Source organism: Prionailurus viverrinus, chromosome C2 (assembly GCF_022837055.1).
Source record: "Prionailurus viverrinus isolate Anna chromosome C2, UM_Priviv_1.0, whole genome shotgun sequence".
Lineage (NCBI taxonomy): Eukaryota > Metazoa > Chordata > Mammalia > Carnivora > Felidae > Prionailurus > Prionailurus viverrinus.
In genome coordinates, this window is record NC_062569.1 from 135,839,703 (window position 1) to 135,983,881 (window position 144,179).

Below are 144,179 nucleotides of genomic sequence, written 5' to 3' on the forward strand. Positions count from 1 at the left end.
AGTCTTGAGAATGCAATTTTAAATCTTCCCAATCTGTGAGCGGAGGGTGAGAGATGATATATGTCTTTGAGAAAGAGAGGGTTCCATTAATATCTGCAGTTTTTCAGCTACCGCTATAAAAAACAAAATCAAGAGTACAAATTTGGAGTGAACTGTTAAGGCCTCGACACCAGAAAGTATTAAAATGTATATAAAGAAAGGTTTTGGGTTTTTTACCCTCAGATGGTATATAAAACTAGTTTATCTTGAAGAGGGAAAAATCTAGAATAGCAACTATATGTTCAAATGGAAAGGAAACTTTCTCAATTTAGCAAGCAGAAAGTAGAAACAAGCATAGAAGAATCAAATAGAGCTTTATGTGTGCCCCTGAAGGAGAGAGTCATATCAAGAAATTTAGCCCCTTAGGCTCTTATTTTTCAGAAACAGGACATTTTATGTGTCTGATATTTATAAACATACTCATTATTCTTCTTTGAGTTTGTAGAAGAAAGAATCTCATTTTGACACGGTTAACAGGAAAAGTGAATCCAGGCAGTGTACTAGATGTGTTATATGTCCTAACTCTCTTTAAGAAAGCCCTGGGTTGATCTGATTAATATCTGTATTTTAAGTAAGCTGAGGCACATGAAGGTAAATTGTCTGTCTAAAGGAATATAATTACTAAGTGACAAGGATGAGATTCTAATCCATGTGTCAAAAACCAAGAGCCCGAGTACCCCTCTACACAATGTCTGTTGGTTTTCTCCATCTTCATCATCTTCATCATCTTCATCATCACGATTTGCATTTCTTGTTTTTACTCCTTTTCCTTTGCAATTCTTTTTCATCTTTATGTCCATGAACAGGAAAGGAGGTATGAAAGGCATTGCATGGAAACAGCGTGTTTGCTCTTCCTCTGCTGATGGTGTGCCTTCAATACTCCTTAGGCCTGAATGTTTGCCACAGACAATTAAGCAGGTGATAGATGAACTCTTGGTTTTCCTGGGATGTAAAATAAACTACACTGAGTCTGAAAATATCAACATGCAATATGAATGATGCGTCCTTGCAGACTAGTTTGCATTTCTATCAGCCTCAAATTGATTCTCATTGTTGAGCCATAAACATGTCACAATATTGTTTAACTGTCAACAAAGTGTATTTTTTTTGCCAGCTGAGCTAAATATAAAAATTCAGTATTACTGCCTAATCCTATTTTGTTCATGAGATTGTAAACTGTAGCAATTAATATATTTCAGTGATAAAAATTATATTTACAAAAGTATGGTGAAAAGTACATACATACACTCACATTTCAATATATGCCAATGGACTCCAAATCATATCCTAGCACTATTTGGTGTTTAATCAATATTTGTTGACTACATTCATGCATATTCAGCACATGCTTTTATTTTAAAGTCCAAACGTTCTTTTCAATACTGACCTTTTTACCTAATGGAAAAAGAATTTTCAAAACAAATTGCATGCAAAGAATGAAAATGTACACATTTACCTTGGGAAATGAAATACAAAGCAAAGAGAGGTCAGATAAAAGATAAAATATTATTATTTTTTTAATTTCAAATTTTAATTTAAATTCTAGTTAACATATAGGCAAAATTGGTTTGAGGTGTATTATAATTTTCTTCACTTTTTTCCATTTTGAATAGAAAAAAAAGGAAAACTAAAAAATATGAGTGTACAAAAATTTTATTAATATATGCATATTTGACGAAAATATAAAATGTTCATGGAAGGGAAACACAGATTTGCAAATTACTCCTATAGAATGTGGGACTTAGAAGAAATGATAGTTGGAGCTTTAGTTGTAAAACGTGTTTTATTTCAAAAAACATAAAAAAACCAAAACAAAAGGCCAAAACAACTGACCAAATGAATAAATGACAAAACATGAAATAGTGACTACACAGGTATCTCATATTTTTGTCACTTTTCTATAATATTTTATTATCTTATCCTTTAGAAATCAAATTAGATAAAGGTAGCAAAACCTCAAGATATGTGAGAAATGCTAGTGTATTTGTAAAATATATTCAAATCTAGAAACAGATAAATTTATTATATAGGCAATTTTCAGATGGGCAGTGAAGAAACCTCTCAAAAAATTACTTTTTGGAAATCTGTTGCTAAAAATTACGTAGAGCTTTTGAAATCCTGATATGGTCATTGTGAGCATCTTTATAGAATCATTTCAAAGTATTTGAAAAAATGTCATCCGGATATGAATATTTATACTTAGAAAATTAAAAAGCTCAAGTTAGACATGATTTTTGAATGAAAAAGTCATAAATTATTTAATCAACATACCTGGGATAACAGAACTAGAATTGAATAAATTATTTTTTAGTAGACCGTAATTATGAGGGGAGAAGAGAAGGAGAATGGGGTTCTTGAAATTATTAGGAGGCCTAACCATGTTACATTTCTGTTACTCATTTAAATATTGCCATGCATCTACCCCATGCATAAAGGATCTATGTGCTAAGCCAGATTATTGGCTGAGATACTGGATCAGTGCTGCCAAGTTTACCAGAGATGAAGCCTATAGTATAAATGGAGAAATTAAAAATGTAAAGGCATTCAAGGGGAAAACTTGGGAGAGAGGACTACATACAGCAAGAACAGAAAGTACAGTGGGCTTAAGAGAGAAGAATGTTTGGTGCCCGGTGGCTCAGTCTGTTAAGCATACAACTTCAGCTCAGGTCATGATCTCGCGGTCCGTGAGTTCGAGCCCCGTGTCGGGCTCTGTGCTGACAGCTCAGAGCCTGGAGCCTGATTCAGATTCTGTGTCTCCTTCTCTCTCTGCCCCTCCCCCAGCCACGCTCTGTCTCTCAAAAATAAATGTAAAAAAATTTTTTAAAAAAAAGAGAGAGAAGAATGTCTGGTGTGTAAACCCCAAGGATGCTGATGCACTTGAATCATAATGAAAAGTGGAATGGGAAGGAGTGTTATTGACAGGAGATGGATTAAATAGGAAGGGGCCAAATTATGTTGGCCATTATATTTAGGAACTTGAATATTTTTCAATTTGGAACGGAGATGTTATTAAAAGACTTTAAGCCAAAGAAGTGCCATAATTTGAAGTATGTTTATTTTAGCTGCAGAACTGAAAGAATGGGGACCATTAGAACTACTGCAAGTAGTCCAGATGAAAAATGATGGTGCCTTGGACAAAGATTAAATTAACAGAGATGAAAAAAGTAGACAGATTGAAGATAAATTTAGGATCTCCAATATGTGAAAGGCAGTGCACCCCTGATGTTGTGCTAAGAAATCACTTTATTCATCAGTCATGCCATTTTTTAATAAAACGCTTATCTATTTGTTCATTCATTCTACAAATGTGTATTGATCATCCACCAAATATTGGGCAATTTTCTACATCAGTAATAAAACATACGAGAATCTCTTTTATTCTAGTAAGAAGAGAGAGAGAATAAGCAAGCACAGAAGCAAAGTAACATGTTTACTAAGAAAATTTCACAATAAGTGAGAAAGTGAAAAATGCCTGAGGGTAGGTGTAAAGGTAAAATCTAGTAAGGGAATAGAAATATCTGGTGAAGAAGGGAAATGACAGAATAAAGAGGATTGTCAGGATGAGACTTCTTATGTAGATGACATTTGAGAATAGGATTATATGAAGTCAAGAAATTAACCATGTAGCCATCAGGGGGAAGCTTAAATTAGGCAGAGATATTAAGCAGGAAAAAGGGCAATGGACTAAAATCCTAGAATTTTAACCAAGTCAAAGGAAGGTGCCTGAAGCATAAGAAAATGGGGAGAATAATAGGAGGTGAGGTCAGAGTGCACACAGGGAGGTCATTAACACTACATGTCCCTTGAGGCTATTGTAGGGGCTCTGGAAAAGTGGGTAGTCATCATATAACATTTTGAGGAGACAGTGAAATTACTAAACATGTTAAAGAATGTCTCTGGCTGCTGTATCAAGATAACATTTTTAGCAGAATGAGAAATTAGACAACTAGACAAATACCTTCTGAGATACAGATGGTATTTAAATAATCAAGGAGAGGTGAGTTGTTGGTTACCTCCAAGGTAGTGGCTGTGGATGTGATAATAACTGGTCAGACTAAGAATATATCTTGAAGATACAGACAGTAGTGTTTCCTGATGTGTTGAATGTAGGGGCAGGAAAGAAAGATATTAATATTGTGCTATGTATTATTTGTATTTATTATTATACTCTGACTGCCATTAATTTAGATTAGGGAATTCTGGAGGGATTGGTTTTTCTTTCAAGGGCGAAATAAAGACAATTCCACTTTAAAGTTGGGAAATCAGATATATCTAAGTGGAGAGACCCAGTAATCGCTTAGATATAGAAGTTTGACGTTTAGAAAGGTTTGGGAGGAAGATGTAATTTACAGAGTTATTGTATGTGGCTAAAAGTTAGAGCTACGGGACTTGATGAGAAAATTAAGAAAGTGTGTGGATCAAGTGCCTATATGAATTATTTGATCATGGCTTTAAGGTGAAACTACATTACCTAAGTAATAGAAAGTTGGGCTTGTACAGGGCTGTGGTATTGGTGAGAAAATACGAATAAATGATAGTGTGGAAAGGCATATGCAGAAGACACTTGTTTCCAGCTGTGTTCCATATACTCTTTGCATGCTCTTATTTCATCATTTTGCTCAGCAGTGCCACCACCACTATCCAAATGCAACTTTCTCCTTCTCATTCAAATTAATGCTGAAATTGCTTCTCAGGTCTGGATTGTCTGATTTTCTTTTTCAAGGGAATATTTTTTCATCTCATTTTATTTCTGATATGGTGTACCCTAATATAAAGATAAATAAATAAAGTTTATCCTTTTTTTAAGGTTACCATGTCCCCAGCCAAGGCTAAGAACAAAACAAAACAAGACATATATGAATAAATAACTGCTTAGCTCTTACTAACAAAAAAACTGCATCATTTTCTTAAATACTTGAGCAAAAGATTTTTGCAAACACTTCATAACTTATATTAAATAGGGAGGGAAGAAAGACTTAATTTTGTTTTCTTATGCTTTGTTTTTAGTACTAAAACAAAATGCTCTGCTTAAGTATTTATTGTAAAAGTTTTTTTTTTTTAATAAGAGTAATGCCAGTAAAGTTTACCTGTTTCCTTTCATATATAAAGCCTGTATTTTTTTTTCTTACTCACTTTTTTCTACTATTTTTAAATTTAATTTCAGTATATTTGATATACAATGTTATATTAGTTTCAAATATACGATACAGTGATTCAACAATTCTGTATGTTACTCAGTGCTCATCAATATAAGTGTACTCTTAATCACAATCACCTCTCACCCATCCTCCCACCTAATTCCATCTAGTAACCATCAGTTTGTTCTCTATAGATAAGAATCCATTTTTGGTTTTGTTTTTGTTTTTAGGTGTGTCTCTTTTTCTTTCTGTGTTTATTTGTTTTCCTTAAATTCCACATATGAGTGAAATCATATGGGATTAGTCTTCACTGACTAGCTTACTTCACATAGTATTATACTGTGGTCCATCCATGTTGTTGCAATTGGCAAAATTTCATTTTTTATGGTTGAGTAATAATTCATTGTGTGTGTGTGTGTGTGTGTGTGTGTGTGTGTGTATGTAAACCATATCTTCTTTATCCATTCACCCATGTCATCTATTATGGACACTTGGACTGCTTCCATGCCGTGGCTATTGTAACTAATGTTGCAGTAAACATAGGGGTGCACATATCCTTTCAAATTAGTGTTCTTGTATTCTTTGGGTAAATACCCAGTAGTGCAATTACTGGGTCATATGGTAATTCTATTTTTAATTTTTTGAGAAACCTCCAGAGTGGCTCCACCAGTTTTCATTCCCACCAACAGTTCATGAGGATTTCTTTTTCTCCTCATCCTCACCAACCCCTGTTACTTCTTGTGTTTTTTATTTTAGCCATTCTGGCAGGTGCGAGGTGATATCATATTGTGGTTTTGATTTGCATTTCCCTGATGATGTTGAACATCTTTTCATATCTCTGTTGGAAGCCTGTCTTTTTTAAGCTCACTGTATGGTATTTTCTGGATAGCATTTTACCTAAATATTGTTATTGGAAATATTTTTTAATAAATGTCTATTAAAATTTTGTACTTTTTCTATAAAATTATAATTTCATGGCTCATTTGACATATAAATCATAAAAGATACTTTAAAAATTTATATAACAGGGACATTAGGATAGAATTTAAAATCTCTAGGACACCTGAGTGGCTCAGCCGGTTAAACGTCTGACTCTTGATTTTTGGCTCAGGTCATGACATCATATTTCTTGGGTTCGAGCCCTGTATTGGGCTCCATGCTGACAGCAAAAAGCCTGCTTGGGATTCTCTCTCTCTGCTCCTTCCCTGCTCATACTCTTTCTCTCTAAAAATAAATATTTAAAAAAAACTCTAAATATTTCTGTTCATCACACACATACACACACACTTCATTTCTTCTCTGAATTCGCAATAGCATTAGTTCTGCCACCTGATTCAAAGGACATTTGTATTAAAAGTTGTGCATCCATTGAACTTGCCTCATTTATTAAACAGTAAGTCCGTAAGTACCAGAGACTATGCATTTCATACTTGAACCACATCTTTTAAACATCATTACTTGTGTTGGGTCTTACCCAATAAATCATTTCAAATGAATTAAGAAACAAATTCAGATATTAATATGACCCCAGAATTTCCTGATCATGTTCTGGAAATGGAATTTCTTCCCCTTATGTTAATGTTCTAATATTTTTCTGGTGGTCATTGATGTGGTTGAAGTGTTAGAGTTGGGAGCTAATGGCCAAGAAAGAATTCTTGTGACGTTTTAGCACAAAAAGGTGGTTTTATTAAAGCATGGGGACAGGACCTGTGGACAGAGAGAGCTGAACTGGGGTTGTGATGGGTGACTGATTATATACCTTCAAGTTTGGAGGGGGTTAGGGATAGCTAAGTCTCTAAGCATTTTGGAAACAAGGTGTCCAGGATCTTGAGGATGCTAGCTGTTATTAGGAAAAGGTCATTTGTTACTGTCTAGTAAAACCTCAGTAATGAGACACTCCAGATGTATATCAGTGGGCCATAAGCTTGGAGTATAATTGCCAACATATATCTTGGAGGGGGGATAGAGATAAAGGAAGTTTCCAAAGGAATTTTTGTATGTTGAAGTAGACTTATAGGATCCTGGGGGATTGGGCTAAGATTGTCTTTTGCCCTTAGCAAAGTGTCAACATCGAGGCAAGTGAACTTCCACAGGAAGGTCACTCTGCCTGTTTTAAGGACTTGTCAATGGGCTATAGGCAGTTAGGAAGTTTAATTTTTCATTTGCCTTTGTTTTCCCCATCAGTCATCATAGTAAACTACTCCTTCTCATATAACCCAAGCTACAAATTTTTCTATTTATTGTTGGTATGGGCAATACTTCTTTGAATATGTTGATCTAATAGCTTGTAAATTGGTGTCTTGTAGAAAATAAACTATTTTGAGGTTGATATGTGTGACATGCGAAAACAAGTCAAAACATGATATTGATTGGCAATTGACATGATATACCTTATTGAATCATGGCAGTATTCTAGATCTTCATCTGGATGGTAGTTACAGTAATATAAGTGAATATATTTGTAAAATTTATCAAGCTAAAGACTAGTTTGTGAACTGTATTGATTTTTATACCTCATTAATAATAAAATAATATGTAAGTATAAACTAAATAACAACTACAACAGAAACTGTGATCGAGTTACTTTTGCAAAATGTACTCATCAGTGAACTGGGAGATAGCATAAACATAACTTTCAGTGGCACAAGTGTTTTGTTTTGTTTTGTTTTGTTTTGTTCAGATCTGTTTGAGACCTAGTTCTGCCACATGCTTCTGGTGTGGTTTTGAGAAAGATCATTAATCTACCTGAGCTATTTTTTACTACCTATAAGATAAGAATAATGAAATATCCCACCTCATAGGGTTGTCGTGATATTTGAATAGATGACGTAGATGAAGTCTAGTTGCTATCTTTGCCTTCAGATTTAAGATAAGAAAATAAGACATGGCTGAAAACTGTATTCCCTTAAACATCTAATAATTATTATTTAAAATTATTTGAGATATTCTGACTAGTGGAGTAAATTCTCCTAAAAAAAGAGATAAGATTAGCATAGAATCATAATCACAAATATAATTGACACAACTTAAAATAATACCTGAAAACATTAATCTTCTTGAAGTCAATTTTAGAATAATGAAAAGCTGCCAAGACCCATATTTTATTTCACCCTCATCAAATTTCCAATCCTTCAGTATTTTTCATGTCACTCAAAATGACGGAGTTTGAGTTCTACTTTGTCAAGATGGAGCATACGGTATGTAGTCTCTATCAACTAAGGGAATCTAAAAGTAAAAAGAATCAATACACCCCTAACATTTCATTATTTTCCATGGAAAATTACATTCCTCGGGGAGTTTTGGCTATCCAATATATAAACAGATACTCTGTAATAAAATTTAAAGAATAATTAAAAAAAATGTATTAAGTCCTTTCCCATTTAAGATGCAAAATGAGAAAAATAAGCACAGTTTTTCAGGTTAGAAACTATCTCCATATTTGTTTAATGTTAATCTCCAGGCAAAGGAAGTGAGATAATGCAAATTGAAATAATTCGAAAAAGTCCTTAGGTAATTGTTAAAAAAAATGAAAGTTTACTGTTTCAGTTATGTTGAAAAAATTATGTGGGATCCATAACATCTTCCTTTAGATAGCTTGAAAAACAAACTCAAAATATTTTTGTTATTCTTGTAAGTTGCAAATATTACATGAATAAGGACCTTTAACAATACAGAAGTGATTACCTGGCTTCCTTTTATAAAAGCTCTTAAAGTTTAATGTGTATGTGAGTTAAACAATATTCAAAATGCTTCTCTCCTTATAACAAGAATAGTCTTATCTTTATTTTTTATATTCAGAAGCAAAAATGTGTATTATTCAGGAGAATCAAGGCAAAAGTATGCAGTAGAAAAATAATATTCCAAAAAGGATGTGATAAATTCACAAATATCAATCTATGTATTATTTAAAATGAAACACCTTCCCCCTTCCCATCCCCTTAAGGTGACTTGATAAATAAATGGAGAATAAAAGAGACTTGGTAATTTCCAAGAATCTAAAAGTGTCTGAAGGGTCATCTTACTTTATTATTTGTTTATTTTAATCGATGGCCTTCCCAGACTCATAATAATCAGGTAAAACTACTTATTATTATGACTATACTTAAGACTATACTATGGCTTATACTTATGTATCAATATATAAAACATCATTGGCATATTTACAGGTAAAGATGTAAATTTGAATAGGAGGCATCATTACACATTTATTAACTAATTGTAGCTGTATCAGTTGAGATGGAAGTTTTGTTGCAATTAAAAAATGTTCTTAAAATCTTTGGTCACCACAATGAAGTTTTATTTCTTGCTCATGATCCTGTCAGCTGAAAATTGGCCGTAGATCTGCTTCATATGATCTACATTCCAGGATGCAGATGATAAGGTAGTCTCTCTCTGGACATCTTTAAATGGGAAAAGAGAAGGGCACCTGAGTGGCTCAGTTGGTTAAGCCTCTGACTCTTGCTTTCTGCTCAGGTCATGATCTCAGAGTTCATGAGATTGAGCCGTGCATTGGGCTCTGTGCTGATAGCACGGAGCTTGCTCGGGATTCCCCCTACCCCCCCCCCCCCCCCCGGTGCCCTTCTCTCCCCTCTCAAAATAAATAAATAAACTTTTTTTTAAAAAAAGGGAAAAGAAGGATGGAGAGTCACACACTGGTATTAAAGCTAATGCAAGCCATATGGGTCTTTAAGTTCAACATGATGGACATAAGCAATCCTCCCACCGAGTGGACCAGGAAAGGAAGGAATCAGAATATTTGGAGACAATATCATATCTAACTCAGTACTTTAGCAGTTATTTTACTTTATACTACTTAGTGTACAAATAAGGAAATAAGCCAGGAACACAAGAAACATGTCCAATAATGTAACTATTTAATGATAGTGTCTGTCCTAACATGCACAGGCAGTCATGCTCTTCTTTCTCTTAAGATCAGAAAAATAAACCTAAATGTTATTAGAAATTGTCCATCATCTTTTTGTGCAGAGGGTAGAAGGGAAAGCTGGAATAAAGAAAATGGCACAAAATATGTCTTATGATACCATTATTAAATAAATTATTGATAGCAATATATTCACCTTGAGTTTTTTTATTCATTGAGTGAATTGCCTTTACTTGTTTTCATGTATAAACAATGATTCCTGGGTGCCTGGGTGGCTCAGCTGGTTAAGCATCTGACTTTGGCTCAGGTCATGATCTCAGGGTTCATGAGCTTGAACCCTGCTTCTGGTGAGCACAAGCCCTGCTTGTGTTCTCTTCCTCTTTCTCTCTTTCTCTGTGCCCTGTGGGATTCTCTCTCTCTTGCTGTTTCTCTCTGCCCGTTGCTCACTTGTGCCCTCACTCTCTCTCTCTCAAAAAATTTTTTTTTCTCGGGAAGAATAAATTCTGATGAGAAATAAATGATATTCTATGGGAAACTATATGTTCATACGCAAAATTGTTCTATAACTCTAGAACTCTTTCACCCTTTAGTCTATCTAAACTTCGTACTTTCTCTAAGAGCAGGTATGTCTTTTGAGCTTCTCTGTTTTCCACACTATACTGAATTGCCATAATTACTCATATTGTTATGTAACTCGTGTGTGTGTGTGTATGTGTGTGTGTGTGTGTGTGTGTGTGTGCGCGCATGTGTGGTGTATGTGTGTGTGTGTTCCATGTGTTCACAGCAAGTAGATATCATATACATTGAAGGAAAGATCATGGTTCCATTCAGCTGTGAACATAAAATAGGTAATAGATATTCTATAAATATCTATCCAGTTGTTAATATTGTATACCTTGCATTAACACAAAAATAATTTAATACTTTGGTTAACTGAAAACACTGATAAGTCATAATGAAGGGAAAATAAATACTATTCTCAAAACTGCTCAATTTTTATAACAACTTTTGATATAAATTGTTTTAATTTTTTAGAAAAATTAAAAGATTAAAATTATTTTTCATAGATGTATAATGGATTGATGAAGGTTTATTAAAATAGGCTCAGAGGGGCCCCTGGGTGGCTCAGTCAGTTAAGTTTCTGACTTTGTCTCAGGTCATGATCTCATGGCTTGTGAGTTCAAGCCCCACATTGGGCTTTGTGCTGACAGCTCAGAGCCTGAACCGTACTTCCAATTCTGTGTCTCCCTCTATCTGTCTCTCCCCTGCTTGCTCTCTCTCTCTCTCTCTCTCTCTCTCTCTCTCAAAAATAAACATTAAAAAAAATAAAATAGGCTCAGAAATATGTATTTGACTCAGTTCTGCCTAATTTAACTATATGAACAGGTGAGGTCTTTAATGTTCTTATTTTAGTTTCTTCATTGATATAATGATAATGAAGAAACTAAATTATACTACAATTACTTTTGTCTCACGTATATATATATATATATATATATATATATATAATCTATAACTAAAGAGCTAGTAGAATCTTATCTTTTTGGAAAAAAAAGGATGCACTTTGCTTAAGGCATAAAGCCACACATTTATTGTTCTCCTAAACAATATAACAAGAGACTTTATTTGTATTTCAGAAGTGAAAAATAAAAATTCCAAGACAAATTTTACTCTTGCTATGCAATCAGCACCACTGTAATCGTGTTTTGCAATGAAAACTGAATGCAAAATAAGAAATAATATATTATAATCTAATATGTTGATGAGCAGTGTTTTTATGAGCGCTTATCTTAATTTTATTCAATTTTATAGTAAAACATTATTAACTACCCATTATAATAAACACATAGTGAAATAGCCAGTGATAATGAATAGTCTCTATATATTTGACAAATATATATTTTAATCAGAAAATAGTTATAGGCTATAATTGTTGGAGAGTGAAATCAATTAAATTCTCTTTGATAGGTATTTTACTATGCACACCATACAACAAGCACTTTTACACATATTCCCTGATTTAACTCAACCTGTTGTTCATCATACTGCACCACAATAAACAACTCTATTATTCTCTCTCCGTCTTCCAAGAAAAATGCTTTCCGTAAGCTCAACTATTTCTGCCAATATCAGTTCAATAACAACTTTGTGAGCAAGGTAATTCCTAGTCTATAATGAACAACTCAAGTTGTATATTCACTTGATAACCAATAATCTGATTTTCATTTTCTTCCAGATCCCAGTATCATCCTAGGTGCTGTTTCTTAAAAGAATAATGGTTATCTATAGAAGAGTTTGAGTTTACTCCTAAGCTCTAGGGTTTCTGTTCAGATTTACTGATGATTCTCTAGACCTCATTAAAGCACTCCCTTTTGCCACAGATCTTTTTAGTTCATTGTTGTTTTATAAGTTACAGGTTCAGAGTAGTGTCTATAATTTCTGGATCTGCTACAGAGCTTCCCTTGTTCTAGGCCCTAGACCAAGATGGCAGTCTTCATGGTTACCCAGTAAATAGCTCACTTAAACATAGTATGTTGCCTCCCAAACCCAAGCAGGCCCACTGAGCTCTCTGCATCTGTATTAATGATAGGCATTGCAAAGTGCAACATTTTTTTCTTCGCTTTAGAAGGGATATCCTGACATACTCTTGACCACAAGACCCAAACTACTAAGAGTGTGGGTCCCTGAATTCCTTTTGTGTTTCTCTCTCAGTCTGTAACGTAACTTATGCTACCAAAGCATCTGTGTTATTTTTCCTTTTGTCATGTCTATTGTCAACAAAATAGTGAAACAGTGTGCTACCCTGCGGGACATCAAGAAGATAAAAATTTTAGCAGCTTAGGTCTATGGCAGATTGCAGAGTTGACATAAAGCTGAGGTGTGAAACTGAACGAATACTGTTGTCTGCTAGGTAAAAGTGAACTGCTTCTGGTCTTTTTTCCAAATCACTGTGGAGTTAAATGCATTTGCTACATCAGCAGTCACATATCTGACCACAGGGTTTTGTTGATTTGCTTCAGTATTTATACCGTATTTGGAACAACAGCTTAAAATATGATCATTCTTCAAGGTTTATCTGCTTTCTTTACAGGTAGTTGGAGTTGGGGTAGATATCATGAAACTTTGAAAATGGCTTAAAATTTCTGGGACATATTTAGTGACAATAAATATCATCTTCTCTTTTGTTCATTTAATATCTAGTGGCCATTGCTTATTTAATAGAGAAGTGATGGTAAGCTCAATAAGACTCTAATGAGAATTTAGCAATGAGATGTGTTACCATTATCCAGAGGTAATTTCAGTATTTTCTTCAAGAGTAAATTCCTACACAACGGAATCATGCAAAAATAACTGGCATTATTATGCCAAAGTTAATAAATATATTTTAATTCCTAACCTAATCCTAACTATATTAGGATTTCATGTATTGCATAGTTCCTTCTATAAATAAAAATCAATTACCCCCAACTCCATCTGAATCCTTCCTTTCATTTCTTTTATAGTACCTTGTTTATCACCCACTTAATGAAAGCATGCATTTTACAATATCTCTGAAATATATTCAACCAATATTCACTGAAAACACACATGAGTTTGTGACACAAATATCAATCTGTATCATTGATTATATTAATCACAGTTTGCACAGTATAATCTTTCTAGAACCAAGTTCAATATGCTTGGATAACTATACTCATTTAGCAATAACTATACATATTTAGCAAACTGAACAGAAACCTTATTCAGCTTGAATAACTATACATTTCTTGGTTTAGTTATAAAAAGAGTAGGTCAAAGAGTCAAATCCTCATATATTCTTGAAGCTAGGGAATGATAACTGTCCAGTTATTCACCCATTTCATCAAACACATGTCCAACCATTGACAATATTTTTTGGCATTCATTTCTTGGATGTTTCTTTTTTTAAAACCATGTCTGTCCTATTATTTGATGTACAAAAATGTAGATGTATTAAAAAAAAGTATCAGATTATTTCTGCAACTTTCCCAACAAAAATATTATTTCCTTACATACATACATTTTCAATTGCCGAGTAGGAGACTATAGCCCAATGCACACATGCACAAACACACACACACACCCCACTGAATCCCATAGGCCTAACTATACCCAGCGACTAAAGAACGAACAAGATTTCACCAATGTAGACTTTCTAGTGTCATGTTGGATCACAGCTTATTTCTCTCCCATGAGCACACTGATTGATGATCCCTAATTTCTCTCATCCTAATATAACTGTATGGTATACATGTTAATTTTAACTTGTGGCACTTTGTGAGTCAGTTGCTATAAGATCACACCTATCATAGTTTAGACTGGCCATAATGTTCCCATAGTTATATATCTCCAACACATGTAGTCACTGACCATTGAAATATATCAATTTCTGTTGCAAGCAGTGTACCAATGAATTCCTCCTGAGTTCTCCTTCATCTCCTGCAGTTACTGGAAGCAGGATGTTCTATCAGTTTAGTAATATACTCCATTTACACATTGTTTCATCATCTTCTGTGCCAGTTTCTCATGCGGTCGGTGCTCTGAAAGAACAAATACTCCCTCTAGTGTCCCACACTAGGTTAAAACGTTTTCTCATGCAGGGTGAGGCTTCAGGGAAACCAACAGTTCCATAGGCCCAAAGTGCCTTTTTTTCATTGTGAGGCCATCAAATTGGGACCTGTTCAGTTTTTATCCCCACAAAAGCTATTGTCACTGGGTACCTGTGATATGGGTGCAATTCAAGAAAGTTGTAGGTGCATCCAAAATTAATCTGGATACTTAAGGTTCAACATATTCAACTGCTAAGTGCTGTTCTTTATGAGTGTGACACAAGCCCTCTTATATTCATCTTTGTATGTATGAATCATTAGTGATTTGAGATCATGTTGGTATCCTCCCTCTGATTATAAAAACTTCTCTCTACATAATGTTCTATCCACACTCAGGTTTGGTGTAGTCACAACAGAAAAGTAGACATACTGTTGTGTTTACTTTTATCCCAGGAGCTCATTGTAGTACACATCATTAGGATGATGCAGTTGTTCATTGCTAACTGCCTGTCACATACATACAAATTGCAGAATTTCTTTCAAGATTAAGAAATTCATTACAAATATTACAAAACTTTTGTAAAAATTTTAGAAAATAATGCAGAATATTTGTAACATAAATGTTATAAATGTGATAGAAAAATATGACCCAAAATATAATGCCAGTCTGCTGTTATCCAGGTAGACTCCAAATGACCAAAGTAGAGTACTTATGTAAATCTTAAGGTTTGGTTCTTTCAGTATAAGCCATGATTCAGAATCAAAATAATGAGAAATAGATAAAAGTTTTATTCTCTTTCTGTCAGATACTTTTTTTTTGAAGTGGATGATTGTATTCTTTCTGGCATCTTCACTCACTTGCTTTAATCATCTTTTTATCCTGGACATTGACAAAGAAACACTTGGGCACCTTGATAAGTGTTTGTTGCATTGATGACTTGAATATTGAATGATGTAGAGAATTTTATTTCCCAATTTCATGGTAAATCTAGAATGTTTTTACTGTAAATTTTATAAATTTATAAAGTTCTGAGATGTGTGTGTATATATAGAAATATAATGTGTGTGTAGATCAATTATGTTTCATGGAAATGTTATAGATACTTTTTGTTTTATAAACTTTACCAGATCTTAATTATTATCCCAGAGATCCATAGAAATATTTTTGATTGAATGTTATTCAATGTGTGTGTGTGTGCGTGTGTGTGTGTGTGTGTGTGTGTGTGTGTGTGTGTGTGTGTAGTGTCTCAATAAAAGTGAATACAGGAAGTCTTTTTAACTCTGTAAAAGGCAGGTACATCTCATAGCTAGTAATGACAGACACAAAACTGATATTAATAATTCTGTTACTGTTTCAAAGCGTAACTTTGATGAAAATTTTTAAATTTGATTATCATCACCCCTTTGGGAAAAGCTTATAATGTTTTTTCTAACTTTAGATAAATAATACTGAAAACAGTTGATACAAATGTGATGTTTTAGCTATTCCTCCTTAATTGAACAACAGTTTTTGAATTTTAATTATTTAGGTCTGTCTTTTGTTTAACTATAATCATATGATCAAACAAATCTATGTATCAGTCTTTTAAATATTAAAAACTAGGTTGTTTGTATACCTTAGGAGGAATTAATATAGAATTTCACTTTGTTGTAACTAGAAACTTTATTAATATATTAATATCATAAAATTTTTTCAAAATTAATTTAGCAACTGAATACTTAAATGATATATTGCAAAGCAGTGTATGCATTTTAAATGTTCAACAGAACACTAATCTAACCTTTAGAAGTAGAGGAACACAGAACAGTGTTAATTATTCTAGTTTGGTACATCTGTAAATATTCAGTTTCTTTTTATTTAGCTAATAAGTATAGCCTCAACTTGACATATTCATGATACAGAAATAAAATCAAGGTAGAACATTATTCTGATTTTTTTCCATCAATGAGTGGAAATGTTAGTATTTATCTTACAGGGGCACCTAGGTGGCTCAGTCAGTTAAGCATCTCACTCTTGGTTTTTGCTCAGTTCATGATTTCACGGTTTCATGAGTTTGGGCCCCAGGTCTGCTCTGGCAGCACAGAGCCTACTTGGGATTATCTCTCTCTCCCTCTCTCTGCCCCTCCCCAGCTAATGTTGTCTCTGTCTCACTCAAAATAAATAAATAAACTTTAAAAAATATTTTTCTTATAATAATTTATAAATAACCCATGTTAATATTTATTATAATATACCTGCATTTTCTCACATATTTTCCAGATCTTTTCTTTTAATCATGTTGGAAATTAACTGCAGTAATAAAGAGAATGCATTTAAATATTATTGGAGCAATGGACTAATAGAAAAAAAATTGTGTGACATTAAGACCATTTTATAGTTAATGCCACATAACATTAGGGCAAAATGTTCAAACTATATTAGAATAAAGTAAATTTTACAAATAAGTCACCTACAAGAGAAATAGGTCTTAATACATCCAAGTTGATTAAAATAATATCAGTAACAACTAAAGTTAATGTAAATTTACAGAATATTATACCCTGGCTTTTCCATCACTTAGAATATACTTTAAATTGATATATACTTTAGTTAATACAAAATGCAAAGTTGAAGTGGAAAACAAGGTACCCAGCACATACACAGAATAAAAGATCAACAATTCTTAGGCTGTAGAAATTAAAATTGATTCTGATGTCCAATTAACCCACAACTTGATGATTCACAACTTGAGGAAATATTCAGCATATTAATTTGTTCTCATTTCCTTGTGTTAACGAAACAGTTTCCAGCTACAAAATGAATCTCTGAAACTGATTAGAGTACTGATTAAAAAAGGACATGGTACAGTTTTGTTTTGTTGTAGGTTTGAAATGGAGAGCAATGAGCAAAACTGTGAGTTCAAATAATCTCCTAATTTATCTTAGTATTCAACTGGAACAAAATAAAATATTGTCTACTTTCAGTCATTATACTGATTTGACCAAGTTTAATTTTACATAAGAGGACAGTAGTTGAATACATTTGTAGAAAATTACTTAAATTAGAATAGAACTTAAATATCAGGGAATATAAATGAGAATAAACTGCTTTTTAAAAGATGTCAGTAACTTAGGGGTACCTGGTGGCTCACTCAGTTGAGCATCTGACTTCGGCTCAGGTCATGCCCCACATTGGGCTCTGTGCTGACAGCTCAGAGCCTGGAGCCTGCTTACAGTTCTGTGTCTCCTTCTCTCTCAGCCCCTCCCCTGCTCACACTTTGTTTCTGTCTCTCAAAAATAAATAAATGTTAAAAAAAATAAATAAATAAAAGATGTCAGTAACTAAATCAAATAAATTTCATGGTGTATTTTCAATATACTAATTTCGACATCCATAATTCAAAGAGGAAAAGCACCTTGTAGTTGTGAACCTATGAATTACATACATAGCACATGAAAATATGTTGTCATATATACAACATATGACAATTGCTTTGAGAAAAAAAAATTCCCACTCAAAACATTTTCGATTCCTTATTTTAATGTAAATTTCTCTAATCAGAGTGGAATTTTTAAGAAAGGAACATTAAAAAAATAAAAACCAACCAATTAATATTTATGTCTTATAGTCCAAAGACAGATTTAGGAGAATAATTAATATATTAAATATGGGTACTTAAAACTTGGTTATGACTTCTTATAAAATATCTCTCTGTGATTTTTCTAAATCAAATTTATTTCTAAATATTACTTAATTTCTATACTCAGAGTACATTAGTAGAAGCCCTACTCCTTTTAACTCCATAAAAATTTCTAAATAATTATGAATATATAATTTATTAAAATACCCATTAGTATTAATGAGATTTCATAAAGTTACTGAAAAACACCCCCTATTTTAGTGTTTTGGAGTAGATTCATAATAGAGAATAGACCTCTTTGCAGTGATCATAACAGTTTAAGTAATATAATTTTTTACTAGATCATTTGTTTAAAATTTTTTCCAAATTTCTCTTTTTCGTAGCCAGTTTTTCTTCTTATTAGCTTCCTATGTTATCTTTCAAATCATGTTACAGAGTTGTGGTTTTCTTGTATTTTGGAGTCTGTAGAGCCATTGTTTTCCTAAAGGATCCTGCAAACTCTGTAATAAATAAATCATATTCAGAAGTATTCCTCCAGTGATTCAAGTTCTTGCTGATACTGCTGTATTTTGCATATTTTTGATAGGTACTCTGCTGTTTTTTTGTTCTCTTTCCTAGTTATTCTTTTTCTGAATGAGTAACAATCTGGCCAGGCCAGGTATTTACCCAAAGAGTTAGTGGCCCCAGGACCATCACAAAACAGTTGAAAGTTGGCCGAGGTTTGAATCCTATTTCCTAAAACATTAACTTGGAGTAACTCCAAAAAAAAAAATGAGTTTCTTCTGGTTTCACTGACTGTGCCTCTGATAATTTTTCAGGAATCAGATTTGTTAGGTGACTTTTCTTTGCCAAAATTTTATCTAATTTACGTCAGGGCTTGCTTTAACATTATGTATGGAATCCAAAGATTTGGCATCGGTCATTACACATTACACTAGAATCTACTCACTTTATTTATTTTTTTTTATTTTATTTTTTTATTTATTTTTTTAATTTTTTTTTTCAATTTTTATTTATTTTTGGGACAGAGAGAGACAGAGCATGAACGGGGGAGGGGCAGAGAGAGAGGGAGACAACAGAATCAGAAACAGGCTCCAGGCTCTGAGCCATCAGCCCAGAGCCCGATGCGGGGCTCGAACTCACGGACCGCAAGATCGTGACCTGGCTGAAGTCGGACGCTTAACCGACTGCGCCACCCAGGCGCCCCTAGAATCTACTCACTTTAAAGTGATTCTTGAGACTATTCACAATGCATTTTGTCTCAAAGTTTAGCCAGTGTTCTTTGGTGTCTCAAGCCCAAAGTTTCTGTATAATTTCTTTGTTTTCCTTAGTATTTTTTACTGTCTCTACATTCTAAACTATTTTACTGTGACTTTTGAAATTACCTCCTTATATCCAATAAAATTCCCCATCCTCAATCTCTCTGAATTTTCTTTTCCTGTTACATATCATAACTAACATGGTTTTACCCCAAGGGCACCAGTTACTATGAACCTCTTTAAGTAGTGATTATTTGCTTTATCACAGTCCCTGTGAATTTAAAAGAAAAAGATTTATACCTATATAGGGACTGACACAGATAGGGATGTACAGATTGTATAGATGAAGATATGTATTTATTCTAGTATCTCATACCAATTTATCACTGAAAAAATATAGAAAAATATTTCTTGATCATCGTTCTTCTTTAAACATAAAATCTCTCTTTCTTGCTAGCCAATGTATATCTCTGTACCCTATTTCCATACATCTCAAGGACATCAAATATCTCTCTTGCAAATGTATTTTCTCACTTGTTTTTAAAGATAAAAAAAATCTCAAAAGTTATGTCTACCTCTCCAAATACAATATATTTCTTTCTTCTTAATATTCACATTTATCAAAATATTTTATTTAACTACCATCTTCTTTCCTCACTCTCTACCAACTTCTGTATCAGTTCTCTGGAACTCCTGTAATTTTATAAAGATTTTTCACTTCCATGTTACTTCCCAGCAGATTTTGTACTTACTAGTTAAATACTCTATCCTTTTGGTAATACTCTATTCCTTAGTAGCTGAGCCCGGTTTTCTCTTGGTTTTCCTTTTCTGACTCTCTTGCTGGCTAATGCTATGCTATCTAGATATAAAATGTGGAAATCCTCAAGGTTTATTACAGACTCTGCTCTCCTGAATTTGTAACCTTTGCCTAGGGAATTTATACACACTCAGACACACAGAGATCCATACCTACCCCTATATTTTCCAATTCTGCAAATGAATCACAAATGTATACCTTAATCAACTGTCTGTTCACCAAACCTTCATATCCCAACTACCTGTTTGGCATATATTTTTTTAATGTCTTCGAGTTAACTTAAGCAAGCTCGACATACTCAGCTGGGAATTAATGATCTTCACATAAACCAGTCTGCTCTCTGTTCCATTGGATAGCATGCCTTTACAAACAGTTTCACATGCCAGAAGTGAAACATCACCCTTGCCATCGTGCCTTTGTCTGTCTCCTCCATTCTGATCACTGAGTCATGTCAGTTTTACCTGCTAAATATCTCTGACCTTTGGACTCTCCACCTGCCCACTTTAGTCTTAGTTCTTTTTATGTCTCTTGCCTGAATACTGCCATAGGATCTAATTAGCCAACTGTGTTTTCATATTGTGGCCAGGGTTCTCTTCCCAAAGTATGAAACTATTCAAGGTGATCCTCTGCATAAATCCCTCTAATGTATTCCTATTGTGTTTTGGATAAATATGGAACTTCTAATTTGGCCAGAAAAGCTCTATATTGCCTGGTGTCATTCTTGCTTCTCTCACACTCCTGCCATGAAGTTGTTCTTAATTTCTCACTCACATGATATCTCCATCCATCCAGGGCCTTTGACAGTCCCATCCAGGGCCTTTGACAGTTTCTTCTCTCCACTGCCTAATTAATGTCTTATTGTTCACATCTCAAATCAAATTTTACTTTTGTCAAAGAACCATTTCTGACTTTCCTGACTGCATTAAATATCGCTATTATGGGGTCATTATTTGGAACACTTGTTGCTATTTAAATGCTAATTTCCTTCAATTGATTTTAAGATTTGTAGCTATCTTTTGCAACTGTACCAGTAATAAAATAAAGGCAATGGATCCTGTCTGCTGTTGCTTTACCATAATTTCCCCATGCCAGGATCAGTGCCTCACATATCACTGGTACTTTGATAAACACTTTTTCAGTTAATGAATACCTGATGAATGAATGAATCATTGAACACACATTACTTTTTAAGATTATCACTGTTTTACATAACATACCCACAAGTTTTCCCGACAGCCCTTCATATTCTTGAAAATAGTACACCTCAACCAGTCTCTCACTTTCTCTGGCCATGTGACACACTGGGAGGTGGATTTCCCCAATGTACATAAATAGAAGTTGCTGAAGGAGTGTATAATTTGCTGTTGGACATACAAATACCAGAATGCCCTGACGTTTTAGTCTATTCCTTTGTGCCTGGTGTTAGATGCAGTCAGTCTTAGAAGCTTTTCTGAACTTGTTATAGTTATCTTTATGTTCTGATTTAAATTCCTTTTAAATAGCTGTTGAAATGAACTTAATCCTTATTTATTCAGCATATAGTGAGTCCAGGGGTATTGTGTTTTTGTTACTCTTCTAGGCTCTGGACAAAGATTGAGTTAAAATTAAAAAAAAGAAAAAGAATGCCACTGATTTCATGGAGGTACATTATTATGGAAGAAGAAGAAATTGACATGTAAATGAAATGATGCAAAGGGCTATTAAAATAATAAAGAACTAATCAGCATAAGAATAAAGAGTCATTGAAAAGGATGTTGTTTAAAAGATTAGCCAGAGTGTCTTTTCTAATAAGACACTGGAGTAGAGTCCTCAATGAAGGGATGTAATAAACCATAAGGACTCCTATGGAAAACTGGTTATATAAATATGGTAGGTGTGGGGTTAAAGTGAATGATAGAGTGAGTGGTAACAGTTAAGGTCAGAGCAGTAGCCAAAACAAGATTATTTAGAAATGTGTAAGCCATGAGAGTAACTTTCCATTTTCTTCTCAGTACAATGGAAAGACATTGGAGAATTTTGGAAAATTAAGTGTATAGAACTTGTATTTTAAAAGAATATTTTGACTCTTGCATGGAATGAACATTAGAGGTTAAGTGGGGAGTAGGGAAAATCACTTTGGGAACTGTTATAAGAGGTAAAGAGGGAGCTGTTGCTTAAAGTAGGATGGTAGTTTGGGGTCAATGAGAAGGAGTTGAATACAGAGTATATACACTCTGAGGATAGAGCCAACAGGATTTGTTGATGCATTGCATTATGGGTGTGAAAAGAGTATAAAAACAACTTCACAAATAAAAAAAATGCTTTTGTGCTTTCATTTTGTTTTTCCTCTATAATATTTTTTCTTATTTCATACTATTTGGATTTTTTCTTTTTTACAAATGATCAAATCTTATGTCTATCAATTTAATCAAATTCCGTTTTCTAATTTTTGTTTTTATGTCATTATTTTTGTCTCTTTTCCAATATATTATTTTGATTCTGATATTACTGTTATTCTTTTCCAAATTTCCGGTTATTTTAAATAAAATGTTTTTATCTGTCTTGATTAACCATATGCTACATCATTAATAACAAGAAGAATAGCTTAGCTTAAATACAGCATCATTAAGCATAGTCTGCAATCAAAAATATTTATTGACTAGTTTACCATTTCAAATAGAAGGCAATTCTCAGTGTTACCTACTTGCCCTTATAGCTGCCTATAAATTAATGAGTTTTCCAAAGTAGAAGCCAGGCTTCTGGAAATGATTGCGAAGTTATAAATGAACTAACATTTGATTCCTTGATTTACCATATTTGAAGCTAATTAAATCCCTATTTTGAGCCAGACTTTCCAGGATGATACTGCCTGCATTTCTGCACATGCATTTCTGCTGTTGCCTCAGTGGGAAAATTGTCCTTGTTTTTTTTTTTCTTTTTCCCTAATGTACTCCGACAATGTTGAAGGGCTGGGTTGTGATAGCATGTGCTGAAACTTAAGTATAATTCTAGTTCTGACACAGAATATATCACGTAGGAAAGTCATGAAAAATATGTTATTGAAAACCTGAACCAAAACACATTAAATATGGTCATAAAAAAAGATAGTCAATTACGGCTTTGCAAAAGCCATTGTAAAGCTGAAAAGACTGTTGTTATAAAGAGCTAATCTGTGTCTATTACTGACTAAGGTGTATGATAATTATATTTATGTTATCAAGGGTGAGCAGGCTATGGATGTAAAAGAGATAAGAACAGATGAACCAATCTCAGTGTTATCTAATATATATCTGCCTTCCACAGAAAGGCATTAAGAGAAAGAGCAATGTTGTTATTCTACTGTGAAAAGGAAATTATGAAATTTTAAAGTTGTGCCAATAGAAGCAAAGAGGAGTGGAGAGATGGGTGAAATTGATCACTCTAAGCAGCTGGTTTCAGTAATTCAGTCTGCTCAAAATAAATGTTTATGATAGGAAATCAGTAGCACATCCAAGGTGCTAATTTATGAATGTGGGAACAAACTCCCTTCCAAAATTCTTCATCAGAATATGTTTTTCTGAGCTGGTAGATTATGGAAAATACGCCTTCATTTTCTAGATGAATGATTACTAACACCAGGGTGGATGTAGTTAATTCTGCTTTTCTAACATTGATATTCTCATTAGGCTTGTATAAGCATAACATATAGAGAGAATAAAATAGTTAATATAAAGCCATGCAGTATGAGGAAACACAATTTAAGAATAATAAATAATTATATTTAGAGGTTAGAAATGCAAAAAACTAATTTGTTACATTTTACATTTACATTTATAAAAGGTTGAAGACTTAAAGGTATGTGTTTTTGATAACTACTGGTTTATTTTTGAAATGGTCACATAAAAGCATATTTGAATTCCCAAGTGTTTTCACTACTGGACATAAAGCATCATAACTGACTATAACCATAAGAATGATGGAGAAATCAATACCTCTTCCTACAAATGCAATAGAATGGAGTTTTATAGTTTAAAAATACGTATTTAGTATTTCAAAAACATTTTAAATGGTAACAGCATGATGTGTTGTAAAAATATAATATCACAGTATCAAATATGTTAAAATCTTGGACATCAGCACCTTCTAAAACATTTTTTTTTTAATTTAACTAACATGGTGTGCTATTGAAATTCAGTTCTAGAACTGTCTGACATGGTAGCTAGGAGTAGTAGTCTGAGCTAGTGTTGGCTATCATATCAGACAGCAGAGGACCATTTCGTTGTCTCAAAAGTTCTGTAGGACAGTGCTATTTTTAAAAAATTTAAATATACAAAAACAACTTTATAACTTACCCATATTATTTTATTCTGTGTGTTTTTTATTAAACATGTGAGATGCTGTGGAAATTTAAAATTAGATCATAATTTGCTTAAAACAAAATCCATAGCTACTTTGAATGCACAGTCCCATACCAATGACATTTCTTTCCTTTAGCTGTTTTTCTAAGTCAATTGAGAAAGAAGGTAAAATTAAATCACTATTGATTAAACATCTCCTAGCAATGAGTCTGTCATTCTGCCTTGTCTCTCAACTACATGAAAACTCAGACCAACTAAATCTTTGTTCAGTGACAGAATATAATATAAAGACAATAGAGTGAAGGACTTGAACATTTCAGGATGTTATTTTTATTCATTGATGTAGGAAAGTATATCCCTGTACAAGTTTTGTAGAACTCTGAATAATTGTACAAGGCACTGTCTTCTGAAACGAAGAACCTCCAGAGCTCTATGAATATGTGCACATACTTCATTTTCTAGCTAGTACTTCTAAAGTCAAGATGATTTCAATTATATAATATCGAAAATTGTTATAAGATCTAATTATTTAATAATTATATACCATTTCTTAGGTTGTGAAATGTCAATACCTGCATTCATCCACATTTCTTTGACCCTTCATGGCAACCACTGTTTCAAAATAATGGCAAAATATCTGGTCAGTTGATCCAGAGTCTAATATTGTATTAATGCCATTTTTTAAATGTAACCTATATATCAGTTTCTCAGTACTATGAAAAGATTATCAGTAGCTTCATAGTCATTTATTTACTAATTTTTTAGATCACTAAAGATTTTTTTGAGGTAAAATTGATATGTAACATTATTTTATTTTGTACATTATGTGTACCACATAACGATTTGATGTATATGTGTACTGCAAAATGATCACCACAATAAGTCTAGTAAATATCCATCACCTTAAATAGTTACAAATTTTTTTTTCTTGTGATGAGAGCTTTTAAGGTCTACTTTCTTAGCAACTTTCAAATGTACAATGCGGTATTACTAACAATAGTCACCAGTATGTGCATTATATCCCATGACTTACTTATTTTATAATTGGAAATTTGTACATTTTGACCTTTTTAACCCATTTTACCCACCTTCACTCCTCACCTGTAGCAACCACCAATCTGTTCTCTGTATCTATGATCTTCTTTCATCTTATTTTAAATTTTTTAGATTGCACATAGGAGTGAAATCATACAGTGTTTGTCTTCCTCTGACTTATTTCACTCAGCATAATGCCCTCAAGGTCCAAAGATCCATTCGTGTTGTTACAAGTGGCAAGATGTCATTACGTTTTATGGCTGAATAATATTTAATATTCTTGCGCGCGTGTGTGTGTTTGTGTGTGTGTGTACACCACATTTTCCTTACTCATTCATCTGTGTGTGGACATTTCGGTTGTTTCCATGTTGGCTATTGTCTGTAATGCTGCAGTGAACGTAGGGGTGTAGATACCTCTTTGAGACCGTGATTTCATTTCCTTCAGATATATACCCAGAAGTGGAATTGCTGGATCTTATGGTAGTTCTATTTATAATTTTTTGAGAATCCCCCAGTACTGTTTTCCAAAGTAGTTGCACCAATTTACATTCCTGCCAATAGTGCACAAACATTCCTTTCTCCACATCCTTGCCAATACCTGTTATTTCTTGTCTTTTTTGATAATACACAGGACTTTATTGACTTATTGAATGAGGTATTCATCCATAAATATAGGAAACTGGAAAACTTGACTCTAAAATAATGAGTATGTCAGCTTACATCTAAGGCACATATTTTTCTAGTGATAATGATTTTTGAATTAAAACAGAAGTTCAAAAAACATTACGGTCTTTTCAAGTACTACCATCAGTCTTTGGTAGTCTCAGTAAACTGAATAATTCAGCAAAAACTTCCAAACAGTTGCTATTGATCTGAGATAGTTTGTGCAACTTAAGCTTTGACTAAGAATCAGGCCTATCATTTTCATTGTAATATGGATAACACAGAGGTTGCAATTTATGTTATATTTGTAAGTGCTGAATTTATAAGAAGTTTAATTACTTTCCCTGAATTTGATCTTATAGGCAAGGGCCACATTTTGAAATCCATTGCTCTAGTTATAGTCAGTCACTAAAGTAGTTTTTTGTCAGTTTCCTCCGGGACACAAATTGATGCTTTTATCCTCTGTGAAAGTCAGCATGATCACTCAGCAAGGATTATACCTTATTTTGTATAAATAGACTATGATATTAATATTGGATCTCTTGGAAATTATTTAAAACTTGTCATGTTTTCTGTCCTCATTGAGTGATGATGGATGAGGCAATATTTGCAATGTGTAATAAGTTTTATGAGTGAAAGCTGCTGAATAAATAATAGAGTACAAGCTATTCTTATTAAATAATAATTAATTTTGAGATTTCCCCAATTTTCTCTCCTTCCTAAGAAACTTGGAAAGTCAAGTAATAAAATGTTTGTGACATATAAGAAGCCAAATTTAAACATTTTTCTTTGTTTCATGAGAGCACATTTGAGAGCTCTTAGTTTCTGGGTTGGGATATTTCTCCCCAGGTACAACAGTAAAGGCAGGAACAGTAGTAACAAAACGATAAAAGCCAAATTGTTTTAAATGGTGAATATAGTTTTAATTTCTTTTTACTGCCACTTCCTTAAAAATAGTAATTATTACATTATTTTTTTATATACCCTTACCATGTAGGTCCCATTTTCTATTGTTCTGTGAAATATCTTTTGTAGTGGAATGTACAAAATGAAAAGATGATTTCTATTTAATATTAACTATACTTTAATTGCATTAAGTACTCTAATTAAATAAGCATGGGTTATTATAATAAGCAACCCAGATTGCATGGGTTCAGCAAAACAATTTTTGTACAAAGAAAATTAAAGATAAATGTTAGAGTTTAAAGATGAAAGCTAAAATTTTTGACCAAGATCATCAAACTGTATTAACTCATTCACAAAGAAGATTTTAAAGCTGGATTTCTCAAGATGTATTCTAAAAAATAATTAAACTGAAATATCAGGCCAAGATTAATTAAAACAAGTACTATATAGTAGCATAAAATATACTTTTATTTATTTTCATAACTATCAGATTATATTCAGTGTTCTTGTAATTACCATATTTACTATAGAGTAGAACTGTCTCTTCAAAGTAGAATTATTAGAAATTTTGGCCATACTTTAAAAAATTAATTGTCATGATACAAGGTTATCTAATTTCTATTAAATGCATTTCATTCAATGCATGTGGTTGTCATTTTGAAATCAAACAGCTCTCCAATTAATTTTTGAATATATGTTGAATACTAAAGATCACTGCAATTTTGATAATAGTTTGAAGATATTTAGTAATTCAAAATAATTTCAAAATAATTCAAGTAACCCTGATGCACATATTTTACATTTAGTCAGATTAAAAAATTGATCAATGTCAATGTCTGCTTGTCTAATGATTTTTAACTTTGAAAACTACTTGCTTACCTAATAATTGTTAATAAGATGGGGAAGTATTTCTATATTAAAACAAATTTTAAATGTCTCTTTTAGATTAAAATCTACACATAGGTATGTGTTTTCTCTATGAGAGAATTTTTTGTACTCTAAAGATAGATAAACTGGAAGAACTGCTAATGATTCTAAACCTACAAGTACAGTGAACTTTTTAGAAGCTTAGAAATGGTGCCAGCCAATGTAGCAAAACTGTTCATTTAAAAATTATTATATAAACTCTATCGAGCTAAGCCTACATCACAGTAATTTTCTATACTAAGCCTTTTTCATAGAATGTGTATACCCCCTGGCAGAATTGGAATACAGTGATGCTCTCTGATACTTAGTATTGGTGGTGGTGGAATTCTTAAAAGTAACCAATTTTAAAATCCCTTCTGAAGTAAATCCTGGTTTTCTCTCTGAAGTCTGTATTTGGGAGCTATTTTCTTCCTATTTTTTTCTCATGTAAGAACATCAAATTAAAACTAACTTATAAAAAGAAGGTATATTGTTTCTCCAAACCCTAATCAAATGTGGATGTTTAATCTATTGAAAAACTGAGAAGTATTATGGTTTGTAGGAACACCGGCCCCCTGAGGATCAGCTTCCTCATAAAAAGGAGTGGACTAAGCAAAATTCTAGTCTCTTCTACCATGCTGAATCTGGGAATCATGCTATCGCTACCCAGACTACATCATGAGGCAAAGCTTTGGAAGAGTCTATCCTGGAAAAAATGACTTGCTAGAGAAAAGGCACTAAAAAATACAAATGGCTGTGGCCTATTGTGCACACTTTTTTTATAAGTAAACACTTAGCATTTTTTCTCAGCCTTGGCTCCTTCTATGTATTTGAGCAGGATGCTACTTAACTATAGTTCCAAGCCTCCCTTGTCTTTGGGATTCTAAATCAGATTTATATAGTCAGCATGCATTCACTCAAAATTTAGAATGTGGAGAGTGAACAGAAGTAATTTTGTTCTTCCTCCAGCAATGTTCTGTATGTTTACTGTTATTTGGTGAAATTTTTAGGTATTTGTATCAAAGCAATATTAGCTAAAGTTTCCATCTTTACTATGCTCTTTACTAGCTTAAATAAAACATTGTTCAGTATGGTAGTCTGGAGACTTTCAGGAGTGCAGCTTGCTCACAATTTTCTATTCTTTCAGTGGTAATTAATTTTGTTGGGTAATTTCTTTTCGACATAGTATCTATAATATGATTATGATGGTGATAATACTAATAATGTCTCAAAATTTTTCATTTACTTGATAATTAGGTTTTTTTAAACAGGTTTTTAAAAGGTATCACTCTTTGGATTGTATAAAAATATACTGAATAAAATTAATAAATATTTTAGTGAATTCTTTTTTTTTCTGTATAATGTTCTTAATTTCAAATGCCCTCCATTTGAAGCCATTTTATGGTTTCATTGTTTTATTTTTTCTCTTTGTTTTGCTTTGTATTTTTTCCCTCTTATTCTGATGTGTGAAAATCAGCCTGCATAGATTTCAGTTTCTTTGAATGATTTTAGTTGTAGAGATTTAATTTACAATGATGCTTGCAAAAAAATGTCTAGAACATAATTTTGGCTTATGAGCATTTGGAAGCAATATTGAAATGATTATTTTCAGCAGTTAAGGAAGAGAGAGTTATATGGCCTTAACACGTCAATGGCCACAGAAATAACATTTAAATGACGGAAAGAAAGAGAGAAGGACTATTCTGATGTAGCAAAATCTTGATATGACTAGAACTTTTCTCTTCAAAGCCATAACTATTTTTTTGTCTTTCAGGAATATAAAAACTATGTCACCCAACTTATGATTTCCACAAAGCTTTTAAAACATTTAAGTTACTAGAAATTTTATAATTTTCTTGGCCACATAACTTTTTTTTTAATTCGAGTGTAGTTGACATGTAGTGTCATATTCTCTTCAGGTGTACAATATAGTGATTTAACAATTCCGTGTATTGGGGCGCCTGGGTGGCGCAGTCGGTTAAGCGTCCGACTTCAGCCAGGTCATGATCTCGTGGTCCGTGAGTTCGAGCCCCGCGTCGGGCTCTGGGCTGATGGCTCAGAGCCTGGAGCCAGTTTCCGATTCTGTGTCTCCCTCTCTCTCTGCCCCTCCCCCCTTCATGCTCTGCCTCTCTCTGTCCCAAAAATAAATAAACGTTGAAAAAAAAAACACAATTCCGTGTATTAGTGCTCATCATGATAAGTGTACTCCTAAGCCGCTTCACCTGTTTATCCATCCCCCACCTCTCCTCTTAGTAACCATCAGTTTGTTCTCTGCATCTAAGAGTCTGTTTTTGGTTTGTCTCTTTTTTTCCTTTGTTCGTTTGTTTTGTTTCTTAAATTCCACTTACGAGTAAAATTGTATGGTATTTGTCTTTCTGTGACTAGCTTATTTCACTAGGCATTAAACTCTGTAGATCCATCCAGGTCATTGCAAATGGCAAGAATTCATTCTTTTTTATGGTTAAATAATATTCTATTCCATATATATACCATCTCTTTATTCATTCATCTATGTACGGACACTTAGGTCACTTCCATAATTTGGTTATTATAAATAATGCTGCAATAAACATAGGGTGCATATATCCCATCAAATGAGTGTGTGTGTATTCTTTAGGTAAATACCCAGGGATGCGATTCTTGATAGGGTAGTTCTATCTTTAATTTTTTGAGGAACCTTCATACTGTCTTCCACAGTGGCTGCACCAGTTTGCATTCCCACCAACAGTGCATGAGGGTTCCTTTTTCTCCATGCTATTCTTTGTGTTTTTGATTTTAGCCATTTTGACAGATGTGAAGTGATAGCTCCTTGTGGTTTTGATTTGCATTTTTCTGATGATGAGTGACATTGAGCATCCTTTCACGTTTCTTTTGGCTTTGGAGTTCAAGTCTTTCACCTCTTTGGTTAAATTTATTCCTAGGTATTTTATTATTTTGGGTACAACTGTAAATGGGATTTTCTTAATTTCTTTTTCTATTGCCTTATTATTAGTGTATATAAATGGGACATATTTCTGTGCATTGATTTTGTATCCTGCAATGTTGCTGAATCCATTGATCACTTCTTGTAATTTTTTGGTGGAGTCTGTATATAATATCATTTCATCTGCAAACAGTTAAAGTTTGATTTTTTTTTCTTACCAATTTGGATTCCTTTTATTCCTTTCTCTTTTCTGATTGTGGTGGCTAAGACTTCCAGTAATATGTTGAATAAAAATGGTGAGAGTGGACATCCTTGTCTTTTAATTTATCTTAGAGGTAAAGCTCTCAGTTTTTCCCCATTGAGTGTGATATTAGGTGTGGGTGTTTTTCTATATAAGGCCTTTATTACATTGAGGTATATTCCCTCTAAACCTGTTTTATTGAGGGTTTTTATCATGAATGGATGTTGTACTTAGTCAAAAGCTTTTTCTGCATCTATTGAAATGATGATTTTGTTTTTATCCTTTTTCCTATTGATGTGATGTATTGCATTGATTGATTGATTTGCACATATTGAACCATGCTTACATCTGAGGAATAAATCCCACTTGATCATGGTGAATGATTTTTTTAATGTGTTGTTAGATTCAGTTTGTGAATATTTTGTTGAGGATTTTTGCATCTGTGTTCATCAGATATATTGGCCTGTAGTTCTCCTTTTTTGTTGTGTCTTTACCTGGTTTTGGAGTCAGGTTAATACTGGCCTTGTAGAATGAATTTGGAAATTTTCCTTCTATTTTTGTGGACATGTTTGAGAAGAACAGGTATTAATTCCTCTTGAGGTATTTTCTAGAATTCACCTGTGAAGCCATCTGGTCCTGGACTTTTGTTCATTGGGAATTTTTGATTATTGATTCAATTTCATTGCCAATAATCAGTCAGTTCAGATTTTCCATTTCTTAATGCTGCAGTTTTGGTAGTTTATATGTTTCTGAGAATGTATCCATTTCTTTTAGAATGTTAAATTTGTTGGCTTATTTTTCATAATATTCTCTTATAATCCTTTATCTCTCTGTAGTGTTTGTTAGTTGTTATTTCTCCTCTTTCGTTTATGATTTTATTTGAGTCCTCTCTGTGTTTTTTGTTCTGTTTTATTTTGTTTTGATTTTAGATGAATCTGGCTAGAGGTGTATCAATTTTGTTGATCTTTTCAAAGAACCAGCTCTTGATTTCATTGATCTATTTTATTTTTTTTTTAAGTTTCTGTATCATTTGTTTCTGCTCTAATCTTTATTATTTTTTTCCTTCTGCTGGTTTTGGGTTGTGTTGTTCTTCTTTTTCTAACTCCTTTAGGTATAAGCTTATGTTATTTATTTGATATTTTTCTTGCTTCTTGAAGTAAGCCTGTGTTGCTATAAACTTCCCTCTTAGAATAGCTTTGCTGCATGCCAATATTTTAGACTATGTTTTTTCCTTTTTATTTGTATCCATGTATTTTTTTAATTTCCTGTTGGATTTCTTTCACCTATTCATTGTTTAGTAGCACGTTATTTAACCTGCACGTATATGTGTTGTTTCCAGATGTTTTCTTGTGATTAATTTCTAGTTTCATAGCATTGTGGTCAGAAAAGATGCATGATATGACTTTGATCTTTTGAAATTGTTGAGACTTGTTTTGTGACCTAATCTGTGATCTATTTTGGAAAATGTTCAATGTGCACTTGAAAAGAATGTGTATTCTGTTGTAGGATGCAGTGTTCTGAATATATCTATTGAATCCCTCTTGCATATAAAGGTACTGTTTCCTTGTTGATTTTATGTTTAGATGATCTGTCCATTGATGTAAGCAGAGTGTTAAATTCCCCTGTTGTTACTGTAGTAATATTAATTAGTTTCTTTAGATTTGTTATTAACTGTTTTATGTATTTGGGTGGTTTCATGTTGGGTACACAAATATTTACAATTGTTATATCTTTTTGTTGGATTGTCTTCTTAATGATTATATAGTGCCCTTCTTTGTCTCTTGTTACAGTCTTTGTTTTAAAGTCTATTTTCTGATGTAAGTATTGCAACTCTGGCTTTCTTTTGACATCTATTTGTCATCTTGATAAATGTTCTCCATCCCCTCACTTTCAATCTGTATCTTTAGGTCTAAGGTAGTTTCTTGGAGACAGCATACAAGTGAGTTTGGGTTATTATTTAATACATTCTGTCACCCTATGTCTTTTGATTGGAGCATTTACTCCATTTAAATTCAAAGTAATTATTCATCGGTATGTATTTATTGCCATTTTGTTACTTGTTTTGTGTTTGATTTTATGGATATTCTCTGTTACTTTATCTCTTACTCTCTTCTCTCACATAAATTAGCTTTATTTAATGATATGCTTGAATTGTTTTCTCTTTATTCTTTGCATATCACTGCTTCTTGATTTGTGGTTACCATTAGGTTTATATAAATCATCTTCTACATATAGCGCTCTATATTAAGTTGATGGTCGCTTAAGTTTGAACTCATTATTTATTCCTCTCCTCTGCATGTTTTAGGTGTATGATGTCATACTTTCCATCTTTATTTCGTGAGTCTCATGGTTGATTTCTATCAATACATTATTTTTACTGATTTCATGCTGCCTACTCTTCTTACTCTTACTTATGGTCTTTCGTTTCCACTCAAAGAATCCTCTTTAACATTTCTTATAGGTCTGACTTAGTCTCATGAACTCCTTTAACTTTTGTTTGTCTGGGAAAGTCTTTATCTCTCCTTCTATTCTGAATGATGGCCTTGGCTGCAGATTTTTTTTTTTCTGTCAGCACTTTGAATACATCATACCACTCCCTTCTGGCCTGTAAAGTTTATTCTGAAAACTCAGCTGATACCATATGGGGTTTCCCTTGTACATAACTGCTTTGTTTTCTCTTGCCACTTTAAAAATTCTCCTTTCATCGCTACTTTTCCCATCTGAATTACTTTTTGTCTTGGTGTGGACTGCCTTGGTTTGATTTTGTAGGGGAATCTCTCTTTCTTCCTGGATCTGGATTTTTGTTTCTTTCCCCCTATTTGGGACATTTTTAGCTATCATTTATTCAAATAAATTTTGCATTTATTTCATTCATTCTGAATGAATACAATATCACTGCCTCTGCCTTTCTACCCTCTTTGGTGTGATGTCTTATTTACACTTAGTTGTGGAGTTCTGAAAGTCTTGGGCATTTTTGGCTTTATTTATATACTGATGTGAGTGTAATCTAGTTGTATCCAAGGGATGAGGTGATCTTAGGATCCTTCTACTGGGCCATCTTTCCCAGATTCTTGGTCCAATAACATTTTCTATAGGAAATCAAAACTTATCACTTAGCTTTAAAAGAATTCATACAAATTATATTAATTAATCCAGCTCTCTGTATCATATAATATGTGATTTTTCTTGATGCTCAGGATTTTATTTTGGCAGTTTATTTTCATAAATGATGATGATGATAATCTTGATTAATAATCACTGTATTTGAAAATACCAAATATAAGATAAGTTTTATTTCCTCCAAAATTCAGTTCATACTGTGAGAGAGAAGAAAACTAGAAGTAAGTACTTACGTACTTGATATTGATATTGTTATTTCAATAGAGAAATATTTCTATGAAATATTTCTATTTCATAGAGGTCAATATATGCATTTAGCTTTGAATATCAAGCTAAAGTACTTACGTACTTTAGTACGTACTTGATATTGATATTGTTATTTCATAGAGAAATATTTCTATGAAATATTTCTATTTCATAGAGGTCAATATATGCATTTAGCTTTGAATAAATTTAAAATTATCTAAGAATACCAGCAGTGTGTGTGTGTGTGTGTGTGTGTGTGTGTGTGTGTATGTCCTGATACACAACAGAGAAATAACTGGCAGGCTTTGTACCCAGGCATTTGGTGTGAGCTAACTAGATAAGAATATTGTAAATATAAGTGAACAAACATAAAAGGAAAAGCAATGAAAGGGGAGGGATATGTTCAACTTAATTGAAAAGAATGAAAGTAATCAATGTTATTCAAATTCAGAAGAAAGTTGGTGGTAAAGAAGAAGGTTCTTATTACAGACATCAAAGATGACAGTATAAACTAAAATAATTAACAATGAAAATGTAAGTTATCGAGAGCTTGTCATTGTTCCTCACATATACACCCAACTAATAATTTTAGATCAGTGAGGAATTCCCTGGATGTATTTTAATTTAATTTTCTTCACACATTTCAGACAAATTACAAATTCAAAATGAGTATAAAAGTTTAAAACCTCCTGAGTAGTCATAAACAATTGAATATAATGTTTTTAATGTTTATTTATTTTTGAGCCAGAGAGAGACAGAGCATGAGTGGGAGAGGGACAGAGAGAGGAGACACAGAATCTGAAGCACACTCCTGGCTCTGAGCTGTCAGCACAGAACCTGATGCGGGGCTCGAACCCCATGAACCACAAGATCATGACCTGAGCTGGAATCGGACACTAAACTGACTGAGCCACCCGGGATTCCCAGCCATTGAATATAATTTTTAAAATAGTATGAAGTGCCAAGTGAGTGCTAAATAAATGAATATCCTACATCAAAATACCATCAGAATAATGGACCAAAAATAATCAAATTGTGTATAAGCACTTAAAATAATGCACATATCAAATATCTTTAAATATGAATCAGATACTATTACAATGATTTCAAAACTATAAATTCAACAGTTAAATAACTTTTTTTGAGTATAGTTTAAAGCTCATACATCAAATTGAATTATGGTACAGTGATCCCACTATGACACACAAAACTTGTAATAGATAACTTGGAAACTCTTTCTGGTAGTTTATAATCTCACTTTTCAGAAACTTCATGAATAATAGTAAAAGTGATGTCTTGAGTTTGGCACTGGCAAAGAATTAGATTTATGGATTTCAAATACAAATAATAAACTGAATCACTTGGAGCATGGGAAGATTAATAACATAAGAACCCACAGGTTTACATAGAAATCTTTAAATACTGTGGGTTATTACTTGTGCTTATGTTAGAAAAAAATAAAAATGCTTTTAGAGTATTGGAGAATACTCAGAGCTATTATAATAAACTACTCATTTGCTAATTATGCAATATTTTTAAAGCAATAGAACATATTTTAATTGGATAGCTACTCAAAATATTTAATTCTGTTTTCTGTGGGTCAACCATAGACTTTTAGGGCAAAGGATACAAAAATATGTTTAATAATCTACTTTATTTTCTTGATGAGTTGACACCTTTATTAATTAGAAGGTAATTTGGTAATTAGTTATTACATCTGTTTGGAGGACTCTATCTTTAAAGTTACTTTCTGAAATGGGAAGAGAAAACATGTGTTTTATACATGCCCTACAAGGAAATTTCTAGTTTGTTAATCTATTTTGTACTTAATTTTCATATAGAGGTGCTCAATTTTAAGTCTCTCACTTGATGTTTAATCATCACATTAATTTTTCCATCCAAGAGACAGTTGAGACACATTTTTTGTGAGAGTTTATTTTATAAAAAGTGATACCTAGATGAATAAAGCAACCCACCACCCTCACAGGGATTGGGAAGACTGACTTAAATTTCAGTTTCAGGACATTGCAGTGATGGTAGAAGATATGTGTGTGATATGCATGTATTTTAATATTTTAAATGTATAATTGTGTAGGCAGCAGTTATTCAGTAATTACAATAGATTTAAGCCCATGTTAAGCACTTTGAGCCTATTATGCCACATAGTCCTCATAAAACTTGTGTGACATCTTGTTATAACCCCAATTTTGAAGATAAAGAAGCTAAAGTTTAGAAGGTGATGTAATTTGTCCAGGGTCTCACTAGTTTTAAGTTAATAGTCAGAAATTAATCCAAGTAGTCTGACCCCTAACCCTGCAACGTTATATACTGTTATATATTTTGTTTGTCAGGAAGGCCGTATTAAAAAGGCATTTTTCTTATTCTTCTAGTCACCTGCTCTCAGCTGTAGGAATTAGCTGATAATAAATTTTGGAAAGAAGTATTTTAAAAGAGAAGTAAATTTAAGAATAGTATACCATCATTTCCAAAATCATCATTTTACATAAATTCAATCATTCATAATAATCCCCATGATAAAATTTGTAGGCATAGTGTTAATCAAAATTAAACAGAATCCTTGACTTCATAATTTATTGTTTAGAGATATGTCTCTGAAAGTAATAACACAGTATATTTTTAATATCAGGTATTTAATAAAATCTGATGTATATAACTTCAAATGGAAGGATGCTGGCAAAAAGAGACACGTGATGCTAGAAAAAAAGGAAATTGAAGCAAAATTCCAGGAGACAATGTTGCTGAGCTGAAATGGAAAGGATGGCTCAAAAGTATCAAGATAAAAGTGGCAAATAAAAAAAAATTCAGGCATAAAGATTTCATGAGGGCAAAATGCTTGGTACACATGAAAACCTGATGTTGGCACATATTACAACCTCACATGGTCTTTTCCATGTGTCTGAAGAGGGAGATTAGAAACAGTGTTTAATACTCATGGACCACAGTACCTGGTTACACTGCTTGCTGGAGAGCAGTGAGAATCAAGTATCAAAGAATTTTAATCAAAGCATGGACATGGTGGTGGTTGAAGGACACTTATTTGAATGGTGAAATTAAATTTTTAATGCCACTTCAGTATCTTTGAGGCTTATGTCATCAAAGATATATTGAATTAGAAGTCATTCTTCTTTGCTATTTATGAAATCCCAGATGGCAGAACTGGCGCTACTGAATGAGAGAAGTCAGATGGTAAATGTTTCAGATAAAGAAGACATAGATCCTACGTTTAAAATATCCTCAAACAGATATCGGATGAACTGTGTACACTAATGTTTTCAAAAGATGCCTGCATTGGGCCATAGCACGTGAAAGAGGTGATGGCATTGAGGTCATTAACCACAGAGCTCTCTTCTAACACTCCAAATTAAAATTCGTATAATCTGTTAGTATGTTATATATGTAAATAATTATAAATAATTATAAATAATTAGTATAAAATGATAATTACAAAATAATTACACTGTATTGTAATCTCTCTTTTATTAGGATACCAGTTGAGATATTGAGGTGGCTGTTTGCTTTGCTGTTAGACCGGAGACTTTTCTATAAATCAAAAACACTTTGGAGTCAGATAGCCAAGGGTAGGATCTCAACTTTACCAGTTCCCCACTCATTCGCTTTGGGAAGTTTGTTACTTTCTAAATTCTTCATGCTCAAAGTATGGTCCCTGAACTAGCAGCATCGCCATTACCTAGAAATTGTTAGAAAGGTAAACTCTTGGGTCTATAACTTTGGGGTCAAAGCCCAGCACTCTGTTAATAAGTTCCCCTAGTGACTCCAATTCACATTAACAAATGAAAGTCAATGCTCTGAACCTTAGTATCTTCATGTCTAAAGTTGATTTAATAATATTAACTATTTCCTCAGATTGGAATGAGAATTCTATTACATATTCCTGGTAACAGAACAGCACAGCGATTATTATCATTGCTCAGTAAATGTTACCTGTAATTACTATTAATCATACTTTCTTGACCTTCCCTATACAGTCTATACAGTATATGAAACTTAACCTGGAAGGAACAGTTTTGAATTCGGAGAGCAGTTCTATATCTGTCTGATTTTGATCCTCAGTTCCTCTACTGAGAGTGTAGACTCTTGATATATAACATAAAATGTTCGTTTATATGCCTTCATGAACAGGAGAAATTATCTTGAAATCTACTATATAGTGTCAAATATCACTTGTCAGTTATAGTGCTTATTTTTAAAGAGTATTCTCTTTCATAATATTAGGAAATTGATGATTATTTTTTACAACATAAATTATTTTACTTCCATGAGTTGTGCAATATTTTACAACATCTTACTATTTACTAAGGACTAAATATTAATAGACTAAGGACTACTTAAAGCAGATATTGACATGTCATATCATGCATGTTTTCTTAGAAGTGAGCTGTTAATTCCTTTAAATATGTACAAAGATACATGTATGGCCATTGTCTATTCATGGAATCACAAAATAATTATTAAACAATTATATTTCTATATTCAAAAGATTAAAACGAACATTTTTTTTAACTTTTGTGGTACTACCATTTTTTTGGATTGGATTAGCCTCTGTACTTTAAATGTACATACAAGTGTTCTTTTCTTGGCTTTTTACAGTCTTATAGTTAGTTAAATTATATTTATGTAAAATTATTTAAAGAAATTTTCAATAATATGAATATTTTAAATATCTAATAAGGCAGTAATTTATAGATCAAATATAAGTTCTATCAAATATAAAAGGATCTTGGGGAAGCACACATACTGTATGCATTGAGTAGATGCATACAGTAGAAAAAGATTTTGAACAGGGACACCTGGGTGGCTCAGTCAGTTGAACATTTGACTTTGGCTCAGACAGGTCATGATCTCACAGCTCCTGAGTTCTAGCCCCGCATGGAGCTCACTGCTGTCAGCACAGAGCCTGTTTCAGATCTTCTGTCCCCCTCTCTCTGCCCCTTCCCTACTCGTGCTTTCTCTCTCAAAAATAAAAAATCTTTAAAAAATTTTTTTGAAGATTGAAAATTCAATCACATTGACATTTTATATTCTGTATTATACTATATAAAATGCAGGTAAAGATGTATTCAGTTTATCCTTTTTATTATTTTTCTTCATAGTAAATTTTTATTTAATTGTGAACAAATCAGTAGTTGATAATAATTTGCTATGAGTTACATGTTTGATTTATTCACTGCATTTAATGATGAAAAACTATTTTCGCACTATCGCATCATCTAAAAAGAGTCTTCAAGAAAAAGCCAGATTTGAAAACTATTATATAATTCTAAAGGTACGGTGCTAAAACTGCTATTTCTTAATTATATAATGGAGATCAAATGACCTGACTCAAAACTACAAGTGCTTATTTGGCAATCTGTTCACTTGAGCATTGTCAATAAATTTTGTCTGGTTTGCAAGAAGACTCACAGGGGTAGCTTTTTGTCAAAGGGACTGCCAAGATGACCTTTGGGTTCTCTCCTTAATTCTGTAGAAGAAATAAGTAAGATGGACATATTTCGTTAATTCTGATAATCAAGAGTCCATTTGACATTTTCAGTTGAGATAGAATTTCAAATGAGAATATTTGGATAATACCTAATAAAAGTGAACTTGCTATTATGAAAGTTGTCACAACCCCAAATGTTAAGAGCCACAGACATGAGTCACAGTAAACCTAGGAAGAGATAATGAATAGTTATGGAAAAGGTAGTGAATAATAGTAGAACTTGGGAAGTACAATGGAGAATAAATTCCAAAAGAACTAAATTTTCAAAGTTTGAATTCTTAAACCTGATTTTTATTAAACTGATAATGGTTAACAAGAAAAGGTTTAGCTATATTAGATCAATGTAACACTATTTCAGTAGCAACCAAAATCATAGTTATATAACTGCATCTTCCTAACACAAATTGTTGGATATTCTAGTAAGAATTATTTTAAATACATTTTTTCTTTTATGAAGGAAATTGGAGTATCTAAAGCTGACACCAACAATCTACTTACTGGTCAGATGGAATTAACTTCATCACAAGTTGAGAAGAAAGAACCAGAAACCGGTTGGAACCATAATTATTGCTGCTCTATGTATAGGATAACTATACAAAGGGCTAAAAAAATCCACTTGAAATATTTTTATCACTATCTGAATGAATTGATATACATTAAAAAAATGACTTTTTAAAAAAACCCATTCATGCATTGCCTTGTCATGCACACTTATGCCCTCTTTGGGGCATGTGGGAATCTATTTCAGAGTGAATATTAGTGAGGAAATACCCATAGAAATTTTAGGATATTATGTAGTTCAATTAAGATGCAGTTTCATAAACACATCCAGGTATGTGTATAAGACTGAGTATTCTTATATGCATGGAGAAGAAGCAGCTGTCTCTGATGTCTGATATCTGTCCCTGAATGATCAAGGTGGAGGTATATTGACCCAGAGTGTAAGAATCCAGTAGGGGAAGTGGCTGGGTATGTGGACTTAATCAGCAGCTAAAGAAGCAGAACTAACCAATTTCTAGCCTCAAAACTGGATTAAAATAGCACACACACAGACACGCATGCATGCATGCGCGTACACACACACACACACACACACACACACCCCACAAATGCCATATTACAAAGGTAGTGTTGGGTTTTTTTTCCCCTTCATTCCAGCCATGGCTGGATCAAGTACTTGTATACTAACCAGAGCTTTAATAGGAATTTACTGAATAATAATAATGCTGAGCACCCTCATATGTGTATTGGTCAATTTGGTACATATTCTTGAAGTGGATTTTAAAACCATTTGTCCGCTTTTAGCTGTTTTTTTTTTTTATGATACCTCCTAAGATAGCACAGAGTAACATAATAGAGGAAGAGATATAGAAAAACTGTTTAAGCCATCTTCACAGAGAAGTACAAGCTATTCTGAGAGTAACTGAACCAAATTACATAAACAAAATACTTGACATTTCTCACCAGATTCATCTACACATTCAATGAAATTCCAGTAGAAATTCCAGCATTTTTAAATTGAATTAACAAACATACTCCAAAACTTATACAGAAATATTCACTGACGATTATAAGGAAAATTATTACTGAATAAGAAGAACAAAGTTGAAGGATATACATGCCAGATATAAAGATTTATTGTAAGTTACAGTAAATGTGGTATTGGTACAAGAATAGACAAGTATGAAAACAGAGGAAATGGAGTGTACAAAAATATCTTTACATATTTTACCATGCAATTTACTACAGTATTACTTTCATAAAATGGGAAAAACGTTTTCAATGAAGTATGCTAGAATAATTGCATATGGAAAAAAAGAAATATTGACTTCTACTTTAAATAATATACAAAAATCAATTCCAGATGTATCATAGTATAATATGACAGATAAAAATGTGAAGTTCTCAAATAATAAAGAGAATATTTTCACCATCTTAAATTGCACATCTATCCACAAAGTAGTATATATATATATATATGTATATGTATACTATATGTATATGTAATGTGAGTGTATATATATATACATTATATATATATGTGTATATGTATATATATATGTGTATGTATACTATATGTATATGTAATGTGTGAGTGTATATATATATATATATATATACACTATATATATATGTGTAATGTGTGAGTATATATACTTACATATATATATACTATATATATATAGTATATATATATAGTATATATATATATATATAATGTGTGAGTATATACTGCCTGAACAAAGAATATATATACTATATATATAGTATATATATATAGTATATATATATATATATATAATGTGTGAGTATATACTGCCTGAACAAAGAAACCTGAATGTTTATATGCCTTAATCCAAGGACTTCAACAGGTATAGGTAGTTTGGTCAGCAGGGAAGGGAGTGGACAGAAAGAGACTTCAGATGTATGCAGGTGGTAGATCAAGAGGCTTTCCATATTTTGACTGGTTGTTTAAGTCAATGAGGAATTTCTGATTTTATGTAGTAGTTTTATATTGTTTAGTTTGAATTTAAGGAAGAAGAACATTGAGAATGCATTAGAATGGAGTGTAGGGAGAAGGTGGCTTCTTAAATCACCTACTGGTGATTATCACCCACAGGGAGATTATTCTTTGTGGGACTGATTTATCAGGTGAGCCCTTTAAAGAAGGGCTCAGGGCTTCCCTGAGTGAGAGACTCCAAAGAGCAGGGAGAGGATCTTGTTGGGTGTAAGACATAAGCTGCCATGTTGTCAAAGGGCCAGTGCAGAAGCCTCAGAATAAAGAACTGGGAGCAGCCTGTGAAACTCAGAGGGGCATTGCCTGACAGTCATTTGAAAAGTAGGGATCTTGGCCTACAGCCACAGGGAACTGAATTCTGCCAGCAACCATGTGAGTTCAGAAGACAGCTCCAAACTACAGAGAAACTGCAGGATGCCAAAATCTTAACTGCAGCCTTGTGAGGCCCAGGTCAGAGAGCCAAGTTAAGCCATACCTAGACTCCTGACCCATGCAAGTGTGAGAAAATGAAGGTAGGTTGTTTTAAGTCTCTAAGTTTGTGTTACTTGTAGCAAATGAAAACTAATACAATTTATATATAAATAGAAAAAGCAAGTTAGGAGGAAAGAGATCATTGTGAACTCAAGAAATAGTTTTAGACCAGATACTACTACTCTAGACAGAATTCTAAATCTGTATTAATAAGGTGGATTGATCTTATTCCTTACTGTCTCTTGGACTTAATACTTTAGAGCGTTTGTATCACCTGTCCTTTATTATTAAATCTTTAACTTCTTGACTTTGAATTGCTTCACTGGAAATCCACTCAGTAAATTATTCTGACTATAGCTGTAGTGACTATGGTATTTTTATATCTGTGAAAAAAGTAATCAAGTTCAGATATAGATATTTTCTGCTCAAATACAGTTTATAAACTCATTTTACATACTTTTATTGAGTGTGAGTATTCCATACACATCTCAAATATAAATGTATTTTGATTTCTATCATGAAAGTAGAATGAATTGCATTCAATGCCTTGTGAGCCTTTGCTATCAGAATAAGAATGATATACTTCCACATTTCTAGAGTTTTGATAATGAGTTAAAGCAATACTCAGTATTAAAGACCAAATAACCACATTTCCTTTCCTCATCCTAGACCATTTACTAGATGATTAAGTTGCCATAAAATTGAAAAATTGTAATTTTTTCCTAAAATGCCTACATGTTTTAGTAGAAATAAGACTGGAATATAGTCAACAGAGTGAACATGTGTCATATATTTGTATTTTAAATAATTGCACAACATGGCAATTTGCTTATTTCTTGATATTTACCTACCTGATGAAATGGTAAAATTATACTACCAGACTCCAAGGTAATTTCCAAACTCACTTTAAAATGAGATTAATGTGGTTTAAGGTCTAGAATATATAATTCTATTAATATATCATTAACACATACCCCTGTAAAATTGCATCTGAATGTCGTATATTTATGGTGCTCACTTATAAAGAACAATTTTTTCCTTTATGTCATTCAGCTACTCTTGCTTTACATATTTTCCCTGGATTATCTCATTTCCACTGATAAATTACCATAGATGATAGTTGTAAAGGTCATATGCTAAGAAGATCTCAATGAATAAAGAATTTATCTTCTTTTGAGTATAGGCAAAACCTGTGACTTGATTCTAAACAAAAGAATATGACACCGTTGAAGAGATTTTGCAGCTGTAATTAAGGTCCCAAATTGGTTATCTTTGAGTTAATCAAAAGATATATCTTCCAGGGTATCCTGAATTTACCAGGTGAAAAGAGGGCTAGGTTTAAAAGAAGGGCCAGGCTTTTTTCACGTAGAGCTTCAGAGCAGCAGAAACTCTCATTATTGCTGGCTTTGAAGAAACAAACTTGCGGAAACCTACAACTGCAAGGAATTAAAATCTGCAAACTTGAGAAAGTTTAGAAATGAGTCTTTCCCTATTTAAGCCTCTAAGTGAGAATGCAGGTTGGTTGAAACCTTGTTTTCATCCTAGTGAGGCCTTGAGCAGAGAACTCAGCCAGATCCTGCCCAGTCCTCTGATCTACAGAGGCTGAGATAATAAATTGGTGTTGCTTTATGTTACAGAGTTGGTGGTAAACTTGTTATGAAGCAATAAAAACAACCAGTGAATTCACATTTCCAGAGCTAAAGCCCTTGAACTTCCATAGAGCTTTCCAGATGGTTGTAGACATCTCCAACATGAATCCCACTCCTACACATATATTATTTCTCAAAGTCCATCTTTACCTGTTTTTTTCCTTTGAATGCCATCTGCAGTTAAGGATATCAAACAAAGCATTCACCCAACTTAGAAATCCAGAATCAACCAACTGAATAACATACCTGGATTCATCCTTATCCTTATCCTTTAAGCAACCATGCTCCATTCCCCATCATGGCTTTTGTGAGTACATAATTGGCTCCTACCTTAAACAGCATCTCTTGAATCCCTCCTTGTTATCTTTCTCATCCTGCCTAGAGTTATCCCCTTATTTCTTGCCTGAAAATACTCCTCTGCCAAAGAAAACCCTTTTTCAGGTATTTAAAGCACAAGATCACATACATACTTTTAAAATAATGTGCTTCTAAAATGTCAGACCCTCTTACAATTCCAGGTTGTCATTTCCATGATTCTGTACCTACCAAATCCCCCATTACAAGGTCCAGACAAAAAGACATCACTGTGAGTCTTCCAACAGTGACCTTTGGCAGAACTATTAACTTACCTGGTTCTGTATTCTTCTGGACTTCTGTTTCTGCGTTTTGTAGTATTTATCACATTTATTGTGAGTAATGTTAATATGCTTCTTTCTCTTGCTAGACTATAACTTTCAAGAACAAGGGATATATATTAGTCTCCTTTGTATTTCAACATTTGCTCTGTAGCAAACATATCAAGTACTTCATAAATGTTCATATGGATAAGTAAATACAGGATTACTATTACAATCACAAACTATTTGCAATTGTGCATCATGGGTTTAGGCTGATTTGCAAAAACACAATTTGCTTAACAGCCACATTGCTGAATGTTCCATTCATCAGATTTTCCAATATATGAATCAAAAAGAATGTTCCTTGTATATATTTATAATATATAGAATATTTCCTATGAACTAGGATGAAATACTTTTTAGACCTTTTTAAAATAACCTACGAAGTCTAACTTCATTTTTGTCAAAAACTAAGCATCATAACATGGTATAGTTTCTTAATATTTAAGAACTTAAATTTAATACATAATTATCAGTTCAGTACTTCATAAGTGAAAATTTCAGTTTATAATTATTTTGAACAACTTTTAGACTTGTTTCTTAAAGAATGTTTTAAACTTATTATTTGTAGCAAAAGTAACCAATATGAGGTGTAATACTTAATTTTCCCTTCTTAATTTTACCCAACCTTAATATTTTAGGACATTTAATGTATCAAATTATTTCTACAAGGTATAAATATGTAGATCAAAACATAAGGTACCAATCATAGCAACTATTATAGAAATATATTGCAATTGTCTGAGAAAACAGAACTGGACAGAGATTAGTGTGGATCCTTATAGAATTGTGCCATATCTTAACTATATCAATATCAATATTTTTGTGATATTGTAATATAGTTATAAAACATATCATTTGGGGGAAATTGGACAGAGTGCATACCTGGGATCTTTCTGAATTTCATAAAAATGAGTGTAAGTCTACAGTTATCTCAGAGTAAACAAAAGTCTTTGAAAATTATCTCTACTCACCGATAAGCAGTGCCTGTACAAGCACCCTTTCTTAAACCTACTCCATGTAGGCTTTGTTCCTAAGTATTCACTTACCATTATCTTTTTCAGAGTCAAAAATGACCTTCTCAATTCAAAATTCAGTCCTCGTTTTACTTAACACACATGGATTCTTCCTTCTCTATAGGTTTTCATAAGGCTTGCAGGGAAGCATACTCTTGCCTTTTCTCACACCCAACTAGCTGTTCTCATCAGGCTCTTTTGTTAATTCTTCCCCTTTCCCCTTAACATTGGAGTTCTCCAGGACTCAGAGTTTTGAAATCTTCTCTATCAAAATGAGAGTTACCACTTTTCCCATTCACACCTTTTAGTATCATATGGCATCTGGTAATCCCCTGTGTAAATCTCCAGTTGGGCTCTCTTACAAACTCTGGATTCCTATATCTGGCTGCCAGTTTATGTCTTATAGACCTCTCCATTTCAGCTTCCAAAACTGAACTCTGCTCTTCTCCAGCAAAACTACTTATTTTATTGATTTAAAAAAATGTATTGGGGGCGCCTGGGTGGCACAGTCGATTAAGCGTCCAACTTTGGCTTAGGTCATGATCTCAAAGTCGGTGAGTTTGAGCCCTGCATCCAGCTCTGTTCTGACAGCTCAGAGCCTGGAGCCTGGTGCAGAATCAATCTCTCTCTCTCTCTCTCTCTCTCTCTCTCTCTCTCCCTGCCCTCCCCCTGCTCATGTCCTGTCTCTTTCAAAAATAAATAAACATAAAAATGTTTTAATTAAAAAAATGTATTATACTTCAATGATAACTCTACTCCTCTTTCTAGAAAAAAAAAAAAACAACAAAACTAAGACCCCCTGTACATCTCCCCCACAACACTACCTCCAGTTTATTAGCAAATCTTATTATATATGTATAATCTAGAACCCAAACACTTCTCACCTTCCATGATTGTCTCCCTGATCTGAGTCATAAACATTTCTTACCTACACCATTGTAATATCAGCATCTAGAGTCATCCTGTTGTCAGAGTATTATGTAACTATGATCAAAACTCTAAAGTGGTTTCCAGTTTCTAAAAGAATAAACCTATTATATATAATCTAATTTCTGGCTTCATATTTTATTATTATCCTTTAATTGGTGTTTCTACTGCTCTGGGCCCTTTGTTTTTATCTCAAGCATTCTAAATATATTCCTACCTTACGGCTTTTCCATTGGCTGATTCTTCTCCTGGATTGTTTTTTTTTCCAACTAAATCACTGCTCAAGATATTTACTTAATGGCGCCAGATGTAATAATCCTACTTGATACTATAACTGCCAGTTAACTGTCTATTCCTAATATTCCTAACTGCTCTTACCCTATTTTTTATATTTAATACCTATTCTATCATAATATGTAATTTATAATGTTTATTCTCTATTTTCTGTCTTACACTGCTCTAACCCCCCACTAAAATATAAACTGTATATGATTAAGAACTTTTGTTTCTAATTATACTCCAATTGCCTAGATGAGTGCCTAGAACTTAATATCTTAATAAATACTGTTGAATAAGTTTATTGAAAAATACATTGACAAATTTAAGAAAATACATTTCATTTATTAACCTTCGCTACTTCAGTTAATACATTAAATACGTTTTAATCCAACTCTTACCTGCTCCAGCAAAGCTAATGAGAGAGTAGAATTTAAAAGAAGGAATATGGGGACTTATGGGAAAGATGGCTGAGTAGCGGGATCCTAGGCTCACCTTGACCCATGGATACAAATAGATAATACTCTTGGGGCACCTGGGTGGCTCAGTTGATTGTGCCTCCGACTTCAGCTCAGGTCATGATCTCATGGTTTACAGGTTCGAGCCCCACATCAGGCTCTGTGCTGACAGTTCAGAGCCTGGAGTCTGCTTCAGATTCTTTGTCTCCCTCTGTCTCTGCCCCTCCTCCCTCATGCTCTGTCTCTCTGTCCTTCAAAAATAAATAAACATCAAAAAAATAAGTTGTTTGAAATCCCAGAGCAGAGGATATTTTATACAAATGCCCACATACATCGATAGACAACAGATAATCCAAACACAAAATCAATAAGGAAACAATGACTTTGAATGACATATTCGACCAGATGGATTTAACAGATATACTCAGAATATTTCATCCTAAAATAGAATACACATTGTTTTCAAGTGCACATTGGACATTCTCCAGAATAGATCACATATTAGGCCACAAAACAAGTCTGTTAACAAATTCAAACAGATGGAAGTCATTCCATGCTTGTTTTCTGACCACAACATTATGAAATAAGAAATCAACCACAGGAAAAAAAAATCTGGGAAGAGCACAAATACATGGAGGATAACTGACATGCTACTGAACAACGAATGGGTCAATGAAGATATCAAAGAGGAAATAAAAAATACAAACAGACAAAATGAAAATACAACAGTCCAACAACAAAAGCTATTCAAAGAGGAAGTTTATAGCAATCCAGGCCTACATCAAGAAGCAAGAAAAATCTCAAATAACCCAACCTCGAGCTAGAAAAAGAAAAAAGAAAGCCCAAAACCAGGAGAAGGAAAGAAATAATAAAGATTAGAGCATAAATAAATGAAACAGAAACTAAACAACAACAAAAAACCAATAGGATAAATGAATGAAACCAGGAGCTGGTTCTTTGAAAAGATCAACAAAATTGATAAACCTCTAACCAGACTCATGAGAAAAATAACAAAGGAAAGAAAGTAAATAACAGATACCACAGAAAAAATTGTAGATGATTATGAAAATTATATGCCAATAAGTTGGAAAACCTTGAAGACATGGATAAATTCCTAGAAACATATAAACAAATCAGGAAGAAATAGAAAATTTGAACTTATTGATTACTAGCAATGAAATTGAATGTGTAATAAAAAAAAAAAACAACAACAGAAGTCCAAACGAGATGGTTTCACAAGTGAATTCTACAGAATATCTAAAGAAGAGTTAATATCCATTCTTCTCAAACTATTCTGGCAAATAGAAGAGGAAAGGAAACTTCCAAATTCATTCTATGAAGCCTGCATTACCCTGATACCAAAACCAGATAAAGACACTACAAAGAAGAAGGAGGAGGAAGAGGAGAACTACAGTCAGTATCTCTGATGAGCATAAATGCAAAAATTGTCAAAAAATCCAAAAATATGTTAAATCATTCATTGTAATCAAGTGGGATTTACTACTGGGATGCAAGGATGGTTTAATATTTGCAAATCAATCAGTGTGATACATCATATCAATAAGAAAAAGGATAAAAAAAAATTATCACTTCAATAGATACAGAAAAAGCATTTGATAAGTACAGTATCCATTCTTGACCCTAAGGTCAAGAAGAAAACAAGGATATCCACTCTCACCACTTTTATTCAACATATTACTGGAACTATTAGCCACTGTAATCAGACAAGAAAAAGGAATAAAAGGAATCCAAATTGGTAAGGAAAAAATAAAATTTTCACTATTTGCACATGACATGAAGCTATATATAGAAAACCCTGAATACTCCACTGAAAAACTACTAACACTGATCAAGGGATTCAGTAACATTGCAGGATAAAATCAATGTATAGAAATATGTTCCATTTCTGTACACTAATATGAAGCCACAGAGAAATTGAGAAAACAATCCCATTTACAATTTCACAAAATATAATAAAATACCTAAGTATAAACAAACAAGGAAGTAAAAGACTTATACTCTGAAAACTATAAAACATTAATGAAAGAAATTGAAGATAATATAAACAAATGGAAATATATTTCTTCTAACATGAGTTGGAAAAACAAATATTGTTAAAATGTCCATATTACCCAAAGCAATCTACAGATTTAATGCAATCCCTATCAAAATACCAACAGCATTTTTCACAGAACGAAAACAAACTATCTTAAAATTTGTATGGAGGCAAAGAAAGACATGAATAGCCAGAACAATCTTGAAAAAGAAAAACAAACCTGGAGGTATCATAACAAACACACACACACACACACACACACTGGAATATTATTCAGCCATAAATAGATGAAATCTTGCTATTTGCAGCTAAAGAGTATAATGCTAAGTGAAACAAAGCAGTCAGAGGAAGACAATTACCATATGACTTCACTCATGTGTGGAATTTAAGAAACAAAACAAATTAACAAAAAAAGGAGAGAAACCAAAAACAGATTCTTATAGAGAACAAACTGATGGTTACCAGAGGGGAGGTGGGTGGAGGGATGGGTGAAATAGGTAATGGAGATTAAAGAGTATATTTATCATGAAGAGCACTGAGTTGACTCATTGTGTTATTAACCTGAAACTAATAGGACACTGTATGTTAACTACACTGGAATTAAAATAAAAAATATAGTGATAATAAAAAAGAATTTGGACCCTCAGGATGGAGAGAAGGCCAAAATAGACATTTTTACCAAGAGTTTAGAGTCTGGGAAACAAGTGTGTGAGTTTTTCCTGAACTCTAGTGACTAGTTAAATTAATGTCTGAACTTTATGCATTCATATTATCTCTGAAGAACCCCAGAAATATTTAGAGATTGATGGTATTTTGAAATATGTCCATATGAAAGGTAATGAAAACATGATGATATTTTGAAAATATAATTAGACTCTTCTGTCTATGAAATATAACCAAGCACGACCACACAGATTTCTGAAGTTTGCAGAACAGTATATTCTACATTAAGAAATTGAAAGATTTCTCTTTAGTTGGATGAGACCATCCAACTAAAGGGATGAAACTTATATCTACTAATAGTTGTAGTTTCCTATTAAAGGTTGAAAATGCCCAGCCTAAGTGCGCCTGGGTGCTCAGTCAATTGAGCATCTGACTTTGGCTCAGGTAATGATCTCACAGTCTGTGAGTTCAAGCTCCACGTTGGGCTCTGTGCTGACAGCTCAGAACCTGGAGCCTGCTTTGGATTCTGTGTCTTCTTCTCTCTCTGCCCCTTCCCCACTGGTTCTCTGTCTCTGTCTCTCAAAAATAAATAAATGTTAAAAAATTAAAAAAAAAAAAGAAAATTCCCAGCCTAATTAACTTCTGCTAAGACTAATTACTTGGTCAATTTCTTGCATGCTCTTGAAGCTTACAAGGTAGTGTTAGCTCATTCAAAAATAAAATTAGTCACTTAGGATTCACTATATATTTGAGGAAAAGCTTGAATTTGAAAGACAGTGAAAAATGGGGGGAAAATGAAGAAATGTAAGAAAAATTAGGGCTATGAAAACTTCAAAGTATTTTCCTTCTAAAGTTTAGGAGAGAATTTCATTCATGGAACAAAGAAAGATAAAAGAAATATTTAGAGGATAAAAAGAATGCATGGAAATTAAAGGACATAATAAGGAATAATTCAGTAGAAGAATTAGAAGATCAAGGAACTCCCTATTAGAGAAATCTTAGATAAAAGATGGAGAATTAGATACACAATATAAAACAACTAAGAATTCAGTGATTCAATTCACAAAGTCCAATACCCTAATAATAGTAGTTTAGACCTTAAAGTCCTATGGTGAAAATGACAGGGGAATATTATCAAACAAATAATTCAAGAAAATTTGTCAAAGATAAACCAAGGCATTTCATTGTGAAATTTCAAAACAGTAGTAAAAGGGAGATTCTTTGCCTTTATAGAGAGAATACAAGACAGTGGGAGATTACAGGCAAAGGAATCGTAAGTAGAACAACATCAAGGTTCTCAACAGGGAAACCAAAGTTTCAAGATCATAAAACAATGTGTTTAAAATTCTGAGGAAAATCACTTCCGAAAGGAAGAACAAAAGGAAACTAAACTGACTCATTCTCTGTCATGTGTAAGCAAGAGATCTGTCCATCAGAATCTGGGAATGGATTTGTGAAAACTACATAGAAAACTTAACTGAGGAATTTGTTTACTCCAGGAAAATAATAAATATATGTTTACTCCGGGAAAGAAAATATGATAACTGAAAACAAACAAACACTGAGCTTCCTCCTTATAAAAGTGTATTCATAATGATGTAAACCTTGAACATTAACTGCTTTAGCTAAAGCAGTAACAAGAGCCATACTGGAGGATAGATAGAGAAATGCATGTGAAGGTGAGGATTTGGGGGATGTAAGAAAATATCAGTGTTTATTTTAGGAAGCAGATAATGTGAAATAATGAAAAATTAAGAAGGCAAATTGGAGGGGGCGGAAAAGATGGTTGAATTGAATTGAGACTTGAATTGGTTGCTTCCTGGAACTGTGGATAAAGAATTTTCCCACTGCAGTGGCCCAGGGGTTGCTTTTTTTGTTACAAGTCTTTAAGAAGCATTAGATTTTCATTATATAATCCAAAATTTTGATACAAATAGGAGCATGTCTGTAATTGATTTTACTCTTTACCTTTTGTTGAAAAGCAGAACGTGCATTGCCTCTTGTAAGGCTCATCACTTTATAGGATTCTTTCCTGTGTCCTACCTCTAGTGTTCAGTTTCTGCCATTGACTCTTGAGATTTAATGCAGTATTGTTACAGTTTTGTCATTTTCTGAGGGGTGCAATGTTCTAACTTCACAGCTGTGCCAGTTGTAAATGCCTGTGATCTAATCCTTAATTGCCAGGTAAACTAAAAGAGGGAAAGTGTTGGAAGAAAGGTTTGAAACAATAATATTTTAATTATTTCCTTTCTCTGGTGACCAAGGTGCTTGACTAAGTCTTCTAAATTATTCTTAATAACCACATTTATTGTTCCTGTGGTGACTCATTTTGATATTCAGAAACCTAGAGATAAAAGAAAAGGAAATGGACATAGGAAGAAAATCAATTTTATATAGTTTGTGTACACCTGAAGTTTGAGAAGTATTAACAACATTGATAGAAATTTTCTGCTGTTTAAGACATGGGGTGTATTTTGGAGATCTGTAGGCAGGAAGGATGTTCATTTGACTGACAAAAACAAGAGACAATCAAATTGAGACTGGGATCTCTTCTTAACAAACATGATAAGTTTTATTGAATATCCCAGTTCTTCACCCCTCCCCATGCCGTGTACCTTTGCTCTATTTCTTTGTAGTGCCCTTTCTTTCTGACTTTGGGTTTGATCATGCCACTTGCTTGGTCAGTACAACAAGGAAGACATGACAGCATGTCTTTTCTAAATCTAAACCTTAAGTGGCCTCCTTCAGTGCCTATGCTTGCTCTTCAGCTTTTGCGATTGCCATGAAAATATGACAGAGGCCCATGGTAACCTATTGGAGGATAAGAGATCTGTGGAATGACAGATGAAGCTAGCTGATCCCCAGACATGTCTAGACATTTGAGTGAGCCCAGCCAAAATAGAGATGCCCTATGTGTTTGCATGTGGATTTATTTTTGTAACCTTTCATAATACTCACATAAAGATAACGAAAAGACAGGATTTTTATGAAATGTCATAATAATAAGGCTCTGTGGGAATCCTGGTTTCTAGAACATAGAAGAGAACCCAGATGACCCCATATATATGAAAAACATACATGGATTATTGTTTGCTACTAAGATTCTGTGGTTTTGTGTAACTTTATGTGGCAGTGAGTAATTGATACATATACTAAAATGTTTAAATTTATTTTAAAAATATCCTCAGAATAATCCCTTTATGTAGACCCTTGTTTATACAACTAGTAACTCCAATATATTAAAATATAAGAAATCATTAATTAAATTAGAATCTAATTAATTTAATTGATAATAGTGACAGCATGTTCTAGAATTCAGTGCTTTACTTTTATTTGATTATTTTCTATTTAACTTGTATTCTACAAATACAGATATCTTTAATCAAGATTTTATCAGTTAATTGTCTTTTTTACAATCAGCGTAATTGATACCATAAAATGATATTGCTCTGATACATGAAGAAAATACTCAGGGATATCTGAAAATAAATAAACCCAATATTAAGAGTTGAAATTTTTCTGCTGTAAACAAGTGATTGGTTTCCTAGGACTGCCATAGCAAAATTCTAGAAATCATGTGGCTAAAGGAATGGAAATGTATTCTCTTACAGTTGTGGAGTCCAGAAGTTTGAAATCAAGGTATTAGCAGAGTTGTTACTTCTAGAGGCCCTGAGCGATCACCTGCTCCTTCGGGTGCTACAGGTGATGCTTGGTATTCCTCGGCTTGTGTCATCTTCGTCTCTGCCTCTGTCTTCACACGTTCTCCCCACTGGTATCATCTATGTTTAAGGACATGAGCTATCAATCATTTGGGCCCTGCCTAAATCCAGTATGAGCTCTTCTTGATATTCTTGATGACATCTGAAAAGACACTATTTTCAAATAAGATCACATTCACAGGTAATGGAATTAGGACCTGGACTACTTTTGTGTGTGTTCAAACTAAAACCTATCAAAGACTTTGGGTACTACTCTTCTCTACTATTAATTTAACCTTTGGCAAGCCTCATAGTCATTCAAATTTATGTTGAAAGGGGACCTGAGAAAGTATCTACTCATAATTCATTTTTTTTGGAAGTCTGAAATAATACAGCGTATAGGTGCCTAACTTTTCAGAAAAGGCAGCCAGAAGTCCAGTCTTTTTGCCACACATGACCTGTGTGTCACAGAAGGTGACTATTAAAACTTTTGAATATCAGTTTTATCATCTTAAAATTATGTGTCATCATATTTACCTTAAAGAGTTACTAAAATGATTAAATGAAATAAAATACTATAATATTTGGTATATTATAGATTAAGGCACTAATGAGAGTCACAAATAGAAAATGACAGAGCTTCTTGATGCTTAATCCTTGGTCCCGTTAGTCCTTTTACATTAAATGATTGAGCCCTGGGGTTCTCCTCTATGTTCTAGAAACCAGTATTCCCATAGAGCCTTATTATTGTGGCATTTCATAAAAATCCTCTCTCTTCATTATCTTGATGTGAATATTATGAAAGGTTGCAAAAATAAATCCACAGGCAAACACATAGGGAAAAGATGAAAAGATCTAGTTAGAATATATTTCTACCTAACAGAAATATGACAGAAAACATTACCAACTTCTCTGAAAGAAATAAACAATATTGCTTTGGTTATTTATATATAATATCTATTCATTGATTATTTTCCACAGATATGTAATGGGATTCTTATTTGTGCCTGGAATCATGCTTGATGAAAAAAATAGTCATAGTTTTGTTTTTCCTTAACATTTATGAAGTTTGAAGTCTATTGGAGAAGACATTGTTGGTAAGCAGCCAGTCAGCTGGTCTCCCTGGGAGAAGAATTCTCCCTTGGTAAATTAATTCATCCTTTGAGTACTATAATAATATGCTTATAAACACCACTAAGAATATTATAGCTAAATGACAAATATAAGACTTAAAGATACATATAGAGAAGAAGTTCGTATGCCATGGTTATTTAAACAGAGAAAATAACATATGTCAGATTTTCCAATTGAACTTTTTAAGTTGGCTCTGATTTATCAAACATGCAGATGTTACAGATAGTTCAAAGAACTTTCATATACACTCTACCCAGATTTAGCAGTTGTTTGCATTGCACCCCATTTTAGTTATATTCTCTCTCTTCCTTCCTACTCTTTCCACCCCCTCCTTCTTCTGTATCATCAGTCATCCTATCACCAATACCATTTAAGGGTAAATGATTTCATTTCTTGTGATTGCCATAGCAAGTTAACCATTTAGTGATTTAAAACCCAAGTTGATGGTTTGAAATTACAGAAATTTATTATTTCACACTTCTGGCATTTACAAGTCTAAAATCAAGACTTCAGCAGTAGTGGGGTGCCTGGGTGGCTCAGTTGGTTAGGTGTCTGACTTTGGCTCAGGCCATGATCTCGTGGTTTGTGAGTTTGAGCCCCACGTCGGGCTCTGTACTGACACCTTGGAGCCTGGAGCCTGCTTCGGATTCTGTGTCTCCCTCTCTATTTCTCCCCACTCGCTCTCTGTCTCTCTCTCAAAAATAAATATTTAAAAAAATAAAAAAAAAAGATTTCAGCAGTGTTGTGTTACCTCTAGAGACTCTAGAGGACAATCCATTCCTTGTCTTTTCTAGCTTCTGGTAGTTGTCTGCATTCTTTGGCTTGTGGCCATATCCCTTCAGTCTCGCTTTCTTACACTGCGGCTGCTTCCATTCCAAAACTCCATCTGGATCCCGTTCCTGTAAAGAGAGATATGATTGCATTTAGGGCCCACTCTGTTAATACAGGGTATCTTCTTCCTTCCTAGATCCATAACTTAATCACATGTTTTACAATATAAAGTAATATTCACATGCTCTGGGGACTAGGAATTTAATATATCTTTGGGGGCCATTTTTTATTCTCTGCAGTAAGAGATAGCCTGACCCTTTATCCCAATTTTCTTCATTATATATTTCCTAGGAAGTATATTCTCTTCAATAAACTTAGAACGGTTGACGAAATTAGATAATTTAATGTTGATACAACTAATGTTTACCAAGTCATACTGGAGCCTAAGGCAAAAAGGAAAAATCATAAATATCTTATACTTATTTAAAATGGATACTTTGTTCATCATAGATTTTCCCATTAAGCTTTTTAAAATATACATTCAAATATTGTTTTGATTGCGTGAGGGTTTTTTGCCAATATAAATTTTGTCCCCAAGAAAAATGGTTCCATCATTTCATAGTATTCCAATTTTAACCCATAGCCCGTAATGGAATCTTACCAGTTCTCCCAATATTATCCTTAGTAGCTATCTTCTCCCTTCCAGAATCTCATAGGATCATCATGTGACTCACTTATGTATGTCTCTTTATTCCAGAGTTGTTTCTCAACCTTTTTTTTGTATCTTAACCTTGATATTTTGAACAGAAATTAGTTATTTTGTAAAATATCTATCAGTTTGTGTTTGCCTGCTCTTTCCTTGTAGTTGACGTGTGTGTGTGTGTGTGTGTGTGTGTGTGTGTGTGTGAGTGATAGCAGGAATACCACGAAGTAATGTATCTTTTTTCAGGGTACTGTATAGGAAATATGATTTTGCTTTGTTCCTCTTAGTGGAATTAGTTAGGTCCAGATTGGTGACCAGATTCAGGTGGTATCTGCCATGTTCTCCACCGTAAAGTTACTATTTTTCTCTCTGTAATTATTAAATAATGTTTGAATATCTTTAGCAACTATGCAGATGTCTTGTTCATTGTCAAAGTATCACTCAACTGTTTTAGTAACCATTGATTTCTAATTTATTTGTTACTGAAATTACAACTATTTTTATACTATATTTGTAAATATAGTTTAGTTGAAATTCTGTAAGGAAGAGATTTTCATTCTATATATGTATATGTGTGTGTATATATGTTTATATCAACTCATACATTTGCATTCTATTCAGTGGGACATTAAACTGTCCTTAATATGGTTAGTAGGAGCTCTTCTAGCTCACTTTTGGATCCTTCTGAGAATTCCCCTAGTTTCTTCCTTGAACTTTTTTCATGTTCCTGACCCAAACAAGATGTAATAATATCATCTAGTATTTTATATGTGGCGGTCCTGGCATCAGCCATTTGTCCAAAAGCTTTGGTAGCTTTGAATGGAGAATGGCCTCTATTGCTTCTGATGATGTTAGCTGTCATTTATATCCTTATACCCCCTTATATAATGTGACAGTTTCCTATGGCTTCTTTAAAGATTTTCTCTTTATTTTTGGATATTGTCAATTCAACTCTGATATGCTTTGCTATGATTGTATTTACCCAGTTTGTAGTGCACTATTTTTTAATCCATATGTTTAGACTTTTCATCAGATTTGAAAAACATTTAGCCGTTATTTTTTTCAAAGTTACTTTTCTATATCCTCTCTTTTTTCTTTTGGGAGTCTAAATACACCTATCTTAGAAAACTTGACTATTGAATTTTTCTTCATATTCATTTTCTTCCTCTTCTACATATAATAAGAATATAATTCTATTGATTTTTTTTAATTGCCTTACAGATCATTGAGTTTTTGTTAATGTAATATATTTATTTTCTATTTTTTTATATTGTAGGAGTTCTACTGATCTATCTTTGAGTTCATGGACTTTTTTCCCTGCTGTTTAGCCCCTCAAGGAATTTTTAATTTTACTTATGTTGTTTAATTTAGTTTTTTTATAGGGTTTCCTTTGTTTTTTAGCTTTATTGCTCATATTCCCCCAAATATTTATTCATTGTAAATAAATTTTGTTTTAGGACTTAGAGTATATTTATAATACCTGCTTTAAATCCCTTCTCTGATAATTTTAGCATGTATGTCTTCTTGGGAATCATTTCTGTTGACTTCTTTGTTTTCTGAGTATGAGTCCTATTTTATTGATTCTTCACGTGACTACTAATATTTTTTATTGCATGTTGGGCAATGTAAATATGTTGTGTGGTTCTGGTTCTATTTACTTATATTCTCTTTAAGTGTACTGATATTTGTTCAAGCAGTGAGTTTAAATTAGTTGGACTCAAACTTCAAGCTCTGTTTCTTTTATGATGGGCAGCAACTGAAACTCTGCATTTTTTCCAGCTTCTCACTGCTTTCTTTATTTCATTAATGCTTAACTAAATCAGTATTTAATCATGAATTTTGCATATTTTATATGTAGACTTTGTCACTTATTCCATGTGCAACCGCTTTTTTAAAGGGATTTTTCTACTTAATTTACCAGCTAATATACCAGTTTCAAAGTCTGTATGCTGACCTCCTACCCCCTGTACCACAGAAATCAGGGAGTGCCCTCCAGCAAAATCCTGAAAATGTGTAAATCCCACATGGTGCATTTCCTGTCTTTTATGGGTCATCCTTCTCAAGATTCTTCCTGTTTTAGATCAATACCTAATTAAAATATTTCTTATTTTATTTGGCAGGGGTGCTAGTAGGGGAGAGGGGCGGGAGAGGAGAGAGAGATTTTTTTTTAAAAATTTTGTTATGTTTATTTATTTTTGAGAGCAAGAGAGACAGAGCATGAGAGACAGAGAGAGGGAGACACAGAATCTGAAGCAGGCTCCAGGCTCTGAGCTGTCAGCACAGAGCCTGATGCAGGCTTGAACTCACAGACTGCAAGGGGCCTAAGCCGAAGTTGGAGGCTTAACCAACTGACTCACCCAGGCACCCCAAGAGAGAGAGAATCTTAAGCTCCATGCTCAGCACAGAGTCCAATGCAGGACTTGATCTCACAACTCTGGGATCATGACCTGAGCTGAAATCAAGAATCAGGTGCTCAACCAACTGAGCCACCCACGTTCCCCTACAATATTGTTAATACTCTATATAGCTTTTATAGGTATTATCTATGGGAAAGTTTAACTATACAGGTTTCTGTTTATTACTAAAAGGTAATTTATTTTTAAGTTTGAAGATTTTTTTTAAATTAAAGTTAATACTAACACAATCCATAAAAGTGGAACTGCTTTGATTGAATAAAGAAATGGGAACAAAATCTTGCCCTGTCTCAATACAATGAGCACATACAACACAAAATTAATCAGGTAGCACTCCCCCCAAATTCTATATGTCCATAGACTGTTCAAAAATAACAATGCCAAATAATGAATACAGAAGGAAGAAGCCAGTACCGTAAAGAATGTGTTCACATATATGGCCAGAACAATTAACTAAGTTTAATCACAATCTTCAGGCAAAACTCCCAAAGAATATCTTTAAAAATGCATAACACCTCATATACATTTAAGAGCATTTTAAATATATAATTTACTATTCACAGTACTCCTATACGTACAGCATATGTAATTATTGTCATTTTAGTACTGCTACTGCTTTATAATCCTACAAGACATCATGAAAACATGTAATTTAGTGACTGTATACTATTTTAAAAGTTTTGCAAATATCATCTTAGTTCATTTCTGCCAAAAGCTTTTGATGCAGTGTTATTAGTTCATCTACAAAAAGTGGAAAGTGAGCAATCAAAAGACCTTAAGACTTACTCAAGGAGAAGAAGGTAGTATAAATATGATTTACAAATCCAATCTTAATCTACATGCCTGTATAAGCACATTTCAAATTTTATATTATTCTGCATTTCCTACAGAAGGTAAATGTCTTTCAAGTGAATTAAATATCTTGACTTTACATATACATTCATTCTATAGAAACTGGATTCAGAATCAGTTCTTGTAGTGGTTGGACTCAGCCATATTTGATTTTATCTTATTGCTTGAAAGTAGGAAGGGACAGACAATATTAAGACATTTAGGACATTGGTGCAACCTGGAAATTTCAATGGCTGAACTAAATAAAGATCTAGTTTTCATTTACATAAAATCTAATGTGAATCAATATCCCTACTTTATTTTGGGTTATAGTTTGCACATATGGTATCCATTAAAGGTATCATGTGAGGGTAACATTCAGTCAGAGACTTTAGAGAAATAAGGGTGTGAGCTCGGCATATCATTTGGGAAAGCATTAATTGGGGGAGGAGAGAGAAAGAAAGTTCAAAGGTCCATATTGAAACTGTTCTTGGAACATGAAGAATGGCAAGGACACAAGAGTTCTTGATACAGAGAGAGGAGACTGTAGAAGGTGAGATTGGGGAGGTAAGCCTGGAGGTCCTTGAAAGCCATTGCCTGTAAATGAGATAGGATTCTTTTTCTTCAGTCCTCTACACCTGACCCTAGTACCTATTACCAAAAATTACATAATGGATCTTGTAATTATATGAAAAATTTTCCTCTCTTTTCTTGAGAGCAGACTCTGAGCATGGTTGTTATCATATGTGCAACAAACTTGTGTCTTTGACACCTAATCTGGAAACATATGTTTTTATTGCATGTTTCTTAACAGGCTTTAGATTTCATGTTCCACTTTGCCTCTTTAATTGTATGGGTCCCCCTCTGAGAATTTAGTTCTCTTTACATGCTTAGATCCAAGTCATTGGATTTTCATTACGACATTCTCTTTGACCAAAATCAGTTTGGCCTTCTGTAAGTGAACTCTTCCATAATGTGCATAGATTTGTCTTTTTGCCAACTTTGGAAATTTGAACACTCTATCCAAGTCAATTGATTTTTCATTTCTCTTGTGATGGTTATGTGCCATAACTCACCATCCTCCGCTGACTCCTAGAGTCCAGAGTTCCACTCTGTCCCAGTTAACAGAACTGACACCACCCATAATTATTTAGTGGTAACATATGGTGCTGACATCCTGAAGAATGCAAAATGATCTGATATTCCTTTTAACTGCACATTAGTGAGTTGGAGTTGATAGGCTACTACTGTTATGTGACATATTACTGTAAAAAGATTCAATGTATAATGTGTATAAATTTTCTCCACAGTTGTCATTTTGCCATGACAATGCAAAAACAGAAAACAAAACAAAAACCAACCAATTAATAAGACCTTGAGAGTTAAGATGATCTGCTTCATTCTAGAAATATATATCAAATTGGTAAGGGAAGTCATGATGATGCAAACACAGATTCAGTAAATTAAGAAGAAGTAGTCATAGAGAATGATAATAAAACTGAATAACAGATTAATTAGCAGGTTACAACTATAACCCAGGGATTTGACACCTTTACAATACTATTGAAAGTAACTATTTTTTTAATTAATGTGACAAAGGAATCCCTATTTCTGCATTTGTTTTGTTAATTAAATGTACTTTAGATATCCATTTTAAAAGCAACTTACTTCCATGGATAAACTTTAGTGAAAGAAACAGGTAGCCAATTGCTGCCAAATATATTATAGATGCTATTAACGATGCATTTGATTTCAGTTCACATGGGCTGTTGAACAGATTTCAGATGAAAGCCCACAGAGAAATATATATCAATCAATACAAATAGACTAAAATTTATTTCATTACAGCGAATTGCATATTTTTTCTAAGTCAGTCTATGAAAAGGTAACACTTAGTTTCAGTGCAAAAAAAATATTTTTTCCTACAATTTAATTATATCCAGCAGTACCTATTTTTTCTAAGTCTGTGTCTCATTAAAGGCAGCACTGGGTGAGGGAATGAACAAAGTTTTCCTAAGTTAAATTGTAGAAATATTTTTTTAGCATCATGGTGCTTTCTTCAAGATATGGCTGTATTTTCCAGATAGATTGGTTCCTGAAATTGATAACTATCAAAGTTTGTGATAGGAGAGCTAGAAATAGGTTTCCCACTCCTCAATCTGCTTATCCAGAAATGCATCTAGGTTTTCTTTTGCAGATGAATTTATTATAATCCCCTAAGAATTCATTATTTTGAATTGTTAAATATGCTTCTCTCTGCTGCCTCCTTGAGAAAGTACATGTTTTTGAGCAAAAGACTGTCTCTCATAATTTCCAGGGCAGCAGCATACAAATATGCAAGTATTGTATTGAGTCTCTAAATATTTTCATAGAGTAGGCAAGGCATGTAGAATATTAGGAGAGGAAAAAAAAAAGAACAGCTCCAAGTTTTTGAAGTTCATATTTACTTGTTCTCAAGCTATACCTGAGAATGCACCTGTCTCAAAGCATGATGTCAGTCTTTCTTCTGATCCCTTCCTTCATAACAATCATTCTCCATTCCCAAAAGCTATTCATGCCTATCCTTTACCCATCGTGATACCTCACAGTTACTTCCCTTTGGGATAAAAAGCCTCAAGGATGCCAAGTGCATTAATGCGAGTTCTCCAGAGAAACAGAACCAAAAGAATAAATGAATATATATAGATATGTAGCAGATATATGTATATAACACATATATAACATGAATATATAAGTAACACAAATATACATACAGTATATATATAATGGGACATTATGAGGAATTGGCTCATGTGATTATGGAGACTGAAAAGTCCCACAATCCAGTCTGTCATTTGCAAGCTAGAGATCCATGAAGCCAGAAATGTAGTTCATTCCAAGTCCAAAGACCTGAGAACTGAGTCAGTCAGTGTGTAAATCCCAGTCTTGGGACAGAAGATGTGATGAGATGTCCCAGCTCAAACTGTGATACAGGAAACAAAAGGGGGTGAGTGGATAAATGCCTTCTTTCTACCTTTAGTGCTTTTCAGGCTCTCAACAGAATGAATGATACCCACCTACATTAGGGAGGGCCATTTATACTGAGTCCACCAATTCAAATGCTAATCTCTTCCAGAAACACTTTCACAGACACACCCTGAAACAATGTTTATTTGGACACCCAATGGCAAATAAAGTTAACACATGAAATCAACCATCACATCAAGCAAAGGGGCAATTCAAAATATTAATATTGTGAACACTCTTTTATTCAAGATATCAAAAAACGGTGGTAAGAATTTGTGCATTACATCCCACCACCCCCACATACACATTCCATTAAGGGAGAAAAGTATCATGTGAAGTGGGATATTCCAACCTATTTCACTATGTCTGAATTAAAATGTATTATGGAATAAATTTATGGGAGTGATCAATTTCTCTTCACAACTTTGCCTCTTCTATCCCTATTATCAATCAGTGCATTCACTGTTACTGAGAAAGAGAATCAAGAGGAAGGAAAACCATCAGACCATTATTAATAAGAGATACTGAAGGAGGTGACATTTTATTTCACTCAGATGTACTGAGTGTACTGAGATGTACTGAGATGATGGTAAAGTAGTCTTATTTGTCCGAAGAAATCTTAATTGATGCACAACTTGTAAAATGATTCTGGTAAACACAAAGATAATACAAACTTGACCACTCTGACTCAGCATTCTCACCATTACTGATCACAAGAAGGAGCCTGGTCAGTTTTCTTATTTACTTGTCTCACACATATATCACATTCCATATTTTGCATGATTTTAAGACAGATATAAATCTGTGCTCTTATTTTCTTGGATATTTATTTAGAACCACAAGAGAATCTTCTCTTTTTCCCTACCCTCACCACTACCATTTGGCCAAGCCACCGTCATCTTGCACATGGATTATTATAATTGTGTCATAATTGTTTTTCTTCTCCTGAACCCTTCATATTGTCTATTTACAAAATAGAGCCTCCAGAGTGATCCCAATGACACATAAATTTTCTTGTGCCACCCCTCTCTTTCTAAAGATCCACAGTAAAACTGAAGTCCTCACCGTCACCAAAGTTCTGTTAAAAACTGGCCCCATTACCTCTTTGACAGGTGCTCTTACTACTCCCCTCACATGTCTGCTCACATTTCTCAAGCCATACCTACTTCCTTATTCTCATCCAGTATCCCAGAATATGTTCACTTCATGATGTTTGCAAGGCTTTATTTCAACCCTTCTCTAATGGGCAGTGGGGGAAGGAAGTTTAGTCAAGTATTCTAAGTATTTGTGGTTGTTTTTTTTTTCTTTTGTCCTTAGAAATGTAATATTGGTAGTGGTTTAAAAACAGCTGTGAACAAAAAAGTGTAATGGGATGGAAAAATCACATCAAGGATTACTGCAATTATTAGAAGAAAGTCATAAGAATGTGAACTAAGGTGGAGATAATAGTAAACGAGAAGAATAGACTTTGACATATTTAGAAAACAGCCATTCTATAAGGGAAATAAAAATATTGAAATGATTCAGAGCTGTGTTTGGGCAACCGAGGAAATAATCATGGCATCAAATGCAATTAAGGTTAAGAAAGAGCTTAGAAAGATAGAACTGACCTTTATATACATACCTGTTCTTCCCTAGACTGTCTGGCTTGAGAAAGTGCAGGTAGCTCATGGAGCTGAGAGGAGACCATTCTGACCTACCTGGATGCTCATTTCCTCAATCTTTATATTATTAGCTTAGCAGCAGACTTAGAAGGTCCAAAGTAGCTCAATTAAAAAACAAACAAAAACTGAAGTCTGCATAAATGAAGCTACAACGATATTTGCAATACTCCTAACTCTAAAAACACTTTGAGCATTATAGAGATGGAGCCTTGTTCTAATAAAATATTGGCCATGGTAAAGTTACACCAACCATGCCTAATCCAAACTGTATGATAATGTGGTTGTGTTCACTCTGCTAATTCCTTTATTTTAAGGCTCTTCCCAGTAAGCCATCTTTTGTGTATCTCTTACGCTTTTTTGCACATGTTTTTAACTTTCATGTGTATATGCTAATTTTAATCTCTTTTCTTGCCCCCAAGATTTCTAGTTTGCATTTAGTATTTCGACTCTCTAAATTTGATTGCAGTCATTAAATAGGAATCTTGAGATTTGAACAACCTGACTCCACATTTTCAAATAGGAAAACAGCAGTCACTGAGATTTATTAAAGGAGAAATGTAAGTAAGAATGTACACAAAAATCCATGAGCACTGGTCGTTGTACGTAAGTGCTGAATCACTAAAGTCTATACCTGAAATTAATATTACACAGTGTGTTAACTAACTGGAATTTAAATAAAAACTTGAAGAAAAGCAAAATATACACAAAAATCCTAGCTCAGAACATAAGGCTGTTGTGTGAATTATCCTAATTTAGTAGGGAGATATTTTAAAGAGGCTAAGGCCTTCTAGTTATACATTCCAGCTCTGAAAATGTCTAACTTTGAGCAACGAAGCGTCCTTGGCTGTAAAGTGGATATATTGGTGATGTCTTCTCACAGGGTTACTTTGAGAGTTCACTATTATAATTTATGTAACATACCTATTATTTAAAAATATTAGCTAGTATTGAAAAATACTAGCTTATATTGTTGGTGTCATTATTATAGTTCTAGACTGTGAACTTTTTCATTTCCTGGACTTCAACCATAGCTACATCTCAAATGCCTACTATAGTGTATGGTAAAGACTGAGTTTTCAATATATATTTCTCTAAGAATTAACCATTTATGTCACTGTATTTCATTGTTTTCACTTTTCAAAGACTATAGAAAACTGATATTGAGAGAAAAATTTATTTGGTTAAATTTGAACCAGTGCAGTCCCAAATATGCAATAATATTTATGAGTAAAGGAAAGTGCCATGTTGAAGTACTTCTGCTTTCTTCTCTTATCAAGTATAAGTGAAAAACTAAATGTTTCCCCTCTATTTTGCTCATGTCATCATTTTCTTTCCTTATTTTGTACGCTGTGCTATTCTTTTGTGCATCTGATTTGAAAGGTTTAAAAATTATCTTTTAGAATACAATGAGTGGTTAGAAAGCCTCTTTTTTGTGTGTCATCACTAAATATCATGAGAGGCCATGATGTATACAATGCTAAATAAAAGTATATAGTTCTAGAAGATAGTTTAACCTTCCCTTAGATCATGATAGCAGTAATTTTAAGATACATATTTGACCTAATATACATTTACTATTAAATAATTCTATTGAAATTCTTCAATAAGAATTATATTCTAGTATATAACATTCATGTCAGAAATATTGATTTATATTATTAGCCGTAAGTCAAGATTTATATGTATCAAGTCTTCTTAAAAAATGTAATATATGTAACCCCACTTTTGGCCCCTCAAAATAATAAAATTCATATTTATAGTAATGCAGAATTGTAAAACTAGAACATTCCATTTTAAAATTTATAAATATTTATAAGCATAATAACCAAAGACTGCTATATAATTGGGAACAGCATAATACGCTTCGTTTCTCAGGCTAAGTCATTTATTTCATTGTCCTTGTTAGTGCCCATCACCATGAAAGTTATTGTAGTTGCAGTTGTTATAGTTTGCATCTGCTATATTACTCGAATACAAAAGTGTACTTCTGAATTTTTGTTGCTTTAGATGAAATCTAACGAATAAATAATGGAAAGATAAAGAATTCGAATTCTTACCATCTAATTCTATCCAGGTTACAAAATTAAATACACATATATACAAATAAAATGCACAGAAAATGTAGAGGATTAGAAAATGAAAAAGAAGTTACAATATCCTCCTATTCCAGTCTTCTAAATCTTAGATGCCTAGGTTTCTGCCAAAACTCTGTTGTGTACACCTGTTTTTAAAATTCTAAGGGGCGCCTGTGTGGTGGCTCAGTCAGTTAAGTGTCCGACTTGGTTTGACTCAGGTCATGATTGCACAGTTTGTGATTTCGAGCCCCACGTCGGGCTCTGTGCTAACAGTGCAGAGCCTTCTTGGGCTTCTCTCTCTCTCTCTTTCTCTCTCTCTCTCTCTCTCTCCTTCTCTCTCTGTTTCTCTCTTTCTCTCTCTGTGCCCTTCTCTCTCTTTCTCAAAATAACTAAATAAAAACCTTTTTAAAAATTAAAAAAATAAAATTCTAAAACATTTTATTTTATAAATCAGAGCATTTTTAATTATTTTACTTTTCTCATTGCATAATACTATTGATTGAAATTTTAGGGGGAGAAGGGAAATAAATATATGGAACTTAAATACTTCTTTGGTTTCCTTTGAATTCTGGGAGGGATAATGTATAGAACGAGCCCAAATTTTTAGGTAAATTAGAAGCTGTTCAAATTAACCAGTCATTTTCCCCTTCCTCCAAAAACAATCAAAGAAGTCCAAATACTGCCATAAACATTGACACAGTGAAACCATCACACATATGGTTTTATCAGAACATATTCTCTTTCCTAAGTGAAAATAAGCTCCTTCTGAGAATAAAAATCTGAACAGAAATCCCATTCTTGATTATCTGCAAAAGCTACAAAAGCACTTATGGGCCTATTCAACCATCAGAGAGGCAGAATTTTAGGGAAGTCCATTCCTGAAATGTATCTTTATTTCCTGATGTGCTTATTGCCAATGTTATTTTGGCTGTTAGAGTATCTTAAAGACATAAAAGCAGTTGGCTAGATGTTCTAAAGATGATGGCAGTAGCCTGCAGCTTACATAAACACTATAGGGTCCATGGACATAGTCGCAATAAAGCAGAACATCGAAAACACAGCTTATATAAAACTTAATACACTCAGCCCGGAAGATACTTTTAAACATTTGCTAAAATTACTTTACAAGCAGGCATGTTCACTATAAAATCATCGTAATGGAGAAATAAAGCAGGGGTACAGAATAAAAACGTAAGAAATTCTCTCAAAGAATTCTATTTAAGCATCTAAATAACAACTAGGGTTATCTTGATGCAATTTACCGAGTTTCTTTACAGGAAGATCTCATTTGTAGCTTTCTGCTATAGCTAATTATATTATTAAATTTAAAATTGTTCCCCAAAGCTCTCATGTTTCCATAATATCTAAATGAGACTCTAACCTATTTGCCTTCCAGATATGTGTGCTTGGGTGCATGTGCTACTATCCTTTAAGTAAGATTCGTTCATGGGCTTCTGCTACAAACCTGTGTGCATGTTTGGCAGCAGTTAATTTTATGTAGGATACAATACTTCTTATTGACGGGGCATTATTGGTCAGGGAACAGTCGGTAGTACTGGAAGAAGAAGAGTTGTCAAAGTTACTTAGCAGAAATGTGTTTGTGATTAGTAAATTTGGGTAAGATAACAGAACCCAGACTTGCTTGGAACCAAACTGCCTGGGTATTCTTTCATCGAATTGATACTTTCTCCTAATTTCCTATAAAAGAAGTACAACTGAGGGGGACTGTACTCCCTCATGAACTTGACCCCATATTGCACACATAGTAGAGCCTCTTAGCCACAAGACGTATTTCTGGGGAACAGTGGGGTGATCTCTTGCTGACCTTGTTTTTGTGAGCTTTCACTCTCCTCAGTGGAGTCTATTCCCTACTGCACTCAGCATAAAGTTACGGAATTGACACTGAATCTGGTACTTAGCAGGTGGTGACCATGAAGGGGCCTACCTTGTCCAATAAGCTGAACATATAAAAATGAATATATATATATTCATATACATATGCACATACTTAATTTTTAAAAAGAATGGTTTACTATCCTGTGGAGATGGTTAATCATATTTTCTATGTAAATACCAGTCATTATGTCTGGAAATGCTTAGAATAAAAATCTAAGCATGCTTGCTTTGCTTGGCCTTCTACTTCCTATTATGTAGAAAATAGGAGAATACCATATCATCTTTAACAAAAACAACAAAAAATTCAGTAGCCTACAAAATCTTTTTTTTTTCTTTTTAAGCTCATCAGATGACTAAGGTTGCAAGGCCCCCTGATGCAATGAAATCCAAAGAATGGGTGAATCCAGTTGAAGCCAATTCAGAGAGGTAGGGTGGGCAGACTAGATAAATGAGGTGGCTTGCTTTAAGCATATCTGAAGGGAGAAGAGGTGCCCACCATAGAAGCAGGAAATCAAGCAACTGAAATTTCAAAGTCTTATAGATGTGGGCTAGCTTGAGGGTTTAGAATCCCAGGAAATTCCCCAAACAGGGGAAGCCAGCCACCACTCAACAACTCATTTCTATATTCCTCCACCAATGATTCACAAGGAAAGTTAGTGGTTGGGTAAGAGGCTTGAAGGAGAAGTCCCTCCATGATGGAGACAGGCAGGAATTTCCCAGGTAAAAGCAGCAGAACTTAGAGGAAGCTCTCTGCACACTGGAGTCTGTGTTAAGTTTAAGGTAGTGGTTGACTATCACAGAGAGACAAACAGCATGTCTGTGTACCAGACACTGCTCTGATATGAGACAAAAGCCATCTGCTGGAGGAAGAGGGACAAGAAACCTGTTCACCCCCATGACTCTGCACTGACTTGAGGCAGAAGCCCTCTGCCTCAGAGAACTCTTGGCCTAGGCTCTGCACTCAGTAGTAGGAAATGTGCTACCAAATTAAGTACAATATGTTACCAAATTAAGTACAGCACTTACTTTTATTTTTTTAAGTTTACTTATTTGTTTTAAGAGAGAGCGAGCACACCAAGTGGGGAAGGGGCAATACATAGAGAAACCCCAAGGCCAAAAAGAGAGGCAAAAACAATTCTAAGGCTTCTGGAAGCCTCTGGCATCTAGAGCTATAGCCAGTTCCCGGCCATAATAACAAATACACTGAAGTCCTATTTACCTCACTTTTTATATATAACAAATTCAGTTTTCAACAAGAGAAATTATGAGGCATGCCAAAAGGCAAGAAAAAGTGTGGTATGAAGAAATAAGCAGCCCCAGAACCAGACTTGGATATGACACAGATGTTGGAATTATTAGAAAGGGAATTTAAAATAACTGGTATCCTCAAGGTCATCATGCAAAAAGTGGACCACATGCAAGAACAGATAAGTAATGCAAGCAGATAACATGCAAACTCTGAAAAGCATGAAAAGCAAAGGCTAGAATTATAAAAAAAATAAAAACTTGTGACAAACCACAGATTCCTTCAACAGGTTCATCAGTATACCTAACAAAACTAAGGAAAGAATCAGTGAGCTTTGAGTAGAGGTCAATAGAAATTTTCCAATCTGGAATGCAAAGAGAAAAAAAAAGAGAATTGATCAGAGTGTTCACATTAGTGGACCACTAGCAAAAGATGTAATAGATGTATAACTTAAATACCAGAAAAAGAATGGAACAGAAGAAATATTTAAAATAATAATGGCCAAGGACTTTGTAAAGTTAAGGGCAGACACCAAACCACACATCCAGGAATCTCAGAGAATAATACCACAAGCTTGACCACTGAAATGGATAGAAATCCCCACCTCAGTGTTCCTGTAACCTTCATGGTAGTGACTGCTCCTACAACTGTAGGAAACATCCCATTTCCCAAGGATGTAGTTGGGATAGTGCTATGCCGAACTGGCCAAGGTTCTGAAGTTCATAATTTTTTGATTCACTGACATATCCCCTTTCTCTTGGCACAAATTTGTTCCCAGAAAAACTGGTTCAGGTCACTAATTGGTTAGGATCTCTGCCTCACAAACCTCACAAAATCTATTCTTCCCACTCATCCCACTTATGTTTCCCTGAATTTTATTCCAGGGGCTCTTTTTTTTCCTTCAGGGTCTTCATCCGGTTTCACGCAGTTCCATCTTAGCCAGGTTCCTTAAATTTGACACTCAGTGGACAGGAGTTTTTGTCCATTCCCTCACAGAAGGCTTCTGGTTTCTACTTAACAAAGCGGAAGCTTTATCTCCTCCCTCACCATCACCTATACGCACAACAGACACTTGCCAAAGTGCCTGTTCTTTTTTAAGGCTGGGTAACATGACCATTTTATGTGACCTTTAGTGGACAAAGGTGGTCCTCCAACTAAATGCTATGTAAATTTTAAAGATAAGCAACTAGGAACTGATTTTGCATTTATGCAGGGAAAATATCTGCCTCATCAGGCCACCCATGAAAAGTAGGTGGCTATTTAGGCTTAATGATTGGTGCTAAATGTGCTTTTTAACAACTCCACATTTATGAACAAGTGGTTTAGCTACATATTTTGCAGAATACAAGACAAAAAATTCTTATGTTTTTCAAAACTCACTTATGTGTGGAACAGGGCAGTTAAATAAATTTGCAGATTTGGGGGAGTTGATGTCATACAGATCATGGAAATAATGACAGTACCCAACAGAGCTATGTTTAAAAAATCAGTGGTTCAGTGTGAAAATGGAGAACACTATTGCTTAAAGGATTCACAAAAGAAAAAGAATCAATAATGGAGACAAACAATGACCTACAGAGAAATAGGAGACTAATGACATCTGAGGGATGAGGAGGTTTTTAATAAATTTAGTGAAAGAGGAATCATTGGAGTTATAGAGATAGAATCTTGTGATGGATTGCTGAGGAAATAGATCATGAAAAGTTTCAAAAAATTTTGTAGATTGTGATTTTGAGAATATTGAATTTATAGCAGAAAAAAGGTAAATTGAAAAATGTCGAAACAACATGGTATGAGAAGACAATGCTAGGTTTGATACAGGTTTAAGGATTTATAGGATAGTTGCATTTGAAGGGCAAAGTTACAGAGGGTAAAACACAAACGTAGTCATAAGAGTTAAATAGTTCTTATTTTTTCAGTGATGCTTTAGAATCTGTTCCTGAGACACATAAAGGGAGGATATGGAAAAAAGTTAATGAATTTTGACTTAACAATTTGGAAGTAATTCTTTGGCTGCGGCTGTTGATTATCCGTAAATACTCCTTTCTCTCTGTCTCGGGCACATGACTTTTAGCCTACATTGCATTCTCATATCACCCTTGTTACTTGTAGCCATGTAACTCAGTGCTGGACAAAGGTCCTTGGAACGTACTGATATATGCCATTTGGTTCATGCTCTTAAAAGTAACACATATACTCTCTTAGCTTTTTGTCCCTTTCTGTCTGAGAGATATTGGAAACTGTTATGACTTCTTTGGACCTTGAGCTGGAAACAGTTCTCTCAGCTCTGAGTCATATACCACAGAACGAACACCCAAAACAACAGTGAAGGTATCTTTTGTTTAAGCCACTGTAACAGCTGATTTGTTAGTGTCACAAGGCTTCTGATAAAGCCCTCATAAGGGACGGTCCATTTTCTTAATTCCATTAATGTATTTCTTACTGAAATGCACAGACATCTAATATCTAAATTACATTCACATGATCAAATGTACAGTTACAGATTTAACACTGTGTTAACAATTCAACACTGTTCTCCAGCATACATCAAAACACCCATAATTAAACTTGTGTTGCAAAATTGCACAAAAGGTTTTCATTTTTTTAAAACTGACAATCAGCTCTCAGTCAGTATTCCATGAAGTGCTAGAATAAAATTGTCGTTTTAACTGCATACTTTGGCTGAGTATGAGGGAAGAACTTCAGTGACCACCTGAAACAAAGAAATTTAAATAATCCCCAATTCCTTTTGGTTTACATATATTCCCAGTTATGCAAGGGAGTTACTAATCTTGAGTAGGTTTCTCTCAGCTGATTTCCCCCTCCCATCAAAACCAAAACAAAACAAAAATGCTATCACTCAATTCTTAGTTCTAAATAAAATAATTACATATTTTAAGAATGCAAAGCCTTTATACCATTGATGTTGTTACTTTTTAAATTATATTACAGGATTTATAAAAGCTTTCACTACAAAAATATTTTTCAAGGTAGACTTGGGTTCTCTGTGATAGCAGTAATAAGGAGAGGCTTGAGTTTTTAAAGAAGTCAATGAACTAACTACATGTACTTGTACAGCCTTTATTTAACACCATTTGTGTGAGTCAGGACGGTGTTAAGCATTTTTCAGTTTATTCTCCAGAGTGTACTGACCAAACTCTAATCTCATGGAAAGGTAAATATAACTGAAGTGTTTGGAGAGGTGATGGGAAATCAGTGCTTGGAAAGAGCACTTAGCTATGTTTTTAACCATAAATGTCAAAGAACAGGGTCCTAAGTGTTTCTTTCTGTTTCTTGAAAGTGTTCTGAATTTGAAACCTTTCTTTTTATATTCTCGTGGGCCCTGGAATGAAAAAAGATGGATAGTGAATTGACTTTTCAACATTTATTGTCTTAATGCAGTTCCTTCTTTGAGAGTAACACCCTTATCTATGGTTTCCTATTACATTTATGTAAAATTACTTTACATTTTTTTAAGTTCTTATATCTTACTAATTAAGGTCATTCCACTTTTCATGTTCAAGTAGTTCCTAACTGCAATATACTTCCAGGTGTGGGAGTTGTCATGAAGTAGATTCCCCTTGGATTAATTGTGTTCTAGTATTTTCTATTATGCAGGGCACAGTACCTGGCCTTTCAGATCTTGGACAAAAGTGGTAAACTGTGACTTCCAACACCATGCTCTTGAAAATGTTATCTGATACGTGGCTAAAATATGTCATCGATAGTTTCCAGTATTTTATTTCTAGATTTATTTGTTAATTCAATAAATCTTTTCTAAGAACTTCTGTTAGCTATGTTACCATTTTAAGTTTCAGAGTTATAAAAATTTTAATGTGACCCCCTGCCCTCAGGAGTTGCAAATACTATGGATTGGGAAGTCAAGTAATTGCTAACTTGATTATCAGGGAGTCAAATAATTGCTACTATATGGAACCAGTACTTGAACTCCATGAGATGTCGGGCACATTACCCAAGTTTTCATGAAGATAAAAGAAGAAAATATTGAGAATAAATAAACAGTCTTCTTACAAAGTGTAAAGTGAATCTTTAATTTGGGAGCTTCTATTCCAGTTACTAATTCCTCATTAAGTAAGTGATGACTGTGTTTAGGTAGCATGGTTAATGGAATAGGTTAATTTCTCCCAAGCACACTAGTCCAGGACTCCTTAAACACACACCCACATGACACACAAACACAACCACACATGTAAAGTTTCTAAAATGACGTGAGAACTAATTCCACTGAGTGCCAGTGCAGACACACAAATATTCCTCAGATGCAGATTTCTATAGATTTCAGGTAATAGTCCTCAACACCCATTACAGAAGGAGATAGTTGGGATTGATTCTATCAGAATCCCAGTTAACAGATAAACCTGCCATGCTGTGTATGTCTTGAATCGGGTCATCACTCAAGAAATAAGTCTGTCCGTTTATTTATTCTCTTCCTATATTCTCATCTTCATGACTGATTACTGCTTCCATAAACCCATCCTATTTTTAAAAGTCACATTAATATTCTTTAACATTTTTATAAGTTTTATTTAGAGTAGTTTTAGATTTCCTTAATTTTCCTCAAAATTGAGGAAAGTATAGTTTCCTGTCCCAACACATGGATAGCCCTCCCCCTACCCTATTATCAACATCACTCACAAGAATGGTATACTTTCATAATGGATGAACCTACGTTGGCATATCATATCCATCTGAAGTTCGTAGTTATCTTCGGATTTACTCTTGGTGTTGTACATTTTATGAGTTTGGACAAAAGTATAATGACATATATCTATCATTATAATATTACAGAGAGTATTTTCACTGCCCTAAAGATTCTCTGTGCTCTACACATTCATCTCTCCCTCACCCCTGGCAACCACTGATCTTTTTATTCTCTCCATAGTATTGCCTTTCAGTAAATATCATGTAGCTGGAATCATACAGCATGTAGCTTTTCAGATGGGCCTCTGTTACTTAATAATATGCAATTGAAGTTTCCTCCATGTCTTTTCATGGCTTGATAGCTTGATTCTTTTTTAACACTGAATACTATTCCATTGTCTGGATGTACTAGTTTCTTTATCCATTTGCCTACTGAAGGATATCTTGATTGCTCCCAAGTGTTGGCAATTATGAATAAAGCTGCTAAACATCTGTGTTCAGGTTTTTGTGTGAGCATAGTTTTCATCTCCTTTGGGTAAATACCAAGAAGCACAATTGCTTGATCATATACTAAGAGGATATTTAGTTCTGTTAGAAACCACCAAACTGTCTTCCAAAGTGGCCGTAACATTTTGCATTTCCTCCCAGCAATGAATGAGAGTTCTTGCTGTTTTACATCTTCACCAGATGTTGTGAGTGGTCCACAATTTGATTATTCTAATAGGGAAATATTTTATCTCATTATTGTTTGAATTTTCATTGCCCTATTATGGAGCATCTTGTAATATGCTTATTTAACATGTTTATATCTTTTTTCGTGAGATGCCTGTTAAGGATTTGGCCAATATTTATTTTGTCTTTAATTTTTAATTTTTTTGTTTCAAAATTTTATTTAAATTCTATTTAGTTAATATACAGTGGAATATTGGTTTCAGGAGTAGAATTCAGTGATTCATCACTTCGATGCAACACCAAGTGCTTGTCACTAATGAGCCATCCTAATGCCCATCACCCATCTAGCCCTTTGCCCCCCTACCTCCTTCCACCAACCTTGTTTATTCTCTATCTTTAAGAGTTTTTAATGGTTTGTTTCCTTCTCTTCTTTTCTTTTTTTTCCCACTCTCATATGTTTATTGGTTCTGTTTCTTAAATTCCACCTATGAGTGAATCATATGGTATTTGTCTTTTTCTGATGGACTTATTTCATTTAGCATAATATACTCTACCTCCATCCACGTCTTTGCAAATGGCAAGATTTCATTCTTTTAGATGGCTGAGTAATAATTCCATTTTATATATATATATATATATATATATATATATATATATATATATACACATGCATAGCAAAGTCTTGGTTTGCGAGAATCATGTTCTGCAAACACACTTGTAATCCAAAGCACTTGTTTATAAAAGTGAATTTCAAGAACCTTTGGCTCATTTGTGATCATGTGATGTTCAGCATCACATACTACTTGTATTGCAAGACATCATTCATTTATCAAGTGAAAATGTTTTTAGTTACAAATAAAAAATGTTTTTAGTTAAAAATAAAAAAAGTTAATAGAAATGTTTGTTTGTCTTGCAGAACACTCACAGAACAAGTTATATGCAATCCAAGGTTTTACAGTGTATACATGTAACACACACACACACACACACACACACACACGCACACAGTTACACACACACATACCACACATCTCCTTTATCCATTCATCAGTCAGTGCATATTTGGGTTCTTTCCATAGTTTGTCTATTGCTGATAATACTGCTTTCAACATTGGAGCACATGTACCCCTTCAAATACGTATTTTTGTATCCTTTGGGTAAATACCTACTAGTGCAATTGCTGGATCATAGGGTAGTTCTATTTTTAAGGAAACTCTATACTGTTTTCCAGAGTGACAGCACCAGTTTTCATTCCCACCAACAGTGCGTGGACATTCCCTTTTCTCCACATCCTGTCTAACACCTGTTTTTTATTTTAGCTATTCTGTCAGGTGTGAGGTGATATCTCATCATGGTTTTGATTTGTATTTCCCTGATGATAAGTGATGTTGAGCATCTTTTCATGTGTCTGTTAGCCATCTGGTGTCTTCTTAGGGCAAGTATCTATTCATGTCTTCTGCCAATTTCTTAACTGGATTATATGTTTGTTTGGATTTTTTTTATGTTGAATGTGATAAGTTCTTTATAGATTTTGGAAAGTAACCTTTTATCAGATATGTCATTTGCAAATATCTTCTCCTATTCTGTAGGCTGCCTTTTGGTTTTGTTGATTATTTCCTTTGCTTTGCAGAAGATTTTTACCTTGATGAGGTCCCAATTGTTCATTTTTGCTTTTGTTTCCCTTGCCTCCAGAGAAGTGTCTGGTAAGATCTTGCTGAGGGTGAGGCCAAAGAGGTTGCTACCTGTGTTCTCCTCTAGGCTTTTGATGGTTTTCTGTCTCACATTTAGGTCTTTCATCCATTTTGAATTTATTTTTATGTATGGTGTAAGAAAGTGGTCCATTTTCATTCTTCTGCGTGTGACTGTCCAATTTTTCCAACACCATTTGTTGAATCAAGACTGTCTTTTTTTCCATTGGATATTCTTTCTTATTTTGTCAAAGATTAGGTGACCATATCATTGATAGTTGTAGGTCCATTTCTGGGTTTTCTGTTCTGTTCCATTGATCAGTGTGTTCTGTGCTAGTACCAAACTGTCTTGATGACAACAGCTTTGTAGAACAGTTTGAAATCTGGAATCGCGATGCCTCCAGCTTTCCTTCTCTTTGTCAAGATTGCTTTGGCTATTCAGGGTTCCTTTTTGTTCCATACAGATTTTAGGATTATTTGCTCTAGCTCTGTGAAAAATGCTGGTGGTGTTTTCACTTTAATTTTTTTTTAACATTTATTTATTTTTGAGACACAGAGAAAGACAGAGCATGAGCAGGGGAGGGGCATAGAAAGAGGGAGACACAGAATCCGAAGCAGGCTCCAGGCTCTGAGTTGTCAGCACTGAGCTCGACATGGGGCTCGAATCCACGGACCACAAATTCAAGACCAGCCAAAGTCGGATGTTTAATTGGCTGAGCCACCCAGGCACCCCAAAAATGCCGGTGGTGTTTTTATAGGGATTGCATAAATGTGCAGATTGCTTTGGGTAGTAGAGACATTTTAACAATGTTTGTTCTTCCAATCTATGAGCATGGAATGTCTTTCCATTTCTTTGTGTACTCTTCGATTTCCTTCATAAGTTTGCTAGAGTTTTCTGAGTACATATCTTTTACCTCTTTGGTTCAGCTTATCCCTAGGTATTTCATAGGTTTTGGTGCAATTGTAGGTGAGATTGATTCCTTGATATCTTTTACTGCTGTTTCATTATTGGTGTATGGAAATGCAACAAATTTCTTTACATTGATTATATATCCTGATATTTTCATGAATTCATGTAATTAGTTCTAACTACTTTCTGGTGGAGTCTTTTGGGTTTTCTACACAGAGTATCATCTCCTCAGCAAATAGTGAAAGTTTGACTTCTTCATTTCTGATTTGGATGTCATTTATTTCTTTTTGTTGTTTGATTGCTGAGGCTAAGACTTCCAATACCTTGTTAAATAGTAATGGTGAAGTGTATATCCCTGTCTCTTCCTGATGATGGAGGAAAAGCTCTCAGTTTTTCCCCATTGAGGATGACATTAGCTGTGGTCTCAGTTTTTCCCCATTGAGGATGATATTAGCTATGGGTCTTTCATATATGGCTTTTATGATTTTGAGGTATGTTCCTTTTGTCCCTACCTTGTTGAGGTTTTTTATCAAGAAAAGATGTTGTATTCTGCCAGATTCTTTTTCTGCATCTATTAACAGGATCATATGGTTCTTATCCTTTCTTTTGTTAATGTGGTGTATCACATTAATTGATTTGTGAATATTGAACCATCTCTGCAGCCCTGTAATGTATCGCACTTGATCATGGTGAATAATTCTTTAAATGTACTGTTGGATTCTATTTGTTAGTATCTTGTTGAGAAGTTTTGCATCCATGTTCATCAGGGATGTTGGCCTGTAATTCTCCTTTTCAGTGATGTCTTTGGTTTTAGAATGAAGGAAATCAGGATTTCCTGATTGTAGGAGTTTGGAAGTTTTCCTTCCATTTCTATATTTTGGAACAGTTTGAGAAGAATAGGTATTAACATTTCTTTATATGTCTGGGAGAATTCCCCTGGGAAACCATCTGGTCCTGGATTTTTGTTTGTTGGGAGATTTTTTAATTTTGATTCAATCTTTTTGCTGGTTATGGATCTGGTCAAAATTTCTTATCTTTTTTTTGTTTCAGTTTTGGTAGTTTGTATATTTTTAGGAATTTGTCAGTTTCTTCAGATTGCCCAGTTTGTTGGCATATATTTTTTTTATAATATTTTCTTATAATTATTTATGTATCTGTGGTCTTGGTTGTGATCTCTCCTCTTTCATTCATGATTCTATTTGGTGTCTTTCTCTCTCTCTCTCTCTCTCTCTCTCTCTCTCTCTCTCTCTCTGTCTCTGTCTCTCTCTCTCTCTTTTTTTAATAAGGCCAGCGAGGAGTGTATCCATTTTCTTAATTCTTTCAAAGAATTGATCTGTTTTACTGTTTTTTGTTTTTATTAGTTTGTTTCTATATCATTTATTTCTGTCTAATCTTTATTATTTACCCTTTTTTGCTGGCTTTAAGCTTTATTTGCTGTTCCTTTTCTACCTCCATTAGGTATAAGGTCAGATTGTGTATTTGAGACTTTTCTTGTTTCTTGAGGTGGACCTATATTTTAATATAATCCCCCTCTTAGGACTGCTTTTGCTGCATCCCATAGGTTTTGGACTGTCATGTTTTCACTTATATTTACTTTCATGTACCTCTTAATTTCTTCTTTAATATTCTGAGTAACCCATTCATTCTTGAGTAGGATGTTCTTTAACCTCCATGTATGTGTGGTCTTTCCTAATATTTTCTTGGAGTTTCATACCATTGTGTTCTGAAAATATGCATGGATGATCTCAGTCTTTTTCTACTCATTGAGACCTGAGTTGTGACCCACTATGTGATCTATTCTGGAGAACATTCCATGTGCACTCGAAAAGGATGTGTATCCTGCTGCTTTAGGATGAAATGTTCTGAATATATCTATTAAGTCCATCTAATCAAGTGTGTCATTCAAAGCCATTGTTTCCTTGTTGATTTTCTGCTAAAATGACTTATCCATTGCTATACGTGGGATACTAAAGTCCCCTAGTATTATTGTATAATTATCAATGATAATTGTACAGATTGGTACAGTTTATTTCCTAAGTCTTTGGTTAAATTCGCTGGTGAACCCAGCTGGGCCTGGTGCTTTCTTTTTTGGAAGATTATGAGTAATTGATTCAACTTAACAGATATAAACCTATCAGATTGTTGATTTATTCTTGTGTGAGTTTTGGCTAATTGTTTTTCAAGGAATTTATCCATTTCACCCAGGTTATCAAATTTGTGTGCATATGGTTTTTCATAGTATTTTTTTATTTTAATGTCCATAGAATTTTCAGTCATGCCCCTTCTTTCACTTCTAAAATCAGTAAGTTGTATCTTCTTTCTTTTATTCCCAGTTGTCCTGAGAGAAGCTTATCAATTTTGCTGATCTTTTTCATGAACCAGCTTTTGGTTTCATTAATTTTTTCTCTATTGATTTCCTGTTTCAAATTCATTGATTTCTGCTTTAATTTTTATTATTTCTTCAGTTCTGCTTACTCTGGATTTAATTTGCTTTCTTTTTTCTACTTTCCTAAGGAGGAAACAAAGATTATTGATTTCTGCTGTTTGCATTCAGTGCCATAAATTTCCCTGTAAGTACTGTCTGTACTATATTTGACAAATTTTCATGTTTTCATTTTCATTTAATTCAAAATGTTTTTAATTTGTCTTGTGATTTCTTCTTTGACTTAAATGTTAGAAGTGTGTTGTCTAACCTGCATTTATTTTGAGATTTTCAGTTTTTCCATTATTGATTTTTAGTTTAATTCCGCTGTGGTCTGAGAGCAGACATTCTATAATTTGTGTTCTTTCAAATTTGTTAAGGCAAGTTTTATGGCCCAGAAAGTGGTCTCTCTTGGTGGAATGTTCCTTATGAGCTTGAGAAATATGTGCGATCTGCTGTTGTTGAATGAAGTAGTCTATAGATGTCAGTTATATCCTATTAATCAGTGGTAGTGTTGAGTTTAACTATGTCCTAACTAATTGTCTGCATGCTGGATCTGTTCATTTCTGAGAGAAGGGTGTTGAAGTCTCCAACTATGATAGTGGATGCATCTATTTCTCCTAGGAGTTCTGTTTTTGCTTCATATAGTTTCACTTTCTGTCATTAGGCATATATGCATTAAGAGTTCCTCTGTCTTCTTGGAGAACTTGACCCTTTATCATTATGTAATTCCCTTCTTCATCTTTTATAACTTTCTTTACAGTGATATCTACTCTGTCTGAAATTAATATAGCTCCTCTGTCTTTCTTATGATTAGTATTAGTATGGCATATTTTTTCCATTAATTTATTTTAAATCTATATGTGTATTTATGTTTATAGTGGTTTTCTTGTAGACACCTATAGTTGGGTCTTGTGTTTTGATCCATTCTGACAATCTCTGTCTTTTAATTGGTACATTTACACCATAGTCTTCAAAGTGGTTATTGATATAGTGTAAATTAATATCTACCATGCTTTTTGCTGTTTTCTCTTTGCTGTGCTTATTCTTTGCTCCTATTTAGTCTTCTACCTTTTGTGGTTTTAATTGAACATTTTATATGATACCATTCTTAGCATATCATTTATTCTTTTTATCCTTTTTAGTGGTTTCCCTAGACTGTAAAATATGCTTGCAACTAATCCAAATCCCCTTTCAGATAGCACTTTACAACTTAAGATGAATAATGTGAATATCTCACAATAATAGAATAATCCTACTTCCCTAAATCTCTTTAAGTCATTGTTGTCATTCATTTAATTTATATATAAGCATACTTACACATATAATATTGTGTATATTTTGTACACATATATTGTATTGTGTGTGTGTGTGTGTATAGTCAAATACATTGTTGCATTTATTATTTTGAAATTTTACTTACCAGACCAATTAAGGAAAAGGAAAAAAAGCTTTTATTTTTCTTTCACTTATTCCTTCTTTCATGCTCTTCCTTTCTTTATATAGATGCAAGATTCTGACCTATATCATTTTCCTTCTCTCTAAAGAATTTCTAGCATTTCTTGTGAGGCAGGTTTACTGGTAACAAATTTTCTCAATTTTTTTCTAAGACAGTCTTTATTTCTTTTTTACTTTTGAAGGATAATTTCATGAGATACAGAATTCTAGGTTGGAGGTGTTTTCTCTCTCAATCCTTTAAATATTCTTTTCCACTCTCTTTGCATGCATGGTTTCTAAGAAGTTGGGTGTAATTCTTATCTTTGTTCCTCTATAATTAAGGTATTTTTCTCTGCTTTGGTTTTTTTTTTTTTTCATTTTTTCTTACCTTTGATTTTTGTAATTTGAAGATATTATATCTAGATATAAGGCTTTTTGCTTGTTTGTTTTTTGTCATGTATTTCACTTGGTGTTCTCTGAGGTTCCTGGATTGGTGGTTTGATGTCTGACATTGATTTGGAGGAACTCTCAGTCATCATTGTTTCAAACATTTCTTTGTTCCTTTTTCTTTCTTCCCCTTCTTATATTTTCTTTACAGGTATGTTATGCCTTTTATCATTGTCCCACAGTTCTTGGATATTCTGTTCTGCCTTTTTTTTTCGTCTTTGTTATATTTGTTTTTCTGTTTTCAAATATTTTATTGATATTATCTTTAGTTCAGAGATTCTTTCCTCAGCACGTCCTGGTGAATAAATTCACCAAAGGAATTTTTTATTTCTATTATAGTGGTTTTTATTTCTAGTATTCCTTTTTGTTTCCCTCTTAGGATTTTTATCTCTCTGCTTACATTTTCCCATCTGTTTTTTTCATGTCGTCTGCTTTCTCCTTTAAAGCCTTTAACATAGTAATTATAGTTGTTTTAACTGTGTTTTTTGGTCTTTTAGTATGTCTTATAATTTTTTTCTTGATAGTAGGACATGATGTACCAGGTAAAAGGAACTGGTAAAAATAGGCTTTTAGTAATATGGTGTTTAGGTGTGCAGATAGAGGAAGCATTCTTCAGTCCTATGATTAGATCCGTGTCTTTTAGTAAGCCTATATCTCTGGACTATTATCTTCACAAAAGTTGCCTAGTTTTTGTTTTCTCCCCACTTATGTGGGAAGTGGATTGCTAGAGTGGGCTGGAGTTGGGTATTTCCCTTCTTGAGATCACTTAGGATCTGATAATACCCCAGAATGTTAGGCTGTGGTTAACTACCCAAGAGGCAGGCCTTGTTAAGAACAGAATGCTTTGGCATACTCAATATGGCTCCTTTTCTGTCATCCTCTGCTAGAAGCCTGAGGGGATTTTTCTCTGATACTTGCTGTGAGAACCATGTCGAGCTTCTGGAGATAAAGCACACAATATCGTGGTTCTTCCCCAAGACTGGATCCCCCTAGTGTTTTTAGCTCTGAGAGTTGGCTATACTAAACCTCTGCCAATCCACCAATTACAGCTGGGGCTTTCCTATCCCAGCACTGCTTCCCACATCAGTTTCTGCTCATGAGTCCCTGCTCTGGTAAACAACATCTCCCTGTAGTTGCCTTGTTTGTCTCCATTCTTGAGGGTACTGATTTTCCCTATATTCTCTTCTATCATATAGATCCCATAAGAGTTGCTGAGTTTTCAGTCTATTCAGTCTGTCTACTTTCTGTTAGGGCAGAGTGAAAACCTTCCAGCTGTGAAAACTTTCCAGCCCCTTACATACAAAACCAGAAACCATAATCCTGATTTTTTCATTTTTAATCAAATGTTTACATCTTCTTGCCTCAAGTAAATGTGGCTTTCTCCTAAGTTCCCATTACAGCTTGCTCAAATGCAAATTGTAAAATAACCCATATACAGCATGGGAGATGGCACTATTATCTTCTTTGATTTTATTTCTATTGAAAAAAAATCTACCACCTTCTGAGGCTCATATCTTGCTTCACCAATATTTATCTTTACTAATTTCTTTAAGCTTCTGAGAATCTTAAAGATGTTATCAATTTTGACTCCTTCTCCTCTTTGTCCAAAATAACTCTACAGTTTTGAGTAGGAAAAAAAAAACACTGAGTAAAAGGGAAAAAACCCCACCCAGTCAGAACAAGCCATGTGGGAAAATATAAAACATAGCTACACACATACCACAAACATCTGCCTACCACCTGGATTCAACATGAGTGCTCTGAGGTACACCTTTGTAGCTCTGGCTTATAACTTTCCATTTTGTATAATGCTCCATCCACCATTTCACAATAATTCATAATGTGCAGCCATTTCAATGTCCACTTCTACAAATAGACTTCAGATATTTTCCAAGCTAAAGTGGCATATTTATTGTAGCGTTTATGTATTTTTTTTACCATATGATATATATACACCTGTATTAGTGTTTTCCCTTCCTCTTCCTCCTCCTCCTTTTCCTTCTTCCTCATGCACTACTGGCACAGTTTTAGAGTATTTTACTCTTCATTTTACCCATAGTTCCTGTGTTTTTATTGTGTGATTTTGTATAGCATACTGATTTTTAAGAGTATATATGCCACATGATGTATAGTATAACTGTATGTTATCTCAGTTGACAAAATTTTTCTGGTGATGGACATACTAAGATATTCTGGGCAAAAAGTTGTACTGCTACATATTTCTGACTTTAAGCTTTAGTAAAATTCAAATCCTCCTGTTTTCCCCCTTATTAATTATCTTTTCTATTCTCAGAGCTTATATTTCAGTCTTTCTCTATACTTTCAAATCTCATACAGGAAAGTAAGTAATTCAAAGACATAAAACTTTAGGGGTTGAAAACAAAAAACATTCCAGATATTTGAGTTTATATTACATTATAAGCAATAACCCTGATTGGCTGTGGAAATGATTCATAAGAATAAGTAGGAAAACCCTTAGTTCTCTGGCTTGACAAATGATGCTATAATTAATCAGTATACAAAATATAAGAGGAGAACTTCCTTTTTTATTTTTTAATGTTTATTTATTTTTAGATCGAGAGAGAGAGAGAGAGTGAGTTGGGGGAGGACAGAGAGAGAGGGAGACACAGAATCCAAAACATGCTCCACGCTCTGAGCTGTCATCACACAGACCTATGCGGGGCTCGAATTCAAGAACCACAAGATCATGACCTGAGCTGATGCTCAGCTGACTGAGCACCCAGGTGCCCCCAGAAAGCTTCCTTTTTTAAAATTTTGGTAAGTATAGTTTTGTTGAGTCTGAAGGACATGTAAATCAGTATACAAGAAAAGATGGAGATTGAAAGAAGAGCTAAATGAAAGTTTGGACACTTGTTGACTTGATTATTGATTTTAGTTTTGGAGATGGATAAGCACAGTATGAAGGGCAAGTTTGAAACATGAGGAGGTAAACAAATGTAGAAAGGAAGATGTTCTCTTGACAGTTAGAAGTGAGGAGAATCCAGAAGAATGACTGACTCTACTTGGGTAGCATGAGATAGGCATTCTCCACCTGGATGTGGGCCAGTGAAGAAGCAGACACTGTTGTATATGGCAGAGGAAGAACCCATAGCTATCTTGCCTGATACATTCTCTTTTTCCAAATTTAATTACTGTTGATCACAGCGCAGAAGCAATTGTCTTTATTTTCTTCATTAGACCCAAAACAAAGAAAACCTCATGGAGCTCTTCCTTATTTCCTAATCACAAGCTGTGCAAGTCAGTCAAGCAACACTTACACTGATGAAAGATACTTCATGCTTAATATATATACCTATACATGTATATGTATACATACACATATACATATAAAATTCTATCCACTGCCTTATCATTCCTGAATTAGGCAACAGCAAGGGAAAAAAAAGTAACTTGGTTAAATAAAAACTGACCTTAAAAAAATAAATAAATAACATAAAAATTTACCTTGAAGAGTAATTTTATATTACCAACCACTTATTTCAATTATTTTTTATATTATTTATTCTATTTTTTATAACATCAAAAATGCATAAACTTCTTAAAGAAGGAAGACATGTAGTACTGCCTCATGGCCATGATCTCATTCTTTCCCTCCTGTATCCATAATTTCCATTTCTGTAATGTGAAATAACTGCTAACTTATTTAGGAGAGAAATGAAATTTCCTTATATAGGTCTGTTTATTAAAGAGAACCATTTGTTTACCAATGTAGACATATATACATGTAGTAGAACACAGTTCTTTTGATGGGGAATATTATTATAGTCTTAATCAGTTATACTGTGAAAATAAAAGTTTTAATCAAGATAGAGAATATCTAATTTTCAACCCAACTGGTATAAAATTTAAAATTAAATTAAACTCTTTAAAGCTATAAAATCAGCATTTATTAAAGGAAAATACTTATATCTATCATGTGTTTATTTTTTTAGGAAAGATAAAAGTGAATAACTAATTTAATATAACAAATGCTGCTGGCACTTATAAATAGTGTTACTATTTCCTGATCAGAAAAAATTACATAAGAATCTGTGTGTAATAGCTAGCCCAAGACATAACTGTCCTTCTAAGAAAATTTGCATTGCTCATACTTGACATAATTATAAAACTCTGCCATATGTTTCTTACATATGCCAAGCATTTCTTAGGAGCAGATAATGCAACTTGCTAGACAATGATGAAGGAAAAAAAAAGATCTCTTAGGCTCCTGAACAAGCATGCCAAGGAACAAGTGATTTTATTATAAAAAAGTACTGTAGTTGAAATTCTTGATTAAAGATGCAGAGTGACTATGAAAGACAAAATTATATAGCTGGGTGCATGTGATAAATATAATTAAGGCCTGGATTCCACTATGAAAAAAATGTACAGAATAATTGTGAGTTAGGTTTATTTGAGTCACTGCTTTTCCCACTTTACTACCTATTTGTTCTGAAATGAAATCAGATGAGAGAAGTAAAATCTAAACTGATGAAAAATGCTTTCATGCTTTTATACACTACAAAATCATAACTTTCTATCAAGCCTATGCGTAGGCAGTGACACTCTTTCTTAGCAGGAATCTGCCACTTGAATACAAAGATAAGAAGCACCATGCTGTGACCTGACAAAAAGAGAACAAAAACAATATAGGAAAAAGGATGAAGAAACAGATTTGTATGTTAATTATTTTAGTCACTAAATAGATCTGAACTGTACATATTTTACATCATCATAACCAGTTGATTTTGATGTGAGAAGTTATATGTTATATGGTTTATAGACTCCAATATTAATAGGGACTTGGAAAGTATTTTTACCAAAATTCATGACATATATACTTATAATTACAAAAAAGTAAGAATACTACATATATTTGTGCATATGTGAATGCATTTAAACTAACAAATGGCATGATATGAACTTCATTAAATAATTATCAGTTACGAAAATGTGAACCATTATTATATCTGGAGGTTTTGCAACTCTCTTAATCACTGTATATAAACAGATACAGACATTCAAATATTTTATATGGATGTATGTATATGTACATATATATGGCATATGGTGCAGCAATTTGAAAGGGTTCTGTATGATCTGAATATCGAAAGAGCATATATAGATTATTAATTTTCTTTAGTAATTGAAACAGTAACTGGTGTTTATTCAGCATCTACAAATCCATTACCACTACGGTGGAATACAGGAAAATTTAAGATGTATTCTCACATACAGTTTTTGTATGTAGACGTGAAATTATGTAGACGTGACTAATGTACATAAAATAGTTGAGGAAAAAAAGCATTATATACTGATTCAGGCAGTTAGAGAGAAGTTGAATACATTAAAAACATGCTAGACACATGGAATCTACAATTTAAAAAATAGATATAGAATGATGTGGGGTATATTGAGTGATGACTTTACGAGCTGCTGGAGCTAGGGCCATGCCCTAAAGTAATGTATAGTAAGAAGAGCAGGGTTAAGAATAAAAATCTTACTTTAAATTATGGAATGATATGCTATATCAGCAGTATATTTACATTTGTTTTTATTTAAAGACACCTTATGTAATATATATTGTTGATTCATTAACATTGAACTCTTTTTCTGTTACACAAATACTTCCAAAGTCTCAGTGCAAAAGTAGAAAAGAATGTCTTTAATTCAACAAAAAAGTAAAATAATATATCACCCCTTAGCAATGTTAGCTGAATTATCTTAAGCAAAAGTGAAACTCATCCTCCACATTCATGGAAAATAAGGATGAGGGTTTGATAAGCAGATAATGGGAACCATTCCATAAAAAGGGATGAGTGAACGGGGAAAATGGTAGAAAGTGGACAAAAAGTATGGTAGGGACTGATACAAGGAAACTGGATAAACCAGAGATAATTCCTGTTGCAAGAAATGCCATTTTTAGAGTGTACATATAAAACTACAAACCTGAAATTTAACGGCTGTCCTTGCTGATACACATATACGCAATGTTTCATTCTGTAGGTTTATAAAAAATCTTTTTGCATAACAGGAAAATTAATTGGTATAAAAGTCTTCTCAATGCTTTATTAAAAAGTATAAAAGTTCCTTTAAGGTAGAAAAATCAATTATTATGTATACATTATATTAAAATTTTATTTTCTCTATGTTTTTTTAAAGAATCTTAATTCAATAAAAAAGGACAAAGCCAACTGAAGGATAGTAACACAAGTTAAACCCCTTTATTCTTCAAGTGGGGAAACGAGGTATAAGAGACTTTTCTATTCAGAATCGAGCTAATGACATTGATAATCTAGAATTTACGTGCAGGCCTACTTTTGTCCTGACAAAAGTACAAAGGAAGCTTTCCAGTTTACAACATGGCCCATTCTTTACTTCTCACACCTGGTTCCTACCCTCTAGCCACCTGAACATGTATGTATTCTGGCAATAAACATCCGTATAACCAGGCTTCATCTGAAAAGCCTTACGTCTTCCTACTCTACCCTCTTTGGTCATTTCTTAGGCCCAGGAGCATGAACACAAATGAATTTCTCAGAGAAGACAGGGTCAGGAACAGGCTTGGGGGACTGAGTGGGGGATTCCAAGGTCCCAGATCATGGTTTGAAAGATGGGGCTAGGCTCTGTGTGAGTGTATCCCCTCAATACAATGGCTACTTGGACAGGTGAGTCATGGCTGGGATCGCTAAAGCCCTGGTCCAAGAATCAAAGCCTTCCTTCTTAAATCATAAGACAGTACTACCTAAGTATCTCACTATACAGCCAGTGAACTTTCAAATCCTTTGTAATTTTATTACTCCAAATTGTTTACTCATTTTAATGTGCGTTTTTCTCTATTTGGAACTAGGAGATATAAATTTAATTTGTAGACCCGCTGCTACTTCCATTTTTCTAAGTATTTAACTTTTTAATAAATGTCTGTTTCATTCCAATATTTAATTTTTAGGATGATAAAATGTTACACAGATCCCTAATTATGTAATGTAATGTGATTCTAATATTAAAGGAAACAATATATTGGGTATAAAAATTTAAACATTTTACATAATGCGTAAAAAATTTTAACATTGAAATGAGTTATAAATGTCTGAAAATGTTATGATATATTCAGATTTACTAATCATAAAAAATTAAAGAGAAAAGAAATGGAAGAATAACACTATACCTTTCAAACTGGTAAATTTCTAAAATGTGGTAACACACCATGCTAGCTGGCTGAAATCGGCATTGATGGGTTGCTAGAAATAGAAATTAGTATTTCTGGAAATCCACTCGCAAACAGGAGTTAGTTTAAACCATTCTACAAATTCCATGTCTAGAAATCTAACTTGAGCAATTAAATTTAATTAAAAAACACAATGTATGATCAAGAAAAAAATGAAACACCCTAAAAATTATGTATTAGGAGAGATGATGAATCAAATGTGGAATCTACATAAAACTGGAACATCTCCAAATGGCACTTAAGTTTTGAACAACTTTATTTGTTTAGAGAATTCTCCCAATTTTTTTTAACTTGAAAGGGTATTGCTTTTTTGTCAGACATTTTGGAGGATCATTAAACATTGAACTTTTAAATTAAAGTGTAGTAATATTCAGAAAAAGGAGGTGATGTGCAATGCTTTCTGTACTTCCTTTCCCCAATTTAAACATAGAGCCTCGTATAGACACCATGTACCCACCCAAGGTATAGGCCCCATTTAATGTTTTTTTTTTTTTTAAGGTATACTCTGTGTGCATGTATGTTCACTATTCCCCTCTTGGGGTCATTGCTCACACTTATGAATCCTCTTATGCCCCTGGTATTCTGACTGTCCATTCACAGCTATTCTCTTGGATGAGGCTTTTCACTCCTGCAGCCAATTCTCCTGGAGAGAGGTGTTTTGAAATACACCCCTTGGTGGGCTCTCTTTTGTAGATACATTTTGTAGTTAGCATCTTTGCCCTAACCCAGATATAACTGAAGCCTGCTCTAGGACAGCGCTTACTCTCTGTGGCCTGCCACTTTAAGGCCAAACCCCAAGTGTCACATCTTTGAAGCGTGGTTTCACCTGCCCTCAGAAGATCTGAGGTAGTGGAAACATGTAGCACACAAACAACTTTCCTCAAATATTTACTCCATCTCTTTGAAGTTGGTGCTGGATTGTTACTAGCTGATCTAGTTTTAAAATCTCTTAGTATATCCTGCATATGTGGTCTAATACCTCTGTAGTATATGGGGGCATTTGACCCGATAATAATATCATTCTAGCCTGTGGAGACTTAGCAGAACGAGAATACCCCAAAGTGAATGGTTAATTATTGCTTTGGATCCAGTTTTGAAATTTTTGGATGTGTTGTAGATGTGTGGTCTCTCATTTCTATGGTATGTAGGAGATATTTTGAAAAGTTCTATTATTCTTGTCCTTTGAAGCCTCTGTTGAAATGAAGACACCTAAAAACTTGCAGTGGATTATTGCTAAATTTTCCGGGTTTAAAATCTATTACAATGTTCTAAAATCTTAAAATCTTAGGATGTACTTCATATGTTTTCAAACCCCTCTTTAAGATATTGACATATTTATTACAATGTCCTACTGTTCTTGGCCTCTAGGGCCTCAACTGAAACCAAGACAAAATTTCTCCCATTTTAGGTCATTTTATATTATACATTATATTTTTCCAATTGTACATGCTACTATAAAATTAGGGATATAAAGAAATATATGTGTAAACATAATTACATATAGGCTGAACAGCCTGCAGGCAGGGATAATATGTTCTGGAAGAGGAGTTAACTGTCCAAACCAAGCAGGTATATACTCTCGTCTTCTGAGCCAGGATCTCCCAGCAGATTGAACCACATGTTTTATGGAAAGGTACAATATCCACTCAAATCAAGAACACGATTGAGATAAAATCCACTGGTTCGATGCGTGTCATTTTTGCTTCCATCTGTCAATATACAAAATACCACCCCATTCCCACAAGAGTTCTGTAACATCTTGTTTTCTACCACAGTGACGTATACTTTATTGTCACTGTCTCAGCCTTCACCTTCTTTCTCCTCCAAGTCCTCCAGTGTGAAACATGGTAACTGCAGAATTCTCTGTACTCTCAACTTTATTAATTTTCAGTAATAACTGCATAAACTAAACTCAGATTCTGTCTCTCTGTGGAACATATTAGACTATTTCAAAACTCTCTTGGACGATCATTTATTATCTGCTTCCCTCTGAACTAAGAATCCAGAGGTGGAGTTTGGTATTCTCTTCTTTCAGACTATTATTTCTCTTTAAATTCTGTTTATTGCTCTTTTTTGCTTCCTTTTATCTTTCCTTGAACACTTTGGTACCTGGTTGACAATCATTTTGTCCTCCTTTAGATGCTATTCATACCACTCTGAGTTTAGATGTCTACACAGACAATCCAGAAGATAACCAGATTCTTGGTTTGATGATTTTTAATTTTTTTCATGAGCAGTGACCTTTTAGACTCTCATTCAGCAATCCACTTTGACAATTTCAGTTTTGACCTTGTCATTACCTGTAATGCAATTATTCTATCTCTCCATATGACTAATAATACAGTGATTCCCAGCTGTGACCACAGCCTCCTTTATTGTCTATCTGCTTGTTCAAAAACTCTTGGTCAGGAACTGAGACCTCTATAAATTTCTCCCCATCTACCTCTTTTTCTCACTTTATTATTATCCAGCTTGGGTTTCATGGTCCATGATTTCAAGGACATTCTTGCAAATACTCTAAACTTTCTTGTTCCTCTGTTATTCTTATTGAGCCTACCAAGCAAAACAACAACCTTCGATAACCTAGACATCATAATATAGGATGCCCTTACCCCAGCAGCTGAGCAGTGCTAGATAATTTCACACATGAGGTCATATTAGCCTCCTAAAATGCAGTATCATCATTCACAAGCCAGCCCTTGGGACTTCCCTTCTGTCTGTCCACAAAATGTTTTGATCTTTTCCCCTTTCTTCAAATTTTGATACCCCTCGATATCCTTAACCATAACAAATGTCTTTGCTATCAACTTGTCAGAGAAAATGGAGATCATAAGATGAGGCTACAAATATTTTAATACTACAAAATATAAACAGATTCACATCTGTGCACTCATCTTTCCTAAGGTTAATACCTTTATCTGCATAATGGAGTCCACAGTTTTTTATCCTTTCAGTAAGACTCCATTACTGATTTCCCTAATTTGTCTTGCATATTCACATATTTAATTCTCAGTTAAAATTCACCATTTTTTATTAATTAACTTTGTTTTAATCAAAATGGTAAATGTATCGGACAGCAATGTTCTTTTTCTTATCATCCTGTGGCATAGAGAAAACTCAGAGATTCAAATTCCTATGTTGAAGTGCCTTGGTCTCTGAAACGACCAGTTAAGCACAGCCACTCACTAGCTCTCAACTCAGTGGTGTTGTGAATAAGAAGTAAACTCTCTTGGGGTGCCTGGGTAGCTCAGTCGGTTGAGCCTCCGACTTCAGCTCAGGTCATGATCTCATACTCTGTGAGTTTGAGCCCCGCGTCAGGCTCTGTGTTGACAGCTCAGAACCTGGAGCCTGCTTCAGATTCTGTATCTCCCCCTCTCTCTGCCCCTCCCCTGCTCATGCTCTGTCTCTCTCTGTCTCAAAAATAAAAACATTTTTAAAAAATTAAGAAATAAACTCTTTTTTTCCTCAAAAAAGCATGAATAATACTTATTCATTGGAAACACATTTGTCAAAATGTATCAGTAAGATTAAAAGATTCAGAACACATTTATTTGTATGCAGTATAAACACTGAGGATCAAAACATCTGCTAAAATGGAACACAGATGTAAACAGATTATCCTGGAGTTTATAGGTGACTGTCTCTACTCTGCCGGGCATTCTTTGTTTTGTTTTTAATTATTGATACTGTGATTGATCTCTTACAGTGCTATAACAGCTAGCATTGTTTTCACTAATACAGAGAATGTTACCTTGAAGTGGTGTTATGGTTGCGTAAAAAAAATGGCAGAGAGTCAAAACAATAAATACATTTTAGGTATATTTTATATGTAAATATTTATGTAATATAGTTATAATAATTCAGAAAAAATAAGTGTTAATTATTACAGTATAAACATGTTTCCTTCCTTTAAAGATACATGACAATGAAATATAAGTGCTTCTAAATACATTAAAAGGAGAATTTAGTTGACAACTTTTTATTCATTTTGTAAAATGTGATTTTCTTAATAAACTTTGACTTCCACAGTCTATGCCCATCCATGTTTCTTCCTCTTCATACTATTAACACTGTTATTGCTTGAGGAGAAAAAAGATTTATTAGAATATAACTGAAATTATAATAGAAATAATAATAATAATAAATTCTCACTCAGTGTAATCTAGTCTGATTTACAAATATTTCAAACATTGTGGTAAGCAATTTCTAATAGAGCAAAAAACAAAACTTAGTCTTTATGATTTAGTTTCCACATGATGTACATTGTATTATAAACATTTTTTAAAATTTCTTCTCCATATTTATTGAAGACTAATTGAGAATAAAATTATACATATTTAAAATGTGCAGTATGAAGATTTAATATACATATATAATGTGCAATCACTACCACAATCACAGTAATTAACACAGTAATCACAGTAAGTAATCTATTACCTCACATAATTGTGTGTGTGTGTGTGTGTGTGTGGTGAGACTAAGATCTCTCAAAATTTCAAGTATGCAATACCATATTATTAACCATAGTCACCATGCTCTATATTAGTTACTCAGAACTTACTCACTTTATAACTAAAAATTTGTACCCTTTGACCTATAGCTCTACATTTCCCCTACCCCCCCAACTCCCAGCAGCCACAACTTTACTCTGTTTATGTGATATATATTTTTAATTTTTTTTGTAGGTTCCACAAATAAGTGATGCCATATGGTATTTGTCTTTATCTGGCAGATTATGTCAGGTAGCATGATGCCCTCTAAGTTCCTCCATGTTTTCATGAATAGCAGAGTTTTCTACATGTCTTTTTGCCTGAATGTCGTTCCATTGTACAGTAAAACCTTGGTTAGCAAGCATAATTTGTTCTGTAAACATGCTTGTAATCCAAAGCACTTGTATCTCAAAGCAAACTTCCCCATAAGAAATAATGGAAACTCAGATGATTCATTCCACAATCCAAAAATATTCTTATAAAAATGATTACAATACTGTAATACAAAATAATGAAGAAAATACAAAATATAAAGAAAAGTCAAAAAATTAACCTGCACTTACCTTTGAAAACCTTCATGGCTCGTGTGAGGGAGACAAGAGAGAGGAGGATTATTGTGTAGGATGACTTTCACTATCACTGATGGATGTTGACTATAAGTACAGTATTAATAAACTCTGTCAGATACTGTATTTAGCGTAACTGGCAATAAGGCAGCAGAGGAGAGGGTTTGTATCTGCAGGCAGCCTGACCTAGAATGAAGCAAAACATTCCTAGGCTTACTCTTGTCTGGAAAAGTGAAGGACCGGGGCGCCTGGGTGGCGCAGTCGGTTAAGCGTCCGACTTCAGCCAGGTCACGATCTCGCGGTCCGTGAGTTCAAGCCCCGCGTCAGGCTCTGGGCTGATGGCTCAGAGCCTGGAGCCTGTTTCCGATTCTGTGTCTCCCTCTCTCTCTGACCCTCCCCCGTTCATGCTCTGTCTCTCTCTGTCCCAAAAATAAATAAACGTTGAAAAGTGAAGGACCGTCCATAGTTGTTTTGAAGAGACAAAAATACACTAGTGCCAGTTGTGGGCACCTTCCAACGTTCTGAAAAATCACTGATTTCTGCCACACACCGCGGCCTGAGACTGAGCATCTGAGCATGGGAGATGATCGCCCACAACCCTGCAGTGAGAGAGAGAGAGAACCACTGGGTCAGTTGTGATCATGTGACATTTTGTGTCACGTACCCCTTATCGAAAGATATCGCTCATTTTTCAAGTTAAAATTTATTAGAAATGTTCGCTAGTTTTGTGAAACACTCCTAGAACAAGTTACTCTCAATCCAAGGTTTTACTCTATATATTTGGTACTAACTGAATTCCTCCTAATATTTAAAATCATTTTAACTGTCAAAATGCTGGCAGGCGCCTTGGTTTTACTTTTGTGGTTACTGTACAGAAAATTTCAGAAGTGTGTGAATGTTTTTCATGATCAGGCATTTTCCTTTAATAGGGTTATAATTTATAGTAAACATACATGGAAAAAATTAAAAATGTACTTGGGGCTCAGTCGGTTAAGTGTCTGACTTCGGCTCAGGTCGTGATCTCACAGTTCGTGGGTTCAAGCCTGCATCAGGCTCTGTGCTGACAGCTCAGAGCCTGGAGCCTGCTTCAGGTCTCCCTCTCTCCGTCCCTCCCCTGCTCACTCTCTGTCTCTCTCAAAAATAAATAAACACGGGGCGCCTGGGTGGCGCAGTCGGTTGAGTGTCCGACTTCAGCCAGGTCACGATCTCGCGGTCCGGGAGTTCGAGCCCCGCGTCGGGCTCTGGGCTGATGGCTCAGAGCCTGGAGCCTGTTTCCGATTCTGTGTCTCCCTCTCTCTCTGACCCTCCCCCGTTCATGCTCTGTCTCTCTCTGTCCCAAAAATAAATAAACGTTGAAAAATAAATAAATAAATAAATAAATAAATAAATAAACATTAAAAATAATTTTAAAAAATGAAAAATGTATTTTTGTGATATACTATGTTGAAAAGGAAAATATTTATAATTGCCATAGATCCTTATCTAAATATTATACAATGCAATGTGCTCAAATTTCTTAATTTTTGCTATTTTTCTAAGATACATTAAAAATGGTTTGTATTTTTTAGCAAATGCACTCAAGAAAAAATACCAGAGCTAACTATATGTATATCTATACACACACACATATATGCATGTATACATACATCACATTTTCTGTATCTATTCATCCATTAATAGATGCTTAGGTTGTTTCATATCTTGGCTATTTTAAATAATGCTGCAGTGAACATAGGAGTGCAGGTATCTCTCAGATACTGATTTTATTTCCTTTAGATATACACCCAGAAATGAGATTGCTGGATCACATGGTAGTTCTATTTTTAAATTTTTGAAGAAGCTTCATACAGTTTATCATAGTGATTGTACCAATTTACATTCCTAGCAATAGTGCACATCCTCACTAACACTTATGATCCCATGTCTTTTTGACTCAGGACCCAGGGACAGGGCTCAGAGCAGAGACAACATAGCCCTGGGAATAGTTGGTCACAGCTCTGACTCAGAACTGAGGGGACAGAGCCCTGTGCAGACGCACAGCCCTACCGATGGCAGATCAAAGCCTTTCCTTAGCCACTGGAGAGGGCTGGGTGCAGAGCACTAACAGCAGGGCACCAAAGGTGGCAAAGCAAACTTAGCATCTGGTGGGTGGGCACAGTGCGGCAGCAACTTAGAACCACTGGTGGCAAGAACTGTGGTACCCCATCTAGGAGAGGGAGTCACAGCCTTTGGGGGGGGGGTAAGTTTCGCCACCAGGATGGCTCAGGGACTCCAGGCAGGTACATCATCTGGGATCAGCCTCGGTGAAGACTGACCCTAAAGACTGGGATCCTCAGTAGCAAAAGATACAGATGTCCATGGAAGTGATGAGGATTGCTGAAATCCTGTTTTTGTTTTTGTTTTTTTCCTAGTGGATTGGAAACCCTTGGAGGGAATCCGTCTAGGCACTGAACAGCTCCAGAGGATGAGACTGGAATGGCCCAGGTAAGTTGCTTCCTATGCTTTCCTGTGTGGCAGTTGTTGGTTTTTGTGCTCCAGGGAGTTTCTGCTGCTTTGTTGTAGTCCAGAGGTTTTGCATAGCTACTTTCTTTGATTTGTGGTTGTTTCTTAGTGTTTCTTGTTTTTGCGTTAGGACCTCTAGCCTGCCATCTTGTTGGCGTCACTTTCTGTATTATAAATTTTAGGGTGCTATAATGTTACGTAAGTGTCCTTATTATGAAGAAGTACACTAAAATATATATGGTCTAAATTTTGAATAGACCAAACATGAGTCCGTGGGAAAATTGGCATTCCTAAATAACCTCTTGAATACAAAGAATATTAGAGGAGGTATCATTAAATTATCTAACCCATTCTAAATTGGTTTGTTCTTATGAGTTCATATTTAAATATTTGCTAAACTAAAGGCCATTCATTAATAGACAACAAAACAAACACCTAAATCGTAGTATAATCGTAATGACATCACATGTGTGCAGTTTATTCTTCATTTACATCCATACTCATTGGTATACCTTCCATCTCTGACTTTGTGCTCTGGGAGCCTGAACCTTTGGCCTGGATCAGATGGTGTAATTCTCTCATTTGCTCGGCATTGGGCCCAGCAAATAGGAAACAACAATAGGAGGCTCAGGGAGAATCCCAATTGTCTTCCTTTATCCATAATGCTAGAATGCTGGTTCAGGGCCTCTGTGGTAGTTAGTGTTCCACTCTCCCTGAAGTATGTCATCCATACTTCCTTCCCCTCACAGTCCTGTTGCACTTTTGGATCTAGGTTTGAGAATGACTTTCTCTATTTTATTTTTGTTTTTAAGTTTATTTATTTTGTGAGATATATAGAGAGAGCATGAGCATGTGCATTCATGCAGGAAAGAGGCAGAGAGAGAAAGAGAGAGAATTCCAAGCAGGCTCCGTGCTGTCAGCACAGAGCCCTATGCGGGGCTTGATCTCACGAACCATGAGATCGTGATCTAAGCTGACTGAGCCACCCAGGCACCCCTGAAAATGACTCTTTCTATTTGATAGTTTCTAAGTACCTCAGAATCTTTTAATTCCCATACACATCTGTAGGTAATCCCCTCATTAAAGCTTTAAGAGAACTCTATTTGTTTAAAACACTAATAGCATTCACATCTATGTCTTGTTAATCAAAGACCACATGTGGTTCTTTAATTTTTTTTCAAGTCGGTGTCATGTTAGTAATAAAAATGATTGAGGTGGTCGAGTCAATAAAAGAAGTAAATAAAAGCTGGATAATCATTTAGTTCTTGAAGAGTAAAAATAATTTCCTTTCTTTATATTTCAGTGAAGTGACTTGAATAGACTTTTCACCTAAAATACACTTTTTCATTCAATAATAGTCAAATATTTATAGTTTGAACCCCTAAACTCAAATGACACATACAATTTTTAAAAAATAATCTATTTGATCTTTAAGTATTATTTGCGTTCTTAAGTAATGAGGAGTTGTTACTCAGAAGAAGTAAGTTTGGTACTACAGTGGTGCTTGTTTCGATAAACTTTGAACACTACCAAAATAGGGAGAATATTTGTTTTAGTCCATTCTGTGTGCCAGCACAGCATTGGTTCTACTAGGTGCTTACTAAATGTTGTAAATATATGTTGGTTAAATTAGCAAATATATGAAAAGTTAGAGTTATATAACACTTCACAATAGGGGCTTTCACATGCTGAAGCTCTGTGGCTTTTTACAACTCTGTTGATAATGTTTTATCATTAATTTCTCAAATGAACAAAGAGGCATGGACATTTTGAAAACATTCCCAAAGTCACATAGCTAACTATGTGTTGGAGTCATGAATTCATTCGCCTTATTCTATAACCTGTTTCAGTGATAAGATACTACAACATGCATCCCATTAATGTAGTTTTCCAATGTTATTCAGCGTTTATGAGTATATATTTAAGCCAGTATTTATTGAATGCTTATTATATGTAATGTGCTCAATTATCTACTTATATAATTGGTTTTAAATACTTAAGATAACTCTGAAAAAAGGACATACTATTTTTTAAAAACTTTTTTATGTTTATTCATTTTTGAGAGGTAGAGCATAAGCGGGGGGAGGGGCAGAGAGAGAAGGAGACACAGATTCTGAAGCAGGCTCCGGACTCTGAGCTGTCAGCACAGAACTCAACACAAGGCTCAAACTCATGAACCGGGAGATGGTGACGTGAGCCAAAGTCGGACGCTTAACTGACTGAGCCACCCAGGCACTCCAGGATATACTATTTTTATCATCATCGTTGTATTATTATTTTACATAAGAGGAAACTGAGGCAGAGAATGATAAACTCCAATATTGTACTCATCAAAAGACACTGAGATACTAAAAATTCTAGCCCACTTTAAGAAAATATTTTATTTGTCATCAGCAACAATGAAAAATAAAGCTTTAGGTAAAAAGAAAAACAAAAGAAAATATTAGAGAGCAAAGGGATACTTTCCAACCCATTTATATCCATAATAATAAATAATTATTGTGACTAGTTTTTCAGGTGCACTGATATTATGCAAAATGAAGAATTAAAATATATGAAATTTTTTTCATGTAGACATAACAAGTCAGTGGTGTGTGTTTCCTAAGGCTCAGCACAGATGACACAAAAATAGAGATCAACTCAAGATCTGCTTGAAATACCACTGTTTAGAATTAGTTAAAACCTGTTTGTATGAGTTAGTGTATTATAATATCATTCACTGGATGTAACATTTTAGTTATTTCTATTATAATAATTTCATATATATATATATATATATATATATATATATATATACACTTCTGAAGCCATTTCATCAGACTTGGTCTTCTCTGTTGGTGCTTTTGGAATCAATCTTGTGTAAAGCAGCATTTTCACTGTTGGCAAGCTTTTTTAGGGTTTTCATTTGAAATTGGATTTTGTAAATTTCCTTTCTTAAAAAAATAAACACAAACAAAATTGGATTCAGTATATAAGCATAACATTATCCTCTCATCTCCATATGTAAATGACAAGTATCTGGTTAAATGAGATGTTCAGGAAGGCACATTGGTTGAACATCAGTATCTGAAAACCCTAAAAAATAATTATAACCTGTTTTTAGTGTTGAGGCAGAACCCATTTTTGCAAAGAGTTTGGTTATGTCTTGCTTTTTGCTATCAATATTTATATGTTGTTTTCTGCTTGAATTCCTCCTTTATTTCTTGGTATTTGGAGCCATCTATTTTTCACTTGTTATTGTCCAAATAGAAAAACCTATTTGATTCGATTTATATGAGATAAAGATGAAACACACTCATAATAGTAAATGGAACCATAAGAATAACATTTTACTTATCTTAGCTAAATAGACATCTGAAAATAGCAATCAAAAACTTGAAAAAAATCCATAGTGAGGAATAGGAATTTCTGAGTTAAGCATCTGATAATAGTTGAAAACCATTTGCATATCTTAGCAATCACTCTGCAATAAAATTATGGTTCACTAGAACATTAGTTCCTGCTTTTATTCATAGCTTAGTTCTTATTCAGAGAGTCTTAAAATACTTGATTTTATGTAAATGACATAAAACCAGAAATTATATATAAGAAATATGTGTCTATATGTCTGTACTTGTGTGTGCATATATCTTGCTCTTTGCAAAGTTCAAATCAAAATTCAGAATTGAAATGGTACTTGCTTCCTTCCATATTCATCTTTGTATGTCCTGTTATAATAAAGGCTGTTAAAGAAATGACAACAGGAATAGAATTGACATAAAACAGGCTTGCAATATTGACTGCAAAATATATATTGCTATTCTTTTTTGTTAATGTTTATTTATTTTTGAAAGAGAGAGAGAGAGCGCATGAGCATGGGAGGGGCAGAGAGAGGGAGACACAGAATCAGAAGCAGGCTCCAGGCTCCGAGCTGTCAGCACAGAGCCTGATGCGGAACTCAAACTCACGAATTGCGAGATCATGACCTGAGCCAAAGTCGGACGCTCAACTGACCAAGCCACCCAGGCACCCCTGTATATTGCTATTATTAAGCCAGATTTCAAGACTAAGAAATAGCAACAAATAAGACACAAAAAACAGATACAACTTTTGTGTAAAAGCTGCTATCCAAAATAGGGAATGACTAGATCTTGAGATACTGAACATTTCATAGGACAGTATGCCTTTCTATTTAAAAAGTTTGGTGCAACTTAAGGAATTCAGCAATACATATATATTTAGTATGCACTATATATAAAGTTGAATCATATGAAACTGCTAATATTTAACTACTTTTAATTTATATACACAGTGAGTCAACCTAATACTATAAATACTATAATACTATACTGTACTATAGTTCATATATCACACAAATGTAAGAATTTGCTTCACTGCAGGTAAAACCATAGTATATGTTGTCATGATTTTAAAAAGAAGAAATACGAACACCCGGGTGGTTCAGTCAGTTAAGCATCTGATTCTTGATCTCGGCTCAGGTCATTATCTCACAGTTGGTGAGTTCAAGCCCCAAATGGGGCTCTTCACTGACAGTGCCTGGAGCCTATTTGGAATTCTGTCTTTTCCTGTCTCTGCCCCTTCTCCCCAGGCATGTGCGCTCATGCTCTCTCTCTCTCTCTCAAGATAAATAAAACTTTAAAAAAATTAAAAATAAAAAAGAAGAAATAACTATTAATAATATTTATATTTACTTGACATGACCACACCCATGATTAAATTTTTGATCTCTAAGGAGGAATATACTGTAATCAAATTCATTATTAAAATTGCATATATATATATATATATATACACACACATACATATTGAGTACATCATATTAGTGCCACCTGATTGCAAATTAAACACATCAATATTTTTTAAAAAGTTAGAGACCCAACATTAATTTCAACAAATTGACATTCATAATGAGTGAAATACAGAAAAAAAAAAACACAAAAACACTTCATGGTATTATATAATACTCCTTTGTGCATGATTACATAAATATGCAAAATATATACATATTTATAACTAGTATATGTGTATGAAATTCTTAACTTTCTGTGCTAATAACTTTGCTTATGTTAATTAAAACAATGCCAAAAGATACCTTTTCTTGAATATGGAATCTCTTTACAATATTGCAGACTTCTGATAATTGTTAGACAGTTTCACCTACAAAAGCCAAAGGTTCATTGATACACTTGTGTACAGGGGAGCATATGAATGAATGGTGGGAAGGGGCAAGGTTAAAGGAGGTCATCACTCTACATCATTATTAAAAGGGTAGACATTTGATTCTGATAGACCTGGACTTATTTTCAGTTTCTGTCACTTCAAAGTAAGTTTATTTTTGGCAAATTTTATTCCAATTTTCAATTTCTTTATCTGTGAAATGGTAAAATTAATTGAGCTAACTTAAGAAGTAAATGAAGAGATTTATAAGAAAGCACTTGCCAAAGGACCTAATACATGCTGAGTCTTCCGTAAGAAGCTGTCATTAGTTGTCATCATCATCACTCCCAGGGCTGGGTATAATGTGCAAAATGTAAATACAGTGCTCCTTATTTAAAAAGCGGGTGTGGGAGAGGGGGTACTGCTAACAGTACTAAAATATATCCTATTTCATGACATTATTGCTTTTTAATGAAGATCACAAATTCATTCCACTTGAATGCCTAGTCCATTCCCCTCCTAAGTTTAGTTTACACACAATTTCAAAGTACCTTGACCCTGAATATGCCTCAAGGAAACTTGATTAATATCCATAACCACTATTAATAGCTGTGATCTTTATATCCTTTGAAATCTGAATACCCAAAAAATGAACCTGACTTTTCCATTCCACATTTTTAGAACAGGTCACTGGTCATTGGCCTCTGTCTGTTGACTTTCTTAGATTGGCCTACCACCATTTTTTCCAATCAGCTAGGTCCATAGGATAGTAAGGGAGGAAGAAAACCAAGATGTTAAACACTGAGGGACATTAGTGGCTGTACTGAGGCATTTTCCATTAAACAAGGGGTGGACCAGTCAGCCATAGTGATTAGTATCATTCAAAATATGGAAAAAGCCCTTTTACCCAAATAATTTAACTTGACAGAAAACCTTACAATAAAGGTAGTATAGATTTTATACATTTCATTTTAACTTTGAAAATTTAAATGTGAATTCATTTAAAAATGTTATCACCTAAGGCCAATGGCTTCGCTTGTAAGTCAAATGATGGACAGTCCTATGCACTTTCTTTTTTCTTTTCTTTTTTTTTTACATAAACTATACTCATAATAAATCCTATGCAATTTTCTATTTCCATCTCTTTAAAGTACATCAAGCAATTACAACCATTTGTAAGCAATTTGTGTGCAAAATCCTTTTAGATGCCTGTGATTTCTTCCCCAGTATTTTTTTTTATACTTATCAAACCCACATTTACCTTGAAAGCATATTTCAAGCAACTCACCTTTATGGAGTTGTTTTTAAGGCATACAACTCAGCTTTTATAGAAACAACACTCTTTATTTTCACACTCCTATTTTCATAAGTTTAAGTGATATTTAAATAAATTATGTAAGTGAAAAAACAAAAACAACTGGTGCAAACAGATTTGGGGATAAACACATCTGATACTTGGTACACATACTACGAAACAAAGAGAACATAAGTGTGGGAGACAGAAGTTATGTGAGCCAAAAGCATTCAGCAAGTCATAGACTTAAGTTAAATATGTTTAACAGAAGGACTGGAAAGCATTGTTTTATGTGGTAAGTTGGTAAAATGGAGGTCATTAAATTTTTTTTCCAATATTTATTTACTTTTTTGAGAGAGAGAGAGAGAGACGACATGGTGTAAGTGGGGGAGGGGCAAGAGAGAGGGAGACAGAATCCAAAGCAGCTCACAGAGCCTGACTCAGGGCTTGAATTTGAGAACTGTGAGATCATGACCTGAGCTGAAGTCTGATGCTTAACCAACTGAGCCATCCAAGCACCCCTTCATGAAAGTGTTTTTCTCTATCCTTTCTGGGTTTTTTTCTCTTTATTAGAATTAGTTTAACTGTTATCGGTTTTGTATTTTTTTTTCCCTGAAGAAGCAGTTCTTTGGGTTAATCATCAGTGCTACATGTCTCTTCATGATTACTTCTCCATTTTTATTTACTCTTGAGGCTTATTTGATAATATTCTGCTAATTGGTAGACCTGATTTTATTTAATTCAGTATCATTTCATTTTGGGTTTTAATTTTCTTGGCCAAAATCCCTATATTGCAATATATACCCTCACTAAGGGTTTCTGAAATTTCTGAAAACTTTGTAAACCTGTGATTTGGCCTTATAAAATCATATAGTAACTGAATAGAGTGAGGACTTTATTGAGGGTTTTTCTTCTATTTCTGTAATTTTGAAACATCATTAGAAAATGGAGACTGTAAAATTTTCCCTTTGACTTTTTAAAAAGGTTTTTTATGCATATATGTGGGTATGTTTTAACTCCTAACCAATGCCACTACAATGGAACTAGTCATAGACATTAAAAAGTGACATTAGTCTTCTGTATGATATACAGTTTTAATTATTTAATTATTCTATACCATTAATTGCACTGCATGTATTTTTTCATATCATCCACTTTTGCCCCATTGACTGCTCAAGGGTTAAGGGGTTTTTGAAACTGCTATTCTAGTGCATTTTGTGGTTGCAATCATAGGATATTTAAAAAATGTATTTGTTATTCCTTCCTTTGCATTAAAGTTCATGATTAAGCCAGTCTTTTTGAATAACTTTATTTAATAATATTTTTCTTGATATCTATATTTTGTTGTAAACATATTAATCCCTGGTTATTCTGATGGTTGTTGTTAGTCTGAGAATCATTGTACTGTCAAGATATTTGGTTCACTTTGCTTTACTTTTGTAGTTAAGTCTTTAGAAAATTCACAGTTGAGGGAGTGATTTTTTTCCCCCGCTTTTCTTTGTGGTCTTGTTTTTGTTGTTTGTTTGTAACCCAACATGAAAATTCTATTTTTAGCAATAGAGGTTCTAAACTCATTTACATTTGTTTTTAGAATTGACGTAATTCGTCCTTTGTTCACCTTGGTGAATTTTTATTTCTTTCATTTTGTTTTGTTTCTTTTACGCCATGCGTGCTCTATGAGCTGCTTTTCCTGTGAATTTTTTCTCCAGTATTGTTTTTAGGAAAAGTATATCACATGTTATTAGCTTTATATACTTGATATAGGTAATATTATCTATATTTTTAAACATATATGTTAACTAAGAAACAAAAGTTTAAAAGCCCTTTTGTGTTGCCAGGCTGTAAATTGAGTGGTGAAACTAGAATCTTAAATCCTTCTGAATTTAATGCCCATATTATATCTACGTCAAAGAAAATTTTAAAAATTTGTTTGTATGTTTTACGAAGGCTAATAGTTCATACATTGAGCCATAAAATGGTATTTGGAACTGCAGTAGAAGATAGGCTGAGATGAAATGGAATGAGCTCATCCCAGGAAAGTATATCTGTGTATTGCAGGGTCTCTGCATGTTAATTGCTGTAATATTTTAAAAGACATGGTCAGTAATTTTCATTTGATATAAGTGGCCATTTGGCAACACGATAGTGCTATAAGAACCTGAATAATGGGATCAAAAGGACACTTGCCTTAGCTGACTATTACTTCTTATTTAATACACATTGAATAGACTATTAGTCAGGAAACCTTGTAAAGAGGCTATGGCACCATTTATAGCTATTGAAAATAACTAAATCGTGGTTGGATAATTAAAAGAAAATGTTACACATAACAAAATACATGAACAAAGAATTAGAATGATTTGGTGATGTCCTGAAAGAGAATATTAAAAGTCATCTGAAAATGGTGAAGCATCTAGTCTTCATGATTGCTAGGGTCAAGTTACTACATGGCCAGAGTTGGTAAGAGCATCATGGCCTCGGTTTTATATATATTTAGTTTAGGTGACAGTGTGCATGCAAATGAAAATTATTAGGTTGAAAATATAACAATTATGGCTATAAAAACTATGTCTGAATCTAAAAGTCACAAGCCAGTACTTATCCTGTTGTATGGTACAGAAAGTACCTTCGTTAAACTATGTAGGGGAGGCATAACTTTACCTGTCTTAGGTTGTCAGCTGGAACTCTACCAGAAAGACAGATTAACAAGAGAAAATCAGTTTATTAACACATGCAATATACACTACATAGAAGAACCTAAACGAAAAGTAAATCAAAGCTGTGGTTTAGAGCCAAAGCTTATATTGTATTTTCAAAAAAGAACAATAAATTTGTAGAGAAATGACAAGACGACAGAAAAACGGGCTTAAATGAAAGTTCTAGGCTTCCAAGGTCAGAGGACTGGGAAGGTAGATATAATGGTAGGAAACTAACGGACTAAGGTTTGCAGATTCCTCTGCTGTCTTTTCTAGACTGAGAATTTGTCTCCAGTAAACGGAGATACTATATCCTGCCTTTACACAAAAAAAAGGGAACTCTCTTTCAGGTTTGCTACTTCTTAATTGCCTTCAGCTCGAAATAACTTTCATGTCAAAGAGGCATATTTTGGGGTGACATATTCAGGTTTCCTTCAACTTCCTTATTCACCTCAACCTCTTTAGGGAGGAGGGCGAGTAATTGGATGTAACATATAATGAAGGTGAGGCTCCCATCACAGGATTCCTTTTTACATTTTTTTTAGAAATTGTTAGAAATATTTATCAATAATTTCCAGAACTATAAGGCATTAGTAAATCTAGTACTTGAGTATAGGAAGGATTGGGCATTGTATGTCCTTTGAGTTTCTGAATATATCAATGAAACTTGGACCATCCAATCTTTGTGACGATGCTGCAGTATTTTATTAGGGATTGCAAATGATAAGTCCTGAATATGGAACTTTTGGATCACAATTGGTGTGATGAGGACGAGGAGTCTTCCATTTTCTGTTTGCATAGCAAGTAACATACCAACCAGTTAAACTTGAATTTCTGATAAACAATAGATTTTAGTATATGTTCCAAATGTTTCATGGAACATGTATACTAATATTATTTTTTGTTTTACCTAAAATTCAGATTATCTGGGCATCCTATATTCTAGGCTCAAAATTCACAATCAAGACTTTTGGCGAATATGGTACATTTTTAAAAATTAAGACTCCCTCAAAGAAATCAAGCTATTGGTGTATGTCCATGACTTATGTTTACTCAGTAAGTGCTAAAAGAGACAAATGTCAATGCTACTAAAGAGAAAAGCTTCAATTTAAGTGAATCTGTCTAAAAGAAGAACAGGCATGTATACCGTTGTGAAAAAAGAAAACCTTTGTGCTTTTTGCCAGAGATCCAACACTGTTAAGTGTCCATAATTTAAAATTGGCAAAAGCGACTTCTCTGCCACATGCTGTAGTTTGGCAAGCCAAAACATGAAGGTCAGAAATATCAGGATTTAGGGATGCCTGGGTGGCTCAGTCGGTTAAGTGTCCGACTTCAGCTCAGGTCATGATCTTGTGGCTTATTAGTTCGAGCCCACATTGGGCTCTGTGCTCACAGCTCAGGGCCTGGAGTCTGCTTCAGATGCTGTGTCTCCCTCTCTCTCTCTCTCTGCCCCTCCCCTGCACATGTGCTCTCTCTCTCTCTCTCTTTCAAAAATAAATAAAACCTTTAAAAAAAAGAAAAAGAAATATCAGGATTTAGCTTGGCATCCAAAGGGAAATTAACACAACAACAATAAAAGGAAAATAGGGAGCCTAATTCATTATTCCCTCCCAGAAAACTCCAATGGATGCTATTTTTGGCAAAGATAATAATAAATCCTTACACATAGACGGAATTTATAAGCTGGCAGGCAAGGAAGTTTTACCTAGTATTTCTCATTGGTCACAGTTAAATACCAAGACAAAGGCCACAGACTGAGGTCTCTACATCTGTGGTTAAAAGACAGAGTCCAAGGGGCACCTGGGTGGCTCAGTCGGTTGAGCCTGCAACTTTGGCTCAGGTCATGGTCTCACAGCTCGTGAGTTCGAGCCCCGTGTTGGGCTTTGTGCTGAAAGCTCAGAGCCTGGAGCCTGCTTTGGATTCTGTGCCTCCCTCTCTCTCTGCCCCAACCCACTCACATTCTATCTCTGTCTCTCTCAAAAATAAATAAACATTAAAAAAAATTAAAAAAAAAAGAGTCCAAGAGTGAGCTTCACATTAAAACTTTATGATTTAAAAGATTTCTGCTGCTGGACATTAATAAGATAGTTTCCTGCCCCAATTAAATCTTTGGGCAGTAATCTAAGGTTTTAAGGAAATTAGAACTCTGGCATTAAGCTGAATGTGGATGTACAAATATCCCTTTCATGGGCTTTTATAGTCACATCAACAATGAATGGGCAGTCTGCAGATTGTCATCCTTGGAAATATGTCAATAATGAATTTACTTAGAATTCCTATCCAGTAGGATGTGGCAGAGGACCTGTACCAATGATCGCTGTATACTTCTGCATCTTGTAGCCTTTTCTAACTTAAAACGTTTATTGCAATAGCCTTGTTCTTGCATTCACCGGTATATTTTGTATGTGGAGTCATATTTAAATGATCAGATAGCTCCAAGGTTACAGGGAAACATCTGGACATTTTAAAGTCCATGTGTACCTCATGTGTATATTCTGGAATAAGATGTGATAGTACATACAAACATAGGCATAACAGCGTCTTTATTTACAAAATTGGCACATGGGACAGTTGCATTGGATTAGAAATTCTTGGATGTGTTTATGTAAGTGAAGGTCATTGTCTATATAATCAAAGATATGTGAGTTCTGGGTTCTCAAGGGGTAGACTGGTGGCATTTTTTTGTTTAGGTGTATTTGTGTGTTGGGTGAGGAGTACACTTTTCACTAGGGATTAGGTTAGAAATAGCATTTGACTGCTCGATTCAGACCAGAACCATCAGGTTTTTTTCTTTAAAGCTGGTAGAGAAGTGTCACTCTTATGTGATCCCTAAAGCTTAAAAGATAGGACTCCCAAGTTCTCAGCCAGCATATACTCTGCCATATGGAGATCAGAGACAGAAAGAGAAAGATCGGGGAGAAGTGGGGAAAAAGCAAGGAGAAAGTGCCCTGGAAGCAGTTAATATATCTAAAGATTCTATAGACTATTCCTTTTAATCTAGATGTTGTAATACATAGGTGGGTTGTAAAATTTATATAATAAATGGTGGCCTGGAATTTTTTTGAAACAAAACAAAATAAAGTAGAACAGAATAATTAAAAATATGAATGTGCATCATATATAATTAAAAATATTTTATGACACTTATTAATGTGTATACACATACATGAACGGTTTCCCAGGATTGTGATATAAAATGTATTTCTTACCTCGAGTAGCTGTCAAAAAGTGTTTGAAGTCTAGTGATGAAGTATTTCTAGTCCTTGGAATTAATTTTTTAACAGTGCAGACGACCCCCAAAATCCTTCTACCATTTTTCGCTTTGCTTAATTTAGTGCCATAAGTACCTTATGTACGATAACTCATTTAATCCTCCCAACATCTCTATGAGGAGATATTGTTATTATCTTAATTATAGTGGTGAGAAAAATCGAAGCACACAGAGTTCAAATAATTTTGCCTAAGTTCATTCAGCTGGTGAGTGGCAGAGTCTGAGTTACGCTGGCACCCTAGAAAACCATCTTTTTTGAGGTATAAGCAATTGGAATATTTAAAACAAATCTGTATTTTGTAAAAATATGGAATGTTTTAGAGAAAGAAGTGAATATTGCTAAAACTAGAAAAAAATATGTCATATTAATTGTAGTGCCCTACAATGGAGGCCATGACTTCCTGTAGCTGAGATCCCTAGGGCCATCTTGGGCCAGTTCCTGTTCTTATGGGAAAAGGCTATGCTATGATGACTGTTTATAAATTAGTGAGCAAGCCTTGAATCCTTAAATGCCCCACATATATCTTTAGAATAAACTACACACTCTTTATGATGACATTTAGTAACTCTGTTTTTGAAGTCAAATAAAGTTAGTTGTTAAATTTTTATTTCAAAATTATATTCATAGTATCTATCTAGAGACCCAAATAATGTTTTTTGTAATTAAGAAAAATGCATTTATATTATAAAAATGAAATACTGAACTTAAGGCCCTTTACCTCTGTGTTATAATCTAATTAGTTCATAAATACTTAAGTTATTCCTAATGAGGTATGTGGGTGAACCAGGCTTCCAGATGAAGATATGGGAAGCATATGTTGGTTCACAACCCTCTTAGGAGATTTCCTGGAGTAATCTGGAACAATTCTCCACCTCCCCACTCTCCCACACACACCACAGGCCACCCATTGCCCAGCACACAGAGTCAAGAAAGGACCAAAGACAGAGGCAGGCCATTCCAGTTTGGTAGGTAGCAGTTTTACTAAGCAAGGGAACTTACACAGAGAGCTTGGTCTTCCATGGCAGCAAGACAAATGGGTCCTGCACCCGCCAGCCAGATCTCAAAAGTCTGTAAAGATACCTTAACTGGTTCAGTCTTGTATACCGTGCAGGTATCTCTCAACATCACATCACCATCTCAAGGCTATGTCCTTGAAGCAGCCTGTGGGAACAGAAAGGCAAGCAGAAAGGAAACCCCAAGTACCTGGTCCAGCTCGCAGGTCAGTCAGAGGTCATGTCTTTTTGATGACGTTCCCCGACAGCATATCTAATTATTATACAGTTTATTGAAGCATGATACACATACAAGCAGTTTGTGGATAATTTGGGTACTGTGCATAGCTTTAGAAGAAATGAATAAAAATGCCATACTAAGTCTCATACCTGTCTAGGACACCTCTGTGTTAGGCATCTTACATGCTTCATTTCAGAACAATAATGAAACAATAAAGTAATGTTTAGTGAGGTTAACAAAACAATACCATTTGGTACATTAGTTGAAGAATTATCATATAACTCTAGATATGTCTGAATCTAAAACATATGTTTTTTCAACTAAGTCTGTTGCATTTTTGGATACAAGTTGGAGACCTGAGCAAAAGGAGTTGAATGAGAAGTATAGAAAGCATTATTTATTTCCAGAAAAAGTAAAAACCGATCTACCCATAAATAGACTAAAATATTGACTGGTTGAAGAGAGGGTACGCCCACCAAGATGTCTTCATCATTTCTTTGAAACATTTTTCTATCTTTTACTGTGATCTTAATTTTTATTCACATTAGGTGTACTGCCCTTAATTCTCCTCTGTAAATGTCCTAGTTGCTCTTAGCAACATCAAATTATGATGATTCCCTTAGTGCCTTCACAGCTTTAAGTATATTTTACTGCTCTGTGACTTGCAGGGCATAATTTAGAGCTGAAATTTAACTTTTTAATCTCTTTTTGGTTCAGGAAATTTATTGTCTATGAGAAGTAAAAGAATACTAGGAGAAATAATTCTCCCATGAATTAATATTATAGAACCACCTTACCAGGTTTTCTAATGTGTAAGGCTCAGCTAAGCAAGAATGGCTGAGGAAAATGTAAGGGGCCACGGTTTCTCCATGACAATGGGAAAAACTCAACATAACTGCTTGTGACAGTGTTCGTTGCCACCACAATGGTATTGCGAGATCAACAGGAAAATATTTAAACAGTCATGCAGATAAGCTTCTAAAATAAAGGTTTGGAGTTCAGGTACTATATCCTGATAACTGTAGTAAAAGTCTGCATCCCTGTACAAAACCCCAGACTTAACATCAAGGACAAAGGTTATATGCCAATCAAAAACCATTTACTCTCCCCACACTGGGGTAAAAGTCATTTTAAAAGCAATTTCTTTTTTTCTTTAATTTGTTTTTTTAATTTTTATTTATTTTTGAGAGAGACAGAGCATGAGCGAGGAAGGGGCAGAGAGGGAGACACAGAATCTGAAGCAGGCTCTAAGCTGTCAGCACAGAGCCTGACGCAGGGCTCAAACCCACAAACCGCAAGATCATGACCTGAGCCGAAGTCAGACACTTAACCGACTGAGCCACCCAGGTGCCTATTCAAAGCGATTTCAACACCTCACTCCCCTGCTAGAAAGTCAGGTGAAGTAGGAAAGGTGTAAATACTGAACGTAAAGGCTTGAGGCCAGGATATTCTGGAAATATTTTGTATTGCCTGTATGGGCAGTTGTGTATCTCTTCACATGCTAGAACTATGTTAGATGGATTCCAACCATGTGAATCTGAACTGACTGTTGTGAATACGATTCTGTCTCCTAGAATTAAATCTGAGGGGGAGAAACTAGCATCAAACAAGTGGCTAATGGGAAAGTAATTGCCTTGTGTGACTACATACTTCTTGTTCCAAAAAAAATAGATAATAACCTGAAAGGGATATACGGTAGCATAAGAACAAAGAAGAATTGCCTTAAAGGTTCCATGACTAAAATATATACATCTGAAAATGCAGCCCAAGAAGAAGAATACTTTTTAGAAAATCTATTCTTTGTGATCAAATATAAGAGATAGCAACATGCATATCAGTGTATTTATACACACATCCAGAGGTTGACAAGAAAGTGAGAAAAATCCTCAGAAAATAAAAAAAAATAAGAGAAATTTAAGAGAAATTAAGAGAAATTAAGAGAAAATAGAGATCAGAGAGGTAATTTAGCAATACCAAAGGCCAGCTCTTAGGACCTACACATTCCTTCATGACTCAGGGCTTGGACACAGCAGACAAACGTGAGGTGCTGTTCAGTAGAAATAGAATTACCCATCCTGCAGGGGTAGAGATGGAGACAAATGTCTATCTCAGCTTTGACTCTGAATAAAGAAGGCAAAAAAGAACTCCCTAAAAAATTTTTAATTGCATGACTGTTCACAAAGAGGCCTAAGACTAGAGTTTACACTACACCTGATTCCAGAAAAACCTAAGTAGATAATTTGGTTTAAATAGAGCTCATTTAGATAGTACCTCTACTTCCCTGGAAGAAACAAAAGCAAAGTTTACCTTAAAAAATCCCTTAAAAGTGTTCATAAAGCTTGGACTCAAATTATAAATCACAAAACACGTGCAGAAAGAAGCCACCATTCGAGGGGATAACAGGAACGTTAAAGAGTCCCCTACGCCAGCAGATACTGAATTTATCACAAATATAATATGAAGTAAGGTAGTTTTGTACATTAAAATCAAAATTTTATTTTTTCTAATTCTAGGATTTAAAAACTAACCCAACTGTAAGTTGCTTAACAGAGAAATATTTGCCCTTAGCCAACATAGATGTGTTATGCTCAAATAACAGAATTTGGGAATATTGTTTAATACACAGTACTTAACTATAACATATTGTATCTGTCAGATATCCATGTAATGTTCTAAGAGACAAATAGGTCTTTTGCTTGGGGTTTTATCTACAAATTATTTTTTATTGAGTTTTTTTTGTAACAAGAAAGTCACAGCATTCTTTTTATAAAGATTGCAACTTGAATCATACATAGGAGATATAGTTAGAAATATTAAACCAAGTAAGATAGGTATAGCTAAATTGATGTGAGAAAAATTAGGCATATTATACATTAATGCAAAACATATTAAATAATGCTAAAATATTTGATTCCACAAGAAGATATAACCATTCTAATGGAGAATGTGTCTGTCATCAGCTGGAAAGTAGATGGAACAAAATTGACAGAGTTACTATAAAAAAGTGAAAAAAATCATATGAGGAAACATATTTCCTGGGAATCAACTGATAAATGAAACAAAAGAATCTGTCAGAAAATTGAAGATTTGCACAACACAATTAAGAAACTTAATCTAGTGTGGACATATGAACATTTTTATTCAGCAGCTGGAGAGCACACATTATTTTCTAGAATTCATGGCACATTTAAAAATTAACCTTATAATAATCAGTAAAGAAAGCTCATTGAAAAACTTACTTTAAAAAATATGATATTACAGAGCTCTCTCTCTAACCATAATGCAATTTAGAAATTGATAAAAAAAACTATAAAAATAACTTTAAAAATATGGTATATTGAAGCCAAGCACAGGTAAGAGGACAATCATAATGGATTAAAATTTATTTATATTGGAATGTTAGAAACATATCATGTGTAAAAACATGTGCATGTGGAAGCATACTTAACAGGACAGTTTTGTCCTTAAATATTTGGAAAAGTCCAGTTTAAATCTCCATCTTGAGACTTTAAAAAAAGAATAAGAGAATAAAGGCAGAACATAAAAGAATTTTTCAAAAATACAGAAAATCAACTATTTTAAATTGTTGTAATTCAGAGTCTAATAAAATTGGCCAGCCTCCAACAGCACTGATGGAGAAATATTAATTAAGAACTAAAAAGACACAAAACAAAAATGTAGTAGAAATACTAAAAGTTAATTAGAAAATATATTAAAATATATGCCAGCAAGTAAGAAAAAATTGTTTTAAATGAAAATTGTTTAGAAAAATAAATTTCCATAATTAACAAAATTTAGATAATATAAGTGGTTCCACATTGTTAAATAATGAAATAGTAAATTGTTTTAGATTCCACATATGAGTGAACTCATATGGTGTTTGTCTTTCTCTGGCTAATTTATTTCACTTAACATAATATCTTCTAGGTTCATCCATGTTGTTGCAAATGGCAAGATTTTAGGCCTTTTTTTTCATTTATTCATCATGTAAGATTTTATCCTTTTTAAAAAAATGCTTATTTATTTATATTGAGAGGGAGAGAGGGAGAATGCAAGTGAGGGAGGGGCAGAGAGAGAAGGAAAGAGAGAATCCCACACTGAACCATGAGATTATGACCCGAATGGAATGAAGAGTCAGATGCCATCCAGGCACCCCAAGATTTTATCTTTTTTATGGCAGTATAATATTCTACTTTGTGTATGCACACACACACACATACACACACACATCACATCTCCTTCCCCATTCCTCTATTGATGGACCCTTAAGATGCTTTCCTATCTTGGCTATAAATAAAAAGCAAAATCAGAGGTGTAAAACAGAGAACAAACTGACAGTTGTCAGGGGAGAGGCTTGGAGGGATAGGTAAAATGGATGAAAGGGAATGGGGATACAGGTTTCCATTTATGGAATGAATACGTCACAAATAAAAGGCACAGCATAGAGAATATGGTCAACAATACTGGAATAGCATAGTATGTTGACAGATTGTAGCTATACTTGTGGAGAGCAGAGCATAATGTATAAGAAGTTGAATCACTATATGGTGCACTTGAAACTAATGTAACACCATGTGTCAGCTCTACTCAGAATTGTTTTTTTTTTCAAATAATGAAATCAATACTTAAACATTAACCAAAAAGCGTCATCATACCCAAATCATTTTACTGATGTATTCTACCAAATATTCAAGAGGCAAAATAGTCTAGCTTTCAAAAAGTTAGAGTATTAAACAAGAATAATAACAAATCTCTTTAAATAACCTTATGAATCTTTTATAGATTTCATACATAAACCTTAGGAGAAAAGGAAATTACAGACTACTATACTCATAAATATAAATTTTAAAAAATGAGCAATATTAGAAAATTGAATCTAGCAGTGATTTAAAAATATAATCTTTCCCCATAACTCAAACTTGAATGAATATTTAAAATCCATTGATGCAATATACTAGATTAGCAGATTAAAGAAAATCAATCATGTTTATTTCAGTGGATTTAGAGAGTCATTAGATTATTCATACTCATTCATGATTAAATATAAAAGAACCGTAAATAGAGTGACAAAAGTAAGTTTCTTAACCTGATAACTGATAAAAACTTACAAGTATATCATGTAATAGTAATTTTTTAAAAGATTTCCCTTCAAAATCAAGAGCAAATAAAGTAGTCCACTGCATTTCTTATATTTAACATTTATCAAATAAACAAATAATTGAAGTAAACAAACCCAAAATTTCAAGCCATCATAATTGGAAAAAAAAAAGATTTTGCAAAGTAAGGATGTTTATTTACATAGAAAACCTGGAAAAACCTACAGTCAAACAATTAGAATGGTAGGATTGAAAACTATTTTAGGATAGCACAGAATATGATGCAGTAATTAACAAGCAAACAGAAACTCTGGTTTAACTCACGCACACAGAATTTACTCTTGCCCACACCATGTCTGATCTTGGCACAAGAAACTCTCGATAGTGTGTCATACATGCTGTGATTCAGTGACCCAGGCTAACTCAGACTGGGAAGACTGCTCATCTCCACCCCAGGCCTCTGTATCCCCCAGAACAAGGTAGGCAATTATGCTCTCACTGTAATATAAAATAGAGATGTATCTTCATGAAATGTGACACATTTGTTTTGCACTACCCAAATGCAAGCTGTTCCCAAATCTTAGGGTTCAAAAAATTGTGAAGTGCTGTTTGAGCCTCTACTTATGGCTGCGATACTTTGCAAGCCCCCAAATATTTCAAAGCCACAGTTTTGGTATTGATTAAATGAGAATAAAATGTGTTATGAGTTCACTGCAATTGCCCTGTCATACAGTATTTTATCCCGGTTTTATCTCTTTTTGTCTCATGAAGCTTTTTATAGCAAACAAAAAAGTATAATATATGCAGAAATAATTTATGTCACATAAAGATCTATACAGATACAATAAAAGGATAATACAAGAATCATTCCTCACAAGTTTCAGAAATACAAACATATCTATGACTGAGTTCGTGATTCCAAGTATTAAAAAGTGAGCAGTGGAAATAAAATATATATAATGTTCAGACTAATATAGTGATAAATGCTCTCTCACCACTACTTCCTCACCAAAAAAAGAATTTGTGTGTTATAGAAGGCCAAGTATGCCCACATTTCCTTCAGGCTGATATTCTAAAAAGGTTTAGTGCAATTGGGGCATTAGAACACAGCCCAGTCCTTGTAGAATGAGTAGCTTTCAAAGAAAGATATGAATAAGAGGGAAGCATTCCAGCAGTGAAGGAAATGGACATCAGTGGAAAGTTACCAAGGCTATATTGGTAATACTGATTAGTCTAATGTGGCTGAGGGATGCTGCTCATAGAGAGACCAGTGAGATAAAGAACTGGAATGGTGTGAGCACAGGCTGGGGTCAGATCATGGACATCCTTCATTGTATTTAGTAGAAAAATGGGAAATCACTGTAGTTTTGATCCCCCTGGTTATTAGTGAGAGTGAGCTTTTTTTCATGTACCTGTTGGCCATTTATTAATACGTCTGTTTTGAACAAATACCTATTCAGGTCCTTAATTCATTTTTAAATCGGGTTGTTCATTTTATTGCCTTTGAGTTGTAAGAGTTTCTTATATGTTTTGGAGATGAACCCTTTGTCAGATGTAGAGTTCAAAAGGATGTGTTCTCAGTCTATAGGTTGTCTTTTTATTCTGTTGATTGTTGGCTGTGCAGAAACTTTTTAGTTTGATGTAGTCCCACTTGTTTATTTTTGCTGTTATTGTTGCCTGTGCTCTTGTTGCCATATCCATAAAATCATGGAAAGACTATTATGACAAACCTTTTCCTGTTTTCTTTTAAGAGTTTTACAGTTTCAAGTGTTAGATTTAAGTCTTTAATCCATTTTGAGTTGATTTCTGTGTATGCCCTAAGATAAGGGTCTGATAACATTTTTTTGGCATGTGGATGTCCAATTTTTCTGGCACCATTTTTTAATTTTTTTTTTTTTTTCAACGTTTATTTATTTTTGGGACAGAGAGAGACAGAGCATGAATGGGGGAGGGGCAGAGAGAGAGGGAGACACAGAATCGGAAACAGGCTCCAGGCTCTGAGCCATCAGCCCAGAGCCTGACGTGGGGCTCAAACTCACGGACCGCGAGATCGTGACCTGGCTGAAGTCGGACGCTTAACCGACTGCGCCACCCAGGCGCCCCTTTCTGGCACCATTTTTGAAGAGACTGCCCTTTTCTTGGTGCCCTTGTCAGTTGACCATATATGAGTGGATTTATTTCTAGTCTCTCTTTTCTTCTACCTGTCTATATGTCTGTCTTTCTGCCAGTACCACCACTGCTTTTTTATTTATTTTTTTAATGTTTATTTTGTGAGAGGGGGAGAGCATGATGAGGGGAGGGACAGAAAGGGGTGGGGGGGAGAGAGAATTCCAAGCAGGCTCCATGCTGAGTGTGGAGTCCGCTGCAGGGCTCAGTATCACAAACTGTGAGGTGATGACCTGAGCCTTGTATCAAGAGTCAGGCATTTAACCGACTGAGCCACCCATTATAACTGTTTTTAAGTACTGTAGTTTTGTAGTATATTATGAAATCAGAAAGTCTGAAATCTCCTGTTTTGTTCTTTCTCTGGATTGATTTGACTATTTGTTTTCTTTTGTAGTTCCTTACACATTTTAGAATTGGTTCTTTTTCATAGAGATTACATTGAATCTGTGGATCACTTTGGGTAGTATGGACATTTTAACAGTGTTAAGTCTTTTTTTAATGTTTATTTATTTTGAGGGAGAGAGAGGTAGAGACAGAGAGAGTACAAGCAGGTGAGGGGCAGAGAGAGAGAGGGCGGGAAAGATCCCAAGCTGTCAGCTTAAAGCCAGATGCGGAGCTCGAACCCGTGAAACATGAGATCATGACCTGAGCCCAAATCAAGAGTCAGACACTTAACTGACTGAGCCACCCAGGCACCCCCAACAGTATTAAGTCTTCTAATCCATGAACATGGATGACATTTTGTCACTGTTTAATTTCTTTTAGCAACGTTTTATAGTTGTCAGTGTACAAGTCTTTCATCTATTTAGTTAAGTTTATTTTAATCTTTTTGGTGCTGTTATACATGGTTATTTTTTTAAATTTCTGATAGATTGTTGTTAGTATACAGGTATATTTATGTGTTAATTCTCTATTCTGCAACTTTTACTGAAATTTTAAATAAGTTCTAACAGTTTTATTTGTGGAATCTTTGGAGTTAGGTTTTCTATATAAAAGATCATGCCATATGCACACAGATGACTTTACTTCTTTTCCAGTTTAGATACCTGTTATTTATTTTTCTTGCCTAATTTTCTGGCTAGGACTTTAAATAAATGGTATGTGGAATAAAAGTGGTGGGAGTGAGCATCCTTATCTTATTTCTGATATTAGTGGAAGAGCTTTCAGTTTTTCACCATGAGTAGGATGTTAGCTACGGGCTTTTCATACGTTGCTTTATTATGTTAGTTTCTTTCCTGCTATTCCTAGTTTGCTGGAAATTTTCATCTTGAAAGTATATTAAATTTGGTCAAGTTATATTGCTGCATTTATTTAAATGCTCGTATAATTTTTATTCTTTATTCTGTTAACGTGACATGTCATAATTAATTTTTATGTTGAACTATCTGTATCACAGAGATAAAATCCACTTGGCTATGATGTATAACCCTTTAATGTGCTATTGGATTCAGTTTATTTGTATTTCATTCATAATTTTTGCATCTGAATTCATCAAGAATATTTACCTGTAGATTTGTTTTTTGGAGTACCATTAATAAAATATCACCTCTGGAGATGTGTTTAGTAAGAAGTTGTTCTGACCAAGGTCAAAGAGGTTGCTGCCTGTGTTCTCCTCGAGAATTTTGATGGTTTCCCGTATTACATTTAGGTATTCCATCCATTTTGAATTCATTTTTATTTATGGTGTAAGAAAGTGGTCCAAGTCCATTCTTCTGCATGTGGCTGTCCAGTATTCCCAACACGATTTGTTGAAGAGACTGTCTTTTTTCCTTTGGATACTCTTTCTTGCTTTGTTGAATATTAGTTGACCATATAGTTGTGGGTCCATTTCTGTGTTTTCTATCCTGCTCCCTTTATCTATGTGTCTGTTTTTGTGCCAGTACCGTACTTTCTTGATGATTACAGCTTTAAATGTAGCTTGAAGTCTGGAATTATGATGCCTCCAGCTTTCCTTTTCTTTTTAGGGATTGCTTTGGCTATTTGTGGTCCTTTGTGGTTCCATAAAAATTTTAGGATTGTTTGTTCTAGCTCTTTGAAAAATGCTGGTGGTATTTTGATAGGGATTGTGTTAAATGTATAGATTGCTTTGGGTAGTATAGACATTTTAACAGTATTTGTTCTTCCAGTCCATGAACATGGAATGTTTTTTCATTTCTTCGAGTCCTCTTCAGTTACCTCCACAAGTTTTGTAGAGTTTTCAGGGTACAGATCCTTTATCTCTTTGGTTAGGTTGATTCCTAGGTATTGTATGTTTTTGGTGCAGTTATAAATGGGATTGATTCTTTGGTTTCTTTTTTCTGCTTCTTCATTATTGGTGAATAGAAATCCAACAGATATCTGAGTGTTGATTTTATATCTTGCAACTTTGCTGAATTTGTGTATCAGGATTAGCAACTTTTTGGTGTAGTCTTTCAGGTTTTATACATAGAGTATCATGAATACTCTTTTATACATAGAGTATCATGATACATAGAGTATCATGAATAGTGAAAGTGACTTCTTTCTTGCTGATTTGGATGCCTTTTATTTGTTTATGTTTTCTGATTGCTGAGGCTAGGACTTCCAGTACTATGTTAAAATAGCAATGGTGAGAACACACATCCCTGTCTTGCTCCTGACTGTAGGGGAAAAGCTCTCAATTTTTCCCCCTTGAGGATGATATTAGCTGTGGGTCTTTTGTATATGGTTTTATGACGTTGAAGTATGTTACCTCTATTCCTGCTTTGTTGAGGGTTTTTATCAAGAATGGATTCTGTATTCCTGCATCTATAGAAAGAATCATATGGTTCTTATCCTTTCTTTTATTAATGTGGTGTATTGCGTTGATTGATTTGCAAATACTGCAAATACTGAATCCCCGTTACAGCCCAAGAATAAATCCCACTTGACTGTGGGGAATAATTCTTTTAATGCACTGTTGGGTTTGATTTGCTGGTATCTTGTTGAGATTTTTTGCATCCATGTTCATCACATGTCTCTGGAGGCAAGGGAAACAAAAAAACCAAAATGAACTATTGGGAACCCCTCAAGATAAAAAACTTCTGCATGGTGAAGGAAACAATCAACCAAACTAAAAGGTAACCTATGGAACGGGAGAAGATATTTTCAAATGACATATTTGATAAAGGGTTAGTATCCAGAATCTATAATGAACTTATCAAAACAACAATCAAAAAATGAATAATCCAGTGAAGAAATGGGCAGAAGATGCGAATAGATATTTTTCCAAAGAAGACATCCAGGTGGCCAACAGACACATGAAAAGATGCTCAACATCACTCATCATCAGGGAAATACAAATCAAAACCATGATGAGGTGCCACCTCACACCACTCAGAATGTTTAAAATTAACACAGGAAACAACAGATGATGTGGAGGATGCAGAGAAAGGGGAACCCTCTTACACTGTTGGTAGGAATGCAAACTGGTGCAGCCACTCTGGAAAGCAGTATGGAGTTTCCTCAAAAAGTTAAAAATAGAACTACCCTATGACCAGCATTTCCCCTACTAGGTATTTATCCAAAGGATACAAAAATACAGATTCAAAGGGGCACATGCACCCCTAGGTTTGTAGCAGCATTATCAATAATAGCCAAATTATGGAAAGAGCCCAAGTGTCCATCGACTGATGAATAGTTAAAGAAGATGTGGTATATATACACAATGGAATATTACTTAGCCATCAAAAGAATGAAATCTTGCCATATGCAATGGCATATGGCATGCATATGGCATCTCGTTGATGGAGCGAGAGTGTATTATGCTAAGTGAAATAAGTCCGTCAGAGAAAGACATATACCATATGATTTCACTCATATGTGGAATTTAAGAAACAAAACAGATCAACACAGGAGAATGGAAAAAAATGATAGAGGGAAGCAAACCATAAGACACTTTTAACCATAGAGAACAAACTGAGGGTTGTTGCAGGGGAGGTGAATGGAGGATGGGTTAAATGGATGATGGATATTAAGGAGAGCACTTGTTATGAGTACTGGGTGTTATATGTAAGCGGTGAATCACTAAATTCTACTCCTGAAACCAAGACTGCACAAGATGTTAATAAGATTTTAAATAAAAATTTGAAACAAACAAGAAAATAAGGTATCACCTCATACTTTAAGCATGCCTATTATTTAAAAAAATACAGTAAACATAAGGATACATATATCTTTTTGACTTTGTGTTTTCATTTTCTTTGGGTAAATACCCAAAAATGGAATTACTGGATCATATGTTGTTTCTATTTTTAACTTTTTGAGGAACATCCATGAGTATAGCATAACATATGGTTATTGAATCACTGTGTTGTACACCTGAAGCTAATATAACATTGCATGTCAACTATACTTCAATTTTTTTTTAAAAAAAGGCAAGTGTTGGTGAGAATGTGGAGAAGTTAGAACCCTTGCTCACTTTTGGTGGGAATGCAAAATGTTGCCATTTCTACAGAAACTGTACATAGGTTCCTCAAAAAAACTTAAAAATAAAGCTACTATATAATCCAGTAAGCCTGCTTCTGGGTATTTATTCAAACTAATTGAAATCAGGATCTCAACGAGATATTAGCAATCCTATATTCATTGCAGCATTAGTCACAATAGTCAAAATGTGGAAACAACGTGTCTGGAAACAAATGGATAAAGAAAATGTAGTATACACATATAATAGAATACCAGTCAACCTGAAAAAGAGAAGAAAATTCTGCATTATGTGGAAACAGAGGTTAACTTTGAGAGGTTGACATTATGCTAAGTGAAATAAGCCAGTTATTGAAAGACAAATACTACATGATTCCACATATATGAGGTATCTAAATAGTCAAAGTCATTGAATCAAAGAGTGCAGTGGTGGTTGCCAGGGTCTGCAGGGAGGGGAAATGGAGAGTCACTAATCAATGTGCATGAAGTTTCAGTTAAGCAACATGAGTAAGTTCCAGGGATCTGCTATAGAGCACTGTAACCTACTGTCAACAGTGATGTGTTACACACTTAAAAATTTGTTAAGAGGATAGATCATGTTAAATGTTCTTACCACAATAAAAGAGAAGAAAAAGATAAACAGAAGAAATACATTACAACAACAACAAAAGAAAATGGGTAATCACTATTCTTTTTCAAAATTCTGAGGTAAAAGAAAACAAGGTAGAATGTTGGCCAAGAAAAGAATTACAGAAGCATATATTTTAAGAGATCAGTTTGCAATTTAATTATCTGAACTTAGTCACAGGCTATGTATTTCCAAGCAAATAGTTCCTGAGAGAATGGGAGCACCGTTTAAATGAGTGGTGATATAATACCAGTGAACAGGAGGATAATATTGCTGATAATTTTTATATCATGCCCCTTTCCCAAAGTATCATGAAACATCAACAAAAAGTGCTTATTTTCAGTTTGCAGCACACGTAGACCATCAATGAACCAAACATGTAGGACTTGAACTCAAGATTTCAAGGCCAGGAATGCAGATTTAGGGACCATACAGGAGATTTCTGAAATCATGGGACTAGCTGACTCTTTCAAGATGAATATCCTACAGAAAGTTGAGAAAGAGAACTCCTAGTATTTTTTAGAGGTTTAGTTTCACCGAGATTAAAAGAAAGTTCATACATAAAATAACATGTATTGATTACTACTATATATGTTACTCTGAATATATTAAAATACATAGGTTAAATTAGTTTATTCTCATGTAATTTATAATTGAATAAAACATAGATTGGTAAGACAAATGCAGTCTGTAAATACTGAACATGAAATTGTGTTGAGTATTTTGGGTTTTTCTCATAAGTTATTTTTGGCCAAATAACAACCTGACAAATTACTTTACCTAAATTCTGTGTACATGGGCAAAAAAGACATGGAAAATAATACAGGGACAAAATTTGGATTGAAATACCTGTGCTCTTTTTACTTCATCAAACAAGATGTTAAACAAGATAGTGGTAAAGGAAATGGCTTTATGATTAAGAAGTCATTAGGAGCCTTAGAGGACCTGGTTGTGTGGAATGTTGGAAGAGGTAGATATAACTCTCAGTGATTAATGAATTAGCCTGAGGAAGAGGAAGCCAGAAATGACATAATATTCTAAGAAATATGATTTAAGGAATATAGCCAAGAATATGATCTTTAGGGAAGAAGCAGTCTCACTGGAAGATTCTTAAGGTATAAATGCAACTAATATGTTTGCAGGCAAAAATGAGAGTGGAAAGGGAAAAAATTTTCATCGTTGATATCCTGAGACCCCTGAGAAAAAATACGGGCATCCAGAGACCGAGTTCAAAAGACAGCACTTAAAATCATGAAAAGAATGAGAAAATATATGCAAATCCTAGTTATATGAACAGATCACAATGATTAGCAGGCAGAAGCACTGATAAAATTACAGCAACAGAGAACAAGAATCCCTTAGGAAATGTCATTAAAATACAGATTCTGGATTTGGTTTTCTTACCTTTAAAAGTCAGAAGACCTTCACTATATTATACACAGGAAATTAATGTAATATTGTATGTCAACTACAGTTCAGTTAGAAAGGAAGGAAGGAAAGAAAGGAAAAACGATCTTAATAAACATGTTTTTTTTATATTTAAATAATATTCTCTTAAAGCTGGCATGACATTTGCTTTGCCTAAAGATCACACTACAATTCCTATATTGATTATGTATATACTTACACATCTATAGTACTAAGGCATATTTATATAAATATAAACAATGTAGATAAATATGCAATTATGTACTTATATGTGTGTGATTTTATTAGGCACATGTTAATTTCAGAAAAAGGTTGCGTTAAATAGTAAAATACTACATGTATAATAAACATGAGCTTGAATCCAGAGTTTAGCCATATAGCAACAAATGTCATCAACATCGGTAATTATCACTATTTCAGGAATGTGACATTTAAGTTCATATATATCTGTGATCCTTAGTTGATTCTGTACCCATTTTCTGGAGTTCTGCAGGAATTCTGCTCATCTCTTCCGATGTTAGCTTCCTGGCAGTGATTTGTGTCTTGAATATGTAAGAGATTCAGAGGACGTGGTAGTTACATTGGAAAGAATACAAACTTCATATCCTGACACAATTAGTAGAGCCAGTTTGAGTTGTGGCAGATTAATTTATTTTTTAATTTTATTTTTTTAAGTTTATTTATTCATTTTGAGAGTGAGTGAGAGAGAGAGCACACATGAGCTCATGTGTGCAGGGAAGGGCAGAGAGAGAGGGAGAGAAAGAGAATCCCAGGCAGGCTATCACTATCAGTGCGGAGCCCAAACTCACTAACCCTGAGATCATGACCTGAGCCAAAGCAAAGACGCTTAACTGACTGAGCCACCCAGGCACCCCTGGCAGATTACTTTAGCTTTCTGTTTTCAGCTTTCTTGTATATAAGGGGTATTAACTTGCAATCTAATATATAGTAAATTCTCACTTAATAACCTAATATATAGTAAATTCTCAGAGAAATACTAATAAAACTTGCTGCAATTATGTAACTGTGTATTGTTTATTTCATAAGTCTTTCTTGATTTTTTAGTATTTTCTTTGATCAGTATTAACTGAACATGTGTTATCAAAGTCAAAGTCAAGGAATTTTTTTTCAAGTCATTATAATCATAATAATAATATGCTAAAACTAGAAATGCTTTTATGTTTATATTTTGGAAACATGCTAAACTGCATAGACAAGTAGAATTGTATTGTACAAAGTATTTAATATAAAAATATGAAACTCAGTCTAATATTAAAATTGACAGTCTAAAATTAGAGTTATTGCAACACGTGAACATACAGAGGTGCCAAGAATGTGATATAAAATTTGTTTAAAATTTTTTTTAATGTTTATTTATTTTTGACAAGGAGAGAGAGCATGAGTGGGGGAGGGGCAGAGAGCGAGGGAGACACAGAATCCAAAGCAGGCTTCAGGCTCTGAGCTGTCAGCACAGAGCCTGATGCGGGGCTCGAACTCACACACCGCGAGATCATGACCTGAGCCAAAGTCGGACGCTCAACTGATTGAGCCACCCAGGTACCCCTAAAATTTGTTTTAAATTACACAGAGACATATTTACTCATCTGAGTTTGAAATAGTGTTTTTACAGTGTTTTAAAGGTTCTGGAAATTCTATCACATTTATCTCTAAAAAGAATGGTTCTGCACGCTCGGGATGGATGTTTACCTTATTCTTTTACAGAAACTGATACCAGTCAACTCTCTTTTCTCTAAACTTCTGCCTTCATAATATAAACTCAACTCCCATCTTCGCTTTGCTTTGATCTATTAGTTCTGTTACTGAGTTTGTCTGTATTCCCTCCAAATCTTCCCTTTTAAACTGGATCATTCATGGATAGCTGTGACTGTAAAATCAAATTCTTTCTCAAATTTCAGCTCTTTTTTTTTAATATATGAAATTTATTGTCAAATCGGCTCTGATGGAGCTAATTTAGCTCCACTTCCTCTGTTTTTGTTTTCCAAAAGGTAGAGTTTGAAGAGGTATTTAACACAATATCTGATAGAATTATCAGCAAAAATAAATGGGGAATCTCTCAATTTATGTTTCAGATAATTTTTCTATTCATAATCTGAGAAGAAGCTATAGTATCCCTAATCCCCAAACTAAAACCCAGTGCTAAAATCAGAGGACAATCATGCAAATTATTAATAATGACTCAAGCAATATCTGCCCTAACTCTACCTAATTTTACCAATTCCAGCCCTTCCCTGAATATATTCATTTCCCCACCTGGTAACTGAAGAGTCAAAGGAAAAAGTGCTTAGAGACATCTGGCCCATCAAGGGTATAGTTTTCCAGTCTGGAATATTAAACAAACATTAGAATCAAGGCAGACTGACTAATAGTGGATGTTTTGCCACACAATCATCAACATAACATTTCACAAGTAACATAAATTTTCTGAGCATATTTTGTCTTTAAAATTTGGAGTATACTAGTATTTACTTTCACAAACTGCTTGAATATTAAACAATGTCTGAGATTAATTAGTAATTACTAGATAAATCTATCTTAAATTTAAAAAGAGGTATTTTCCCAAGAGACTAAAACTTGCAATCTTCTTAGAAATGGGAGAACTGACCTAAAGAAAATTTTAATTTGTACTTTACAATATTAAATGTTATATGTTGCTTTTCACAAGCACACTTATTTTTGAGAAAACAGGGCATGCACACATCCTGTGTTTCAACAAATAATCTTTAATGATCTCTCTTTTTAAATGGAACTCTGCCTGGAAACATAAACTAAGAAAATAGTCCCCATTAAAAGTAGAATTATTCTCTTTATGCTATATTATTAGATTGAGCCACAAGAAGGTGTCATTTCTGATGGTCAGAATGTTTGAATATCACCATTTTCATATGACTCAACCCAATTATTTAGCACTCAGTCTGAGTCTCAAATAATGAGTAAATGTCAGATAAACAAGTCAAAACATGAATTACATCTTTAACTGTACTGCTTGTAGATCAAAAAGCAAATAAAGTCATTCTTTAAAATATTTGCTACCTTACGAAATCTTCTTAGGCAATAGACAGCCCATTTGATCTTATTCACAATGTTAAATTGTTCTCAAGACTTTTTTTCAATCAGAAATGGTTTTAAGAATCTTTGTGTGTGTGGGGCGCCTGGGTGGCTCAGTCGGTTAAGCGTCCGACTTCAGCTCAGGTCACAATCTCGCGGTCTGTGGGTTTGAGCCCCGCGTCGGGGCTCTGGGCTGATGGCTCAGAGCCTGGAGCCTGCTTCTGATTCTGTGTCTCCTTCTCTCTCTGCCCCTCCCCCATTCATGCTCTGTCTCTCTCTGTCTCAAAAATAAATAAAAATGTTAAAAAAAATTTTAAAAAGAATCTTTGTGTGTGTGTGTGCGCACGTGCATGCACACACTGACAGTATTTACTTATGAGTTGAAATTCTTTTTTTTTCTTTTGTTGACTAGGATTTACGTTGTTTTAAATTTTCAGTGTCTCAGACAGTATCACAAAGAATGTCATTGTATATGCCTTCTTCCATACACAGATAGCTATTTCTTTAGTAAAGATAGTAAACAGTACAACTGCTGGTAGTTGTATTTTAACTTCTAGCGGTGCTGACAAATCATTTTCTAAAAGAGCTGTGCCAATTTACAGTCCTGCAGTATCAAATATGCCGCAGACTCAACATACAATAGTATCAAACGTTAAGGTGTTTTTTTTTCTAATTTTTTATGGTTTTAAAATTGATTTATATGAGTTCTGTATCTGTTGTAGGGAATAGGAAATGATTCTTTTCCGGTTATAAAAATTGAAAACTATATTCTTCTCATCTGTAGCTAATCTGTTCTGGTTACAGTGTCTTCTCTGTTATATAGGTTGACAATATATTTTACCAGTCTGTAGCATTGTTTCCTAATATTTAAAGTTTTAAATTTTGGCATAGTCAAAACTATGTTTTTTTTTTCTTTATGGCTTCTGTGTTTCATTTTATTTTTCTTTTTGGTTGCACATTTTTACAAATAGTACTTATAATGTAATTAACATACAATGTTATAATAGTTTCAGGTGTACAGTATAGTGATTCAACAGGTCTATACATACTCAGTAGTCATCACCAAAAGTGTACTCAATCCCCTTTACCCATTTCACCCATCCCCACACACTATGGTAGCTACCAGTTTGTTCTCTGTACTTAAGAGTCTGTTTCTTTGTTTGTCACTTCTTTGTTCATTTGTATTATTTCTTAAGTTCCACATAGGGATTAAATCACATGATGTATATCTTTCACTGGCTGACTTATTTCACTTAGCATTTTACTTTCTAGATCCATCTCTGTTGTTGCAAATCACAGGATTTCATTCTTTCTTAAAGCTGAGTAATATTCCATTGTGTGTGTGTGTGTGTGTGTGTGTGTGTGTGTGTATCTTTTTTATCCATTCACATAGCAGTGGATACTTGTGTTGCTTGCGTAATTTGAATATTGTAAATAATGCTGCAAAAAACATAGGGGTGCATATGTCACAAGTATATGTCACAAAGAATGTCATTGTATATGCCTTCTTCCATACACACAGGAAATATATTAAACAGTATAACTTCTGGGTAATGGGGGGATTGTTATACTTTAGTGTCTAGTGGTACTGATAAGTTATTCTTTAAAGAACTGTGCCAATATGCACTCCTTTTTGAATTACTGTTTTCATAATCCTTGGTGAAATACACAGTAGTGGGATTACCAGATCATATGATAATTCTATTATTATATGCCAATACATTGGACAACCTAGAAGAAATGGATAAATTCCTAGAAACCTATAACCTCCCAAAACTAAATCAGGAAGAAATAGAAAATTTGAACAGGCTGATTTCCAGTAATGAAATTGAATCAGTAATCAAACAACTCCTAACAAACAAAAGTCCAGGGACCAAAGGACTTCACAGGTGAATTCTACCAAACATTTAAAGAACAAGTAAATACCTATCCTCAAACGATTTAAAACACACACACACACACACACACACACACACACACACACACACCAACAACAACAAACAACAACAACAACAAAATAAAAAAAAAAAAGGAAGGAAAACTACCAAATTCATTCTATTCTGTGAGGCCAGCATTCCCTTACACCAAAACTAGATACAAACACCACGATAAAAAGGAACTAAAGGCCAGTATCTCTGATGAATATAAATGCAAAAATCTTCAGCAAAACGTTAGTAAAACTAATCCAACAATACATTGAGAAAATCATTCACCAAAATCAAGTGGGATTTATTCCCAGGATGCAAGGGTGATTCACGATTTGCAACTCAATCAATCCATGTGATACATCACGTGAGTAAGAGAAGGGATAAAAACAAAAATAACCGTTTCAATAGATGCAGAAAAGGAATTTGACAAAGTAAAACATCCATTCATGATAAAAAAAAAAACCCTCAAGAAAGATCTAGAGGGAACATACCTCCACATAATGAAGGCCATTTATGAAAAACCCACAGCTCACATCATATTCAATGGTGAAAAACTGAGAGCTTTCCTCCTAAGATCAGGAATAAGATAAGGATGCCCACTCTCACCACTTGTATCCACATACTACTGGAGGTACTAGCCACAGCAGTGAGACGATAAAAAGGAATAAAGGGCACCCAAATTAGTAAGGAAGAAGTAAATCTTTCACTATTTGCAGATGACATGATACTCTATATAGAAAACCTCAAAAACTTCACCAAAAAGCTACTAGAACTGATGAATGAATTCAGTAAGTCATAGGATGCAAAATCAGTATACAGAAAATCACTGCATTTCTGTACACTAATAATGAAGTAGTGAAAAGAGGGATTAAGAAAACAATCCCATTTGCAATTGCACCAAAAATAATAAAATGCCTAGGAATAAACCTAGCCAAGGAGGTGAAAAACGTGTACACTGAAAACTATAAAACACTGATGAAAGAAATTAAACACCACACAAAGAGAAATGGATTCCATGCTCGTGGACTAGAAGGACAAATATTATTAAAATGTCCATACTATCCAAAGCAATCTACAGATTTAATGCCATCCCTATCAGAATACGAATAGCATTTTCACAGAACTAGAAGAAATGATCCTAAAATTTGTATGGAACCATAGAGGACACCAAATAGCCAAAGCAGTCTTGAGAAAGAAGAAAACTGCAGGTTTCACAATCCCAGATTCCAAGGTATACTATAAAGGTGTCATAATCAAAACAGTATGGTATTGGCACAGAGATACACTCATAGATCGATAAAGTAGAATAGGGAGACCAGAAATAAATCCACGATCATATGGTCAATTAATCTTTGATAAAGCAGGCTAGAATATGCTTTATGAAGACCGTATCTTCAACAAATGGTGCTGGGAAAACTGCTCTGCTACATGTGAAAGAATGAAACTGGCCCACTTTCTAACACCATACACAGAAATAAACTTAACATGGATTAAAGACCTAAATGTGTGACCTGAAACCATAAAAATGCTAGATGAGAGCACAGGCAGTAATTTTTCTTACATTGGCTAATACAACATTTTTTAAGATAGGTCTCTTAAGGCAAGAGAAACAAAAGCAAAAATTGGGACTACATCAAATGAAAAGCTTTACACAGCAAAGGAAACAAAACTGAAAAGCAAACTATGGAATGGGAGAATGTATTTGTAAATAACGTATCCAGTAAGGAGTTAGTATCCAAAAGAACTTAAACAGCTAAACACCTTAAAACCACATAATCCAGTTAAAAAGTGGGTAGAAGACATGAACAGACATTTCTCCAAAGAAGACACACAGGTAGCCAACAGGCACATGAAAAGATGCTCAACATTGCTCATCATCAGGGAAATGCAGATCAAAACCACAGTGAGTTATCAGCTCATACTTTAAGGATGGCTAAAATCAAACACAAGAAACAAGTGTTGACCAGCATGTGGAGAATAAGGAATCCTGGTGCACTGTTGGTGGGACTGCAAATGGTGCAGCCACTGTGGGAAATGATATGGAGGTTCTTCAAAACAAGGGGTTGGAATTCTTATATATTTTAACAGTATTTTTGTTGTTGTTGTTTGGTAGTGCATATTTCACTAGATAGAAGCCTAAACGTGTAAAATTTTCTGCCACACAAATTAATTATAATTTCATAAAACCAAATGAAAGTCACTAAGAATGAGTCACTTTTTTTTTTCTGGTCCTGTTCACTTTCTTTCTCACATCCTTCAGCACTTGTCCACTACCAACACTACTGCTAGTAGTCGTATGGTAGCCTGGTAGAGTAGTATCAATATAGTTAATAATGAGTAACATGTTGAGGATACCTGGGTGGTTTAGTCAGTGGAGCATCTGACTCTTGATTTTGGCTCAGGTCATTATCCCAGGGGCAGGACCTGCTTAAGATTCTCCCTCCCTCCCTCTGTCTGTCTCTCCTCTTCTCCCCCACTAGCACATGTGTGCTCTCTCTCTCTCTCTCTCTCAGAAAAAAAAATAAAGGCCAAATTTAAAAAAATAAGTACTGTGTTGAATATTTACAGTATGTTAGGCACCCGTACCTATATTATCAATTCACATTCATGTAATGTTCATAATAATTCCTTGCATCTATACCTATGTGTTCTGTTTTTCCACTGTTATCATGGATGAACTATCCATGTTCTAACTAAGGCAAGTACTTACGCTATACTTAGATTCCATTGTATATCACTTGAACAAGGATTCTGCAAAAGTAATCTTCCTCTTTTCAGCTTTCTTCAGAATGCAAATGATCTGGAATTTCTTCTTTTTAAGTTACTGGGTCACGTATTTTCCCCACTTTCTAAGGAAAACCTTTGGAAGAGTAGTCTTGAACACACTGTCTCCAGTTCCTCTCCTAGAATTCTCTTTTATGTCTATTTGATTTATTTATTAAAATATAACTGATTCAGAATAACAACAAATGATTTATGTACTTGGTGAAATTTCATAAAGTGGGATAAGAATGTCAAATAAGTTCTCAAGAAGTCCCTATGTTTCCTCCTCCCAAACAGTGCATTCTTGCATTATTTCCGATTTTTGTTCATTAAAAAGTGCTACTATGGACTTTCTTGAAGTGATATACTTAAATCAGATTTACTACATTACAATTTAATTTCAAAATGCATACATTTTAAGTGTACAATGTGTACAAGTGTACAAAGTGTACAATGTGAATTTTGAGAAATATATGTGTCTGTGTAACTGCTACCATAATCAAAATACAGAAGAAACATTTCATAGTTCCAAAATGTTTGATAGTGACCATTTGACATTAATCTTCTCTTCCCCATGCCTGGACCAATAGACTAGTTCAGCTGTCTGTCACTATAGATTATCTTTGACCATTGAAATTAAGTAGGTAGGGAAGGAGAGAGAAGGAGAGAGAGAGAGAGGTAGATAGAGATAGGCATAGAGATACAAACATATATGGATACATGAAACATAGTGCATGTACTTTTTTGTGTTTGTATTTTTTTGCTCAGCATAAAGTTTTTAAAATTTACTCATGATTCTGAGTATCAATATTATATAAATGCTATTACTGAGTAGTGTGTCCACTTATTCACTTATTAAAGGACACTTCAGTTTCCCATGGAACTATTATGAATAGTTCTTGTGAAGATTGGTATAAAAGTCTTTGGGTGAACACACATTTTCATTTCTGTCAGCTGAATAAAGAGGAGTTCAATTTCTAGGCCATATGGTAATGCTGGTAGAAACTTCAGATCACTTTCCAAAGTGATTATCACAATATACGCTATCGCCATCAATGCATGAGAATTGTAGACGCTCCAAACCTTTGACAACACTTAGAATTGTCAGGTTTTTTTTTTTACTAATACCTCGTTTTTATTTTATTCGCATTTCCCTAATAATGTTGAGAACTTTTTCATGTGGTATGGGCCATTTGTATATTTTCACTATAAAGTGCCTGTCAGCGCATTTGATTATTTTCTCAAAACCAATGGCTTGTTTATCCTCATGGTATCGAGTTCTGAGGGATTTTCATGTACTCTAAATGAAAGTTCTGTGTACTGTGAATCAGTACTGGGAATATATTGTTCCTGTCTGTGGCCTTAATTTTTTCTAATTTCTTAATACTATCTTTAGTTGCACAGTAGTTAAAAATTTTAATTAAGTTGAAGTCATCAGTATTTTATTTTCATGTTCCATGAAAATTTTTTGTTCCTGTCTAGGAAACCTTAGCATAGTCTAATTTTATCTTTTGTATTAGATCCATGACCATTTTTAAGTTGATTTTTGTAAACTGTGTGAGTGTTGTTTTCTTTTTTTATTTCCTTGTGAATATCCAGATCAAGAAAAAAGTTACTAAAAACATTACCTTTGTTCTGTTAATTTCCTTTGGTAATTTTGCTGACTATAAATGAATAGCTACATGTGATCTATTTCCAGACTCCACATTCTCTTCCACTGACCTGTATGTCTATATCTACATCAGGATCACACTGTATTGCTTACCATATCTTCATAAGTAAACATTAAAATCAGGTAAAATTATGTATTCCAACTTTGTTCTTATTTTCTGAGATTTTTTAACTGTTCATAGTATTTTACGCTACCGTATTTTGAGGACATGTGGATTCAGTATTGGTAGATATGTAATTAGAAATGCTTTGGAAGTTTTTAATCAATTTTAGTAGAATAGCCCAACAAGTAGATTTTCTTTTAAGACACCTTTACTTATTTCTTACTTGCTTTTCAAACCTTTATACCTTTTATTTCCTTTCCTTTTTTTATTGCATTAGGTAGGACTTCTAGTCCAACGCTGAAGAGAGGTGGTGACATCGTGCATTACTGCCTTGTTTCTGATCATGAGGAGTAGCATTCAGAATTTTTATAGTATGATAATGGCTGTGGGGGCTTCTTTACAGCTGTTCTTTAATCAGGCCAAGGGTATTTCCTTCTAGATCTAGTTTGTTGTGTTGAAAAGTGTTGAAATTAATTCAAATGATTTTGTGTATATATAGAAATACTCAGATGTTTTTCATTCTATTAATGATTAATACTGGTGCACTTTTTTACAAATTTTTTTTTAACTTTTATTCATTTTCTTTTTTTTTTTTTGAGAGACAGAGCACAAACGGGAGTGGGGCAGAGAGAGAGGGAGGCACAGAATCTGAAGCAGGCTCCGGGCTTGGTGTTGACAGCTCAGAGCCTGATGCAGGGCTTGAACTCATGAACCGTGAGTTCATGACCTGAGTGAAGTTGGACGCTTACCCAGTTGATCCACCCAGGTGCCCCTATACTGATACACTTTTAATATTAAATAAACCTTGCATTATAAGGATAAGTGTAATTTGTTCACAATATATTTTTCAATATATTGATATTTTGGATTTGATAGTATTTTTGCATGTGTGCTCAGGTGGGATACTCATTTTTAAATTTCTTCTATTTTACTGCCTTTTCCTGCTTTGGGTATCAGAGTAATTGTGTCCTCAAAAAATAAGTTAGGGATGCACTTTTTCTCTTTCATTTTTTTTAAAAGTATTTTTTTACACAGTTGGTAATATTGCTTCTTTAAATGTGTAGTATATTTCATCAGTGAAAATATCCAGGTTTTAGAGAGTCCTCTTTGGAAATGTTTTAATCGTGTATTTCTTTAACAATATCGACTCATTTAAATTTTCTATTTTTTTTCTGGGAACAATGTTGTTAACTTTTCTTTTAATTAATCCTTTTTATGTACATTTGCAATCTGTTCTGCCATAAATTTATACACAATATTAGCTTCTTTTTAAAAAATGTTGGCAGTCTTATTTCCTCTTTCTGTTCTGATACTGATATCTGTCTTATTGTTGCTTTCTTGAACTGTCTAGCTAAAGATATATTAATCTTTTAAATCTTTTCATTGATTTTTTCTAATGTTTTTCAATTCTCTATTTCATTTCCATTCTTATTTTAATTATTTACTAACATCTATTGATTTTGAATTTAATTTTCTTTTCTTTCTCTAGCTTCTTAAATCTAAGGTTATTAATTTTTTTTCCTAGTGTAGGAATTTAAAGGTATAAGTTTGCCTCTAGTAGTCCTTTGCAGAGTTATGTTTGTTTTCATCATCATTCAGTTCAAATTATTTCTAATTTTCCTTTTGTTTTTATTCTCCTCCACCAGATTAGAACTTGGACATATCTTTTGGTGTGTCATTTTTCAACTTATTACATATATAGTTGGATTTTGTCCTATCTCTAATTTCTGCTTTTTTGCTGGAAGTTTGATGCTATTTGCATTCACTGAAATCACAAATTACATTAATCCTATCATATTACTATTTGCATTCTATTTTCTTTCTGTTCATTTTTGTCTTTTCTCCTCATATGCTGCTTTTTATTGAGTATTAAGTATTTCTAATATCCTATTTTATTTTTCCTATTGAAATTTTGGTTTTCCTTTCCATTATTTTATCTTTCACAGTCACCCTCATGTTTGCAATACGAATCTAACTTATCACAATATGCCATGAAATAATAGTGTACCACTTTGAATATAAGTTAAAAATCTTTTAATAATATATTTTCTCTTCCCATTGTTAGCTATATTTTTGTGATACATTTTCTTCCACGTGTGTTATAATCTTCTAGTCCATTGTAACTAGTTTTTCTTTAAACTGAATTATTTTCACATTAAAATTGAGAAAAGTTTATCTTTTATAATTGCCCAAAATACAATGTTTCTGGAACTTTTCATATTTTTTCAAATCAGCTTCTATCTGGTACCATTTCCCTTTATTAGGTAGATTTTAAATTTAATGTTAGTTGAATACTGCTCATTTGGCAACATGTTCTCTCAGCTTAGTTGACCTGAAAAATTATTATTTTGCCTTGATTTTTAAAATGGGTAGTTGCTTAATAAATAATCTAAGTTGATAGTTTTATTTTGATTTTTATCCTTTAAAGCTACCATTCTCATAAACACCGAGAATACTTTAACTCACTTAATATCTAACTTTTTCTGTGCACGTCATTTGCTTTAATTATATAAATATGTTACAGTCTACTGGACATTGTCACATTGTTTTATAAAGTTAATAATAATTTGTATTTACTGAACCCTTTTTCTTTTTTCTTTTTTCCTTTATTTTTCTTCTTTCAGCAGGATTATTTCCTTTCTTCTTAAAAAGCTCATCTAATAATGTAAGTCTCCTGGCAGTGGGTTCTCTCTTTTTTTTTTTAAGTTTTATTAAATCCAGTTGATTTTTTTTTTTAAGTAAGTTCCATACTCAACATGGGGCTTAAATTCATGACACGGAAATCAAGAGTCATATGCCTTACCCACTGAGCAACCAGGTGCCCTCATTCTCTCTGTTTTTAAATCTACAAGTATATTTAGGGGCGCCTGGGTGGCTCAGTCAGTTAAACCTCCAACTCTTGATTTTGGATTAGGTCATGATCTCACGGTTCATGGGACTGAGCCCCCATTCACACTCTGATCTTGTAGTGAGGAGCCTGCTTAGGATTCTCACTCCCTCTCTCTCTCCCTCCACCCCTTGTTCCCTCTCTCTCTCTCTCTGTCTGTCTGTCTCTGTGTCCCAAAATGAATAAATAAACATTTAAAAAAATATGAAAGTATATTTACTTCTCCTTTATTTTTGAAATAGGAAAAATGTAGAAATGTACCTTAGCAATTATTTATCTTCAATACTTAAAGCTATCATTACATTTTTTGTCTTACTTCACTATTTCACATATCATCTTTGAGTCAGTCTTAGTACTACTTCTTTGAAAATAATGTGTATTTTTCTCTGGTTGCTTTCAAGATTTTCTCATTGCCTTTAATTTTCAAGCATTTTTACTATGATGTGCTTAGATGATGTTTCTTTGTATTAATCCCCCTTTGGGTTGTTCAGAGTTTGTAAAATATGTAGCATTATGTATTTCATTAGCTTAAGAAAAAATGGTTGATATATTTGTTCAAATATTGTACATGCTTCATTGTCATTCACCTTTCCTCTTGGAATAGCAAATGCTTTAATGTTAGACCTTTCTATCATGCCTCACATTTCCCTTGCACTCTTTCTTGAAATATTTATCTTTATTTATTCTTTCTCCTTGCACTTGAGTCTAGATATACTATATTCTATTGACCTATATTCCAATTTGCTAATATTTTTATAACTGGGATATCTGACCAGATTGTTTTACTGGTAACCAAAAGGAGAAAAACAAAACTAAGAGCAGATTATAATGCAACAGTTAAATGTAAGAAGAAAAGAGAGAGAAGGAAAGAATGGGTTAGATTTTGAACATAGAGTTTAAAATCCTCATTCAAGGGATGCCTGGATGACTCAGTTAAGCATCCAACTCTTGATTTTGGCTCAGGTCATGATATCATGGTTCATGAGATCGAGCCCCATGCCGTCAGCACAGAACCTGCCTGGGGTTCTCTCTTCCTCTCTTTCTGCCTGTCCCCCCTTTCCCCCACTCTCTCTCTCTCTCTCTCTCTCTCTCTCTCTCAAAATAAATAAATAAACTTAAAAAATAAAAAATTAACAAATTCCTCACTCAGTATTCATTCATACTGAGAAACATAAAAAAAAATCAGTATTAGAATTTGTTCCATATTCATTAAATAAGCTTGTCTTACACATGTATATGTCCTACCTTAGGTAGGTCCTAAGATCCTAGTATTGAACATTGATTGCTTTTTTCACTCACCAGTTTCTATTCAGTATTGTTGTTCTTGTCTTTCTAACTTACTAATAAGCCAGTATTACCCTACATCTAAATTCTTGATTCCTGCGCCTGCCTTGATTCTCACCTCTCTATCCTAAGAAAATGTTGCTACTTCTCTCTTGTATTATATGAACCAAAGCTGTGGGCAGGACACTGCACCCTTCCTAGCAAAGTCCATGGCCAGACTTTTCTGTCTCCTCTGGAAGAGATAATGCTTACACCTTACAATACAGAGTCCTGGGCTAGAATACTAAACTTTTATATTGCCAATATGGTATTATCAAGACACATAGTTAAAGACAAGGAAATAAGAGAGATTTAAAATTTCCACTTGAGGAACTGATGATGGATAAATAAAATAAAGGGAAGGAGATAGGATAAAAGGGGAAAAGAAAGAAGGAAAGGTAAAGAAAAAAATATTGGAGAAGTTCAGGAAAGAACCAGAAGCATTCCACAGTTAGAGTCTGTGAATAAGGAGAAAGCATATATAAAGATATAATGTCTCAAACTATTATCTTAAGTGTACAAAGGTTGTTTACCAAAAAAACCCACACATATGGTTATATACATATATTACTCTTGCTGTGATGACATACGTTCATTAGAAAATAGACTAATTTTTTTAAGTGTGTTTGTTTTGAGAGAGAGACAGAGAACACAAGCAGGGGAGGGGCAGAGAAAGAGGGATAGAGAGAGAAACCCAAGCAAGCTCCATGCTACCAGTGCAGAACCCAATGCATTAAACTCAGTAACTATGAGATCATAAGCTTGTTTATTTTTTATTATTATATTTCAGTGGCCCAAAGAGTGTCTGGCTAATAGTAGTACTCAATAAGTGTTTGTAAATAAATGAATGAATGTATGACATAAAATGGATCTCCAGTTTGTGGCTACTGGCTAAAAGAAGGAAAGATCAAGGATACAAGTAATTGGATAGGAACAAGAAGAATTCTCTGCAATTGGAGAGCAAGAATGGAGGGTATTTGAGCACTGTGTTTGAGTAACGTCAAATCAGAGGAGGATCATAAGCTATGGTATGGTCTATGTCATATTATATAAAGTCAGATATTAAAGGGATTTTCTCTCTCTTTTCCCCCCCTGTGTTCATCTATTTTATTCCTTAAAATTCCACATGAGAGTAAAATCATATGGTATTTATCTTTCTCTGACTGACGTATTTTACTTAGCATAATACTCTCAAGCTCTAGCAATGTCATTGCAAATAGGAAGACTTATTTTTTATGAATGAGTAATATTCTCATTGTATATATGTTACACATCTTCTTTACCCATTCACCAGTCTGTGGACATTTGGGCTCTTTTCATAATTTGCCTGTTGTTGATAATGCTATTATAAACATTAGGATGCATGTATCCCTTCAAAACAGTATTTTTTTATCCTTTGGCTATTAAGGAAAGCATTTTTGTTTTTCACTGTCAGCACAAAGCCTAATGTGTGGCTTGATCCCACAACCCCAGGATCATGAACAGAGCCAAAATCAAGAGTCAGAGGTTTAACCAACTGAGCTACCAAGGTGCTCCCAGGTAATCATTTCAAGGCTTACATCCATTCAAGTCTGGGTTTCCCTCTACACTTTCCCTTCAGGGAGTTATGGATCCCATTAGTGTCAGAGAGAAAGAGAGATGTGTGTTTATCTTATGGTTCTTGTGCTGGACTCCAAACAAGTGTACTTTATCTTGTCTGGTGGCTAGTCATTATATGCCAGAGTGAGCTGATACCTGTCTAGTTCTGCGTCTGTGCCTGTGTGTGTGTGTGTGTGTGTGTGTGTGTGTGTGTGTGTGTGTGTTTGGCACTGAACTGTACCTAATACTAAAAATATATGTGGTCTCTAGATGCTGTTTTTGATTTTCCATACTTTTGTCCTCCGTACTTTTTCAGACTTTTCATACACCAGCTACCTATTGATATGTCTGTTCTTTGAGAACATTTTAAAACTGTGAGACTCCTGGGGCACCTGGATGGCCCAGTTGGTTGAGTGTCTGACTCTTGATTTTGGCTCAGGCTATAATTCTGGGATTGTGGGACCGAGTCCCCCATCAGGCTCTGTACTGAGCATGGAGCCTGCTTAGGATACTCTCTCTCCCTCTGCCCTTCTCCCTCACTCAGGCTCTCTCACTCTCTCTCTCTCAAATAATAAATAAATAAATAAATAAATACATACATACATACATACATACATACATACAAACAAAAAAACTGTAAGATTCTTAACACTAATGGGCTGCCTTCCCCCACCCCAGGCTCATGTGGGTGGTTGTACTCTGGACCACCTGCCTAAATACTCTCATTAAAGTCTTTTTTTTCCCCCTAATCCAGAGCTCTAGCAGAATAGTAGTCGGCACGCTGGATGCCATATATGTCTAAGACACAGAACATTTTCAAAGCCTATGTTCTTAGAATCAAGCAACCTGAGCTCCTTCTGTGAGATTTACACAGTTTCTCCTAGACATTTCTAAAACACATTCTCATCACCCCAAATTAGAGTTTTTATAGAAATTTATGTGTGATTGTGCATGTGTGTGTTTAGGGAGGAAAATGATACGGAACATTCAGGATATTTATCCCTTGTCGTCTACTCCTTTCTCCTTCCTGTTCCACCAGGAAGTGCCCAGTTCCAGAAGTGCCTTCTCATTCCTGTCTGACGGGACCTTATTCTTTTCTCTCCATTGTAGCTTTATGACCGTATCTGCTTGGTGAGTGGTGGCAACAGTAAAAGTCCACATTACCCAGGAAATAAAATAGAGGAGTATTTTTTTTTAATTCCTTTGTACATCCTCAGTAAAGACTAGTAATGTTCATGTGGGATACGTAAAATGCTATAAGACTTGCTAGGATGGTGACTTATTCTAAACTTAATATAGTCAACAAAATACTATCAGTATGCGTGAAGCTAAAATAAGGAAAAACTAAAAAGAAAGAAACCTGACCAAACTATTGGAAAAAATACTTCAGTTAGTTTCCTATGTAAAAAGGAGAAGGGTAAATTATTCTTACCAAATGAGTTCAGCCACCACGGATTCAATTTTATTAATGAAATTTTATACAACTTTAGAATGATATATCACTAAGTAAATTGGAACTATATTTATCTATTTCACGACTGTTGAACTTTGCACAAAATAGAATTTATACAATTCTATTTGAACATTTAGACAATTATTTCTATTTTGGGTAGATAGAAAAACTAAATCACATGTCTATTGATTTTTAAATTTTCATTTTTATTCTGAAAGAGCAAGCAATTGAAATTAAATGTCTTGTGACAACTAATTTGATGTTGTGTCATTATGAACAGTAAAAATAACTTCAGTGACAAAAACTAATGGAAATGTCATATAGTTATATAAGGATTTTATTAGAAGATTTTATTGGTCGGCATATCTTAAATGGAGCTCTGTTAGCTCTTTTATACTTGCTGAAGTATAATAGCAAAAATAAGCTAACATATGCTTTACCAGATGGTATGCATATCTTTCAAATATTAATGTTGAGCATTGTTGTTTATCAAATTCAAACAGGTAAATAAAAATTGAAAGTAGGAGTATTTCACTTTACTTCTTATACTATCCTTGTGTAACAGAATTATTTACAACTTGACAAGAACAGCTCTTTGCTTATTTATCCTGCTAAGCCTGAACATTTGTTTTTGACCTTTGGCTAGAGTAAGAACGTGTCTGGTAACAATTGGTAATGAGCTCTTTAATATTGAAAACTTGTGGCACCCAGGGCAGTCTTCCTTATTGGTAGCTCACACCTGATACGGCTGTTCAGAATCTGGTTTGGCCCCATTACTAGGGGTATGAGTGTCCCAATGAGAAACTTGGTGGAACATCTCCCCAAACCAAGATTCTTTACATGTATATCAGTGTTTCTTCTCCAGAGACAAAGCGAATTCTGTATAACTAAAGGAAAGACCTTGGAGAGCTGCTTTTTCTCTTGCTGTATTGTATCCTTTACCTTAATAAGTCCTACATACGTATGCTTGGTGAGGTCTAATGAGTCATATAATTATCCAGCATATCCAGTCACACTAGTAGATACGTGCTCATAATTCTGTTGGTACTCATGTCTGTAATCTTGACAATATCCTTCTACCTCACTTTATCAAACTTGAAAACTATCCATTCAGATACCTTTATGGGAAATGGTCTTACTTAACCTATCCCCGAAATATACCACATATTTGTGTTAGTTTTATATTTCTTAATCCATCAATTTTAGACCATCTCATTGTATATAAAAAGGAGAGAAAACAAAAAAAAATGTTCCTACACTTACCTGCTTCAAAGGGTTTTAGCTTCCAACTTCCAACAATGGTATTTTCGTTTCCTGTAGGTTATCAAAGTCTATAACACTTACATTCTGAAAGTTTTGATGAGTTGTTTAAGAGTAAATAAAATAAAATTTTCTGTCTAGTAAAGGTGAGGTGGCCACACGCTCCCCATTACTAGAGTGTTCTTTGAAATATGATAGGCTCAAAAATAGCTTCAATTTTTGTATCTAATGCTGCCAGATCTCAGGTTTTCTGACTGTTGGAGCTGTAAACACATACTCTGAAATTGACTTCAGAATTTCTCAAGAGTTTCACAGGAAACTGTGTAACAGCTATGAATATGTGTCTCTCAAGGAGATAAGGAAAATTTTAATTGATATTTCCTTCTAACATTGGTATCTAAACTTGTATTATATTTTGTTTAGACTTAGTGGTCTTTCAGGGAATCTGACTGCCTACTCAATAAGAAATTGTGTTCTCTCCTCTCGGTATTGGTATGGAGGACTCTTTCTGTTGGTAGAATTTTTTATTTCCTTTATAAATGTCTGTAAGTTGATTCTGAAAATTAAAATCAATGCAGAGTGCTTGTAAGTGTATGATTATATAAATATTATCCACTAGGAAGATTGATGGGCAAGGAAGGATGATATATATTAGAAGGCATTTAAACGTGTCTATTTGAATGAGTGTTAGAGGCATCAAGGTGAAATGACTCTCTTTACATAGTACACAATTGCTTTTTGCAGATTTACACCTCAAATTGCATCATAATTGGAACATGACTTTGATATTGTTTTATCTCAAGTATACAACAGCCGTTTTTCACTTTTGTAAATGATATTTATGACTCTATTTTAAAAGTTAATAAAACACCGAATGTCTTAAATCACATGTATAAATAAATCCTTTTGCAAGTTGTAGAATGTTGGATCCTGGAAGGATTCAGAATATGTCATCCCCCAAAATATGGCATTTTGGCAGAAGCATTATTTGGGGCTAGATGTAGACAGAAGCCTTCCTGGAGCTTCCCTTCCCTGCCCTTACTCTAAAAGCAGCAACTCTTAAGAAATGAGGACTGCCGCAAATCTCTCTTGGGGAAGTTTTGTGGCCATGAAGAAGACAGAAAGTAGGTGCTGAGATAGAGCTACACAAATGAACTTACTCCGTTTGTGTACCCATATATTTACCTTTTCACAACTTGCTGCACCCTAAAAGCCTAAACCCCTTTTACGGTGCCTGCCCCTTCTCTACAAGTGTCCATTTCTTCTTTAAGATGTTATATAAATTCAAGTTCTAGCTACTCTTTTGAGTTACTCATCACTAAGGTTTCTCCCTTGTGACATGTGCTGCACACAATAACAAACTCTGTTAGTTCTTCTCTTG